Below are 141,449 nucleotides of genomic sequence, written 5' to 3' on the forward strand. Positions count from 1 at the left end.
TACCACCAGCTGACTCTGTCCTCTGGGGACAGGACACAGGCACCAGGAAGCCGTCACCGGTCAGAGCGGGCGGCCCACGGCCTCATGCCTGTGATCTCATCTCACTGAATGCCTCGGAGAAAACCAGCAGAGACAAGAAACAGAACCCCAGGATCAGGCTTGTGCCTTGCGTCTGACTTCCTTGTCTGACTTCCTTGTTGGCTAAGCGGCCCTGACAGAGACTCAGTACTGTCCCCCGCCCCCTGAGACAGTCTCATCCAACCTCTGTCTCACCTCCTGGATCCTTGCAAAGTGTCCGTGTCACCAGCGGGGGCGCTGGGCTGTGCCCACATGAGTTATCATCACCACTTCCATCCTGTGCTAAAGACACAGTGCCAACGCCAAGTCCAAAAATGTGGGAAAGTTTATTTCTCCCACCAAACATTCCTGATTCATAATGTGCTTTCTAAAAGCGTTCTCGCTGATCAAGCCCTTGCTATATTTAGCGGCAGCATTGAAAAAGCCACGCTCTTTATAAGGCGGGCCACGAGATGGAAGAGTTTAGCAAAAGCCTTCTGCAGGCCCCCTTCACCACAGGAGAGGGGTCTGGGATCTCCCTTACCCCATGGAAGGCCTCCATGCTGGGGTAGAACCAACAAGCTTTTGTAAATCTGTAAACTCACCAGGCTAGACTTCGGGTCCTGGGAAGTGTCCTCGAAGCCCTCTGGCTGCCTGGACACAGCAAAGATGTGTGCAGGGTTTCCATTCCACAGTCCCTGGGAATCTTTCCCTCTGTCCCTGTGATCTTCTGATGTCTGCTGCTGTCCTTTCCCGCTGAGCTCTTTTGCTTTGTACGTGTTCACATGCTCAGCCCATCCCAAGAGATAAACTAAATGCAGCAAAGAGATTCCACAGGGGCCAGCCCGGGCCTGCTTGGGTTGCGGGAGTGGATGGGCAGAGCTCCTCGGCAGAGGCTGCTCTTCCAGAAGCCATCCCGAGATGGAGATGAGAAGTCTCCAATCACACCACCCAACTTAACTCTAAGCTGAAGCTGCCAGCTCAGGGCAGGTTATGCACATCTGTTAGGTCACTGCGTGTGACAGCTCTGTGGGACAGAGACAGCACTGAATGTTCCCTCTGTAGGACGTGTTACAAAAGTCAAGACCTAGAGAGTTTGGTGACTTTGCCAAAGTTGGTAGCAAGTCCAGGTAGCTGGTGACTGACTTCACTAGACACCGTCGATGCCTCCCTCTCACCCAGCCTAAACACCGAGTCCACGTGGGTGACAGATTGCTGGGAAGCTAGTGGCGGGCAGGGGTGACCAGAGGTGGGAACACACCCAAAGAACAGGGCAGTAGATGGTAGCCAACCACACAGCAAAGGACAAGAGAGACGATGACTAGGGCGTCCCGAGGATTATAGCGTCTCTCACTGAACATCATGAGGTTGTGAGTCACCACTGAAAGTCAGCGCAGTCAATGTCCACCTGACCCATGAGCCATGGGTCCCCTGGGAGCCATGGCCAGCTCCAGACCTTGCCCATCTAAATGGCTCAGGATTAGTGTCTAGAGCTGCTCTGTCCTCTTGGAAGCTTGCCCAGGAGGGACAGGATCTCCAGGAAGTCAGGGCTCAGCCCAGCGTCATCCAAGGCATCCCAATCTCGCTTTTAATTGCCATCGAGGTGCCCAAGACAGCAGCCACGGACTGGCCCAAGAAGTGCCACCCAGCCTGTCATTTGTCTACCACACCCTGTCCTTGCTCAGACCCACTCTGACCCAAGTATGCAGCAAGTGCATAGCTCATCTTCTATAAGCCCTGTTACCCAGCCTTCCTTGCAGCTAGAATGATGGCAGATAACAGCCAATCAGAGCTATTGGTGGCATAAGGCAGGCAGGCCAATGGGGCTGGGGGGACGTATTGGAGCTGTTGGGGTGGAGGGGAGGGAAAGGTGGGGCATGTCCTCACCCTACCAATCCATCTGGTCTCCTCAATGACCCTCAGCCCCTACAATACAATCTTCATTGATCTGTTGAACCCCAATTTCCCTTCAATTTCCTGTGGGACCCTGATTCTCAGACCTGATAGGAAAAGGAGGCTCAAGGCTCCCATAATAGCCACCATCTGCGGCCCTGCCCTTCTTCCTCCACATCTGGTACCAGAAGAAACAAGGGGACCAAAAGTGACGTCCCTCAACTCCCATAGTACATGTGTCCAGCTCACTCCCCGATTGGGTCTACGAGCACCTATCCATCTTGCTCAGGGCCACCGGCACTGGGATGTCATTTGAAGGGACAGGAATCCCTGCCATCAGTTCTCAGCCCTCCCTGTGGCCCCTCCCAAGTCACTGCAAGCAGTCTGGCATCTGCCTAGGCCTGCAGAACCTGGCCCTGGGACCTTGAGGCCAGAGCAGCACCAAAGACCATGTGTCCCTGTGTGGTTTTAAACTACTCTGATGCATAGCAAATAAATTTGCCTTCCCCGAACCCCCCACACTTTCTGTTTACCCCCCACGCTTTCTGTTTAACAGCTGGTGATTCGGCCATTGAGCCTTTCTACTCTGTGAAGCAACTGTGTTTCCAGACACCATGAGGCACAGCCGCACCAACTGAGACTATCTATTTTGTCATGCAGTGGAAACCTTGGGCTGCTGACATGAGGGCAGATCAGCCCTGGCTCCCATAATAGCCACCATCTGCGGCCCTGTCTTGAGCAGTCACTGGCCACTCCTTGAAGTAGTGAGGAGGAGGACCCGTGGCTCTGGGGTCCTTCTGGGAATGGCTGGAGTTAGTGGCCACACCCCAAATGCCCCAGACAGGTCTTGTCTATGTCCTCAGAAATATGCGTCAGACCCCAGCATCCAAAACATCTGGTCTACAAACATCTGGTCTACAAAACTCTACTGATAAGAGTGACAAGGGCTCAGAGTCAGGTTGCAACACCATGCCTGGGTTAGTCTCAGCGCAGAAATGCGGAAACATGGATAACCTGTCCCTACTCGGAATGACATAGAAAATAAAACTGTAGAGAGCCATTTACAGGACCGGGGAGGTGACTCAGTGGGTAGATGCCTGCTGCGCAAACTTGAGGACCTGAGTTCAAATCTCAGAACCCATGGAAAGCCAGATGCCACAGAGCTAGCAACTGTGACCTCAGGACTTCTGCAGAGACGGGAGATGAGTAGAGGAGAGCCCAGAGCCTGGTGGCTCAGCTAGCCCAGTGTGTGAGCACAGAGAGGAACAGGAGACACCCTGCATCAAACAAGATGGAAGATGAAAACCGACTCAGAGCTTGTCCTCTGATCTCCACATACACACCATAGCACACACGTGACCACCCACAGTCGTGCACATGAACATGCACACATATGCATACAAACACAAGCATGCACGCATAAACACACACACACACACACAAACATACACACACAGTTTTACAAAAGAAGGTCAGCACTCAATCCAAGTCCCACCCTCATGCACAAGTCTCTGAGTGCCCATGTACAACTGCCCAGACATGTATAGATGCATGTACACTTACACATAGGCACATGTGTTCACATCCATGTACATGCTCATCAATAAGCTACCTGTTGTTACATGTCAGTGGGCTCATCTGCATGTGCGAAAGAGAGATAGGCAAGCAGGTAGAGACAGAGAGACAAAGAGTCAGACGCACACACGCACGTGCTCGCACGCGCACGCGCACACAAACACACACACACACAGGAGAGAGACAGAGAGAGACAAAAGACAGACACATGTACACAGAGAGAGACAGAGAGATAGAGAAACATAGTCAGACAGACATGAGAGAGAGAGCCCTCCCCACGCACAAGAGAGACAGAGAGAGTCTCTCTCACACACACACAGAGACAGAGAGACATAGTCAAACACACATGAGACAGAAACACACACACACACACACACACACACACGCATGCATGTGCACACACACATACACACGCACACAAACACACACACACACACAGGAGAGAGACAGAGAGAGACAAAAGACAGACACATGTACACAGAGAGAGACAGAGAGATAGAGAAACATAGTCAGACAGACATGAGAGAGAGAGCCCTCCCCACGCACAAGAGAGACAGAGAGAGTCTCTCTCACACACACACACAAAGACATAGACAGAGAGACAGAGTCAAACACACATGAGACAGAAACACACACACACACACACACACACACACACACACAGCGCTGTCAGAGGAGATCCAGTCCTTTGTTCTGTGTAGAGATGACCTTCTGATTGCGTGAGAATAGAATCGTCTCCCTTCTGCTTCCTGTTAAACACAACTGGAGTGTTGTCTTAATTACTAGCAGACCTCTCTCTCTCTCTCTCTCTAGGATCTAGGATCTCTCACTGTGTAACCCTAGGTACCCTGGAACTCCTATGTAGACCAGCAGATCAGGGTGCCCTTGAACTCAGAGATCAACCTGCCTGCCTCCTGATTACTGGCATGCTCCACCATGTCTAGCCTGAAACCATTTCTTGGTCTAGCTAATCAATAATGATAGCAATCATCATCATCATCTATACTACTTGATTAATAATAATAATAATACTCTATACTGCTAAGCCAGCTAAATGCACAGGCCACTAGAGCAGCTGCTTGGCTGTCAAGGACACAGCCGCCGCCCCTTTTCCTCGTAGGAATGGAACACACAGACAGACACACACTGAATAGAAACCATCTTCACAGTCCCAATTCTCCAGCGACTCTGTGCCTGATGCAAGCTGAAACAGGGTAGACTCTTCTTCTGTAAACACACAAAGCTGACGCATGCTCATGCATCTGTCTGCCCCTTAAAAACGCTGGTCCTACAAACACTTCACGGGTGATAACCCTAAAATACCCCCTTCTGAGAACAGCGGCGTTAAACCGGCTGCTTCTTCAAAAGTCGGTTGTCAGGAATCAACAAACACGCACAAGACAGCAATGTCAAACACAAGAATGGAAAGAAAAACTAAAAGCACCCAGTACCGCAGAACTGCTCACCCTGTCCTCCAGGGCGCGGGGGCTTCTGGTCCCTCCTCCTCCGCGGCTTGTCTTCATCTTCGGGAGCCAAGGCCACCAAAGATGCTGACCGGGTTCCCGGATGTAACCTCAAGCTCTCTCTCTTCTGCTATACTGTTTGTTTATGTCCTCATAATCCACTGAACCAGTCAGTGAGAGGTTAATGAAAAAAAAAACCTTTATTCAGAGGCTGAACACATGGGAAACATCCAATGGTTGCCTGCCGCGGCTGATCAACCACAGCCACCTGGATCCACCCTGGAGTCTGAGCCATTGCCTTCAGATAAAGCCTCTGTCCAGTCCCATCCTCCCCACAGACCTGGTGGGACCTGGGCTGGGCTGTGAGACCGGGATAGTATCACAACCTCCCAAAATGCTTTCCCAGCGCTGACCAGCAGGGGACTTCAGAGTTCTTAAGCATGTTCTGCACAAGTCCTGGGAAGGTGGTCGTTTGTTTGGATTTTTTTTTTCCTTGGTTTGAGACAGGTCTAACTCTGTGCCACAAGCTAGTCTTAAACTCACAGCAATCCTCCTGCCTCAGTCATGCTAGTACCGAGATTACAGGTGTGATATACGGCACATCTTAGTTGTTTTGAGACTTCACTGTGGCCTATGCTCTACAAGTCTTCATTTTGGGTCCTTTCTTGCTTTGAGGACCAGCACTTTCCTTCCTCAGGACGTGGAGTTGCAGAGCAGACCTGCAAGCTTAAACACGGGCACCATAAAGGCAAACCCGAGAGCTTTCCCCAAAGTCGGAAGCTGGACTGCGCTGGCACCAACTCAGCTGCCTTAGTCAGCTCTTTGTGGATGTCCCCACCCCCACCCCCGACCCGTGCTCTCTGGTCACCTCTTATGTGTTTATGTAATGTCAGGGTCCAGATCCCCCTGGAGGGCTGGGCGTGGACAGAACACAGGCTTGGATTTCCACAGGCTAGGAAGAGAGTCCCTGCTGAGGCTATGTCCCACACTCAGGAGTGGCCTTGCTCCCTGAGCCTCTCTGATTCCATGGAGTCCTTCACTGTGTGTTTCTGGAAAGTGTGTGATGGAGTGGGGAGGGGAGAGGGTGTGGGGGAGGGCAGTGGGAGGAGAGAAACTTAGATCTTAAAAAGCTACAGAAATAAAAATCCTGTCCTTGAGTCCCTCAGAGCATACACCCTCCTGTGTCCCCTGAAGTCTTTTGATGCCTTAAAAAGAAGAGACCAGAGGACTATGGTGTGGAATACGTTGGTATGCCATCATACCAGCCCGGGTACATATCACACACGGGGTGCCTTAAAAGAAGCTACTAGCTATAGCAAGGGGAGCCTAGTTTATAAGCCAAGGATAAATGAGCCTTTCGCGGTCTGCAAGAAGGTTTATCTATTTCATATTAAGCATTTCCGCTCAGCCTGCTTTTGTTCAACCTTAGCTGTAAACGTTAACCAGGCCTACATCTCTCCCAGACCCTGCGGACCACAGATCATCCCCCCCACCCCCACCCCCGCACCCTGGCTGCAAGCTCTCCCCACCCCCCCAATCCAAAAAGGTCAAAGCCAAGGCCTGTGCCACACGGAGCCCTCTGAGCCTTCCATGGTCCAGATGAACCTCCAGTCCTGCCCTCGGGGTCAGCTGGAGACTCGGGTCCGAGTGGAGACTTGCTGTGGGTCACTGTACAACGCCACCGAGGCCGACGAGAGGCTTCTGCCGGAGATGAATTGTGAGCGCTGTGTGACAACCACGTCCTCTACTGGACCGGTCTTTTAAATTTGCAAAACTTCCGGTGGCTGGTTAGGTCATCTTTGGAGAAAGCCGATGGACGTGGCTCCCTCAGTGCACCGAATTTGGCCCGCATCGGTACTCTGCCAGGGCAGAGACCGGGCGCCTCCTTCGCCCACAGGCATTGGCTCTCAGGAGGTGGGGGATTTCGGGGTAGGGAAGTAGCCGCTAATCCGCCTTAGTGGAAGCGAAGCACCGCGGCCTCGGGAACCTGCAGAGGAAAATAAGAAAGGAAGGGAATCCCCAGCTGGGAAAAGCCTCCCTGGACGTGCGCGTCGAACACCAGCGAAGCGTTGAAGGGAGGCGGTAGGCCGGAGGAGGCGGCCAGCAGAGAGGGGCCCAGCGCGCCAGGCACGGGCTTAGAGATCCCCGGTGCTTCGGCCCCTGAGGTTGGCTTTGGTCTCACGGCCAAGATGCTGTCGATGCTGAAACTCTTTGACTTGGAACCTTTGGGGGAGTCGCTGGGGGCGGGGCGCAGAGGGGACCCCAGGTGATGTACCGGACGCTCGAGCTGGCCGCTCGCCACTGCTCCTGCGCCCTGGACTGTGCGGTCCGCGTCGGGGTCCCGGGGCTCAGGGCCCGGCCAGGGAAGGAGCGCCGGCCGCGCGGTGCCTACCGCCGGAGATTGGGAGCGATTCGGTGCGTGTGTCGGGCGTGCAGTGGCACGATCCGGGGATCCTACATCGCAGCCCACCTCGGACTCCAGCGGCTCGACCCGGGTGCGTTTGGCCTCTGGGGAACCCGCGGCGGGCTTGGGCTTCCTCTTCCTGCGCCGGTAATTACCGTTCTCGAACATGTCCAAGCAGCGGGGGTCCAGGGTCCAATAGCTGCCCTTGCCCGGCCGCCCCTTCTCACGTGGCACCTTCACGAAGCACTCGTTGAGCGACAGGTTGTGGCGGATGCTGTTCTGCCAGCCTTGGCGGTTGTCGTGGTAGAACGGGAAGCGGTCCATGATGAACTGATAGATGCCGTTCAGTGTGACCCTCTGCTCAGGAGCGTCCTGGATCGCCATGGCTATTAGCGCGATGTAGCTGTACGGCGGCTTCTGCGGGGGCTCGACGCGGCCCGGGCCGGCCAATGCAGCCGCAGGGGCGAAGGCCAGGGGCAGCCCGGGCCTCTCGGGGCTGTACACGTACAGCAGCGGCGAGGCTGCCAGAGCGGCCAGCGGGGGACTGAAGAGGTGGCTCATGGCGACGGCAGCCTCTCTACTCCACCGGGGAGTCCTAGGGGCTTTGCCCTGAGCCAGGGCCCTCCTGGGGAGCCCTCCGTGCGTCTGCCCTGCGATCTGCCGCTCTCCCCAGCCGCTGCGCGCTCTGTCCCTTCTTCATGGCTTTAAAAATGTTAAATAATTGTTGTAAGTTTGCTATTATGTGTTGACTTAGCGCTGGAAAATAAATTGTCTATGATAAACAGTCCTTGTGTTCTCAGCCCACCCACATTAATTAAAATTTCATTGCTGAAAATCTCCCAGCTCTCCCCTCCACGTGTCTTTTTGATACCAGCCAATCGGTTTCGGGGCTAGTCTTCATTTGTTTATAGAATTAGTCTGTTGATAAGTCCGCCCACCCAAGTTGAATCAAGCTGTGTTTATTTGGAAAAATTTCCGGGCACCCAATATATAAACGCACTGATCTGATGTTTGAAATACCACGTCCACCCCTTGACGCTATAAGCACACAGTCAGCGAGGCAGGATGTGGAGGGATGTGGTGGCTCTCCCCAAGCTGGGTCTGCTAGGCCAGAAAGGAAGGATGGAGATTGGGGGGGGGGGGGGAGCGACGGGGTATACTGTAATCCAGTCTTGGGGATCCTCCCACAAAAGATCTTTTATTAGCCCAAGCTTAATTGGCAGTGGAGAGACAGCACCCTTCTCTGCATTTTGGGGGAGCTAGGAAGAGTCTAGACACACCCCCTCCACAGAGATGAGCACTCTCTTGGGGGACTACCGTCCCCGAGGCCCCACCTAACAGGGCTCCTGGAGACTCAAAGGAGTGGTTCTCAGGAGCCTGCCTTTTTGGAAGTGGGAAGCAGAAAGCAGAGACAGCTTTGGAAAGCCTCCGATGGGCAGAGTACCTGGTTCCTACCTCAGATGAAGAATACAAAATAACATCCCTTGGAAAGTGGGGAGAGGGGAGGAGCCGAGGGCCTTCCGTCTGGTTAAGGTTGCTAGCAAGGCACGCCATAAAGAGGGGGAGGGTGGCAGCTGGCGGGGAGCTGGTGTTCGTGAATGTGGGTCTTTAGCTCCGTTCTCTGTACTTTCCTGTTTATAACAAGGAGGGGGGTTACAACGGCTTTACAAGTGTGCACAGCTGCCGGGTGATTACATTAAGCATTTGTAAAGCCTGCATGTTGGTCCCCCACCCACCCACCCACCCAGGGGTGTAAGCATCCCCCACCGGACTCGTTTTACATTTAGCCACGTCAGGCTTTGAATCCAAACTCCTGAGTGATGCTCATTCCAAAAGGGGCATCTCTCCAAGTGGCTCCCCTCCAGCGGGGTAGGGATGCAGGTTAACCTTGCGCAACCAGTCTCTATTCATGATGTCTGCACGCGAGTATTCTTTGAAAGAAAGTGGAAACTGTGTCAAGATCTGAGTTAGTAGCTATCTTCCCCCGCCTTCTTTACCAAAGAAGAGGGGACTGTTTGGTGGTATAGTGGGTAAAGAAATAGTCTCTGCCACCCACCGGAAGGGGAAGGCGCACTGAGGCTTGGAGCAGTGGCTGGCACTCATATGGCCTCTGAATGTGGAGAAGTGGAGAACCGATCTTCCCACTCCAAAGGGAGGGATCCAGAATATAGCCTTTGCGTTTACAATGTCCTAGCATCCTCTCCCCCCTCCCCCCCACCGCAAAGAGGCCAGCAAGGAACCAGGAAAAAATGTCACTCCTGCTTGGAAAAACCAAACCAACCAAACAAAAAACCACACCGATTTTGGTGAAAGGCGTGCCCGTAGGAGTGTCCAGCGAGACCTTCCCGATTCCATTTCTCTCTATGACTTCAACACTCTAATTTGAGTCCAGCAGGCAGATCGGGCTACTGGCCTAGGTCCTGGAGGCGTCGGGGGCGGCGGGGAGATTGGTGCCCAAAGGGTCGGAGTGTGTTTCTCTCGGAACCCGGGCCTTTCCCCCAGAATATCCTTTTAATTCTGGGCTTTTCAGCAACCTCTGTCTAAGCAACCTCACCTTTGCAACTGGTTCCCTTGCTTCTGCACTCCCTTTCACAGACCCAGACCAAGAAACAAGCTGCTGTCACTGTAAAACTCCCTCCCTCACCTCCGCAGTCCCCGCCAATCCCAGAGCTCTCCAAGACCCCAAGTCTAGCCGGCACCCTCGACTCGTCCGAAAGGCGCGCCCTGCTGCGTTGTCGGGGCGCCTCTTCCAAACCCTAAGGCAAATCTGAGCTGGATTCTCAATAATAAACACCGCCCACTTTAGGCGTGGGCTGGTTGCCGACGGGGACACGCCCGGCAGGTGGGCGGGGCACAGACCGTGAAGGGGGAAAAGTTTAGAAACCTCCCGCCGGACTTGCACCAGCAGTTTGGAGGCGCACGGCTTGCAGCTAGCAGCCTTTGCAGGAGGCTGGAGCCGGTGCACCCGGTCCGGCTCCAGGCGCAGTCTGAAGCTTGGGCTCTCAGGTGACACTGAGCCTTACTTAGCCCTAGAAGGGCCTGGTCTGGGGCGACCCTCGCGCAGAGGACGGTCCAGCCTTTCCGGGGACTGCGACGCAGAAGACGGGAGTCCCTGCGTCTAGGAGCGGATGCGCCCTCGTGCGGAAGCTTAGTCTTCTGACCGCCGACCTGGTTGGGTGGGGGAGCCTGGGAGGAGTAGGTGTCCGGTGTCCCAGAGAAGAAAAGGGTTCCAAGCAGGTTCCTTAAGCTTCCAGACCTCCACCCCACCCCACCCCACCCCACCCCCACACAGCCCTCTCTGTGCTGAGCAGTCAGTTGGAGACAGCCACCTCCCTCCCAGGAGAAGAACCCCATGCTTCTCCAGACCAGACGCCAGAGAGCAGAAATGGGCAGTGATTTCTGCGTGGGATGAGGGCAGCTACAGTCCCACTGCCGGAACAAAGCGGATGTGCTCTCCTCCCAGAGATTATGGGGAGGAGACGGGCCCCTCAAAACCCAGCATGGGAGCCAGGATCGTCTCCCACTGCCCCCAGGCATATCCAGAACGAAGCAGGCGTCCAAATGAAGGGCCGGCTGTACTTTTCCCAGCGACCCCAAATCTTTTTCTATTCAGGAGCACTGGGCCTCTGATCTCACCTACTGGACTATGGTTGGGGAGGGGACTCAAGTAGTCACCTTTCCGACAACTTAAAACCCATTAGAGGACGCAGGGTGGCGGTGGTGGCAGCAGCAGCTGTAGAATCTGATTTCGGAGCCGAATGTGGGGGCGGGGCCGGCCAGCCTCTCCCGCCTTTAGGGAGTTCACAGGCTCACTGGGCCCTGGGTATTTGTTAGCACCTGCTAAGTGAAGCCACCTCCTTTTTCCCGTGGGTGTACTTGGGGACATTAATAATAAATGACACACATGGCGTTCTTTATGCCCTCCTGGCACTCTTCAAGGGAGCACAGACAAACGCAGGCAGTCCGTAGCCTACCTATGGCGTTAATAACTTTTTCAGACTTATTTTACAGCCGGGTGATGCACATCCAATCCAAGCACGGGGCAGGCAGAGGCAGGCTGATCTCAGTCAGTGTGAGGCTAGCCAGGTCTACACAGAGAAACCCTGTATGGGGGTGGGGGCGGGCACTGTGGACTGCGCACCATGACTTAAGCATACTGAGCACCACTGAGTGCTGTGTGAGTGTGTGAGGCGTTTCTATTAAGTCATTTCACCACCACAACAAGATGAGAAGAAACTGTGAGCATCTTGCCACGGCCTCTGAGGAAGCTGAGGTAGAATGATGCCAAGGTCAAGGTCTGTCTGGGCTGCACAGCGAGTTCATAGCAAGTGGCCCAACTCAGTGAGACCCTGTTTCAAAATTTAAAAAGAAAACAAAATTAGGGATGTGTGTGTGGGGGGGGGTGGGTATCACTCGGTTGCTAGGATGCTTACTTAGCATTCAGGAAGTCCACATCAATCAGACATAGTGAGCCTACCACAGCAGTCCCAGAGATCCTAGCATCTAAGGTAGAAGCAGGAGGCTCAGAAGTTCAAAGCCCATCCTCCGCTATGCTACATGGTGAGTTTGGGGTCAACCTAGGGTACATGAAGGAAGGGTCTCAAAAAGGAGGGGGCTGGGGCTGGAGAGATGACTCGGTGGCTAAGAAGGAGTCTGGCTCTCAGCATGCATGTGGGGGGAGGGGGGCTCACAGCACTGTAACTCCAGCTCCAAGGACAGAATTGAAAAATGATAATAATAAGTTTTCAAATAAAGGGGTTATAGGGAGATCAATGTGACACGTATCCAGCACAGGAGAAATTCTGGATTCAATTCCCAGTAATACACACGCACATGCACACTCACACACACACAAAAATTAAAGGAAAAACATTCGCTATTCCCATTTTTCAGGCCAAAAAACTGAGGCTCGGTGTGCTAACTTCTCTCAGTTCTCCCACAGAGACCTGTCCCCAAAACAGGGTCAGAATCATATCACAGCAGCCACACTGTATGAGGCACTCGGGAGTCCTGTGGGAAGATCCCTCCCTAGCCCTCCCAGCCTAAAGAATCCACCCATTCCACAGAGCATGAAACTGAGGCTAAGCCACAGAGAACTCCCCAGCTGTGGAAACTGTGAACCTTCGGGAGGGTGCGGAAGAGCAGAAAGGGAAGGAATGGGAGAAGTTCTCAGCCAACTCTGGTGCTGGGAGCCTCAGCGCACCCTTAAATCCTTGCTTACAAACCTGGAAGGCTTTCTGCTTTTCTCCCTCCCCCTTTGGAGAGAAAGGGGATCTGCCCGCTCCCCACGGTGTGTATTCGGGAGTGGAGCCTTTAGAAGAGAGGCTGGGTCTGGTCAGTAGATGGTACCTGGGGCCCAGAGAGCAGAGCAGGGTTTTCCAAATGTGTATTTATTTATAGAGTACCTTGTTCCCAGTAAGGACGGGAAGGTTCCCAAAGAGGCCCCGGGCACGCCCACTACCCCACCCAAAGCCATCCAGATCGATAGATGACATCCCTTCCGAGACAAAAGTTAGAGTTGGAACCGCCCCCACCCCCACCCCAATTACAACACTAATTCACAGTCCTAAGAAATACCACCTAAGAAAATGGCCCCAAACTGTAAGGGGATGGGATGAAGTTAGGCAGGCGGTGTATTGGGCCTGGAATGTTGCTGCAGACGGACTCCGAGTGCCTGGGGAATAGCCAGGCACTCTGGGCTGGAAGGCCGAGGCTGTCAGAGGGCCATCCAGCCTCCTCAGCAGCAGTGGCCAGAGGCTGAGGTGTCTGTGTGTGTGTGTGGGGGGGGGGGCGGAACACGCAAGGCCATACTTCTGTGACAGAACAGGGCAGGTCAAAACGTCCCGCTACAGGGCTCTACCTCTTTGCACCTCCATGTCTGCACCTCTGTTACTGCCCCTCCCGGCTCTGTACATGAATTTGAACACATAGAAAGACAAACAGCCCCGCCCCCCCCCCACACACACAAGGCTCTGCAGTAGAACAAATACCCACAGCGTCTTTGCACAGGGGTGTTGAAAGGAAGGCTGACGTAAGTCAAAGGTGTACTGCGTCTTCCCAGACACTGTCCCCTGTGAAGGCCGCCCGTCCCCTAATACTCTGGAAGCGCGCTGCCCGCTGCTTTGCGTGCCTGTCTCAAAAAAGCAAACATTTCAAAGGCCTTGGCAGTGGAGGGCAGGAGAGGAAGGCGGGCGGGCAGGGAATGCTTCTCAAAGTTTGGGAAAGCATTCCAAATATTCAGGGCTGGTTGCCTGGGGGTCGGGGGGGGGGGGGGGGCACTCTGTGGTTCTGACCCAGTCCGCCACCCCACCTGAATTGGAAATCAAACTCTAGATGTCTCCCTTTCAAATTGAGCCACCCACTGACCGCTGACCCATCTTCAGGCGACAGAAGTCGGTGGGAGTGTTCGGTGGCAGGTGGCACAGCAGTATGGGGCAGTTTTGGGGAGCCCTGCAGGCTGGGAGATCCAGGTGCCTTCTTAAGACCCTGGAACTTGTACGGGTTGTGAGGCATTTTCTAAGTATTTTTATTCATACTTGTCTGTTTTGGTTTGCAACAACGTTGGAGATTCCCACCCCCGCCCCAACCCCACTCCACCTTTGGATTTGGGAGCCAGAAAAAGGCTGAAGGAGGAGACAGCAGCCGACAGACCTCTTTTGGCGGGCTCAGTGTTGACCAGTCTTTCCCAGATCCAGGCAGGAGGGCCACAGGAGAGAGGACCCTGAAGGGTTGGGAGGCAAGCACTGGTATCTCCCAGAGAGACCCTTCTTTTTCAACTCCTTCTAAACTTTGACCTTCATTTACCTCAGTAAGGGAGAGGGAAGAATAATGAACGGGTGAATCTTAGGGTCGATGGTGACGCCCAGGTGACAGGGGTTCGTGCTTTAAGGTGTAGGAGTTGAATTCCCAATTAGATGAATCCTGGAACAAAGTCATCCTTAATTTCTTCATTTGCCACCTGAGCCAGTGGGTGAGGGCTGTGGCTGCTGACCCAAGCTGGTTTGGGGAGGGGTCCAGGCAGGGCTGGCAGGTACTTCCTGAAAACTTCAGCCTAAGAAGACAACGATGGAACAACACTCCTTCCAGCCTGAGTCGGGAGCGTTAGGTGCTCTCCAAAGACCTGGATCTGTCGTCGAGAAACTGGTTGGTATTCGTTCTGTGCACCTGGTTAAAGCCAGCCGCCGGTACTTGGGATAGACCCACAGGAAGGTTTCCGCCAGTGTCTCTGGATTTGCTTTCGTTTTTATCTTTGCCCAGCCGCACCGCACGGCTTCTTGAGGTCCTGATTATCAGACAAGGCTGTGTTTGTGTGAAGAGCATAATCACTCTGGCAGAGAGTTGGATCGGCCTGGGGTAGACACTTCAGGACTTCCATCTCGGGAACTCCTTATCCCTTTCCTAGAATGCCCTGGACTGGACTTACCAGTGACAGAGCAACCTAAGATAGACCCGCGTAGGAGCCAAGAACAACCTGTGTCCCCATAGAAGATAGTCCAAAAACTATCCAGCATTTAATAGCAGCTGTTACGTACGACACCGATATTGTGGCCCCACCATGCCTCCTTGCTGCTGGAAATATTGCCAGGGGCAGGGGTGGTGGATTCTGGGTTTATCTAGAATGGAGATGAAGCCCCCAGTCCTAAGGCTGGGCCAAGCAGCTGCTAGCTTGTGAGCTCAGCACAAACCTTAGGAATCTGACCTTGCTGGGAGCTATTCTTCCCCTCCTCGACTGCCCCCTGAGGAAGCAACACCCTAGACCAGCTCTTCCCGGGGCGGATTGTTCAAGAAGCTTCTCTGCTCCGGGAGGCCTTGGAAACGCCTACACCAGCAACCTGAGTTCCAAGGCGAGGCAAGATCATGGGTATGGTCTGCTCCAGGGGCTTCCCTCTGGCTACCTACTCCAGAATGGTCCTCTTTAAAAAGCTCCCACCCACACACAACCTCCTTTCCCTGGGTCACTCCCAAGAGCACCCGGAGTTCTGAACCTTAAGTTGAGGGCAAGCTTTCAGGGAGGCCCCTAAAACATCTGGAAAGGAGAGAGCCAGCTGGCTTGGATGCAACTCACTTCTCCTGGGGCAAGAGGCTTGAAGAGAGCCGTGCAAAATGAAACCAGGGTTGAGAGGGACCAGAGGTCTCCAGACCCCTTCCTAAGCGATCTGCTCTGCTCAGGAATCAAGGCATATCTGGCCTGCCCCCCTCCACGGCACCCCAGTCCAGTTCTCAGTCTCCCTACTTTATGGAAGATAATGAAGCGTGGGCCATGTTCTGGCATTTGTAGGTTGAAAGATTGCCTTACATACACAGGGAGCATTATCGGGATTTAAACCTCCCCTAATTCTGTTTCAAAACAGCACAGATAGAAAACTTGCAGTTTTAACAGTGACACGATATACGTGTTACAGTGGCCACCACTGAGCTAAGCAGATGACCCCTACCCCACAGTCCCCCTACCCCACCCCGCCTACTCCTGGTCTACATGTTCTGTTCAGAAAGAACTTCCATGAGCACAGTACAGGTTACCAACTGGTGTGGGAATCGGTGATATGCCCGAAGCCCAACATACAAGCCTGCCATGAAGTTGTGCCTTTCAGGCAGCAGATAGGTAAGAAACACATCCCCACCGCCCCCCATACAAGGTTTGTCCCAGATCTATTTTCCTTCCTTTTTTCCTTCCTTTTTTCTTTTCTTTTCTTCTTTTCGAAAGGAGATATCAGAATCAAAAAAGAAAAATAATCTCCGTTATTTAACATGCTGAAAACCAAAGCCATTTCAGCCCTAAAATACCATGCTTTTGAGGGGCACAAGGGCTTCTTTTTCCGCCACACTGGGGTAAATATTTAAAGCCCAAATTGAGAAATAAATCAGACTGAAATTCACTTCTAATCGGATCCCAACGCCAGTGGTTAAGTACCAGAGAACAACCCTCTTTGCTTGCTCGTCAGCCTAAAACCCCAACAGGGGCAAGAAGTCCGCGTCTAAGGAAATAGAGGGAACCTAGGACTCGCCCAGGCTCCCGCTACCAGTTAGCAAGCTGGCGAGCTGCAGACCCTTTGTCTTTTCTCTGTTTCTCCCCTACACAGAGGACAGCTGGACACTGAGAAAGAGTGACAACATTTTGTTTTGACAATTGGCACGTTTTCTGTGCCCCGCAAAGCATTTCCTTAACAGGCCTGCTCGTTGCCGAGGGCAACCCTGTCCATGTGTGGAGAGAGAACAGTTTCTCAGATTGCCTTGAGAGCAGAAAACAAATCTCAGGATGGGATATTTCAACAAATCAAGAGTCCTTTTTACTACTAACCATGAACTCCGTCGTCCTGTGACCTGTATATGCATCCAGGCCTGTATAAGTAAGTACCAGGCCACCTGCACCATAAAAATAATCACAACTGTGTTTACTACAGCTTCCCTTCTAAAATTCAAGAACACAAAGACACTGTCCGACCTTTGGGCAGAAAAACAACATGGGTTTATTTTAAGGTAAATACAACGCTGAGATCACATAAGACAAACACAGATGAAGGTTGAAATTTTAAAGTCTTTTTGTGTGTTTTAGGAATACTCCAGATGGCGTCTACTGTACAAAGCCATGCACTTCCTAAATTAAAAGTATCCGATACTTAATTTCGTTATCCAACAACAACAAAAAAAAAATAAATTATTTTCTTGTTTTGTAAAAGACCTACAGCTGGGAACAAAAACTACTATATCATGGTAATGTGGGGAGAAAAGACCCACACAGGTTTCTTGAATTCAATTTGGCTGTAACGGTTGGGCAAGATGAAACCTTATCCAGTGGACACAACTTTAAATATTATATTAAAGGCTCTGGGCAACAACAAAATAACCTGGTTACAAATCCGCACTTTACAGAAGGCACCTTATCCGGAGAGACCTCTTGCGCCCGTGGAGAGTCTCCACAGAAGTCATTAGCGGTCCCTGGAGGGTTTGGTCCATAAGCTAACCTGTAAAGCCCCAGGGGAGCAGGCGCAGCATCCGGGAAGGGTAAGGGGATTAAAAAATAAAAATCGGTATTTCGTTTTGCTGGGCTGCATCCCCCTTAGAGGGACTCGCTGGGATCTCAAACTGAGCTGCGGTTCAATTACCTGCGAGTTGCACGGAGCTCTCGGCTCCCGGGTCTGAGAGGGGCGAGTTCCGTCGCTTTCTGCGGCTCCGTCGAAGAAGGTCCCATGGGGGAGGCGAAGCCGGTGCGGGCCTGGGGCTGGAGCGGACTGGACGCCTCAATATTTGGTGCAGTCGTAGGAGTATGGGGCTGCATGGCGGTAGAGGGACGGCGTAGCTCTGTAGGGCAGCTGACAGCTCGCATTGCTCACCTGGGACTCTCCGAGGGTCGAGTTGTCCAGTCCTAGCCGGTGCGAGTTGAACATCTCCCGGACATTGGGGAAAGTTTGCTGTTGGGTCGCGAACGTGTGGCCGGGGAGGTGGCTCAGGTCCCCGCCGTGGTTCAGATACCAGGAGGTGGCCTGGGTGGCAGGCTGCGGCGCGGGAGGGGGCTGCGGGGCGGGCGGTGGCGCCTGCGGATGGAGGTGGCCGTGGTGCTGGTGGTGGTGACCGGAGGCCCCCAGTGCGCCCTCCTGACCCGCTGCGAGGTTGAGGGCGCCGAGCGGGGAGCCGGGGCCGCTCGGGTGGTCCGACAGAGCCTCGTCCAGCGCGGGTGGAACGCACACGTGCGCGGGCCGCTCGGCCCCGGTGTACAGGCTCATAGCCCGCATGCTGCACTGGTAGCCCGCGGAGCCCGCAGCCTCCAGGCCCTGCGCGCACGGCTGCGCGTAAGCGGCGGGTGGCGCTGCGGCGTATGGCAGCGCCAGCGGCGGCACCACCAGGCCGGCGCGCGCGGCCGCTGGGCTCAGATCGCCGCCCGGAGGCGACGTGCGCAGCGTCATGATGGTCTCCACGCTGAAGCCGGGCAGCCCGTTGGGTGCCGCGGCGTGGTGCTCCGGCAGCGAGCCGTCTGGGGAGCCTGCGGGCGTGGAGGCTGCGCTGCGGGGACTGGCCTGCAGCGCGCCCTCCGGGCTCAGCGTCTCCACCTTGGTGATGACGGGCAGCGCGGGTGACGCCGCCTCGCTCTTGACCACCACTTTCTTCTCGGTCTCCTTGGGCCCGTCAGCTACCGGGGTCCCTGTCGGGGCGCCCTTGGCAGCGGCCGGGGGCGGCTCCTTGAGGTGGGCCCGCTCCTCCTTGTCTTTGGGCACGTCCTTCTTCTTGAAGCGCCGCCGACGCCGCAAGAAGCTGCCGTTCTCGAACATGTTGTAAGAGTCTGGGTCGAGCGTCCAGTAGCTGCCCTTGCCCGGCTTCTTGTCGTCGCGCGGCACCTTCACGAAGCACTCGTTGAGCGACAGGTTGTGGCGGATGCTGTTCTGCCAGCCCTGCTTGTTCTCGCGGTAGAAGGGGAAACGGTCCATGATGAACTGGTAGATGCCATTCAGGGTGATCTTCTTCTCGGGCGCGTTCTGGATCGCCATGGTGATGAGCGCGATGTAGCTGTAGGGCGGCTTCACCAGGTCCTTGGGCGCCGCGGGCTGGTGGTGGTAGGGCGCGTAGGAGCGGCCCATGCCGGCGCCGTACTGCTCCGGGTGGCCGGAGTAGACGCCCATGGGGCTGGCCATGCCTCCGTAGCTGCCCGCCGCCCGGTAGTAGTTTTGCTCGCTCAAGTAGGGTACCACTCCCAGGGCGTTGGGGTCGGACACCGAGTAACGCGCCTGCATGCTGCGTCCCAGCCGCCCAGCCGCCGCCGCCTGCGCGCACCGACTGCGGCCCGCGGCGAGCGAGGCCCGGAGCAGGAGAGCAGGAAGGGACGGAGCGATGCGGACAGCCCGGTTCGGGGCAGCCTCGCGGGCCACGCGCGGAAGACGCCGGCGCTCGGGTTCAGCCGACCGGGCGGATCAGCATCCTGGAGGGTGCACCCCGGGCGGCCCCGCTGGCCGCACACTCTCGGCTCGGCGGGTGGCAGCCCTGAGCTGGAGGCACAGACGCCACGCGCAACCGCGGAGCGAGACCAGCCCTTCAGAGAGGTAGAAAGGGAGACAGCGGCTCTCGGGGGCCCCGCCAGGAGAACGGCAGCCCGCAGCGTCAGCGAGCCGAGGTCCGGAGAGGCTGCGCGGCCGAGCCCGGAAAAAGAAGCAAAGTCCCTTTTAGGGATTGGGAAAAGTTTCAAAAGTCTTCTGGCTCAAAGCGAGTTTTTACTTTCTTCAGGCCGCGCCCCCTCCAGGAAGTTTTCACCAATCAGCTGGCAACTGCGAGAAGGATGGCACCAATCAGAACGAGGAGCGCCTGAATCCTTCGGCTTTAAGACCCAGCTGCTCCTAGCCAGATTGCTCCCCCCCAACCCTGCTCAAGTTAACTTGAAGACTTTTAAAAATGAGTTACATCTTATTAAATTTTATTTTATTATCACATTTTGTTTAACGAGACCACGTGTCCAGAGCAAAACATTAAAAACCCGTTCCTTTGCAAAATAAAAAAGAGGTTTAGTTTGAAATATAAAATCGAATTGATGAAGTTGGACAGAGATCTGCCCCCACGACCTTGTAAGTAGGAAAGAGCCTGGAGATTTTTTTCTTATTAATGGGTGAAGAGGCGAATAATTAGATTTCTTAATTATTGGGGCCTAGCTGTAATGGGTTCAGAGCGAACGGACTGAGAGTGTAGGGCCTGTCGGACGCAGTGGTGAATAACCCACAGGACGCTTCCAGGTCGGAGTGTTGAGGAAGAGCCCACAAAGAAGGCCGGGTTGTAGAATTCGGTTCCTCTCGCCTTCACGATGGGGTCGGGCTGGGAAGGAAGGATTGATGGGAAAGCCATGCCGGGAAGGTAACAGCTAAGGAACAATTGATCCACTGTCTTCGCTGCGGCTTAGGTGATCGATCTGCCTCCTCCAGCCCATTTCGTGGGGTTCGGGGAAGCGCGTGAACCCAGAGGCTGCTTTCCAGGTCTCCTCTCCCGCATAGACAGGACTAGCCTCCCGTGCCACCCATCCTGGCCTCTCTCCCTTCTCCCCAACTATGAAAACGCTGCCTGAAGGTTAAGACAAGGCAGCCACCACCCCACCCCCGGGAGCTGGTGTCCCCGTTCGGCGTGGGGAGCCCCAGGCCTGCTCTCCCTCCCCGGCTTCGCCACTGGAGACGCAAAGGAGCGCGGCACTGTGTAGCCTCAGACCCGCTTCCCTAGCCCGCGCTGGGCCCAGCGCAGATCCCGCTGCGCGGCCAGCGTCTTTGGGATCCTGTAAATTGACTGTATTTCTGGTTGTTTGTTTTACTGAGTGTTGATAAGGTGAACTGAGAACCAAGTGCTCCTTAGAGGGCCTGGTAACTGAAGGATTTTTTTTTTTTCAGTTGCCAGCCTTGAGGCACAGCGACTCCGAGTTTCCCCGACCTTCAAGCATGCTCCTTCCCTCTAGGAATCCCGGGAACAGTTTGTTTATTTGTGAATCGGTTATTTATTCCTTCAACACCTCTAGTCGTCATCGGATCCCTGTTCGTCCGCTTCCTCGGAAGCGCTGGGACATGCGGAATGGCTCCATGCCTCGCAGAACCTTCTGGAAGTTGTTGGTCCAGTTGGGTAGGGAAGAAGGCGACAGATAGAACATTTGTTTCAGTCTTTCTTCTTCTCCAACTCCCCTCTACCGTTCCCCCCGCCCCCCCCCCCCCGTTAGATTTTCTTCGGCAAGGGCAGTGAGAGATTAGAACTCACTTTTTCTGCTCTGATGAGACGTTAGTGAGGAGACTTTAGTGGCATTGCTTGGCTTATCGAAACAGCAAAATAAGTCTGTGTGTTACCTTTGACTTGATAACCAGAATTTACAGGAGAGAGCCGCATGGGCCCCTGACCTGGATGGAGGATCTCGGGGAACACATTTTTGTGGCTGTTCTGGATTCTCTTTTGACTAACTCCTTCCCGGCTTTAAGCAGCAAAATAAGGCTTCCCGGGTGCAGGTCTGGTGCAGATCTGGGCGGGGGGGGGGGTGAAGCCTTCTCTACTCCCTGGGCCCCACTAAGAGTTATTGTTCCAATGCCCCTAGTGCATTTGAGTTCACCTTTTTTTTTAATGACTGTGACAGAAAACGTCCTGCCCCTTATGAAAGTAGTGTTGAATTTTTCTCACGATGTTGCTGAAAATTTCACTCACAGATCAAGAAACACCCCCCCCCCCATCCATGGGCTTCCTGCAGGGGCACAATTTATTCTGCTTTTATGAGGGGTGTGTGTGTGTCTGTGTCTGTGTCTGTGTCTGTGTCTGTGTCCCAGTGTTAAACAGCTTTATCAAAGCACGGGACAGAAACCGAACGCCTCAGACTATGAAATCCAAATTGCCAAAGGCCGCTTTTTGCCTGCGTATGATTTAAACCAGTGTCTTCTTAAAAGAACTTTGGTTTCATTCTGAGATAAATCGACTCACGCCCCCTCTCCAAAAGAAAGGGTGGGGTCTCCCGGGGAGGCTCGGTTGTGGGGATGTTCCTTCGCTCTGGACCTGGGCTTCTCGCTTCTGTGAAGCGCTGAGAGAGATGTTTGTTCCGGTTTCTAAAACAACACTTTGCACACACACCTGGACTTGACAGGAACCAGGAAGCAGGTCCCAGGTCCGGCTCCTGCAGCCTGCAGAAGCTTCGGCTCTCTAAGACTTGCTACATTCTTGCTTATTGCCTGTTCCTTCTCTTCCTTGTCTTGTTGTCAACGAGTCGAAGGCAAATCAGACCCCAGAGAGCCCTGTGTGTTTGTCAAATAATAAGCGATGAAAAGGGCAGGGAGGTGCCTCCCCCGCTTCCCGTGGCCCTTCTTCCTCGGCAGGCGCCGCGGCTTCATCACCTGGAGGCGCCTGGCGAATACTCCGCGGGTGATGGTGCCATCTTGGGGCCAGTTGTGGAACTACAACGGAAAAGGCTGCAGGGAGAAGCGAGGAAAAGCCAGACAGGTTTGGTTCTAATGAAGGTGCTGACACCTGGTGGACGCCACGACGCTTTGCACTACAAGAGAAACCCAGAAAGAAGGTAAGCCAACTAACTGTGCCTGGTGCTTGGTTTACAAAAAGCCATTTTCCGAATGAAGGGACTCTGAGCTCGAGCGTGGCAAACATGGCTCTGGAAAGCCTTACCTATCTCTATCATCCCTCCCCCCCCCCCCCCCCCCCCCGCTAAAAATCGTTAGATTACATTCCTAAAGCTAGCTCTTTTTTGGCCACTTCCTCCTCCTGAGGCTAACTACCAAGGTCCAAGTATTGAAGGCCTGCAATCAGAAGTCCAGGTTACTTCACCTAATTAACATGCCCAGTCAAAACATACCCCACCATCCTAGCCCGTTCTAACACAGACCTCTCCTTTATTTTTTTTTTTTTTATCTTTTTTAAAAATTACACCTGCAAGGCCATTGACTGTTGTTTCTCCCCCTGAGTCAGAAAGCGGCTCACGTTAACCTTTCCTCTCCGCCCATTAAAGGATTATTTTGTGAAAACAGGTGTATGGGTGTGGTTTGTACCTAATCTGGGGTCCAGGACGGCGACCCCACTGGCAGGGGTCTCCTTCACTGAAGCTTTGCCATATGTTGAGACTGAGAGACAGAAACATCTTTGAGACTTGTGGAAGTTTCCAGAGAAGCAAGGAGGCTCTTCCTGTGGCTGGCTAGAAGGCTGGGTTGTTGAACAAATTGGCCTCTGCTTGCAGGAGGTGTGTTGTGGGGGAAGCCGGGAAGTGGAGCAGAGAGTGTGATGAAAGACCAGGTCTGGAGACTTCTGCCTCCCAGGCTCAGCCTGGACCAACCAAGCCAGACAACCTAGAAGCAGATTTTGTTCTCAGTTCTCTTTTCAGTATCCTTTGGACTCAGGAGATGCCTGCAGTTTTAGTAAACAGATAGCAGAAGAGTCCCCGGTTCCCAAAGACTTCTTGGAAACTGACCCATGGGTTAGACATGGGCAGAGAAACCTCCTTCCTTTGGAGACAAGGTCTCACTCTATAGACCAGGCTGATCTCGAACTCATGGAGATACATCTGGTTTTGTTTGCTGAGTGCTGGGTATAAATGAGTACCCCACCCCGACCCCAGCATCAGAGCTGCTATTGGTTGATTGGTTGAGACGACTTTTTTCTCTGTCTGTGTGATCCTGGCTGTCCCAGAACTCTCTGTAGACCAGGCTGGTCTCAAACTTAGAGATCTGCCTGCCTCTGCCTCCTTAGTGCTGGGACTAAAGGCGTTGCAACACCACGGCCTCACCTCAGAGCTACATTTTTAAATTTTTTTATTTTATACCATTTATCTATCTATCCATCCATCCATCTATATATTTATTTATTTGATGTATATTCTGAGGGGACCGGAATCCTGAGTGTGCTCTGGACAGCCGACTTCCCCAGGTTATAAGATTCCTGAGTGAGACAGCACATGTCAAAATATTTAGGGCAGATGTCAAGGTCTCCACAACCTTTAAAATATTTGAAAGGGGTTGTTCCATGGAGTAGAGCAATTGCCAGGCACGTGGGCCCTGATTTCTATCCCAGCACTGAGGAAGAATCCGGGGATAGAGGAAGGGAGGGAGGGAGGAGAGAAGGAACTGGGGAGGAAAGGGAGGAAGCTGCAGAGAGGAGGGAGAGGAGGGAGGGGAGGGAGGGGAGGAGGGAGGGGAGGAGGGAGGAGAGCGGGAGGGGAGGAAGGGGGAGGGGAAAGCAAGTACTTGACTAATGATGGGTGGGATTATAGCCTGCTTTCCAGCCTGTGATAAATAATCTGACAAAGGAAATTTCAGCTCAGATTTTCTGAATTTTCAGCCACGGTGGCAGTGGCAGTGTGGAAGGAGGGGTACAGAGACAGGACAGGAGCTGCACACTGTAGCCACAGTGAAGGGAACCAGGGCTACAGATTGGGTGCTGGTGTTCAGCTCTGCTCTGTTTCACACAGTCCAGGACCCCAGTCAGGGAATGTGATGCCCCCAGTGTTGGATTCCCACCCCCACCCCCAGTTAATGCCTCCAGGATAATCCACACACAGAAGCTCACAGTCCCCTCTCCCAAGTGAGCCTAGAGTCTGACAGTCGACACTAAGTATCACAGCCGACAGGAGTAGGAAGGGGAGCCTCATAAATGTAACAAAATGTAACAAAATGGGGGCTTTCGAACTTAGGGCCTCTGTTGTAGCAGCCCTATGATTTTTCTGTAAGTTAGGAAAATTTCAAAATAAAAATATCATTATGACTCTAAAAATAGAACAGAAATAAGACAGAGAGTAAAGGTCTTTCCACCTCAGTCAATGAGTGAGAATGTTAAGAACCTCCTAGTGTCCCCTCTCCCACTGTTCTGGGATTTTTCTTAAGAGTTGGGCCATGCATACCTGTGATGTTGGGAACCCCTGCGACTCACCCTCAGGGTTAATGGGCTTCTGTGGAAGCCTGCATACCCTGACTGTAAAGTCAGAAAAGAGAAAAGGTGCCCAGGTAGACACTGGATCTGGGATTCAAAGCTCCCAGAAGCCGCTAGATTGAGGATTCCCCGCTCTGAGGATGTCATATTCAAACTCCCCAATTGGGACTGGTGACTCAAAGCGGCCACAAGATGGATCCTGGGGCAATCAGATACTCAGGGACTGGGTAGAGCAGGGGCAGAGCGGACCCTTAGGGACCAAGCCACCGCCTGGGTGGTGACTTCTGCTTTACCGTTAGGCGTGACAAAGCCAGGGTCACCCTCACCTTGCTTCAGTCAGGACTCCAGCCTGTCATGGCCCCTGCTGAATCTGCTGTCCAGCACACGCCAGTCCTGGCTCTCTAGCCAGCTTCTCTGAATCCTCCACTGAGGACCACCTGCCTCCCTCCCCCTCCGCACATACACACCCCTTACCCTGTTCCTTTTTATTTTATTTTTTTCAGCTACTCCAGTCAGTGTGGTGGGATCTGCTTGGATTTGCGGCCAGGCCACACACAGCAGAAGGAGAGGACATCAGGGCAGGCTAGACTCCATGCTGTTAGGATTACTTCGTTTTTTAATTAAAAAATGTTTTGCATTTATATGTCTGGAGGAGGGGGCATGTACCAGGTTGACTGTGCTGAGGTCATAGGACAGCTTCCAGGAGTCAGAAGTCAGCTCTGTCCTTCCAACATGGGCTATGAGGTCTGGCCTTATAATCCAAAATAAATAAATAGATGATTGTTAAAACTTGCTGGAGAGCTGTTCTCTTTGATTCCAGGGAAACATGTTTAATCTAAGTGAGGGCTTCGGGAGACTGGGGCAGAAGCCCGGTGTTCATGCAGAAAGGTGCTGGTCAGAAGCCCGGGTCTTAGTCCTTTCTCTGAGGACAGTCTGACAGTAACAACAATTCTAGAAACCAGAGGACATCAGACAGGACACTGCTGTTCCTTCCACTCCACGCACTCCAGTCAGAGGCATTTGGATTTAGAAAGGGCTTAGTTGATAAAATCCTTGCCTTGCAAGCAGTGCCCATGCTAAAGAATAAAAATAAGAATCTGGGTGTGTTAGTGTGCATCTGGAAATCCAGCGGAGACAGGAAGATTCCTGGGTGGGTCAGAAAATAATCTGGGTGGCTCTTGAGGGTGTCACCAGCTTCCTCACACCTTCTGCGTAGAAAGCACGACTCACACCCAAGAAAAAGGGAAGAACATGCAAGCCAAGGTGTGGTGACGACAGGCTGGAATCGTAGCACCTGAGAACCTGGGAGGCTGAGCCAGGACGTAAACAGTGAGTTTATGGTCAGGACGGTGCACAACCCTGTCTCAAAACACCTAAAGGAACACTAAAGGAACAGGAAGAGGCAGAAGAAAAGGGGAAACTAGGGAGGAAGAGAGAGATGGGGATGGGGTGGGGCAGAAAAGCAGACATTAGCCAGGCGTGGTGGTTGACAGCTTTACTCCCAGCCCTTGGGAGAAAGAGACAAGTGGGTCTGTGATTTCAAGACCAGCCTGGTCTACATGATGAGTTGTAGGCCAGCCAGTGCTGCATAGCCAGACCCTGTCTCCAAAAAAAAAAAAAAAAAAAAAAAAAAAAAAAAAAAAAAAGTGCACCAATCATTTTGATGATTAGAGGGCAGGAAGGACAGAGTGCTAAAAGACTCTGACCAATGGGAGAAGTCATGAAGGGAGCAGTTCAGGAAAGCCTTGTCTTTTCAAGGTGCAAAGAAAGGCAAGCTGCAAAATTGACAGTAGCTTCCTGCCTCCAATCAGAGGCCGGGGAGCGTGGGGCTGGGTGGCTTCCTCAGACTTATCCATCCTTAGCCCAGTCAGAGGCTCCAAATGCATGGTGTGTTGACTACAAGCAAACAGGGAGCAGCTTTAGTCTCCTCTAAGGCACCTCCACTTCTTGCACTGGGAACGCACGCACGCACGCAAGCACGCACGCACGCAAGCACCTTCTAAGACTGGAACCAGGTGCCAAAACCGGCAAGACCAACAAAGCCTGAGATGAGCAAGGCACTTCTGCGTTTCTGCTGTCCCGGGCTTACAACCCTCTTTATTTCAGGAGTGCCTTTCCTTTATAAACAGTCTTTATTTTTACGTCTAACCCTGTGTTCCTAGTGCAGTTCTTGGTACAGGGAGTTGGAAATCCTAGATCCACTCCTATATACGGGTTTCCTTGTTAACCTTGAATTCCCAGGGATGTTTTTTATAGGTACTATACATACTTGCATATATATACATACATATGTATATATACATATCTATACACACAACTTGTGAAGGTCAAAAGACAACTTTAGGGAGGCATTTTTCTTCTTCCACCGTGTGTTGATCTTGAGGATCGAATTCAAGTTGTCAGGCTTGGCAACAAGCGCCTTCACTCGCTGAGCCATCTCGTCGGCCCTACATTTTTATATGTTCCATACAGTATAAATACATGCATGTTTTGTGCATGTGTGTCCCAGGAAGTCCCGGGCATCCGCGTTCTAAGGCGGTTCCAGCGGTGGCCTTGGGTTCTCTAAGGCTTCAGTGTCACTGCAGGGAAACCCAAAACCAGAATGAGAGCCCCGCCCACTGCATCACGCACGCATGCGCGTGCCTGGCGGGCGCCTAGCTTCAGTGCGCAGGCGCAGCACGAAGCGCAGGCCTCTGAAATCACTAGAGCGCCGGGATATGCTCCGGGTCGTTACTTGGTGACGTATTAGCCATGGAGACTCAGGAGGGTGAGGAGAACAGAGGGCAGTGGGGAAACCGAGGCTGGGACGCTCGATTGTCCCCGTGGTCCGCATGCGTGGGGAGGACGCGGCTCGGCCTGTTAGGGCTGGGACGCCGAGGCTAACAGCGGGGAAGGAGGGTCAGGCCCGCCCTGCCGCCCTGCCGGGCTAGACTGCCAGACTAGGGATTTCGCGCGCAGCGTTGAGCACTCGCCAGGCAGGTTCCCTGCCCGCACTGCAAAGCGTTTCCAACAAGTAGGAAGCGAATGCACCAGCCGCGAAAAGTATGGAAAGAATTCATCGCTGGTCAGTGGGGTCTGCCGGTGTAAACGCTGCGACAGCACAAAAGTTGGGCTGGAGAGAGAGAGAGGGAGAGAGAAAGAGAGGATGGGGGAAAAGAGAGAGAAAGAGAGGAGGGAGGAAGGGGAGGAGAGGTGAAAGAGAGAAACAGGGAGAGAGAAGAGGGAGATGTTAAGAGCGTTTGTTGCCCAGCAAGCCTACGTGGTGGCTCCCAAGCCCAGTTCCACGGGAACGGACCCAGTGCCCCTCACCCCCACCCCGAGCACCTGCATGCACCACTCCGCAGGTTGCTGGTGCACATACACATCTTTGGTTTTGTGTTCTTCGGGGTTCCTCAAAATTAGAGATTCGAATGCCTCTACCTCCTAAGTACTGGGATTAAAGGCTTGTACCACCAAGGCACCAGCCATAAATAACAAGAAAGACAAGTGTACTTTCTATACACCAGCCTTGTGAGGTTTGTAAGGTGACTTTTAAAGCTTAACAGTTTAAAAGGCCAGGCTGGGGGTGTGGCTCAGGGATAGTGCTCTTGCTTAGCACACTGAAAACCTTAAGTTTGACCCACTTGATTACTAAATAATTCAGAAGACTATCTTCTAGACCGACCTGGTAGCACACAGGTAACCCTTGCTATTTGGGGACAGAAGGAAGGGCACTTCAGGTTTAGGGGTTTTTGTTTGTTTGTTTGTTTCGTCCCCCTCCCACCCCCAGACAGGGTTTCTCTGTGTAGCCCTGGCTGTCCTGGAACTCAGTAGACCAGGCTGGCCTCGAACTCAGAAATCTGCCTGCCTCCGCCTCCCAAGTGCTGGGATTAAAGGCGTGTGCCACCACTGCCCGGCACACTTCAGGTTTAAGTCCCATCCTGAACAGAGAGACACCCTGCCTCCAGTAGGTGTATAGCTCACTAGTAGAGAGATCACCTAGTATGCAGGAGCCCCTAGTACTGCAGAGAAAAGAATACAAATTAATTTACAGCTAAGTTTTGCAGTGTGCTGCAGCTTCCTGGCAGAAATGAAGGTGCTTCTCTCAACTGGTGAGGGGACTTGAGGGAAAACTAATATTTTTGGTTATCTTAAGCTGGTCTGATGTGATCACAAATCCCTGTGCAAAAGGTGTCACACTGGCAGGTATACATGTGCCCACATGCATTGTGGAATTGCTTTTTATCAGTACGTCACAGTCCTTCATTGTTGTAGGTGTCTCCAAACAAAGCATCCGTGAACGGATTTGGGACTACATGGAGTCCCATGATATAGCTGACTTCCCCCGACCTGTTCACCACAGGATCCCCAACTTCAAGGTACAGAAGTGTTCCTGGGGTTGGTAGAAGGGGATCAAGCTATTTGTGTCCATGACACAGCTCCACTGCTTTCTGGTGGGACAGATTTGGGGACAGCATGTGGAGGCAGAGTCCAGAGGGCCTGGAGGGCACATGATGTTCAGATGAGTCCTACTCTGTCACCCCTTGGGCCACAGTCTCCGCTGTGGCGGCTCCCAGTGTTTCTCACAGAGCTGGCCTCTCTCAGCCACTGAGGGAGGGGCTTGTGAAGCCCACAGAGGGAAGTCTAGTCTTTAGTACCAACCCTGGGCCTCAGTGTCCTAACTGTTCAAAATATAAGTCAGCCCAAGATGAATATTGCTGATAGTTTGCATAGAAAATAGTTTGCCTTAAAGAGGCAGTGTAAGGCAGGTACTGGTTTAGGAGTTTAAAGTCATCCACAGCTACATGTGAATTGAAGGCCTGACTGGGCTTCAGAAGACCCTGCCTGGGGGGGGGGGGAGGGAGGGGGAGAGAGAGAGATTTTTGCAAAAAATCTGAAGTGTTTTGTGAAGACTTACCTAGGCTGACAACCAAGGCCTCCGTCGGCTTAAAACCGGGCATCCACCAGAACCCTGTGTTGCCTGGACTCCCCCCTACACTGGCCTAGCTCTGGTTCTGACTGAGCGCGCTACAGAGTGCATCGCTTTTTGTAGTTTTGTTTCTGTGTTCTGTGGGAGACAGAGTGCAGGGAAGAGGGTGCAGGATGCACAGGACCAGCTCCTGGGCTCAAGACTGAATTAGACAAGTGGCCTCAGGGTGTCCTGCTCCTTGACTGGGTGGTGCTTACACAAGCTCCTTTTATATTTGTTTTTGGGTTTTTTGTTGTTGTTGTTGTTGTTTGTTTGTTTTGAAATTCTGCAGACTCTGCACTTGAAATTTGTGCTCTCTTCAGAGTTTTCTTCCCAAAAAACCTGAGTTCTGGGTTAGCGCCTTCCCACTCTGTGCTCTTTCCGTCCCCTTGGGGGAATCTGGGTGGATCCTGGGCTGTGGTGCCTGTGTCTTCGTGGTGACAACACAGTCACATCCACACAGGGTGCTTCTCGGGCTGCAGAGCATTTCCCACGCCTGCATGCTTTCAGTGCGGCCAGAACCATTAAAGTCAACCCTGATGCTCCTCAGAGAAACGCCCGCTTCCTGGTGCTGGAGGTAAGGGTGGCACTGTCTCTACCCAACTAGGGGTCCTACCTGGCTGGCCAGAGCATCAGAGACCTGGAAGTCTTTTCTGGGACACAGGAAGTGAAAGTGGACCCCGATAAGCCCCTGGAAGGTGTCCGCTTACTGGCGCTGCAGGTAACTCCGCTTTCTCAAGGTGCCCGAAGTCATGAAGGCTCAACTTCCAGCCGACTGCTGCATGAGTGTACTGAGCTAGACTGCTATGGCTACAATTCACAACAGTCTGTTTTCTTCACTACATTGTTACTGTTCTATTCCTTTAAACAAAAATCTCCTAAGTTAGGAATCTGATACTTGAGCTGTGGTGGTGGCGGTGGCGCACACAGAGTTTGAGGCCAGCCTGGTCTACAGAGTGAGTTCCAGGGCAGCCAGGGCTATACAGAGAAACCCTGTCTCTAAAAAAAACCCAAAAAATCCAAACAAAACAAAACAAAACCCTGATACTTTGTCTCCCAAACAGCAGAGTCTGGACATAAATGTGTGGGCCACTTCTCAAAGCCCAGCATTGACTTAAACTGCTTTCGTCAGTATGAGACGAGAACCTGGTGTGCATTTTAATGCTCCTAGCTCTTAAGCAACTATAATTCCCAAAGCAGGCAGAATGATTAAACACCAGATTCGCAAAGGTGTCATGGAAGGACGCAGTTACTGTAATGTTGACTGTAGCTCTGCTGAGCCAGGTCGGCTGCTGTTGGCGCTGCATGTTAGGCTTTGGAAATCCCCCTGGACCAGGCAGAGGCTGTGCGGGTGACTTGCTTGTCTCCCACTGTTGTCACAGTAGTACAGAACTCTCAGCTGTGCACCTGGTCCAGGAAGGAAGGGCAGCAGTGCAGGGCTTCTACCCTGTGCTTTAAGCTGAACGGGATCTGGCCCACGAGACTCCAGGGAGACCGCAGGGAGCAGCGGGGAGCTGTGGGTGATGGGGGTGGCACGGGATGGATGCTCTCCTGTCCCTGCAGTCCCCTCGGGGTCCTCAGGGGAACCAGGCAGGAGAAAGAAAGCAGCCTGGGTCTGCTCCGGTGTTCCTTAGCCCATGTCCCTTTCCTCCTGTAATGGGGAAAACATGTTTTCTCCCTGTAGTTGACTGACTGTCTTCTCCCCCAAAGAGCAAAAAAACACTGCTGGTCCCAACACCTCGACTGAGGACAGGGCTGTTCAACAAGATCACACCACCCCCTGGAGCCAGCAAAGATGTGCTGAGGAAATGTGCCACTTCCCAGGTGAGTGCTGGGAAACCACACACACACACACACACACACACACACACACACACACACACACACACACACACGCACGCACGCACAATGTCAACACCCTCAGCAGCTCCTTCCCTGCAGTAGGTCCTTGAATAGATAGATGGTTTGGCCAGGTAGAAATGCTTGTTAGAGAGCTGGGGAGACCCAGTATCTGGTACCCTGGCACCCTCTTGTGGTGGGTTTGGCACTGTGCACCTGTGCTTGCTGAAGCCAAGATGGCCCCACTGCAGAGCAGTCTGGGAAGCGCCTGTCATTTGGAACCGCTGACAGGAGCCTGATTGCCTGTCACCAGATACTTCACAGTTCTGCTAAACTGGTCTGGAGACACACTCGAGGGATGGAGAGGCAGGGTTCCCATCTTACATAAAATAACATTTGGTGGCTTTTTAAAGAACCACAAACCCCGTGTCATTTCCATAAAGGGATTGTCCCCTGAGTCTAACATGTAGCGGCTAATTGAGTCACTGTTTCCTCATAACTTTTCTTACTGAAAAAAATAGAATTCTCAGGGGGCAGCAGCTGGAATGTAAATAAATAAAATAACAATAAAAAAATAAAATAGGCTTAAAAAAACAGAATTGCCCATGGCTAACAAAAATGTGTATACTATGCTATAAAGATAGAATGTGTGTGCATAGAAGGCTGGATTTGGTGGTGCACATCTGAAACCAGCTGCTGGACAAGCCTGTGTGGGAGGACTGCTGGTTCAAACCTACCTTAGCCTCATGGCAAGACTGAATCTCAAAATAAAGATTAACAGGAAGCGTGTGTATGTATGTGTGCGTATGTATGTATGTGTTGTATGTGCATGTGTGTATGCATATGTGCATGTGTGTGCATGTGTCTGTATGTGTGTATTTATGTGTGCGTATGTCTGTATGTGTGTATGTGTGTGTGTATATGTGCATGTGTGTGCATGTGTCTGTATGTATATGTGTGTGTGTATGTATGTGTATGTGTGTGTATGTATGTGTGTGTATGTATATGTGCATGTGTGTGCATGTGTCTGTATATATATGTGTGTATGTGTGTATGTATGTGTGTATGTATGTATGTGTTGTATGTGCATGTGTGTGTATGCATATGTGCATGTGTGTGCACGTGTCTGTATGTATATGTGTGTATGTGTAATGCACCTCTCTAGAGCTCCTCCATGGCATGTATGAGGCTCTGTATTCCATCCCATCTCTGAAAGAAAATGGGGAAAGATTTTTAGAAAGAGAAGGAGAAGTAAGATGAACTTGGTTCCGGCCAGTCCCGGGCCCACAGCTCAGGGTTCTCAGAGACAGCGCTGCTTTGTCCCAGGTCTCTTCTCAGGCAGGGAGGAGCTTATTCCCATGGCCTCAGAGGGAAGGCACAACGGGTGGGTGCTTTGGGCACGCCCAGCGATATGCTTTAGGCAGAGCCACAGTGATCTTGCCAGGTCTCCGTCCGGCCTGCTACAGAGGCGCAGTCCCTTCCCACTTTATAGAGGCCTCTGATGGTCAGGACAGTGACTACCCTCGGGAAGGCACAGCCACACCCGGGTTCCTGTCGTGTCTAAAGTGCATCACCTGTGGCCTCATTTCAGACATGAGTCCTGGTGCCCCTGCACCGTGAGGGGCTGGAAGCTCCTTCCTGTGACTCACAGGGCTCCGTCCTGCTTGTGGGCCTCTGGCCCGAGGCTCTCTGCGATGCTCACTGCCATTAGTGCTGTGTGACTCGGTGGTCAGCGCCCTCTGGCCACCTTCCTGGGATAGGGACCAGAGGAGACTTGCCCTCTGATTACTCTCAGAGCTGGCTGTCCCAGGACACTGCCCCCTGGAGGGTGGTGTGGGACTCACACCCACTCTGCGCTCTGACCCTGAGTGACCTCTGCCTCACGGTTCCCTTCACAGGGTGTGCGGAACTTCAGTGTCCCAGTGGGCTTGGATTCCAGTGTCCTCGTGGATTTAGTCGTGGTGGGATCTGTTGCTGTGTCTGAGAAGGGTAAGCTAGAGACAGGTGGTCTGGATGTTCCTGAAGGCTGCCCTGTGCACGCTGAGTGTGACAGGGGTGGGAGGGTTGAGTATCACACCTCAGCTGAGGCCGTCTGGAACATCTCACAGCCCTGCATGGAGGCCTGCTCATGGTTGGGATTGTTCAACATGAACTTTTAGCAGACTCGTGAGCTGTAATCTCTCTCCTGCCTTTGGTTTAGATTTTTAAGGATAGAGTGTTGCTGTTTAGCCCAGGCTAGCTTACAGTCTCCATATAGTATCTCTTATACAGTCTTCTATACTGTATACTCATAGTCATCTTCCCTCAGGTTCCCTGTCCCCCTGTCCCCCCTGTCCACCTCCTTCCAGAGCCCCATGTGTATGTGCCACCATGGAGGACCATGGTTCTGAACCTCTGGGTCGTGACACACACCACATATCACATATTTACATTACGATTCAAAACAGTAGCCAGACTACAGCTATGATGTGCCACTGGAGTAACCGTATGGTTGGGGTCAGCACAACGTGGACTTTATTAAAGGGCTGCAGGGTTAAGACAGTTGGGAACCTCCTGCCTGCCTGTCTCCTGCCTCAGCTCACCCGGCCATGTAGCCTGCACGTACTGTGGGCTGTCCCTCTGTCCCTTCGTCTCTGTCTCATTCCGTGCATCTCTGACTGTCAGGAGCTCAGGCAGGTCTCCGTCTCGGGCATCTTGGTGGTGTGCTTGCTCCTGGGAGACACTGCAGTGACGCCCAGACTCCTGGCGAGGAGAGCCCAGGTCCACACTGGAAGCTGAAGGCCGTTACTGCTTGCTCACTGCTTTGGTCCTTGTTCTTCTGCCTGTGTGGGCCCACGGCTGTGAAGCCCACTGCGCCAGCCTCCTCTTTCCATCCGCTTTTTCTTCCTGGGCCAGAAAAACCAACCACCTGTCCCTCGAAGTAGCGCTTGCTGGAAGAACCATTGCCCTCCTCTGAGCCAGCCTCGAGTGCTGACGGCAGGTCTGTCTGCCACGGCACCGGGCCCTGCCCACTGCTTTCACAGTGTCCTGCTGTCACGACAGACCCCCAAGGGGCCAGCGTGGTCACTGCACATCTGAGGCTCCCTTAGTCACTGTGCACTTTCTTTCAGTGTTTGGTGGGTTAGTGTTCCCGGGCTACCGTGGGTAGTGGTGGACAAGAGGAACTCTGGGATCTTGTCCTCCCCACAGAAGCCTGACAAGAACCCACTTCTGCTGTGTCCCTGTCTTGTCCCTTAGGCTGGCGAATTGGGAAGGGAGAAGGCTACGCTGATCTTGAATATGCCATGATGGTGTCAATGGGAGCCGTCCACGAGGGGACACCAGTCATCACGATCGTCCACGACTGCCAGGTATGTCCTGCAGACCTGTTACCAGTGTCCCTGTCAGCTGCTCCAGGAGTTGGAGGTCAGGGGAGACACCTGCTCCTCAGGTATGCCGTTAGAGGTGTTGATTGACAACGCTCGGTTCCTGCTGGGAACCTGACCATCCGCTTCCACCCTGTCCAGGTCGTTGACATCCCTGAGGCTCTTCTGGAGGACCACGACCTCACTGTTGACTACATCCTCACTCCCACCAGGGTCATTACTACAGGCTGTGCACGCCCAAAGCCAACAGGCATCCTGTGGTCCAAGGTGGGTCATCACCGTGGCTGATGTGGCTTACTGTAGTGGCTCTCGTGGTGATGCTTGTGTGTCCCGGCCACTGTCCACTGGCCTGTGTGGACGGCATTACCTACAACTCTGAATGGTGTAGTCACCTCTTCAGGCCGAGTCCTAAAGTCTTTTCCAGAAAGCAGTGATGGGGTCACCACACCATGGGTCCCTTGCCAGTGGTTTTCATTCTCTCTGTCTCTCTCGGTCTCTGCTTCTCTGTGTGTGTGTGTTCATGTGTATGCATGTGCAAAGGCCAGAGGTCAGCCCTGGACGTCATTCCTCAGGGTATGCACCACCACGCCCTGTGGGGTTTCTGGTTTTGGTGGTTTTGCATCTCTGTGGGATTGGACTTACCGGCCTGTGGTGCTGGGCAAGTACTTTGCCCCTGAACTGGCTCATGGCCCTTTGTGTACATAGTAGCTTGTTTTGGAGTCAGGGTTCACTGCCTCGGCCTCTCAGGTAGCCAGGATAAGAAGCCTGCGGTGCTGGCTCCAGCAAGGGATTGCAGACTTCTAGATGATTGACAGGTGAAAGTCAAATCTGTGTTTAGTTTTTGGAGGATGGAATAATTATCTCCTGTGTTATTAACAAGTGGCATTTTCATTTCATGTGGTGTGCTGACAGAACATAATGACCATTCCTTATCGCCAGCCAGGAAAAGCAGGTCCCACGTCAGCCTGGGCAGCAGCAGCAGCCTCATTCTGTAAGCCCAGATGTGAGCGGCTGGAGAATGGCAGAGCCAATGGAGTTGGGACCTGTGGAGATGTGAGCTAAGCCCCCGCCAGGCATCTACTCCAAACAGGCTGCTCTAGAGGACTGACACCTGGCTCCGAGGTAGCCTGAGCAGAGAGACTTGCCTGCATCTTGGTTTAGCTGCTCCACTTGGTAGGAAAGCAACCTCAGAGTCTGAGAGCTGACCTCACGTGCACACTGTAGAGAGCTGACCTTGTGCACAGTGCACACTGTAGAGAGCTCATGTGCACTGTAGAGAGCTCATGTGCACACTGTAGAGAGCTCATGTGTACACTGTAGAGAGCTCATGTGCACACTGTAGAGAGCTCATGTGTACACTGTAGAGAGCTCACGTGCGCACTGTAGAGAGCTCATGTGCGCACTGTAGAGAGCTCATGTGCGCACTGTAGAGAGCTCATGTGCACTGTAGAGAGCTCATGTGCACACTGTAGAGAGCTCATGTGTACACTGTAGAGAGCTCATGTGTACACTGTAGAGAGCTCATGTGCACACTGTAGAGAGCTCATGTGTACACTGTAGAGAGCTCATGTGCACTGTAGAGAGCTCATGTGCATACTGTAGGGAGCTCACGTGCGCACTGTAGAGAGCTCATGTGCACACTGTAGAGAGCTCATGTGTACACTGTAGAGAGCTCACGTGCACACTGTAGAGAGCTCATGTGCACATTGTAGAGAGCTCATGTGTACACTGTAGAGAGCTCATGTGCACTGTAGAGAGCTCATGTGCACACTGTAGAGAGCTCACGTGCACACTGTAGAGAGCTCATGTGCACTGTAGAGAGCTCATGTGCACACTGTAGAGAGCTCATGTGCACACTGTAGAGAGCTCATGTGTACACTGTAGAGAGCTCACGTGCACACTGTAGAGAGCTCATGTGCACATTGTAGAGAGCTCATGTGTACACTGTAGAGAGCTCATGTGCACTGTAGAGAGCTCATGTGCACACTGTAGAGAGCTCACGTGCACACTGTAGAGAGCTCATGTGCACTGTAGAGAGCTCATGTGCACACTGTAGAGAGCTCATGTGCACACTGTAGAGAGCTCATGTGCACACTGTAGAGAGCTCATGTGTACACTGTAGAGAGCTCATGTGCGCACTGTAGAAAGCTCATGTGTACACTGTAGAGAGCTCATGTGCACACTGTAGAGAGCTCATGTGCGCACTGTAGAGAGCTCATGTGCACACTGTAGAGAGCTCATGTGCGCACTGTAGAGAGCTCATGTGCACACTGTAGAGAGCTCATGTGTGCACTGTAGAGAGCTCATGTGCGCACTGTAGAGAGCTCATGTGTACACTGTAGAGAGCTCATGTGCGCACTGTAGAGAGCTCATGTGCACACTGTAGAGAGCTCATGTGCGCACTGTAGAGAGCTCATGTGCACACTGTAGAGAGCTCATGTGTGCACTGTAGAGAGCTCATGTGCACACTGTAGAGAGCTCATGTGCGCACTGTAGAGAGCTCATGTGTGCACTGTAGAGAGCTCATGTGCACACTGTAGAGAGCTCATGTGCACACTGTAGAGAGCTCATGTGCTCACTGTAGAGAGCTCATGTGCGCACTGTAGAGAGCTCATGTGTACACTGTAGAGAGCTCATGTGCACACTGTAGAGAGCTCATGTGCACACTGTAGAGAGCTCATGTGTGCACTGTAGAGAGCTCATGTGCACACTGTAGAGAGCTCATGTGCACACTGTAGAGAGCTCATGTGTACACTGTAGAGAGCTCATGTGCACACTGTAGAGAGCTCATGTGCACTGTAGAGAGCTCATGTGCGCACTGTAGAGAGCTCATGTGCGCACTGTAGAGAGCTCATGTGCGCACTGTAGAGAGCTCATGTGTACACTGTAGAGAGCTCATGTGTACACTGTAGAGAGCTCATGTGCACACTGTAGAGAGCTCATGTGCACACTGTAGAGAGCTCATGTGCGCACTGTAGAGAGCTCACGTGCGCACTGTAGAGAGCTCACGTGCACACTGTAGAGAGCTCACGTGCACACTGTAGAGAGCTCATGTGCACACTGTAGAGAGCTCATGTGCACACTGTAGAGAGCTCATGTGCACTGTAGAGAGCTCATGTGCACTGTAGAGAGCTCATGTGCACACTGTAGAGAGCTCATGTGTATACTGTAGAGAGCTCATGTGCACACTGTAGAGAGCTCATGTGCACACTGTAGAGAGCTCATGTGCACACTGTAGAGAGCTCATGTGTACACTGTAGAGAGCTCATGTGCACACTGTAGAGAGCTCATGTGTACACTGTAGAGAGCTCATGTGCACACTGTAGAGAGCTCATGTGCGCACTGTAGAGAGCTCATGTGCACACTGTAGAGAGCTCATGTGCACACTGTAGAGAGCTCATGTGCACACTGTAGAGAGCTCATGTGTGCACTGTAGAGAGCTCATGTGCGCACTGTAGAGAGCTCATGTGCACACTGTAGAGAGCTCATGGGCACACTGTAGAGAGCTCATGTGCACACTGTAGAGAGCTCATGTGCACACTGTAGAGAGCTCATGTGCACACTGTAGAGAGCTCATGTGTACACTGTAGAGAGCTCATGTGCACACTGTAGAGAGCTCATGTGCACTGTAGAGAGCTCACGTGCGCACTGTAGAGAGCTCATGTGTACACTGTAGAGAGCTCATGTGCACACTGTAGAGAGCTCATGTGCACTGTAGAGAGCTCATGTGCACACTGTAGAGAGCTCATGTGCACTGTAGAGAGCTCATGTGCGCACTGTAGAGAGCTCATGTGTACACTGTAGAGAGCTCATGTGCGCACTGTAGAGAGCTCATGTGCACTGTAGAGAGCTCATGTGCACACTGTAGAGAGCTCACGTGTACACTGTAGAGAGCTCATGTGTACACTGTAGAGAGCTCATGTGCACACTGTAGAGAGCTCATGTGCGCACTGTAGAGAGCTCATGTGTACACTGTAGAGAGCTCATGTGCACGCTGTAGAGAGCTCATGTTTGCACTGTAGAGAGCTTGCCTTGGAGTGATGGCTGTTCTCTCAGTGTTTCCTCACCAGCTCTATGGCCCCCAAAGATAGGAGAAAATTGACTGTGGTGGCTGTGAAGTGTCAGAAACGACTGAACAGGTCTGACTCCTGGTCCGCTCAGGTACCGTTGTTCAGGCCGAACCTGTGGGCTCAGTTCGGGCAGTCACCAGAGAACAGGCTGCTGACGGAGCCGGGGTCCTCGGGGCCTCACGCTTGCAGCAGTGTTTGTGCGCATGGCTCAGGCATCTGGCTCCTCCTCTCAAACGCTGTACCCATGTGGTGGGTAGGTGGGATACTGTGCCCAGCTGCACCAACCAACTGGGGCCCCAGGTGGCCTGTGCAAAGCCCCATAGGCTGGCCCTGCTTGGCAAGCTGTCCATTTAGCAAGTCAGCAGCCTTGTGCTAGCGGGTATTGTAGGGGTCATGCTCCAGGTCAGACCCGCCCGGCTGTGCACGCAGGCCCAGGTCTCCCTTGGACCCGAGATGCTCCAGAGCAGGTAAAGGGCTCCATCCCAGCCGCAGGCAGGTGCAGTAGAAGCCCTCGCCCTCCTGGAGGTTGGCAGGGGATGGCCCTCTGTGGGCTGAGTACCAGTGACTGCAGGGGCCTCTCGTAGGTGGGCGGCCCACTCAGGAGCCCCAGTTCTTCCTACATCCTGGGCCTCCAGGAAGAGAGAGGCCTGTCCCACCCACACTGTGGCACCCGAAGGGCCAATCTGGACGACTTCAGAGTGCTGGGGTCTTGTTCAGGCTGACGTGGGGTCAGCTGTGGCAGGTTGGTGACATTTGTTAAGCAACAGAATCTCAGCCAGTTCTGGCCCTGCACACTTCTCGTGTTGGCACCCTGCATGCTGAGGCAGGAGAATGGCAGGTTTGATGTCCAGACAAACTTGAGCAATGCGATGAGGCCTTGTCTAGAAATAAAAGGAAGTGTCCGTGCTGTAGCCGGGTGGTAGAATGCTTGTCTCGACTGAGGGCCTGCGCTGCGCTCCAGGGCAGGGGAGTCTTCTCCCCCCACACACTGAGATGGGGCCCTCAGCTTCCTTCAGTGCATATGGGGTGTGGCATTGCCAGAATTCCTCCTGAGTGTGTGGACATGGCCTCAGTGTGACTGCCCCAGACCAGCTGTGGCTGCTTTCTCTTCCAGGTCAGCTGTGAGATGCTTGCGAAAATCCCAGTGCTCCGGAGCCTGCGCGAGCGAGAGAAACGGGCTGGGAAGGATGTCACTCTTCAGGCCGAGCCTGGCAGCCAGCAGCCAGCCCCAAGCTCTGTCAGGAGACCCCAGGATAGACCACAAGCCGGTTCCCAAGGAGGGTCCCATAGTCCCCTGCAGGAGATGGACACACAACTAGCTGCCACCGTGTGCGTGGGAAATCTGCCCTATAATACTCGTGTGCGTGAGCTGAAGAGAGCCCTGCAGGAGCTGGGGGCAGCGCCCCTGAGGCTGACCTGGCAGGGGCCACAGCACAGGGCAGTGCTACACTACACAGACTCAGCTGCTGCCCAACAGGCTGCCTCTCTCCTGCAGGGCCTACGACTGGGTGCCAACGCCTTGAGGGTGTCACTGGGGCAGCAGAGGGATAGGTGACCTGATGAGCAGGCCACCCCAGCAGAAGAATCGTGCCCTTTCTGCTACTGGGGTGTGTCTGCCATGTGACAGTTTGCCCTCTGAGATGACCTGCTGCTGTGTGAGGCTCCTGCTCTGTCTTCCTGGGACGCGGCCATGCTCCCCTAATGGGTAGGGATGATAGCAAGCAGTCCTGACACCCAGGATGCTGTGAGCTCTGGCCCATTCCAGTTCTGGGTCTCGTGAAATCCAGGTGATGTGCTCTGGGTGCAGAAGGTTTAGGGACAGAGCAGTCCGGACAAGAGGCACACAATGGAGACCTGTTTCAGGGTGTTTGAGTAAGAGGGCAGAGGCCTGCAGAGAAGAGGCCATGCAGGATTGAGCTGAGTGTCCTTGGAGACACCCCTCCCCCCCATGCCAGCCCAGCAGAACAGGCATGGAAAGGGTGGGGCTTCTGCATCCAGAGAACTCAAACCCCGAGTTCTGGTTTTGGAAACCATGTGTTGTGCGCATGCCAACGTCTACCCAGGCTGCTTAGGGCCACGCCATCCCTCAGGTGAGGATGCCCTCAGGTGAGGATGCGAGGAGAGGAGCATGGCGACTGCCTGTGTGCTCCCAGAAGCACTTGATCCTAAGGAAAAACATAAGCATAAAATGTGCATGCCTGGGAAGTGTCTTGTTTTTACCAGCGGGTCTTGCACAGTGTCTGTTAGCATTGTCCTTTGCCCTGGTAAGGGCAAGTCTCGCTCATATTAAAGGAAAAGAGCTTGTGACATATGTCTCCTTGCAGGATCTAGCCTTAGAAAATGGCTAGTTCAGTAACCACTGCTTCCAGGCTGAGGGAAGCAGGCTCAGGCTGTACTGGCCTCTGGCCTGGCCTGCTGCTGGCCTGACCCCCACCCCACCCTCACTCCTGCCCAGCACAGCCACTGGCCACCCCATCCTCACCTGCTCTGCTTTCCTCAGGGTTCTGCCTGCATTTGGGTCCTTGCCTGCCCCTGGTGTCCCTTCTTACCTTTGATGTCCCACTGGGACAGCGCCTGCAGTTTAGCAGGATGGCGCTGTCTGCTCCTTCCTGCTGTAGACCGGCAGGACACAACCAACTCAGGCCTCCAAGATAGCGTGAGCCCCCTGTCCCTTGTGGCCAGAATAATCCAGATGTGTTGACACACAGTCTAAGCCACTCGTGTATTTGCGTAAAGTGTGTAAGTGCTGAAGCCGGGGTTTCCTCAGTCTAAGCCCTGGTAGATGCTACAGGGCGTTCCCTGTCTCCGGATGCCTTTGAGGTCTGGTTCTCCAGGTGATGGGAGCCACAGGTGACAAAGTCACTGTGTTCTTTGTCACTACAGTTGTATATAGCACACATAATCAAAATGGACAAAAAGCTCCTGTCAGGTGCCGAGGTGGTGAAGACACTGTGTCACTGCAGGGTTCTGGGCCCGTCCACACTTCCACTCATTCTCTGCTTTGCCAATAGTGGAGATCGGAGCAGGAGGTTGGCTGTTTGGAAGAGTTTGTCCTCAGGGCTGCATCTCACCCTGGCTGGCTTACTTTGGGTAACTGTTGCTGTGGTGAACCACCATGACCAAAGCAACTTGGGAGGAAAGGGATTATCCAGTTCACAGTTCCATATAACAGTTCTTTGTCAAAATCAGGGCAGGAACTCAAGCAGGGCAGGAACCTGGAGCAGGAGCTGACGCAGAGGCCATGGAGGAGTGCTGCTTACTGGCTTGCTTCCTGTGGCTTGCTCAGCCTGCTTTCTTATAGAACCCAGGGATGACCATACCTACAATGTGGTCTGGGCCCTCCCCATCAATCACTAGGAAAATATTCTACAGGCTTCTCTATAGCCTGGTCTCATAGAGGCATTTTCCCGATTGGAGTTCCCTCCTCAGACAATTCTATCTTGTGTCAGTTTGGCATAACACTCTCCGATGCACCCGCCTCTTCTGTGTGTGCTTGCCCTGCATCCTGGCTGCCCTGAGGAGAGCAGAACTCAGCCTCCTGCCATGACGGACTAATGCCTGCAGCTGAGTAAACCCTGGTGGACATCTTGAAGAGCTAGTGCACGAAGACACACACCAACGGCCTTCCTTGCATCCATTATAATGTAGCTTCTAGAAACGGAACAGCAGGGGCTGGAGAGATGGTATAGCCCTTAAGAGCCCTTACTGCTCTTCCCAAAGACCTGAGTTCCCTTCACCCATATTACAGAGCTCATAAACACCTATGGCCTCAACTACGGGGATCTGATGCCCTTGCCTGACTTCATGAGCACTGCATGCTCACAGATGCACACACACTAGCAGTAAAACTGGCTGATGAAGTTTACAGGAAGTGGTTGCAGCTCCTGCTCCAGGTTCCTGCCCTGCTTGAGTTCCTGGCCTGACTGATTTTGACAAAGGACTGTTATACGGAACTGTGAATGAGATAAACCCTTTCTTCCCAAGTTGCTTTGGTCATGGTGGTCTGTCACAGTGACAGAAAGATGTCAGTTCCAACATGGCCAGCAAGATCTCAGTAGAAGCTCCTCAGGGAGCTAAGAAGGCAGATCATCGGGAATTGTTACCCACAGGACCAGAGGACAGCAGGAGTTGACACACACACACAACCACCACCACCACACACACACACACCATACACACACACAAACAAGTAAACACAATGAAGCCAGCTGCTGAGGAGGCTCAGGGCAGCGGCCTACCTGGTGCTGGCTTCTAGGCCCCCGCTTGGATATGAGATTTGGTTACAAGGTTCAAACTTCCAGGTGATGTTGCAGGCATTCCCTCCGGTCCTGCGGCCTGTCATGGTGAAGCCACACTGAACACAGAGGCCAGGGTACCTCAGAAGAAGAGGCCAAGGCAGAGCAACAGCTGCCATTGTTCTGAGGAGCAGGATGGAATACTGAAGAGGCTGCTGAGCTGAGGGCTCACCGTGGCCAAAAGCAGCGTGGGAAGAAAGGGCTCATTTCACCTCACCACCATCCATCCATCCGTTGTTGTAGGAAGTCAGGGCAGGGGTGCAGTCAGCTGATACAGAGCGTGGATGAGGGCTGCCCCTCACGGCTTGCTAAGCCTGCGTTCCCGTAGAGCCCAGGACTACCAACCTAGGGTGGTACAGCCCTCCCTGTCAGCCATCAATCAAGAGGGCACCAAAAGCTTGCCCACATGCCTTATCTAGTGGGGACATTTCCTCAGTTGAGGCACCCTCTTCCAAAAATGACTCCAGTTTGTGTCAAGTCGGGGTAAGGCTAGCCGTCACATTAGGGGAAGTTTGTCTGTCCATCAGGCACCTACAACAGACACCCACAGACCATCCCAGCACTGGATGGCCAGGCCCGAGAAAACACAGTTAAAGGCATAGGCCTGATGGTCGTCTGTGGCCTCACAGCTCCAGCAGAAGTGACGAAAGGCAGCCATGCTCCTCCTGCACCTTCATCTGAGCTCTGTGACTAGCACCTCAAATAGAAGATCCGCCCTAAATTAAAGAGAACATCAACTTCATTATTTACAGATTTCCTATTGTGTTTTTTGAAATAAGGTTTTCTTTGTGTAGCCCTGACTGTCCTGAAACCCACTCTACAGACCAGACTGGCCTCGAACTCACAGAGTTCCGACTGCCTCTGCCTCCCACCACATTCAGCTTCAAATTTCCAAAATATCAAAGGTTTTCTACAAAGTAGATTTGCAACTAGACACTTATATGGGCTACGGTGTAGGTGACACCCAACCTGTGGTCCTCGGCACTCTCCGTGTGCCATTTTGGAAGAGATCACAGGCCAGGTGGAGGAGCTCTGAGGAGCTGGTCCCACTGAGGCAGCCATATAACCTCACGAATGAGATGACTTAAGGTTTTAAGCCACTAAACTTGGGGACAAATGTTTGCTTCCTTGGTGAGAAATCCTATAGTCTCACCTGCCATCACAGACAGTGACAGGCACACGTAAGACCTGTATTTTCTCTGAAGAAGGGTAAGCCACAGGTATAGGTAGAGGGTTGACCATAGCCTCTGTTATCATTGCGGTTGGAGTTTCCCCTGGTAGCTGAGACCCAGAAGCCGAGCCAAGCTGCTCTTTACCCGCCATGGGCAGGATCAAGCCAGGGCCGTCTGGCAGGGGAGAAACCCAGCCCTCGCCTGTGAGGTGACCTCAGTCTTCCCACAGCAGAAGAAACATGGACCTGGGTCTGTGGCATGGGCATCAGAGCCCATCCTGCATACTTCAGTTCAAGCCTTTCAACTCTAGGCTTTGATCCCTGCCCTTTGGTGCTCCTGTGCCCACACTGCAGGTTCAAAGGACTCTGGAGGTCTTCCTGATCCTTCCCATGCTGAGGGATCAAGCCCCAGAGAGTCTGGGTCACCCAAGGACCGCCACAGAGACGTTGAGACAAGTGGATTTGAGTAAGTAGCTAGCCACACTTCTGCTCTCTTGCAGGAACAGGAATGTCCCCTGTGAACGGAGCCCTCTATTTTTCAGGGCCATAAATCCCGAAGGTTGAAACAGGAGCTGACATGTGTCTGCGTGGTGCGGAGGCTCCAGGCTTTGGTGGTTGGAAGCTGTAAGCACCGGCCTAGAGGTGCTGAGCTGTGGGTAAATCCAGCATGGATCCCACCTGCGGGTCAGACACACCCACCGGAAGGAGCAGCTTTCCAAAGAAGGGTCTCAGACCAGAACTGGCTGAAGTCCCGGAGCCTGACCCTGCTGAATGGAAACGGCTCTTCTGGGAGGAGCACTGACTTGCCACAAGCAGGGCCTCCAGGCCAACTGGAAGCCGCAGCAGCTTGTCAGAACACAGAGAACATTTAGTGGTTGAAGAATTCCGAGTCCGAGCCACACTCCGCCTGAAGGATGGGGTGGGTTTGCAGTGCGGTTCTAGCTGTGTGACCTCAGGCAAAGGCTCACCCTCTCTGTGCCTGAGTTCTTCAGTTAAAGCTTTTGAAACTCACAATATACTTCTCAGGTCACCCACCACGCAACACAGGAGGGAAGCAAACGCAGTTAGGAAGAGGCGGAGCGAAGAACTACACCCAGTGGCCCGGAGCCCTGAACCAGCATGTCCGTCTGTTACCTGCCTCTCCAGAGGCCACAGGGTCTCCGTGTGCAGGGCATGTGTCCATGGGGGGGGGGGGGAAGGGGCGCAAAGCCACCTGAGATTGGGCTGGAAGTGACGCAACCTTCCACTTTTCTGGAGCACTATTGTTTGTGCGACTAGGAAAAGACAATTAATTCAACTTCCAACAAAAATAATTCATCTCCCCTAAAGGTCCCTAAATAGAGGTCCTGGGGGCCTTGAATAGGGTCCGCTCATCTGGGCCCCTATGCGCCTCCCGGTGAAACCCATTTTCGGCCGTTCTAATGTGAACTGTGAGAAATGGACAGCAGGGGGCGCTGTCTCCTCGTGAGAGATAGCCAGGAACAAAATCCCAGGGCAGTCTTGGTGCTTCTCACCCATAATCAGAGGTTCGCTCTCCTTTTCAAGGGTTCCCTAACCTTGAGCTCTCTCCCAGTATTGACACCACCACAACGGAAGTGTGGCCTGTTGCTCCCTCCCCCGCCCCTCCCCCGCCCCTCCCCCGCCCCTCCCTCGCTCCTGCCTACCTGCTGCTCTGCCCTCCTGTGTAGCAGAAGGCCACTCACAGGATCTTCCTTCACACACAGGTCCATCTCTCGGACCCAGCCCCACTACTCAGCCGGTGCTGGGTGGAGGGGGGGGGGTCCAGTGAGAGCACAGGCCTTTCAGGCCGCCATCACATCATGTACCTGTCTAGAACTTGCTTTCAGGACACATTCCCAAAGACAGACGAGTTGTCCTTTTCCAGGGACATCTAAGAACCTGGCATTCTTCCACGCGGCCGTGGACCGGGACAGTCAGGGAACATGGGGCCCCTGCCTCCCTGGTGTGACGTCAGTAGTTTTAATAAGATGCTCAGAGAGGTTTAGCACATGGTCCCTTTCCTGGCCAGTGCCGTGTCACCACAAGGACACTGAACATCAGAACTATGCTAGAGCAATGTGGTTCCAGCCCTGCTGTCCGCCCTAGCCAGGAAAACGGCCCACTGAAAGGGTCCTGCCGGCACCATCTTCAGACTGCTCCTCCCCACTGTCTCTTGGGTGGCCCAAATCCAGTGACATCCCTCCAGGGGATCCATGTGAGCCTTCCTGGTACTAGAAACATCAGCAGGACCCCCTCCCCACCCCCCTCACTGCTCTCCGCACAGCACAGATACAGCCCCACCTTGGTAATCTCACCGTCCCATCAGGTTCTGCTTTTGTATATCTGACCAGCCAGGTGGCTACTGACATCAACCGGCAGCCAGCGGCAGGGCTGTGCCCACCTCTCCTCTGCGGAGGAGTCCGACGCTTGGAGGCATCCACGCGTGCTCAGTGTGGACCTTGTAGGCACTCAGTGTGAGCGGATCGAGCAGGCACGGCAACTCTTTTACCTGTCGGATTATATTCCTCTCTGGGCCGTCAAAACACACCAGAAAGTATCACAGGGTGGGGGGCAGAGATCTATGGTAGATGGTGTCCCAAGAGTGAGACCCTGGCTACAGCACCCATCACAGAAAGAGGGGGGGGGGGGAGAGAAGTAGGTGGGAGTGAGGAAATAAAATCAGGGGGAAAAGCTCATCCTTAAAGCTCCGCTCGCCTGATGGCTCCAATGCGTCCGAGCCAACGTCCTTCTCTAGGGTAGCTCAGAGTCCGGTGGCTGGTACTGACCCACCCCACCCCCCAGTCTTTCAGGAAAGAAGGTCCCCTTCTCTCCTTAAGTAGAGCCTCCATTTTAGAAACAGAAGCAGGCAGCCGCACCCTACTGCCATCCACAGCTTCTCGGGTCCTGTGTCAACCTTTGCTTGATACTTAGTTCCACTGTACGAAAGGGGCTGGGGGAAGAAATGAGCAAGTAGGGACGTGTGAGGGTCTAGGAATGGCAGTCTCTGTAGCTCTGGGAAGTCAGAGTCCTCGGGCTGGGAGCCTGTAGCCCTTCCCGGGCTCAGAGGGAAAGCTGGGCTGGATCCGGACCCCCTCAATATTCTCCTCTTCACCGACAATGGGTTATCGGAGAGATCGGAACAGGTCAAAGGCTTTGGGGTCAGAAAGCCCGGGTCCTGAGCCTCAGGCGCCCCCACCCTGCCCCGCCCTGCTTCCTTATTTTTCCCCTGTCCTCTCTGGGCTTGGCTTTCAAGCCTGGGATGGGGGGAGGGGAGAGTGAGAGCCACCTAAGGGATTGTGAGGGTGAGCTGTGGTGTCCCCTGTGGAGAGGGCTGCTGAGGGGAGAAGGATGTCTCCAGAAGGCTGCCTGTTACCTCTGGCCACCCAGTTTTCCCAAGCTGCCACTGAAGACAGTGCAGGCAGGAGAGGGCAGCAGAGGCCAGACCAAACTACCTCAGCGGGGTCTGCAGGAGTTGCTCCAAGGGAGAGATCACGCTTCAGCCCTTACCAGGACTCCTGTCAAGCTGTGGAGAGGACCTGTTAAGGGACTCCCCTCCCTGTGTCTGCCCCAGATAGTTACAGACCGGAACAGACCCCCCTGTGATGGGTCTCACAGAGCCACCAATGACATAAGTAAAGTGACCCTCCTTCTCCCATCCTGGGACCAAGTGTCAGAATATTCTGGTAGTTTGTGTGGGAGTCTCAGGCCCGAACCTGCTGTTCAGTTGTCCTCCAACTGGATGCTCTCAGGAAGTTCCCGAGAAGGCTCCTAGAAATCGTCAGCAGGTTCCGACTTGTGTGTTCCCCTCCCCCCGCCCCCATCCTTATAGTGAGAAACCTCAGGAGTCTGAAGGCCACCGCTCCCGCTTCTGGGTGCCAGGAAAATATGTCCCTTTCCTCCTGAGCAAGTTGACGCTCCCGGCTCCCGCTGGAACAACACTGTCAGAGAAGAGGAATTCAAAGATGAAGGGTGGTTTGGGGTACACAATGCCAGGTGGCCTCAGGGCGGGGACTCCGGGTCAGTATTTCCACTCTCTCTTAGGAACACGGTAACTGGTCGGGCCCTGGCAGACAGGAGTCAGGTTTGGGTGCCATCCCAGCCGTTCCCTGTCCCGGACCCTTCAGTCCCAAAGAGAAAGGACAGCAGTGTATAGCCTGCGCCCGTGGGTCAGGCGCCTGCGCGGTAAAGCTCACACACCCTGTTGCCCTCTAGGCCTTAGACACTGCTGTCAGACTCAGCCCGGGTTCAGGGTCCAGGCAGTTCCTCCTGCCTGGGTCTGTGGGACCCAGAGTCGGGGCCTCGTAGATTGCGCACCAGGCCCGCTGGAGGAGGTTGTGGAGGGGACTGTGTGATTTACCCACAGGGCCGAGCCTTGTGCCTCCCTGCGGCTTGTCCATCCCCAGGCCTCCTGCCTCACACACAGTCGTTGTCTCTGGACGGTTCTGCACGGGTCGTTTTGAGCACGCACGCTCAGTGTGCGCTGAGCAGACAGTAAGCCCTCACACAATTTCGTGACACACTTGCTGAGCTTAAGCCTGTGACCTGCAGGTGCCCGAATGCTTTCTTAGGTATCGCGGCGGGCGCTTCCCACCACGTGGCACGTGCGACCCCTAAGCCGAAATGAAAATGAACCCTGGAGAAACCCGGGCGCCACCTAAGCGGCGGCAGGAAACCTCGGGCCGCTGCTGGGCGATCTTCCCATCGAATCCGGCCCTTCTAGGCTTGCCTGGAGCCCAGCCTTCCTCCGGGGAAGGCCGGACTTTCCCTCTAACCCTCCGGGCGACAGATCAGGCGAGAGGCAGAGCCAGGCTCCCCCATCCCCTGGGTCCTGGCCAGTTCTGCGACTGGCGACTCTGGGTGCCTTCCACCCAGCTGACCCTGATGTAGGGGAGCTGGGAAATCCCACTGAACCACGCACGCACAGGAGTCTGGTGATTAGCCGGAGTCCGGGGTCTGCCGCTGCTACCACCACGACACGGATCGGATCCGGGGCGCAGGGATCTTAATTAGCACCCGTGACTGCTTCCCTGCTCTCGCCTTCATTGGGGCGCAGTCTGCCAGGGAAAGGAAGCACCCCGGCTCCAGGCAGTGGCTCTAAGGCCTGAGGGCTTTTCCCTGGACCCGCTTTCCTGCCCGAGTGAGGAGGCCTCTGCCTGCGGAGGAGAGGCGGCCCCTGGCTTCGAACCTGCTCCAGAACGCCATGACCGGGAGAGCAGCGAGACCGCAGCCCCCGCCCAATGCTCCAGACGCCCCAGCTCCGGCTTTTTCCTGTCCTCTTTATCTGGGTTTTATAGACAGCTGTTAGTTGGGGACATTAATTGCCCGGACTAGTTTATTGATAATTTTGATGTAACAGAGCACCGGAGAAATTACCCTCCCGTCCAGAATGTCAACTCTGAGAAGAAGCAGGTTCTGAGGCGCGACCCCACGGTGCGCAGACACTGCGGTGGGTCAGACCGTGGCACCAACAATACATATTATGTTTGTTTTCCTAGGTGGGCGGCTGGTGATGGAGATGGTGGTCAGGGGAGACCAGAGCTTAGATGTTCGTTGTCTCCAGAAGAGGAAGGGAAAAATACGGTTTAAAGGGGAAATGTGTTCGGGGCGGGAGCGTGGGCGTAGCCCTGAGAACCCAGGAACCCTCTGTCCCTTCCTGACTGGGTTTTACAGGTCTCCACAAGAGAAGGGCATCAGGCAATTAAAAAAAAAAAAAGCCAAGTAGACAAAATAAAGAAAACAAACAAACAAAGCTTTGAAGTTGCTTCATTATCTACAACAGAATGCAAGACAGGCCCTGGAATGAAGGGCTCACTGGGCTCACGGTAACAGAAAAATTATCCATAAATATATGTAAAGACCACGTGCGGTGTGTGCACACACTTGCTTTTCCCTGGGATGAAAGGCGACAGTTTTTCTTTAAATGTGTCATTATTTCTTCAAGCTAAGGAATGACATTTAGAGGCATAACGGAGGACGATTCATCTTCAAAAGACAGAAATGAAGAAAAGGCTATCTACCCCTCCTCAGCTCTTCCTCTAGTGGTTAAGGACGAAGAGGGCTAATTAGGAAAAATAAAGTTCAGAATCTAGGTTAGATTTAATCCCCTCCCTCCCAGAGAGCTGAAGTTCCGGGGGTGAGTGATAACTCTCCCCCAAGAAACCAGCCCTTCGGATTTATGTCTGGCAACAAGAGTTTTAGAGGCCTTGTACAAATGTTATACATTTTTATTTTTGTTCTTTTTTGTAGGAAAAAAAATACACAAAAAGCATACCCTCAGATTGTCCCTTTTATACAGTGCAGAAAAGGAGGTTTAAGATATGTGTCACAGATGCCGCACCTCTGCGGCCAAAATACTAAGGGAGGACAGTCCTTCATATTATATATATTTATATAAAACATATGGAAATTTGTTTTTTTTTACACGGATTGGTCTTTGTTTCAAATTTACAATGGTTATCTAAAAAAAAAAAAAAACACAACGACGACAACGACTCTACATGGCAAATATTGCCAACCATGTCACACCATTAATACTGAGAGGGCTGAGCTACGTGGTGTTTGGAGATGGGAAGTCAAACTGAATAAATACCAGGCTGTGCCTGTCTGCGGTGTCAGAGTGCCTGAACTACGTCGCCAGATTGAACCTCGGTTCCCCAATCTCAATGTGTTCCTTTCTTTTCAGAGAGTCACAGTAGAGACAGAAAAACACCCAGGGAAAAAAGTCAAAATGTAACTCCCAAGCAAGGTGAAAGACAGGGGAGGGAGGAAGAAGGAAACGCCGACGCTGGGGCAGCTTCTCAGACACTGTTTACCAGGTATCTGTGTCACTCCCATAAAGATTCACCTGTGATTGCTGGAGGAAACCCCGGGTTGGGAGAAGGGATGCCAAGCCTGGTGCCCCCTCCTCCTTCCTGGGAGGGGAAGTGGGAGAGATGGCTAAAGGGAGGTCTGTGCATTTCAAGACATTCTTTCAAAAAGTTAAAAACTAAAAGATAAATACTCAACCAAAAATAAAAAGTATTCGATAATGATTGGTCTCACGTGTCCCTGCTTCTAAAAACTGTCCCTCGGTGTGGGGGCGGAGAGACCGCTGCAGAATTCTTTCTGTGTATCTGGCTTCCCCGACACAGCATCTCCGTGGCCGCTTTCAATGGGGTTGAAAATAAGTATTTATTTACTGACAGCTGCAGTCCAACCCGGCCCCAAGGCCGCTGTTTTTTTAGAAATTAGTGAGGGAGTTGGGGGTGGAGTCGCCAGCCGCTGCTCCCAGTCTGTGTTGGGGTTTTCTTTACAAATAATCCGTTAGGGGTGGGGCTGTCCCTTTTCTCTTGCTGACGGGTTATACCTCCAGAGTAAAGCAGTTTGTGGCAGTGGGCTCCTGGTCCCTGGGCTCCTGGTCCCTGGGCCGGCCAGGCTGGGCTGGAGGGCCCGTGGCCTCACCTCACATCACACATGGCTTGATGTCTTGGTAGGTGACCTGCTGGTGATAGTAAGATCCTCCACCAGTAGTGTGCATAGAAGAAGAGGCCATGGCATTGAAAGAGAAGACAAACTCCTTTCTGTCACACATGCTGGGCGACTGCGAGTGATACCGAGGGATGCCTGTAGGGCAGGGCGACAGCAAGAGGAGAGAGCAAAATATTAGCTTATAGGGCGAGAATTCAGGACCCAACCCCGAAGCCCTAACATACTCAGGTGTAAGTTGGCAGTTCGGCCCTGTGTACACACTCCTCAGAGCCCCACTTCCTAGTAAAACTGGCCTTCCTGGGGTTCACAGCCCATGGAGGGGGGTGGCGAACCGGGAAAGGGGAATAGCCAGGCGCTATGCTTCTCTGAACCTAGGCGTAAGAATCACTGGCTATGAGTCCTCCTGGCGGTGCTTCCTGCCACTTGGGCCTCCCCAGCCTGGACTCCGTGTCTGGCAGAGAAGGCTTCTTTGATGCCGAAGGAGCCGGCCAGGCCGAGGAGGCCTTTCTGGCTTCTGGTGCCCCGGAGTCTGGAAGGCTGAGATTTCTACAGTTGCCACTTCCACCCTCGTGGAGCCAGAAGCCCAAAGCCGGGTCAGCGGGATTCAAAGCCCCGCATCAAGGTTCAGTCAGCTGAAGAGTCCCCTGAAGGGCAGGCACAAGCAGTGGTGACCCTGTGGAGAGGCAGACCACCAGCTAACCACCTCTGTCCTTCACTCTGCTTCCTGGGGCGGCTCTGACAGCTCATCTGAGGCTATCCCTCTACTCGCTTTTCCTTCTAGAACTAGGCTTAGAAGCTGAATGCTATCTTTTTTTTTCCAGCGGGGGAGTGTGGTGAGGCCTTGAAACCTGGATCCTTTAAGACAAAGAGCTTTTGGGCTTGTAACTCAGACCCCCCAACTCCAGGCCTGGTCACCACCTAGGGCCCAGCTTATGTCAGCACAAAATGCCCCTGGACTCACCAAACCAGGTTTCCTGAAGGGCCTAGGCTGGGCCTCTCAGTGTTTGGCCCAGGCCGCTTTGGGCCTAACTCTTGCTTCGGGCCTTACTCTTCCGTTTTTTGCCTGACAGATTCTTTGCATGGGAAATATCAGAAAGGTGGGCCTATCGGCCAGGGCTAGGCCACTGGCCAGATACACAGGCCTTTGCTAGAGTCGAAGGAACCCACACATCCAAGTCTTAAAAGTGCTGGGGTCTGAGTCTTTTTGGTGTGAATGGGGCCTACCTGGTCAGGCCGGCCGGGGGCAGCCAGAAAAGTGAGAACCGAAACTCAATCAGTCTAATCCTCGGGTATAAAAAATGCGCTCACTCAGAGAAACCAGTTGGTACCTAAAGGTACAGGGGGCTGTTGCCTCCCCTCAGAGTTGGGTTAATGCTCTAAAGCCAAGATTGAGTCACGCTGGCTGTCAAGGCAGGGGTCTGGGGTCGGAGATTCCCCTACCCCACCCCCGCACTCACCTTGCAGTTCCGCTGGCCCATTGTGACTGTTTTGGTGCAGGTACGGCTGGTCCAGGGAGTGCGTGGAGATGCTGCCAGACAGGGGGTTGGCCGCTGGGTTGCAAGGGGACAGAGGCTGTTGCTTGATGTAGGAGGCTCCGCTGTTGAGAGCCGCCGAGGCCGCAGGCGGCCAGGCTGCTGCGGAGCTGGAGTAAACGGCGTGCGGCTCCATGACCCCGCCTGCGCCAGCCGGCAGCAGCGGTGAAGCAGGCACCGAGCTGTCGTGGTGCGGGTACTCCCCGGCCGCAGAGCCACCGCAGCCGCCCATGTACGAGTGGCCGCCGTTGGAGGGCAGGTGTGGGACCGAGTGGCTGGGCAAAGCCATGCCGTCCACGTTGCCGGCCAAGTGGCCATTCATCATGCCCAAACCGCCCTCCAGCGCCAGGCTGTTGGGCGCGCACGAGAGGCCTCCGGAGCCCTGGAAGCCGTAGGTGTCGGGGAGGTGGTTGAAGCCCAGCCCGTTCACCATGCTGTACACAGGCTTGAGCGCCTGGCATTTCCTTCGGAAGCCGCGCGGCCGCCGGCGGAACGAACCCTCCTCGAACATAAACTCGCTAGCCGGGTCGATGGTCCAGTAGTGGCCCTTGCCGGGTCGCCCGAGGCCCTTGGGCAGTTTGATGAAGCACTCGTTGAGCGACAGGTTGTGGCGCACGGAGTTCTTCCAGCCCTGGTAGGCGCCGCGGAAGAAGGGGAAGCGCGCCTGAAGGAACTGGTAGATCTCGCTGAGCGTCAGGCGCTTGCTGGGCGAGCTCTGGATGGCCATGACGATGAGAGCGATGTACGAGTAGGGCGGCTTCTCCGGCCGCCGCACGCCGGCATTGGTCTTCTTGGCCTTGGTGGGGCCCGCCGCCGCGGGGTCCATGGCCTGGCCGCCCGCGCCACCGCCTCCTCCTGTGCCCCCGCCGTGCGGCGGCTGCTGCTTGTCGGGCGCGGACATCGGGTGGCTGCTGCCGCCGCCGCTGCCGCCGTTGCTCTGCGCCGCCGAGCCGGGAGGAGGAGGAGGAGCAGGAGGGGAGGGAGGGGAGGGGGCTGCGCGGGGCGGCTGCACCTCTGCCGTCACAGCGGCTCCCGAGCACGCCTCCCCCGCGCGCCCGCCCTCCCCAGGCGCGCTATTCTCCTCCTCTACCCTGCGGGAGGCCACGCGCATCAGGGGGCCCGGCACCGCCCCCCCCCCGCCTATTATCCCTCCTCTCCCCCCTCCCCCCGTGCACGCCTCTGCACCCCCCTCAGCCTGCAGTGTCCGATCTCCCGTAGCTACTCAGTGGGCTCAAGCCCCCCAGGTCCCTCCTCAGGCGTCCCCAGCACCCCCTCCACCCCCAGCTCCCCGGACTGCGCGGCCCGCCCCGCCTCTGCCGACCTGGACCCGGTGCGCCGGTCCCCACCTCCTAGGCCCGGATGACCGGGCTGGACACGCGCCCGGGACCCCGGTCTTCCCGGCGAACTGGGCTGCGTCGGTGGTGGAGGCCTTGGGTCGTGACCGGCGCGGGCAGAGCGAGCGATTGGGTTCCCGGCCCCCGGGGCAGGACGGCGTAAGTTCCCGAGAGGGACCGCCTCCCCTCACTCCCCGCCCTGGGAAGCGCTGCGCCGGCGCCCGGCGCTCCTCGGACTCGCCCAACCGCGCTGCAGCCACAGCCCCGGCCGAGCGCGGACGGGCGGAAAACGAAACCGCAGGCGGTTTAGCGGGCGCTTTGTCTCCAAGCGCCGCAAGCGGGACCCGGAGAGTGGCTTCAGGTCACGCAGTGCCACGAACAGCACAGGTTCCCTAGCAGGCAGCTCCGTGCATTCATTCATGAAGGCGCGCACACGCGTGCATTAACACGCGCCACGAGCACACTCGCAACGATGCCCCCAAGCGAGTCCTCAAATCACCAACTCAGACGCGCAGGCTTACACCCAGTGCGCGCCCCACTCACGCTCCCCAGGGTTGCCCGGGAAGCTGCCACTCTCAGAACTTAACTCACTGAGCAAAGTCTCCTCCGATCCCCCTCCCCCCACGCTTAACTCTGAAATCCGCTAAGTTGGCCCCGCGGCCCCGTGTCCCCTTTTACAAGCGCAGGTTCTGATTTCCTGAGAGATGGCAAAGTCCCGGGCAGGAAGTTTACAAGGCTCAACGTAAACACGTTCCGGGGGATCCTCTAATAATAAGAGTAGAGAAGCCCGCGGGCGCGGGGGGAGTTGGCCTGATGCCCCTATGGGCTCGGCCTGCCGCCGCCGCGGGGCCTCCGACGCAGCGCGCCAGGCCGGGTTCCGGAAAGCGGGTGGCGCAAGCGGGGAGCGCGGCAGGGAGCGGCCCTGGCTGCGGGGTCGCGGCCAGTGGGGAGGTGGTGCAGGGCGCAGGACCGCTCAGGATCCCAGGTGGACTCTGCGCTCCCGAAACCAGGTGAGTGTGGGCCTTCCAGACGCGCGCGCGCGCGAGCGCTCGCAGGGAGCCCTAATGGCGGGGAGGGTGATGAAGGGGACATTTACACAAGTTGGTGCAAGGGTCCATGGTGCTAGGCGGCTGCGCCCTGGCGCGAGCCACAAGAAGAGATGTGTGCGGGTCTCCTCAAAGCCCGCTGGCCTCAAGTTTCTTTGGATTCCTGGTTCCCCATCTTTTCTCCACCCCCACGCCTTCAGCTTTGGTGGTAGGCGCCTTGTCGCCTTAGAGGCGCCTGGCACGTCTGTGCGAGGGTCTTGGGGCTTACTGACTTAGGCTGCTACTCTGTAGCCGCTTCCTTTGGCAGGGCCGGGTTCTCAGGAGGCAAGAGTCGCTATTCCGGAACTTTCTCCAGGATAGACTTTAGAACTCTGGGGTCCAACTAAATAAAAAGGGCAGAAGGGGAGGTGAATGCTTATGTCTGGTTATGTGTTAGTGCACATAGATGCTCTGTCAAACCGGCTTCTGTGTCACGCAGTTGGCCTAGCCAGCATCCTTTAACACCATCCACAGACTGGCATGCACCTTCTCAGGGGATTTATGTACAGTTCAGGGACCCCGGCCTGGGAGGACACACCACATGTAGCCAGCGCGCTGCCGGGCTGTGCCTTCGCCCACACATAGCCACAAAATAACAAGAATGGGCCTTGTAGGCCAGGGCACACCCTCCCACTCCAGCCACACATTCCCACACGACCAATGTTTCTTTTTTTCTTTCGTTCTTTCCCTCTTTCTTTCACTCTCCATCATTTTCTTTTTATTTCCTTTTTTTTTTCCCTCTCCCCGCTGGCAACTCCAGACCTGGGGACTATGGGCTGAACCTCAGGGAGGGAAGTTCTTAGAAGGTCGCTACATATGGCCTTTAAGGAGAAGCTAGCTGAGAAGAAAGCTTCCAATTTCAGAGGCAGCACAGGCTGCATTTTGCATGCTCTGCTCCCCCAGTCCAAGAAAGTGGTAGTGGCCGTGCCTCTGACCTCAGACCAAGGGTGCCTCCAAATTGAGAGGCATGAAGCCCTTTTCCAGTTAGAGGATTTTTTGCCAATAGGCGACCTCCAGATCTGTCCTCCTTCCCCGAACTCCCACACACCACTGTCTTTCATAAAGCCCCTCCCTTGGAGACTCCTTTGGTTATTTTGTAGAGAAGCTTCCTTTCCAGGGGGAGGAAACTGAAGTCAGAGTTCCATTTGCCCTTCAGTCTTCAGGCCCAGATGCTAAGGCAGCCTGTGAGGGGTAGGGTCAGGATAGCTGTGGCAGGGAAGCCAGGGGGCCCAGCTGCCTGAGGCTCAGCCCGAATTCCCATTTTCCACTGAGGAGGGAGATGAAAGTACCCAAGAGGGTCAGAACCCCGAGAATGTCATCCTGTAGCTTGGACGACCCTCCACACAGTTAAACCACAGTTCTAGCAATGAGGGGACTTGCCTAAGTGTCTCGAAACAGCTCTCAGACACTCTGAGATCTCCCGTAATCCTGCATTTTTGAAGAGGAGAAACGGAGGTTCAGTCTTAAAGTGCTCCCTTAGCTGGACTAGTATGTCTCCTGGCCCCATAAATCATGTCCAACCGACGCTTTTATAAAGTGTCAACTGCAGCTGGGGGGGGGATGCCAAGTCGTTGGTCATTTTGTGTAACTAGGATGAAAATGACTTCGGGAGCAGGGCTACCATGCCTCCCTCCTAAGAGGCTGCGGGAGTTTGCTTTCCCCATATTCCAGTGAAGGACCACTCACAAATTTGGATGACCCCTGCCTAGGCCATTTTGTACTGAGCCAAGTTTCTCCCTTTAAACGCGGCTCCCACTAAAGCACCCACGTCTTACGGTTGTGGCAGCGGTGAGCCAAGACTACAGAAAAGAACGAATGTCACACAAAGTCCCCCGGGGAGCAGTCCCAGGGAGGCAGGACTCCTGGTCCGTGGAGTGATACCTGCTCTTAGCTGAAAATTCACAAGACTCCCTCCCCATCTCAGATCAAATCCCTGCGCTTAGCACTGGCCCCAGGAATGCCCGCATTTCGGGGAGGACGCCCCCCACTCCGGGGCCCCAGGTATCTGCGCTGGCTAATTGCTTAAGTGAAGCCGCCGGCCGAAAGCGCGCCCGGCGAAACCCGAGCGCGGAACCAGATCCTGCCTTGGCCGTCGGGCCGCGGGCGCCGCCGACCACCCACAGCGAGGCCGGCCGCCCTGCTGCACATTAGCAAGGGCCGACCCCACGCGAGACTGAGCATCCCCGGCATCCAGAAGGAGCGCGAGGGACGCAGGCCGAAGTGCAGGGATGGAGAGGGGTAGGGAAAATGATACGGACCATTCAGACTTTGGACACCAGAATCCGGAGTGCAGCTTGCCCGATGAGGTGACCCGTGGGCACGTGGGACAGGCACTAAGGGCTGCCGTGGAAACTCTAGAGGGATGTGGATGTAGAGGGTGAATGGAGAGCAGACTATGATGCACTCAGCCCTGCTTTGGACGGGAGGACCTGTGTCTGGTGCGGTGGCTTCGCGCGGCGCAGCCAATGTTTGAAGATTCTAACTGGGCAGGGCTCTCTTTCAGTCTTTCCACCGACTTAGTTGGTAGATTGCCTAACTAAAGTGTCGACAGAAAGCAGTGGTGGTCGTAATTCCTGCCTTCATGTTGTGGAGTCAGGAGGATTAGAAGTTCAAGGTCGTCCTTGAATTTAGCAAGTTCAGGGCAGCCTGAGACTTCTAAGATCTTTGTCTCCCAAATTAAAAAACAAACAAACAGGGAGGACACACCCTGTGTGCATGCACAATGCGGGATTGTGCGGTGTAATTACACCTGCAGGGTGGAACTGCTTTTTGCACGGTGGAGAAATGTGGACCGACCTTGTGTTATAGGCAGAATGTTCTGGAGTGTTCTAAATCTGTGCCCAGAAGGCAGGCTGTTGTAACCCTGCAGGCCTCAGGAAAATGTTGCGATGTATAGGCAGGCTGTGGGTGGTTTTTGTCGGGTGTAGGATGTGGTGCCCTTGAAGGAGTGAGGCAGCCACTTTTATTAGGGTGCACTCCAAAGTAAGGAGGGGCAGGATGTTCTGCCTAGCAGAAGACAGAGGACTTGCTCTCCAGTGGAAGAGGGTGAGGGGAGCCGAGGGCTCACAGCCTGTGAGGCCTGTCAACTGCCAGACACCATCAGTTCCTAAATCCTGTATCTCCACTAAGCACCCAACCCTGAGAACAGGTTAATAATTTAGTTTTAAAAAATAAATCTGTGGATGTGGTATAATTGGCAAAAACAAACAACAACAGAAACACAAAACGAAAAATCTAAAGCAAAACAAACACAAATTTCACTTGCCTAGGGAGCACAAAGCCCTGGGTTCCATACCCAGAACCAGATAAATCAGGCTGGTACAAGACTGTAGTCCTGTCACCTGGGGGGTAGAGACAGGAGAATCAGAAATTCAAGGCCATCCTGAGCTACACAGTGAGTTTAAGGGTAGCCTGGGCTACTGAACACTGTTTAAACAAGTGACTAAGAAGGTCAGCTCGGTGCCAAAGCCCGAGCTTGCTTCTTCCCACTGGCCCTTATTTCCAGAAGCGTCATTTTCCATGACGTCCTTCAGTGAAGTATTCGATGGCACTGCAGTCCCGGAATTTACAGCTCTTCTCTGAGAGCTGAGAGCTGGTCCCGAGCTGAGCTTTCCCGGATGGTCAGATCCTGTTTCTCTAAGAAGGCTAGGTTCTGACGCCGCGCCCGCCGGGTTTCTAGGCAGCGCTTTCTTCCCGCAGAGGCACCCCGACTATCTCCAAACATTTAAATTCTAGCTGCCTGAGAAGTTGTACTTAGGGAGAGAAGTGTGTGTGTGTGTGTGTGTGTGTGTGTGTGAGAGAGAGAGAGAGAGAGAGAGAGAGAGAGAGAGAGAGAGAGAGAGAGAGACTGAGCCACCAGAGAGGTTTTCTGGGGAGAGGTCAGGGCAGGGGGATACAGAGAGGTGAGGACCCGAGAGGTTGGGGGCGGATCCCAGAGAAAGTAGGACTGAGGTGGAGGACTAGGGGAGAGGAAACAGAATGAGCTTCCAAAACAACCCAACAGGAAAACACACACTAAGTGTCAGAGATATTTTTGTTTTATGTTGTTCAGGTTTAAGAGAGATTCAGTAAAGACACGCTCATTCCCACAGACAGCAGGAACACCCCGAGGGGAACCGATGAAGGGAGCGAGGCTGTGAGCAGCTGTGAGCTGACCGATCTGCCTGGGAAAACAGCTCAGATTTGTGCCTTTAAAACCAGCAATTTGCAGCCAGCAGCCTGCTGGTATGCAGGGCTCACTACCTAGGTGCCCGCAGACAACAGCCTCAGCACAGCGCACTCAGCAGCTAGCCCTGTCAATCGCAGCTAGCCCCGTCATCGTCATCGCTGTTAGAGGACATTGAAAGGGTGAAACTGCCTTAGCAGAGAGAAGCAGAGTTCAGGAGGCCAGCAAGAGAAGAGGGGACTCACCTGCCAGCTCCCAGCAAAGGCCAAGGCTGGCTGAAAAAGTAGGGGTGACACCCTCTTTGCACACCTCCTGCCAGCTATGGTGTGGAAGGTGTGGTGTATGAATATATATGTGTGTGTGTGTATATGTGTGTGTGTGTGTATGTGTATGTGTGTGTATATATGTGTGTGTGTGTGTGTGTGTGTGTGTGTGTGTATGCGTATGTATATGTATATCCTCTCTCCTTTGATGTCCCAGCCGGGCTATAAGGATTTATATTTGGGCTCAAGGTCAGACCTGCTTTGTGCTTCCAGGTTACAAGAGCCTGGGAGAGGATGGCAGTTTCCTGGGAATCAGAGAGGAAAATGAGGTTGGAGCATAGAATAGGGGAGTGAGCTGGCACTTGCAATCCAGAAGGCTGAGGCAGGAGGATCTCCGTGAATTTGAGGAAGAAAAGAAAATTGGGCCGGGAAGTCAGCAGTGCACACCTGGAGAGACTGGGGGCGTGTGCTCCAGACAGGGGTGACTAAGAAGGGGGTGGGGAGGCTTTCAGTGGAATGGGAGGATGGGGTGGAAGCAGAGAGTAAGGTTTCTTCAGAGAGAGGCTTGAAGCCCAGCTGAGACCCCCCCCCAGGGAGGTTGTGTGTGTCTCCTGCAGAATGGGGCCCTGAGGAAAAAGGTGTGTGTGTGTGTGTGTGGCACATACACCTGTGTGTGTGCACAATCCTATGCCTGTATGTATGTATATGCACCTGTGTGCATCTCTGTGTGCCTGCACGTGTGTTGTACACTCGTGTGCGTGAGCTCATGTGCCTGTGCATGTGTGCACACTCCTATGACTGTATGTGTGCACATGGTACTTGTGTGTGTGTGCACGCCCACCTATGTGCATCTCTGTGTGCCTGTGCATGTGTTATGTATGTTCCTATGTATACACATGGCACTTGTGTGTGTGCCTGTGAATGTGTGTGTGTGTGTGTCTATTTGTGTATTGGTGAAGAACTCTGCTCTGATTACCCTCTGTTGGCACATAGAGAAGATCCCAGAGGCAAAAATTACAGGACTGTCAAGGTACTTGCCTCAGTTTCTTCATTTTGCTAACAGGGTAATAATGTCTGTTCATCCCTGGGCTGACAGACATCAGAACTACAGTGTTCTAGGAGGCTGGCCAGTCTGGGAGGAAAGACACTGCAAACTCAAACCAGTTAAATCGTTAAACGAACAAACATGCATAACCACTCCGGCCCTGTAGTGAGGATTTATGGTTACGTTTGGGTTCTGTTGCTCTGTGGCTCAGAGCCAGTGGCCTTGCCTCTCTGTGCAAACAAGAATAAGGACACAGTCTCTCGTCTGTGTGGTTGAGAGGATCAGACGTGCCAGTAATTGTTGGCTGGGTTTGTTCTTCCCAAGGTGCAGAGATCCCAGGAACCTTGCTGTTTACGAAGACTGAGGGTTGAGAGCTAATATCCCCCTTTTGAGACAGCAGCCGCTCAAAGTGGTGGAGTCCTAGCCTGGGCACAGAAGCTAATGGGAAGGAGGGTCGGAGGTCGAGGGGCAGGCGAGGGGCAAGTGCGCCTGCCTGCTTTCTGAGAAGGGCGTGGGGCCTAGGATAACACGAGGCACTTCCCACACAGGGAAGCGGGTGCCAGCTCCGGGGCCGTTTCCACGGAGCTAGTCCTGGCGGCCTCAGCCCCGGATAAGCTTCCCACTCTGGTAGGGTGCTGTCCTGGAGCAGGCTCCCTCTCCATTCAGAGGCTGTGATTTCCGGCTTCCCTCACGGCTGCCCTGAAAACTGCCGGACAGCCTAGAGAAACTCTGAGCACCTGCCCCCCTCAGCCCGTTTCACGGTGGGATGGCAAAGCTCGTCCCGGGGCTAACAGGAAGGTCTCGGGACCTGGGAGCTGGTGGAAGGGGCTTCTCTTGGGGCTGGGTGTGCAGATCCCTTCAGTGCTGCTAGCGAGGAGGACCTGGGAGACTCCACCTGGGTGGCAGGCAAGATTGATGCTGGGTACTCTAGCTTCCCGACACACATCTTTCTTTCTTTCTCTTTCGTTTTATTTTCTTTTTCTTTCCTTTCCGTTCTCCTTCCTTTCTTTTTGTTGTGTTTTCATTTTTTGGATATTTTGTTTTTCGTTTTTTGTCCCCGCCCCCCTGGCTGTCATGGGACTCCCTCTGTACACCACGCTGACCTTCCTCGCAGAGATCTGCCTGCCTCTGCCTCTTCAATGCTGGAATGAAAGGAGTCCGACCGCGTCCCCCTCCCCCGCATTCCACCACCCGCCCTTTCCGCCGCCGCTGTTCACTGGTTCCCCTTGCCTCCTAGCTTGGCAGGAGGGCTGGACCAGCGGGCGGCGAGGGGTGGGGGTGGGGTAGGGGGGAGTACCACTTTCCCAGCAGCGCTTTCTCCTGCCCTTTTCTGAGAAGTGCCTGGAGCGGGTGGAGTGGGCTTGGCTGACCACCTCTGCAGCAGCAGCGCCCTCAGAGCAGACCCAGTCTTTCTCAGTAGGTGACTCATCCTCCGACCTCCCTCCCGGTCTGGGGAGTTAAGAGAGAGTCTTTATCGAGGCTTCTGTCAAGGTATGAATTTGTAAAACAAGGGGCTGCTATTTGAAGGCCAGAGCTCTCAGGTCCCATCACAAACAGATCCAAAAGTGGCTGTTTTTGAACCAGGGTCTCCATCTAGGGCCTTTGAAAAACCCACTAGTACCCACTAAGTACTTAGTCTCTTGCAGTTTAAGATTCTCTCCCTCTATCTTGCCCCCTCTCTCCTCCGTCTCTGCCCCACCCTCCTCTCTTTAGGGCTGTTATTTTTTTTCCACCCACTTAACTTTCAAGGTGTTACCAGCCAGTAGTATTTACTCCCACACCCCACACACCCCCAGCCTAGCCAAGCAAATTGATACACAAAGGAGTCAAAACCACCACGGAGCCTCTGTCTGAGCTTTTTCTCATCGCTTTTTATTTTACAATTTATTTCCTTAAAGCTCAGAAGCACCCCCAATTCTTCACAGTCTGATCACTTGCAGCCCCTAGTCTCTGTTCGTTTTGAAAGGAATTTCCCCGCCTCACTCGTACTACTTGGGGGTTCCCTACACCCAGCACCAGGGAGCTCCCACACCCCGTGTTCTTAGTAGTTCACAATTAATTGCCTGCAAAAATTCTGTCCCTGGCGTGGGAGGATGTGCATAATTAGCTGCTTTTTTTTTTTTGGAAAATATAAACGCAAACATATTTCAAATACTTCCTACTATCCTTAGGTCAGGTCTATTTGGAATCTTCCCTCGCACCTCCCTTCTCTCTGTGAAGACCCGAAGACTGCTTTCTCTACTTCGGCCCTCGGATGGGGGGTCATTATTTTTCCTGCAAATTGGGCTGAGACCTATTTAATTCGCCATGAAAACCAACCTAATTAGGAATCGAATTCGCTCTTTGCCGGGCTTGAACGAGCGTCCTCTCCTCCCTCCCTCCTCCCTAGCTCTGAGCCGGGTTTCTGACGGCTTTCTGAACTCCCTTCCTACGGAGGTGAGCGTCCTTGGCGGCCTCCTACCTGCTCCTAAGTTTTCCTCTCTCTCTCCTTTTTAAGCAGCCGAGACCCACTTGATTCTGTAAGTCTGTCGGGAACATTTTTTTTTTTCCATCGTAGTCTCCCAGGAGAAGAACCATTTTTGGCTGGCTTTCGGCCGAGGCGGTACATTGTTGGTCTGGATGACGGAAGAGACTGAGAAAACACCGTTAGTAGTCAGGTCGGTTCTGGCCGGGCGACCCCAGGAGCAGCAGGATCCAAAAGAGTCCCCTAGGGCAAGGCAGCGGGAGGGTGCCTGGCTGATTCCTGTTGCTCGTGCGGAGAGCAGTTCTTTGACTGCGGTTGGGCTAATGACGGGTCCTGATTTTGTGAACTCCGTGTTTATTTTCCCTCTACCAGCCGGGGGAGGAGTGCAACCTGGGGAAAGACCCTCGGGCCCAAATCCCTCTCTGTTACTTTTTCTGGGAAACCGGCTGAGGCTCTCTCCTAATGCGCCCCATTGCCTGCCACATACCATTGCAAAGGCTGTCGGGGTTGGGGTTAGGGCAGATTTCAGTCTTTCTTCCCTCCTGCTCTTGCAAGAGCGAGGCCAGGGGCCGAGAGACACAGGGATACACATGTCACCCACTTCAGCACCTTCTGCCCTGGACACCTCCTTTGGCCAAGTTCTGAGTACACAACCCTAGGTACAGGCAGCCTCCACCCTGGGGCCCGGAAGGGAACCCTGAGCAAATGTACGGACTTGTGCAGCCCAGGCTGCCTCTGAAGTGAGGTGACCGCGTCTGTGGACTGGGTGTGCTTCCAACTGATATTGGACATGAAAACTCAAGAGACGTTCTTAAACTGGAAGACGTGGATCCAGTCATGCAAACGCCTCAGCGGTCACGTCAAGGCTTAGCCTGAGCCGGTGGCGAGACTGGCTTATGACTCCACCTGCCCTGAAGCCGATGGGGTCTGGTTGATTTTTCCAATACTTTTCATTCGTCATTTCCAGCGATCACAGGGCCCAGGTGGAAACCGGAGAGCCCCAAACAGACCACAGCAATCAGTTACCCAGGACACCCTTCACAAATCCTGCATGCATTTGATGTGACTCCACCAGAAGGTCCAGTTGCCAATGCCTAGCTGAGGTTCCAGGTCCGGCCTTACCCCCAACTCCTTCTCCCTCCGCCTCCAGTTGAAGAAAGGCCTGGCCGGCTCCAACTCAATTAGTGCAAAAGCCGGCCGTTGGGCACCCGGGGCCTATGCGGGCAGGGCAGGGAGCGTCCTGGCAGGCAGGTAGAGAGGAGCTGGCTAGACCCAGGTGTTATCAGCAAGTAGTTTAATCAGGAATTTGTGCTGGCCACTCCACACAGCCACACGGACTCTGCCAGCCGGTTGACGGTGGGGGTGAGACCGGAGAGGCTGGAGCCCCAGGCTTCAAAGCCTCCTGAGGTACAGCGGCCTTGGGGAGGGCAATGTCCGTGACAATTGGTGACCCCGAGTGCCGCCTGAATAGAAGCCGGCGGGCCAGTGGGCGCTGGACCATCTTCCCGGCGAAGTAGGTGGCCCTGTATATTTTTGTTCAAGTGGTGTTTACCTTAATGGAAAAGGGATGGGGTTACAAACAGCCTGCGATCAGAGTCAGGGGCCGCTGGGGATTCCACATTGCAAGGGCTCTCGCTTTGCCTGGGGAGACCTAGCAGGAACCCCACCCTGCATGGGGTGCTGCTGTAGGAATCCCCACTCCCGTGAGCACCCATTCAGCTCTCCCGATTAGAAAGCCTTGCTGCCCCAGGCGGCCATGCAATTGGGTTTACAGAGGAGAAAGGCCCATTAAAAACCCCAAGGGCTTTTCCCAAAAGGGCCCCGGGGGGGAGAGGGTGATAACCCTTCCCCACCACACTTTTCCTTTCTTAGCAACAGATTTTGCCAGGAGTTTGACTCTGATTCCTCCCTCCTCCAGAGCAGAGGTCTTTCCACAGACACAGGTCCCCAGTCCTAAGACAAATTTTCCCCTCCTTTTCTCCAACAACTGGCCACTGCCCTCCTTTCTCCACCTATGGGATGAAACAAGATGTCGGAGGTAGGGGCAGACCAGGCTTCTGTCAGAGGAGAACTCCGAATACCAAAAATCAAACCAAAAATCAGGAGCCACATGGTTCCTCTGGGAGGTTTCCAGTTCCTTTCCAGGACAGCAGCTTGACCTAGAGAAGTCAGATCCACTCAGGGACCGTCCACCCTGCTGCTCAGCTCAGAGCCTTGTCCGATCTTTGCCTGGAAGACAGGGGACTGGTCAGTTAGGGTTATCTGACACACTTCCGATGATGTTGTGCAGACTAGATGGGACCTGGTCTCCAGGGTGCCTGCAAGAAGGAGGGGCCCTGTCAGCTTCCCACCTAGCGAGCTGAACAATAGGTCAGTTTGGGGGTACCATAATCTCCTCCTCATTTAGGGCCTTCTTCCCAACTGTAAAACTTCAGCAGCTTCGTGTGAGGGAGCTAAGGCCAACCTAGCTCAGGAGACAACCTCCCAAAGGAGGGGCGAGGGACCCCATAAGTTCTGGCATGAGCTTGTCCTTGGATGGGGTGTTCAAGGGGGAGAGTTTTGGGTTTGAAAATATATTTTTGTATTTACTTTTGAGACAGGGCCTCACTTTACAGCCTAACTGGACCCCGAGCACTGGCCTTAAACTCACTGGGATTCTCCTGCCTCTTTCTGGAAGGCTGGGATTGCAAGCCTGATAGACCACCATTCCAGGGTTAGGCATTCCGCTCCTCCACTCAGCCGCCTTAGGGCGGTGTGCTGAGCTTCTGAGCACAGGCTAGCTCCTCAGTGTTCCTGCATTTTGTAATGGAGCCAGAGGCCCAGCTGGGCTTTTCTTTTCCCTCTTTTTGCCTCCTTCCTTCCTCTCTCTCTCCCTCCTTCCCTTCTTTCCTTCCTTCCTGTCTGCTTTGTTTTTTGAGACAGAGTTTTTCTCAGTAGCCCCATTGTCCCAGAACTTGCTCTGTACATCAGGCTTGCCTCAAACGCAGAAGGGGTACACCCCCACGCTCTGCGCTTGCTGGGCTTTTCTTAGTCACGGAAAGGTCTTGGGTGGCGGGCGAGGGAGGTGTGTGGTTGTACTGGGGTGGGAGGCAGCACCTCGACTTCCCCAGACACTTACAGTCCTAACCCGGCAACACAGAACAAAGCGGCGTGAGTCACGGTTATTGGCATCCAGCTGTCTTTCAAAGACATTTCTTCAAACCTGCGGACTTGCTGACACCCCCCTGACAGGCTCTGGAGGCTTGACACTGAGCAGCCTAAAGAGAGGAATCCAAGCGTGCAGAGAGGGAAATGCAGAGTGAGGGGTCGGGAAGGGAAAGCCTCTCTGTGGCTGTGGTCACAGCTTCGTGCCCACTTTCCTGCCAGGCCTTGATCCAGAGTGGACAGGCCACGCCCCCATCGTCTGCCCCCGACTGGTGGGTACAGGTACAGTCTGCATTCTGTACACCTTCAAACCGTGTGGGTGTGTAGTCTGTCCAGCGAGGTGGCCAATCTTTCCCTTTGGCCCCCGGGGTGCAGGAGCAGGAGGGTCTAAGGGAGTGAGCTCCCCCTCAGGACTAGGGTGGCCCTCGTGCGGCCAGCCTGGGACACCAGGGTGGGACCTGGCTGAGCATCCCTGGGCCCAGGCAAAGCTTTCTCTGTCACTCCACTTTCTCCTGGGCTGGGGACACCAGATGCGGAGTCCTGAGTGCACTGGCAGGGTCCCGTGTGTGCGCCCCAGCCGTTTCTTCCATCCTGCAATTAAACCCGAGGTCAAATATCTCCTTAACGACGCTATCAGGCCAGAGCCTCATTACAGCATATATTTAGCCATAAAATAAGGGTTGTACGGAGCAGGGCATGGAAATGACTGCATTCTGGGAATGAATCCTTTTAGCAGAAACCAGGGCTGTTATTTACCGCGAGAGCTAAGTACAGGCTGGGCTCTCCAGGCGACCCAGGCAGGAGCAGATAACTTCCAGGCTCTTCTGGCATTGCCTGTGCCCACCGCAGGCCTGGTGTCTGCCTCCGGGTTGCTGCACCGCTGTGGACCAGGAGCTGGTGTTCTGACAAACGCCCAACAGGCTTGTAGCTGGGAGGCCTCTGGAGGACTGTACAAAGGGGTGCCAGTAACAGTGTGGGAATGGACAACGTCTGCAGGCTGCTGGGCTGCTTTGGGTGGGCTACCCAGCCTCTCTGTGCTGTATAGAGGAGAAGTCAAGCATCTTCCCAGAACCCTTGAGAGGAGTTAAGTTGGAGATCTCAGTGAAGGCTGCAGGCCAGGGAGAGACTGCCAGGAGCAGGCAGGTCAGACTGGGGGTGCAGCTAGGTAGGGGAGCCTTGCCTGGTGTCCTGTGTTGGACCCCATCACAAAAGAGGGGAGAGGGGAGAGGTAGGGGAGGAAGGGAAGAGGAGGAGAGGAGGAAGAGAGAAGAGAGGGAAGGAGGAGAGGAGAAGGGTAAGGGAGGAGTAGAGTGTAACTCTGGGCTCTTGGGAGGGGTGAATGAGCAGAGCCCCCCCACACACACACAATGGGCACAGTGGAACTGGGGACCAGGGGAGAGGGCTGGACTTTGGCTCCCAGGCCCCGCCCTAGGTTGGCATCCCACAGCTCCAACCTGGGCTGAGCAGAAGTGGTTCCAAGCCACCCTCTTGCAGCCTCCTCTCTCACCCCACCACCTTGTGCCACACCATCCTGGGGACAGGTGGCCCAAGTGGACCCAGAGCCCTTCGAACACACTGGAAAACACATTTCACTCTGAGGGACCAGGACTGTGTGGGCAGGAACATCCCAAATCGTGCCTCTCGGGAAGTGGCTTGGGTGACCCGCAAGCTACAAATATTTGGACATATCAGAGGAGAGAAGGGAGTCCCCAGTCTAAATGTTTGCCCGAGGTCTCTGGAGGGCAGATTAGTCACAAGGCTGAACGCCCCCTACACGCACACGCATGCACACGCACATGCATACACACATGCAGCCCAGCTCTGAGCTAGAGGAAGATGGGCTAGAGGTCCCCAGCCCAGCTGGCCAGGGTTCAACTTTCAGCTTCCAGGTCAGGCAAGATCAAGCAAGACCTTCTACCTGTGCTCCATGACCACACCTGTGCTCCATGATCACACCTGTGCTCCGTGATCACACCTGTGCTCCATGATCACACCTGTGCTCCATGATCACACCTGTACTCCATGATCACACCTGTACTCCATGATCACACTTGTACTCCATGATCCTGCCCAGAGGTCCGGAGTGTCTCACACAGTGGTGTGAGCTGCACTGGCCCTGCCTGCTGGAATACACCTGTACTCCACATACACGCATGTACACGGGCACACAGCCTCTCGGCCCCCAGAACACTCCTGTTCTCCCTTCCTTTGCACCCATTCAGAACACTGTGGTAAGGGGAGGAAGTTTTTACCTTTCTTTTCACATACACACATATGTACACACACATGCATACAATATACATGGGCACCTGTCCCCAGAATGGTGCAGTGCGGGCTGGTGGGGTGAGAGAGGAGGCCAGAAGGAGGTGACTTGGAACCTTTTCTGCTTAGCCCAGGCTGGAGCTGAGGGATGGCAACCTGGGGTCTAGCCTGGGAGCCAACGTCTAGCCCTCTCTCCTCTGGTCCCCAGCTCTCTTCTGCCTCTTGCCGCTGGCTCTGCTCACTGTGTTGGTTGGTGGTTAGGTTTGTTCTCAGAAGAGCAGGATGCAGATTCTCCCATAGTCCCAGATGTTCATCGCTGATCTGCAGCAGAGGCTGTGCTGTAGAGATCTGAATTATTGCAATGAAATCGGGAGTGGAAAGTGGTCCGGTTACAGTCCCAAACTGCTCAAGGCCTCCAAGAGTGAGCCAGGAACAGAAGACATGGGACATGGAGATGACAGCTCTGCTGAAGAATTCCATACCTTGTCACCAGGCTCTGTGTCCAGCCACTGGGCTCGGGCCACCTGCACCTTGAATCAGAAGCCAGGATCTCCATATCCTCAGGAGCACTTGGGCTGTTTCATTGTTGGGACTGTCTCTCATTCTCTCTCCATCTGAGATGACAGATTTGTTTCCCTCGACTCAGGCCCCATTTCCAGAGCCGTGTCACCTCGAGAGTGTCCCTCGTGGTACCAACACCCCAGGACGGAGCCCAAGCTTTATGTCCCAAAGAGGTTTATGGTTTTTTGTTTGTTGTTTGTTTTTGTGCTTTCTTCCCCTGAGAGTGGGATTTTGGGAGACACTCAGCAGACTTAGGTGACTCAGGCTCCGCTGAGCCTTTCTGGAATCGGATTTGGCCCATTCTCTTGCCTCTCCAGGATCATCACAGCTGACCCACGGGGAGACTGAAGGAGGAGGGCATCCGGCCAGTTTGGCTATTGCAGTTGTGTGTTGTCCCTGAGCAGCAGGGAGGCTCACAGAGGCTACATGAGGAGGTAGGCATCAAATGAGAACATGAGGAGGTGGAGGGGCCCCCAGGGTCTCACAGTGGGGCCTGGGGGGAGATAGAGGGGCCCCCAGGATCTCACCCTGAGATTGAGACCAGGGGCGGAGCTGGAGGCTGAGTCTTCAGAGATGCTGATGCCCTTTGTCATGTGACCTTCAGGGATTGAACTTGAGGCTCTGGGGTTCTGGGGTTCACTTCCCACTGGAAGGTGCAAAAGGAGTTGGGCTCAGGGTGTCTGGGTGCTGAGTCCTGAATGTGTGCATGTGGTGACCGAGGGCTCCCAAGCACCTGAAGTCACAGTGTGTGTGTGTGTGTGTGTGTGTGTGTGTGTGTGTGTGTGTGTGCGCGTGCGTGCGTGCGTGCATGCATGCATGCATGCATGCATGTGTGTAGGTGTATGGCTTGTGTCTTCATGCCCATGGATGAGTTTGCATGCCTTTCCTGCATGCACATGTGAATTCTTACCTGTGCTTTTTTTTTCTTCTTCCGAGAAATTAGAGTGTCTGTCCCCTCATCCAGACATTTTGCAAACAGGATATGGCAGGATCAGCCATTGCAGCATTTCCGTAGAAGCCAGCCCCACCCACAGATACAGGGTGAACCTCAGAGGGGTGGGGAAGCGGGTGAGAGGGGAGGGTGGGAGGGTAGAGGGGAGCAGGGCAAGCCTGAGCTGCTGGGGCCGATGCTGGTCTTGGTGCGTGGAGGTGGAATACCACACCTACCTAGTTACGTTTTGTTACTCTGTGATTAAAAAGGAATGAAACGATCTTTTGTTTGCTGTTTGTTTTTTTTTAAGACGGTGACTCAACATATAGCTCTGGCTCCTCTGGACTCCACAGCTAGCCTTGAATTTACAAAGATCTGTCTGCTTCTGCCTCCCAAGTGCTGGGATTATGGGTATGTGCTATGTGTGCAGCCAAAAATTGTCTTCTTGAGTTGGTTCCAGATAGGGTGAAGTGGGGAGGTGTCTTAGATCCTCCTTCCCTCCCACCTTCCCTCCCTCTCTTTCTTCTCCCTTTCTCCCTTCCTCCTTCCCTCCTCTTCTTCCACCTCCTTCTGTTTGGAGACAGGGTTTCTCTGTGTACCTCTGACTGTCCTAGAACTAGATCTGTTGACCAGGCTGGCTTCAAAATCAAGACATTTTCCTGCCTCTGCCTCATGAGGTCTGGGATTAGAAGCAGTTGCCAGCTGGACATACGCTCTCTTTCTACCATGTAGGTCCCAGGGATCAAATGCAAGCCATCAGGGTTGGTACCAAGCACATTTAGCTGCTGAGCTGTCTCTCCAGCCTCTACCACCGTTTAAGAGATGGGCTCACGGTGACAGAGGTAGACATTGGGGTCGTTTCAGTGATGAAGGTCTGAGATGGCTGGGGACACAGGATGCTGGGACACAGTGTCAGAGCCCCCCAAAGAACCAGCTGTGCCCTCAGCTTCGAGCCTCTGGTCTCCAGAGCACAGAGAAAATAGGCTGTGCTGTCAAAGCCCCTGAGTCAGAGACAAAGGGAGAAGCTGGTCCCAGGAAGCCACTGCAACAAAGAATCTAATTTCCATGTATTGTTAAATAAAAGATCTGGCATTGTAAGTTATAGGTGATAGATAAAGTTCACGTGCTTCTGTTATCATACGGCTATTATGTCAAATGTGATTGTAAAGATAAAAACCCAAAGCTGCATGGGGCCCCTTGGTTTAATTATTTTACTTCCTTAAGTAACAAATGTGTCCATAACAAACAAGCCAAGTTACTTTTCTTTAAACCCACTTCAGTGATGAACTTCCCAGCACCGTGGAGACACCACAAGGCAGAGCATCAAGGGGGTGGGTCTGTGGAGTTTGGGGTTTTGTTCTGTGGAGCCTTTCCCAGAAATGAGCCCTACCATAGTATGCCATCGCCCTGGCTGGGTTGGCTAGCTCAGTCAATGCTTCCTCTCTATAGAGTCTCCTTGTGAGTTTGGGGACAGATTATCCTCCTGTGATCTGCTTTAGTGCAGTTTCTGTTATGATAAAAACACCAGAAGCTTGACACTTTATAAAGAGAAAAAGTTGATGAGTGTGTGTGTGTGTGTGTGTGTGTGTGTGTGTATTTGAGTGTGTATGTATGCGTGTATGTGTAAATGTGTGTGTATGTGTGTACATGTATGTGTGTGTATGTATATGTGTGTATGTGAGTGTGTATGTATGTGTGTGTGTGCGCGCGCGCAGCAGGATGGGTCCTAGTTTGCTTCCTGTTTTGGTGATAACACTATGACCAAAAGCAGTTTTGGAAGAAAAAGTGATTATTCGGCTGATGCCATCCATGTCAGTTTATCATTGAGGGAAACCAGGGCAGGCGCTCAAGGCAGGAACCTGGAAGCAGGAACTGAAGAGGAGAGCATGGAGGACCAAGCTGCTTCTGGCATGCTCCGTCTGCTCTCTTAGGTAACTCAGATCCACTAGCCCAGGGATCGAGAGCTGGACCATCTCACATTAATCAAGAAAATTCCACACAGACTTGGCTACAGACCAGTGTGATGGAGGCAGTTCCTCAACCGAGGCCCCCTCACCCCAGATGATACCAGCCTGAATTAAGTTGACAAAGTCAGAGAGCAAAACCAAAAAAACTCAGCCCTAACCAGCATGGGCATAGTGCGGTTAAAACCCTGGCTGTGCCTTGGTGTGACTAATGGCGATATAGTGGCAGTGAGCGGGAGAGAGGAGGTGGCAAGGTTAGACCCTAGCTGAAGAACAGAGAGGGGCTGTCTCACTTGAGTGTGGCGTGCTTACCTAGGACTCTCCATTGGATGCCGTGCTCCTGGTGACCCAACCACCTTTCCCTAGGATGAGCCTATTAAATGTTCACCACATCCAGCTCTGCCACACTGAGGACAAAACCTCCCGATTGTGAACCTGGAGGAAGGGAAGTATAACTCCAGGACCTCATCCTGTCGACTTAAGGGCGGAGGTCAAGGGTAGAAACAGAATCAAGAAACATTCAGAACAAACACAGTCTGGACTTCTGGGAGTCTCAGGATCTGCACGCAGGCGCATCCCTAACACTCACCCCCATTCCCAATGGCTTCTCTATCCAGTGTGCTAGACGCCATACATAGAAGAAAACGACACAGCAGACCAACAGATGAACAGGACCCAGAGGGACCACAACCAGACCAGACATTCTGTGATGACATCGCAGGAGGTGACAACACTGGGGGAACGGTGCTTGAAGGTGATGGTGACACTTCTGGGAAGACCTTCCTGGGTCTAGATCTGGCATGGAACCAGTGGTTACATACATGGGATGCTGGTCCTTAAAGGAGGAGGCCGTGGACTCCATCTTTACACAGAAAGACCCACTTCTCACCTGTCCAGGCACCCGCAAGTCCAGGTGCAGAATGCAGGCTTGCTTGTGGCCTAGTGAAGGCTTAGTGCCTGCTTCTGTTCATGGTGCAGAGAGGGATTGCAGTGGGGGCAGGAGATACTGGAGGGAGACAGACATGTCAGCCAGTCCACCAGTGGTGATACTTACCAGATAGCCAAGACTCTATCTGATGCAGGAACCAACACTGTCTTGGGGTGCTTTCCCCCCAGACCTGGAAGTCCTAGTTTTGTTTTGTTTTTGTATCTGCTTGTCTCCTTTCCTTAAAGCCAGAGGGCTGGAGGGTCACCTTGTCCCTCAAATGCCTTAGGACCAATGAGGGCTTGATTGTAGCTGGGTCATAGAGATGCATGGACTTGCCAAGGTTACCGTCTATCTGTCCTGCAGGTCCATTCTTTGGGCGCTAGGTAGGCCAGTGTCAGCTGTCAAGCCTGGGATAGTCAACCAACACATTCAAATGTGTTGTCAATTAGAGTTTGTTGTTGACATTTTCCAGGTCCAAGTTTGGCATGATGAATCCCAACCTCAACCATTGGTCTTTGATGAGTCCCAACCTCCACCATTGGTCTTTGTGTCCTCCTGGTAGAGCTGACCCCTGCCTGTGGGGTGACAGTGGGGCCATCACATGTGTGTAGAGGATGAAGACAAGCCACAGTGACTTTCTGAGCATTTATTATGCATCAGTAGCCTTCAGCCACTGTAAATATTAACTCCCTTATGTATGCCCAGGAGCTGTAGTTACACGTATTATTTAGATATGAGAAACTGAGGTCCCCAGACATGAGGACTTGCTCAGAGTCACATGGCTATTACCTGGAGAAGAGGCAGCCAGACAGGTAATTCTCTATGCCATCTCAGGATGTCACTGCTCTGTGTCATGCTGTGCTAGCAGCGCAGGGAGTGTCTGTAAACCTTGGAGCAGGATCAGGACGGCACATATTACTTGGGGGTGAGTTTGGTCTCAGACTCCCCTCTCTGGAACGTTCTGAGAAGTCACTCCTGTTGCATACTCTGGAGAAGCATGGAAAGAATTTCCTAAATGCCAGCTTGTTTATTCCAGTCATATGTAGGTTGACTTCAGGCAACCCAAAGACAGCATAAAAGCCTGGACTTTCTTCCTGCTGGATTCAACACAAACCAGCCTTCAGCTGAGTCTTGGGGGCTCAAGCCATAGCTTTGGGTACCACAAGCCAGTGGCATCTTTGGGGTGGGGTGATGCTGGGCCAAGGAAGGAATTCCAGAGAAATTAACTGTGCAGTCCCATGGTGAGAGTGTGGTGTGTCTCCAGGTAGCACCTGTAAGCAGTGATGCGGATAAAGTTTCTGTGATTGACACTTCAGTGTGGGGGAGAGATCTGTTCCCACCCCAGAACATGCAGAATTCAACCAGCCTTCCCAAACACGCAGAGCTTTTCTTTCAAATCACAGGAAGAATGGTCCTGCCTGGCTTGCCTGCTGGGTTTTCCTTCTGGGTACCTTGTTTCCAGTGGTCTGCCAGACTGTAGCCACAGCCCAGTCAAGCTTTGCAGCGTCTGGGGAGTATGGCCCTGAATTCCTGTGTTCCACCCTGCTGGCCTTCTCCAGGCACAGGCTGTGTCTCCTTGGGGATAGAGTCTGTGCTGCAGATCAGTCTGGGAAACGTGAGTCTCCGGCAGAATTCAGCGCTGGGGAAACCGCTGCAAAATTACTCCCTTCCTTCTCTGGAAGCCAGTGGACAAGAGGGCATTGTGTGGGGTCAGAGCCCTCCTGTCACAAAGGGGCCTTTCAGAGGAGCTGATGGGGAGGGCGGGACCCCAGCAGCCTGGGCTCCTGGGCACATGCCCTGTCTTCCACGTGCACATGTGTATGCATGTGAACATGTGTGTGCATGTGTGCACACATGTGTGCATGTGTGTGTATGTTCACATAAGTGTGCATGTGTGTGTGAATGTGTATGCATAAGTGTGTATGTTCACGTGTATATGGATGTGTGTATGTGCATATATGTGTATGCATAAGTGTATGTTTATGTGTGTATGTGTATGTGTGCATACACATGTGTTTGCTGGGGACAGAGAGCTGTGTGTATTCCCTGTAAATGGGTAGAACAGAGCACTAACAAATACCTGTTAGGAAGTTATTTACTTGTAGGAGAAGGACCAGGCATGGGAAGACAGTATGACTGGATCCCTGAAAGGGGTACAATTAATACTGCCAGCCTCTGAGCTCCCAGCTTACATGTGGTGACAGATGATGTTGGGGCAAGAAATGTAGTCTGCTGTCCTTGTGGACTATGGATCAGTCAGCCATGTGAGAAGTTGCCCATTCAAATACTCCTGCACCCTGGAAAGAGCCAGACACACACTCCTGAGGGACAGGGAAGGGAGGGAGGGAAGGAGGGAAGGAGGGTAGGTGTTTGGGATGAGAGGAGGCTTGGGTCCCTTGAGTGTGAATGCTGTGTGCGTGTGTGTGTGTGTGTGTGTGTGTGTGTGTGTGTGTGTGTACCTGTGCATGTTTGGGGAATCCCTGCAGTGTAATTGCTCTCTGCAGAGCATGGTCACTGTGTAATTAAGCTGAGCACTGGCGTCTCCCAGCACAGGAATGATTTTTTGTGCCTGCTTGGCAATCTGTCCCTTTCCTTGATCAAAAGTGCTGCTTCCGGTTCCCACACAAAATGGTTCCCAGACCAGGAGGAAGGCAGCCTTCCCTGCAGCTTTGGCAAGATGGTGGCTTCTGGGAAGGAAAGACGGAGGAAGGGAGAGAAGAGGATGTCCTCAAAGCACAGTGACTGAACTTCTGGGTTTCACTAGTCCAGAAATTTTACATTTTACATTTACAGTATGCATCCCTGCCATCTGGCCTATCTGGCCCCACTAGTGATGAACAGAAATTACTCCAAATATCCAAACTACTCAAGCAGTGTGTGTGTGTGTGTGCGTGCGTGTATGTGTGTGTGTGTGTGTGTGCGTGCGTGCGTGCGTGTGTGTGTGTGTGTGTGTGTGTGTGTGCAAGTGCACATGTGTGTACAGAATATTCCCTCTGGAGCACGGGCTGCCCGGGGACGGGCCTAGAGTGGTGAAGTCCCTTCACGGTCTACCCATGAGGCTACACAGCCATCCAGAAGGGACTATGGCTGCATTCTGCTCCTTCACCAGACTGGAAAAGTGTGACACGAATTTCAGAGCTCCCTGAAGATATATATATATACATACACATATACATACATACATACACATACACACACACACACATATATATATTGTTCCGTTATGGTGTGTGCCCCAGGCAAGCTCATGCAGTTCTCTGAGCTGCCTTTTGGGAGCCACAGTAACAGAATGATACCCACTACCTTTGGGCGGGGCTCGTGTTGGTGGATTGAGTTTGTGGGGCCAGCATAGGAAGTGCTGTCTTTCTCATCTGCAACAATGTATTTATTCTGTCCTTCAAAGAATCACAACAGTTAAGGCTAGCACTACCCTTCCATCAACCCTGCGATCCTCAGGAAAGGACCAGGAAGAGGCAGACAGAGTGGCTAGCTCTGGGTCACTTGTCTATCTTGGGCAACTTGATAGATTGTTACAAGAAGGACACACTCCATGACCAGGATGCAGATGCTGTCTGTGTTGCCAGGAGTGAATGACTTAGACTGTCTGACCTGTGCCTTTTGCTGACTAGCAGGGTCCTGTAGGACTATATTACTCGGTAGGCCAGCCTGGCTAGCTAGGAAGGAGATTATAGACTTTGGTGATTAAAGCATCTACTGCCCAGGGACTCTCCAAGCTTGATAACCTGCCCTGATACAGCTCTGTGGCCTTGGGAGAGAGCTCCTTTCCAGCTCCTGCTGTCTCCTTTTCTTAATGAGATGAATATAGGAAGAGGGTGGATCATAGGGTTGTCTACCAAGGGCCCAGTGTGTATCAGCTGCAGTTGTCACCTAGTAGGTGCGGGTGTTGGGACCCAGGCTTGCCTAAGGCCTGAGATTCAAGGAAGGATGGAGGTTGTGTCCAACCTCAGTGAACTCAAGGCTGTTGAGATAATCTTGTTACTTAATCTTGGTGTGTGTGTGTGTGTGTGTTGTATACTGTGGTGTGTGTGTTTGTCCATGGATGTGTGTGTGTCTCTGTGTGTGTGCACTTGTGCCGTGATGTGTGTTATGTGTCTGTGTGTGTGCACGTGATGTGTGTGTGTGTGTGTGAGTAGCTGCTACAATTTAATTTCTTTCATTGAATTTATTAACATAAACCTGCACCTGTTTTACAGATCCAGTTTTTGCTTTTGTTTCTTTCTTTCTTTCTTTCTTTCTTTCTTTCTTTCTTTCTTTCTTTCTTTTTTGTATGGTTGGTTTTTTTGTTGTTGTTGTTGTTTTTGGGTTTTTTTTTTTTTTTTTTTTTTTTGGTTTTTTGGTTTTTTTCTGAGACAGAGTTTCTCTGTGTAGCCCTGGCTGTCCTGGAACTCACTCTGTAGACCAGGCTAGACTTGAACTCAGAAATCTGCCTGCCTCTGCCTCCCAAGTGCTGGGATTAAAGGCGTGCGCCACCACGCCCGGCTTGTTTGTTTTCAAGACAGGGTTTCTCTGTATAGCCATGGGTGTCCTGGAACTCACTCTGTTCACCAGGCTGGCCTTGAACTCCTAGAGATCCACCTGCCTCTGTCTCACACATGCTGGGCTCAAAGCCATGCACCACCAGCACCTGGCTGTGCAGATCGTTTTAAAGACACCCTTAGGGTCTCTAATGATGGCTTGTCCTTTGTCCTCAGCACCTGTGGTTTGTGTGTTATTTTGTTTTCTTCTGTTTCCTGTTTGGTCATTTGATACAGAGATACATCCCCTGTATCAACTCTTTCAAAGATACTGCTTTGGGCCCTCATTAATTTTCTATCTTTTCCCCATTTCTTTATTTTTAATGTTTTCTTTGTTTTATTGCTTTTGTTTGTTTGTATGCCTGCCAGCACATGCATGGGGAGATCAGAGAGCAGCTTTGTGGAGTTCCCTTACCATACACAGGTCCCTGGCATCGAACCCAGATCATGAGCCTTGGCGCCAAGCTCCTTACCTGCTGAGCCATCTTGCTGGCCCTTTACTGGTTCCCCCTCTTTGCCTCCTTCCTTGGATCTTGTGGGTAGCTTGCTTCCCTCTTCTCTTCCCTAACACAGGTGCCCACAGCACCTGCTTGAACAGCATTCATAGCCGACATGCATGTCGACCAGAGCTCTTTCTCCGAGGGTCCTGTGAGCCACATACGGCAAATTAGAATCTGCTCTTCTCAGCTGCCGCTGATCTGGGATGAGCTCTCTGTCTGGCTGCTCTGTTAGCCGTGAGTGCTTTCCTTCTTTGTAAAGAATGAATATAATATATGTATTATATGTATATATACACACACATATATGTATAAATATATACATATTTACATATATAAATAAAAATATAAATATATATAAATATATATAAACATGTATAAATATAAATATGTATATATACATTCTTTGACAGTCCATACATGTACATATGTAGTATTTGCTGATCACAGAGAGTCAGTACCTTCTGACTCTCCCCTGTCTTTGCAGTACCTCCTCTCCCTCCTTCCCTCTTTTCCTCTCCTCTCCCTCCTCTCCTCTCCTCTCCTCTCCCTCCTCTCTTCTCCTTTCCCTCCTCTCCCTCCTCTCCTCTCCTTTCCCTCCTCTCCCTCATCTCCTCTCTCCTCTCCTCTCCTCTCCTTTCCTCTCCTTTCTCTCCTCTCCCTCATCTCCTCTCTCCTCTCCTCTCCTTTCCTCTCCTCTCCTGTCCTCTCCCTCCTCTCCTCTCCTCTCCTCTCCTTTCCCTCCTCTCCCTCCTCTCCTCTCTCCTCTCCCTCCTTCTCTCCTCTCCTCTCCTCTTCTCTCCCTCCTCTCCTCTCCTCTTCCTCCTCTCCTCTCTCTCATCTCTTCTCCCTCCTTCCCTCCTCTCATCTTCCTCCTCTCCCTCTTCTCCCCTCCTCTCCTCTTTCTCTTCCTTCTCCTCCCCTTCTTTAAAACCACACCAAGTCCAGTGAGTGTTGCCTGACTACACATGGGTGCTGAGACATCCCAAGGTCATAGGCAGCCTACAGCAGCCTTCATACCTTTGGAGCCGCCCATCTCCAAAGACGCTTCCTTTCCCTGGAAGCATCTGCTGTCAGTAGGTCCTCACCCAGGGATGGGATTTTATGAGCCTCTCCCATCCATGCTGGATATTGGCTGGCTCGATCATGTGCACATCACCACAGCTGCCGTGAGTTCTTGAATATGACGTTCAGATGTCGTGTCCAGAGGACAGCATTTCATGCCCTTCCCCCAGCCTCTCGTTCTGATGTTCTTCCTGATTCCTGTTCCACAGTGTCCCCTGAGCTCTGCAGGAGACGGGTGGATATAGGTGTCCCACCAGGGTTGCACACTCACGGTCACTTATTGTTAGCACTTTGATCAAGTTGCGAGTCCTGGCACTAACTACTACACTGGAAGAAGAGGCTTCCTAACCAGGGTCGGGAGCAATGCTAATTTATGGGTATAAATAGAAATATATTCATGCAATTTGACAGCATGTCCATTTAGCCAGTAGTTTCTCCCCTAGGGCCCGTGACCTCCTGGCCCATAGCTTTTGACCAGGTGTACAATACTAGACTTGAATTCCCTCCTAGGAAGCTGATCTCAGGTCCCATCAGGAAGCAGTTGGTTCCTGCAACCGCCACGCCTCTAATGCACCGGTGACAGGGTTTGCTTTGGCCATGTTCTTCAGCTCCTCCAAGATCCTCCTGTCAGCTCCCCATGCAGCCAGACACCCAGCTGCACACTTAGCTGTGTGGGGCAGATGACAGTGTCCCAGCTCCTACACAAAGCTCTGTCCTGCTCAGAAAGAAGGAGACATCTACAGCTGCTGGGTGAGTACTCCGAGTTCCCTGAGGTCCAGCCGGTGCTGGGAATGTGTCAGCCGCACGAGCCCGCTGCTCTGTCTCACTCGTTCACTTCCGTCAGCTGAGGGCGGGATTTGAACAGCTCCAGTTATGCAGCACGTGTGTATCACTGGGATGTGGACCGAGAGTCAATTCGATGGGACTCAGTCGCCACGGGAACCTGGGTATGGCTGTCAGGAAGCTTCTAGAGTGTGTTCAGTGAGCTACCCTGCATGATGGCAGTGCCGTATCCTCATGGTCTGGGGTCCTGGACAGAGTAAACAGGAGCGAGCAGGTGGACTGTGTCCCCTCAGACTGTGAGCCAACTTGAACCCTTCCTTCTTCAAGGGCTGTGCACCCTCACGCTCCAAGGCAGCATGAGCCCTTTCTTCTCCAAGGTGCTTTCATCAGGTGTTTTGTCACAGCAGTGAGACATCGGCTAATATGCCACAGATGCACATGCACAGCGTGCAGGGCTCGCATGGACTACATGCTCCCCACTAGTCTAGCTCTCGGCCTCTCCTTCAGCCGCTTTTCTAGAAAACCACTTTCATTCTTCTGGATTCTCTTTGGCTCATAAAAATAAAATGCAAATCCTGTCACTGACCGTGTATGATTAATAGCCGTCCCAAGTCCTATACAACATCCTATACCGTGTCACGATTGGACTCCGCCCTGACCCCTGAACCATGGAGCTCTGTCCCTGCCCGTTGGAAAGCAGATTGCTCCGTCCTTTGCAGCACGGAAGTCCACCTGGGCTTATGTAGCTAGTTGAGCACAGCCGGGGAGGGGCGGGAGCTGGGAAACATCATGTGTGTGTCTGAACACCAGAGTCCAGGTCCACGCTGCAGACTCAGAAAGGTCTGTGTTGCAGAGGAGCCGTCTCTGGGAGCAGGGGTTGAGCACGGCGCAGGGTGGGCCAGCCTGTAAGAGCAGAGCCTGGTGCTTTGGGTCTCACTAGCTCAGGGCTCTGTCCTGTGCAGTCCTGGCTCTCCTTCACAGCGAGTGGAGAGGGTGAGGAGAGAGGCGAGTTTTTTTGGCAGAGGAAAAAACATGGAACGCCCAACCACTGAATTCCCAAAAACATTGCTAAGCATTAATTTCGCTAACATGTTAGATGGCACGCAGGTCTCCACAGGCTCATTCCTGGGCTAGACACAGTTCCCAAAAGCCATCTGATTCCACATTCCCCCTGGCCATGTGTGGGTAATGAGCAGACCCATCTGGGCTGGCCCTGGCCTTCCAGCTACTTGGGGCCAGACCTTCCCCAGCTCTGGCCTAGGCCTGCCCATGGTGAAGACCTTAGGCACCCTCCTCTGCTTTGTCCTCCTGCCCTTGGAGAAGATATGCTCAGAGGGCTTCTCCAGACCCAGACCCGCAGGCCCACAGCTGCCCCGCCTCCCAGCCATGCAGCGTCTCTTGGGGGACAGGCTCAACGAAGAGGCAGCTAGAGTAATGTCTCAGGTCTTGACTCACAAACATCATTTCCATGGTTTTCTTTGAAAGACACATACACACAACCAAACCGATTTTAATTAAAGATCTTGTCTTGTGGTCGTGTGGCCACAAATGAGTGCAGAGCAGCTTTCATGTGAGGAACATGCCCAGGACTGAGCCTGTTTCCCATAAAAGGACACTCCCCCCACCCCCACCCCCACCCCACCCCCACCCCCACTCCCACACCACACCACCTCCAAATAAGAAAATAGTTTGTTCTGCACAGTTTGGGAATGCTAGGCAAAGCTGTCTTTTGCAAAGTCTGCAGTTGAGGGTATCCCCGCAGCAGCCTCTGGATGGTGGAGTAACTGGGGCATTTGTCAACCCCCAGTGCTTGATGGAGTCATCCACACAGAGGTCAGACACTCAGTCCTGACTGTGACACAAAACCCACGTGAAAACCACGTGAACTGAAAGCCACGTGAGCACACCCCGGAACACACGATGCTCCCCGGCTTTCTGCAGTGCTGGGATGCATGTGCCTGCCTTTCCCCCTTTGGGCTTGGAGGTGGTTCAGAGGTTAAGAGCACTTGCTGCTCTTGGACAGGCCTGGATCGGATTCCCAGCACCCACGGGGCCCCTTACAACCATCTGTAACTCCAATTCAAGGAGCAGATAATGCCCTCTTCTGGACTCCATGGGCACCAGGCAGGCACGTGGTGCACATGCATGCACACAGGCAAAATACCGTGCACATAAATAAGCGAAGCTAAATTTTATTACTGTATGTCCATGATGCGTGCCAAGGTCAGAGGGTGCCTTGAGGGAATCGCTTTCACCCCATTAGCCTTGCCCCGCCGGCCCTGCTCCTATTTTTTATTGTGAGACAGTTTCAGTAATTTCCCTAGGTTATCCAGAGAACCAGTGGAGACCTAAGGAGAGAGAAGGCTGGACCAGTGGCTGAGGAGCGTATGAATCCAGGGTCCAGGATTCAGGGACTAGGTCATGGTCTGGGCTGAGCACTGTGCAATGAGTACTGTATGGTAAGTACTGTACAATGAGCACCACACTGTGAGTACTGTGCTGAGCACTGTGTGATGAGTACTGTGTGATAAGTACTGTACACTGAGTACCACACTGTGGGCACCATGGGATGAGCACCATGGGATGAGCACTGAGTGATGAGTTTTGTGCAATGAGCACCACATGTGAGCATTGTGTGATGAGCACTGTGAGATAAGTACTGTACACTGAGTGGACTGAATACCACACTGTGGGCACCATGAGTTAAGCACTGTGTGATGACTACTGTACAGTGAGCACCGCACATGAGTACCATGATGAGCACTGTGCAACGAGTAAGTACTATGTGATAAGTACTGAGCAATGAGCACCCACATATGAGCATTGTAGCAAGGAGCACTGTGGAATGAGTACACCACAGGCACTGTACCCGCCGGGTTGGAGCTGTGATCAGGATCTTCACACTCAGAAGGTAGCTCCTCTGTCCTGTGCAGGATGACACACGTTCTACCAGAGGCTCACACCCTTTGACAGGGGACGAGTGTCTCAGGTCTGTTTCATAGAGCAGAGCAGGGACCATGAGGCCCCTGGTAGCCCAGAGCTTCCCACAGAGCAGTACCCACAGAAGCCTTCTCCGTGTAGCCAGAGCCTCTTGCACCCAGTGCGGCTTCTGGTGGGTTACCGTGGTCTTCAGGTGAGATCAGCAAAAGAGCAAACAGGAGCTTTGAGAAGGAAGACTCCTCTCTGTTTCACCCAAGGAACCAGGGCTGTGGCCTTCTCCTACATGACACTCTGATCCCCTCTGCCCTCACACACCTTTGCTCAAGATGGCCACTTCGGCTCCTCGAATTGCCTCTGTGCTTCCAGCCAGCAGGAATGAGGACTGCCTTGAGGGGAGCACAGGAACTCCAGCCAGCTGTTTGCTGTGTTTAGGGGATTAGCTGACCAAATTCTCACCTTAATCTTATTAGCCATCTTGTGGTCTGATGACCTCGGCTACCAGCAAGGGGAGCTGGGAGGCACGGCTTGACTTCTGAGCGTCTGCATACCTGGGTCCAGGGGCTGCTTCTGTGTTCCTGTGTGCCCTAGAGATTACGGCAGAGCCAGGACTGTAGGAGGGTTTTTGCAACGGGACAAATGTGTGCCTGATGTAGCAGAGGGTCTGACACAGCCCTAACTGGGACTTCCTGCCCAGTGAGGTGATGTGTGATGGGTCGGGTATAGTCTGATGGCTCACGAGTCCATATTTTACTATGGCAAGGGTGAGGACATGAGGCCTACAGAGAGAGCTTGTTTTCCCCAGAAGCCAAGAGCCCTCTCCTTTTGCCTGGGTCATTTCACAATCCCATTCCTCCAACACCAGGCTAGCCCTAGCAGAAAATGTCCCAGTTACCCTGCCCCACAATCTTCAATCATTGACTCCAGTCACTGGGGCCCGGTTGGCTTTGCAGACAGCTGTGAGGAGGGGCCATCTTTTATAATTCGATTAGGAATGGATCCCCTACACATTGGCAGAGGGGAGACCCACTCACTGGTTTGGGGGATGAGAAGAAAAGTGGGGTACCATGACCTTGTGGGGGACAGACATACTCTTGAATGTCCAGCCAGACCAAGAACGGAGGAGGTCATCAGGAACCACTCACACAGTTCTCCTCGTCAGCAATGCAGTTGCGGCTCCTACAGCCCTGCTTGGGGCAAAGGACTCACATGCCTTCTATCCTGGCAAAACTATGACAGGGGTCCCATCTTCCCCCTCTGTCCTCAGCAAAGGTAATGGGGAGAAACCTGAGTTCTAGGAAGGACATACAAGCTCCTCTGTCCCACTTCTAGTTTGACGTGGGAAATCGACGCCCAGATGGTGAAGTTAGCTCCTCAGAGGCTCAGGAGAACTGGGACTACACTCCAACCTTCTTTTTTTTCCCCAACCTTCTGACTTCACGTCCGATTCCCAGGAAGGCTCATCCAGAGCGAGCACACGGGTCTCAGGAGTTCGCTGTCCTGTCATCAGGCCCTTTACTTCCCTGCTCTGTCACCATCTGTAGCAGAGAAGGACCCGATTCAGGGGCCCATCATTTATTTCCTCAAGGGATGGGGCCACTGAGGTGCCTGTGGCTTCTTAGAAAAGATGCCTCCTGATCCAGGATTCCCACCCTTGGCACGCTGTCTGCTCTGGTCCGGGGCCTCTCCAGCCCTGGATGTCTGAGGCTCTGTTCCCACCCATGACTGTGCCCTGGGGCTCTTCTTCAGCATACTGCAGCATAGAGTTACCAAGGAACCTCTGCCAGGAACAGAAACTTCAAGGCTCAAAGAACTGGGTGACCTCAAGAAATTTAAGAGACAGCTGGATAGAGGACATTCATGAGCCTGGGTTCCAACTGGGGTGGGTATCTGGAAACGGGCTGACTTCTTCCGGTGTGTGTATCCCGAGAACGGAGCTCTGAAACTCCAAGTCAGAGGCCAGGGCTGTGGCTCAGCTGTTAGAGTGCCTAGCTCACAAGAAGCCTGGGTTCCACCCAGGGCATAAACCAGCTGTAATGGTGCATGCCAGTAATCCCAGCACTGGGGAGGTAGAGGCAGGAGGAGTGTACATTTAAGGATATCCTGGGCTACATGGTGAACTTGGGGCTAGCCTGAGCTATACCAGACCCTTTTCTTAATAAAATATCGACTCCAGTGAAAAGCCTGTTCTGAGCCTCTGCACCTTACTCTCATTCCTCCTCAAGAATGGGGTGCTATGCTGGCCACCTTTGGCATTTCCTTTGGGGGTAGGTGGGCTACCCAGAGAGCAGAGGGAAGGGGGCTCACAAGCGTGGTCCTTGCTAACTGTCCCTCATGCCTGCCTGCCTGCCTGCCTGGCTGCCTGGCTGGGCTGATAACCTGGCTGCATTTGGAAATAAATGACACATTTTCCTTACATCTGCTCCAAATTTTCGTTTCAGAAATTAGAGCGCTCGGTTCCATGGTATTACGCCGGCACTCCACCGGCCTGGGAGTGTGGAGCTGATTGGACGTCCCACCCAAAGGAGAGGCGGTTCGAGCTCTTTCCAGGAAATTGAGTGGAACACCCAAACTGACATCCAATATTAAGTATTATATTTGTGGAGTTGTTCGGGAGAGTTCCCTGGCATCCAGCATCTGGGAGAGAAACTCGTAAGAGGGGAAACTGAATGCCTTGTTGGAGTGGCTTCATCAGAGCTGGGAAATTAAATCATCACCGTGCACAGGGCAGGGCGGGCTGCGTAGAAAGGTAGGGCTATTAAAATATGATTAGCCCAACCGTATTTTGTCTCAAAAATGTCATACATCATTAAAGTTGAAAAGACTTTGATGCCAGTACCCCTGGCAAGGGCTATGCCCCGTCAGCAGAATGGACCCCAGAACATTCTCTGCAAATATGCAGGTTTACCAAGCAGGGCAGGACCCAGAAAACCATAGCTGTATCCCCAAATCTAAGCCCCACCACTCAGAAGCCTCAAGTGTGCTGTGTATCAGGCATCACACCGATTCAGGAAGGAGGGCACAGGGCAGGGCCACCTGCAGAATGCACATGAGGGTGCAGCCTGGTGGCAGAGAACTTTCCCAGCATGGGTTCTGCCTCCAGCAATTTAAAACAGATGAAAGTGTTTCTGAAACCTGGGTGATCAAGACAGATGGTATTTTAGAGTAGGAGTAATGATGAAAATGCTAAACCATTATTTGCTGTGATTTGCTAGCCTGGTTATTTGTTTTGTTTTGTTTCATTTTATAAATAAAGTTTTATTAGGCCAGGGGCCAGGATGGGAAGGGGCCAGCTAGGAAAGGTTTTGTAAAGTCAGACTCTTATTTTTTCTTTTCAAAAATTTTTTGATAGTTTATACTTTTTATGGAGTTTTATGGTTTTGATTTTTCTTTCTTTTTTTTTCTTTTTTGAGGCAGGGTCTCATGTAGCACGGGCAGGTTGTGAGATTACTGTGTAGCCAAGGATGACCGTGACCTTGAACAGCTCCTTCTACTTCCCCCTTCCAAGTGCTGGAATTAGAGGCATGTACAACCAGACCAGTTTCATGGTGCTGGGAATGGAACCTGAGGGTGTCGTGCATTCTGGGAGAGCCTTACACCCACTAAGCCATAGACTTCGTTCTTTATGTTTAGACTTCAATAAAAGTCTTTGCTTTATGAAAAGGACATTCTCTGGAGAGATGAGGCTTGTGACCTTTTCATCTAAATTTCAGTGTGTGAATGGGATGCTCCCCACAGCTCACTCCAGTCCCTGCCCTGGCCGAGGGAGGGAAAGGTTTCAGGTCCTCTTCTCCTCCCAGCCAGGGCTCTCCCAGGTCTCCAGCTGTCATTGTTAATATGAGAACCCTGGCCTGGGACTTGGCGGTCACCCAGAGGTTACTGTGATCCCCAAACCCCAGTGCATCTGCAGCCTCCCCACCATGGGCACAGCTGGCCTCGGACCCCATCTTTGGTGGTAGAAGGTGTTGTTCAATGGGTGGGATGTTGGGTTGGCACCTTTTGGCCAGGATCTCTAGGCATCAGGCAAGAAGGGTGTAGGGAGTGCCATTATGCACCGAAAGAACCCGTGCTTCAGGAGGGAGGCCAGGTGCCACCCCAGAGACCACCTGCACCAGGCACCTGTGCTTAAACCTCTGGCCATGAGCATCCTGGGTGTGGACAGCTGGCAGCTGAGAGGATGTTAGAGCAAAAACTGCCAAAGGCAGCTCTTGTCTCCCTCCCCGGCATAGACAACGAAACCTGTGAGATGTGTCACTCAGCAGCTGGCTTTACATCTGGCAAACATCTCCACCCCAGAACTCTGACACAGGGGATCCTACGAAACTTGAAGTGGCCCTAGAAGTGATCTAGGCTGACCCTGAAAGGTGAGGAGGGTTTCCCTGACAGCAAGAGCAGTAACCGCTGCCCAATCCTGCCTGGAGTTTCCTGCTTGGTTTGAATTCCCTATGTTGCCCAGGCTGGCCTTGAAGGTTGAAACATTGTAATATTGTAACTTTGTAACCTCTGGCTACAGCCTCCGAAGATGCTGTGTTGACAGGCCCGCAGCCCCTGGCTTAGAGAAGCCTTCTCTAAGAGCTTTGAGAGTTGGGATGAGGGGCCCAAGAAGGCAAAGTTAGTGTGGACACGCCGCAGGGGCCGCTGCTCTCTTTACAATAGCGGGTATCGAACTCAGGGCTTCCTACGCACTTAACCTCTCTGGCTCTGACCTCCGTCCCCTGGATCCCATTGCTTTACATGCTAATTAAAAATAACTATAAACAATGCTATCAATTCCTGGCCACATCCAATATTTACTGAACAGGAAGTGCTGACAGTGGGGAGTTCAGTTTCGACCCCTCGCATGTGGCACTGACAACCATGAACAGAAACTTGGGCTTTTTGACTAGGATGCCTCACTAATACCTGGGAGGGACTGGTTTGTAAGTAGAAGCGTCTGGGTCCCTCCCCTGTGGTCTAAACTCCTGGGGCATGAGTGGGCAGTACTGACTCCCGGATGCTCCCAGTGTGAGGACAGAATGCAGAAAGACCCACCACCTCCCTCAGAAGCCATCCATATTCCTCTCATTAGGAGAAGAGGAAGGATAGGACTGGGGGCTGAAGTCCACCCGCTCTGGGGAGATGGACATTAGAGATGGAAGTGCAGAGGTTGGAGTGCCATCGAGGAAAGCTGTAGCTGGGGATACGGAAGGCTGGTTTTGCCTCCAACCACTGAGGGCTGGAAAAGGCCCAGTCATAACAGATTTGACCTGCTGCCTGCTGCTGATACAGACCCGAAAATGGCCCAAGAGACCCATAAACTGAACTCGCAGCCCCCGCCTGCCCCTGGTTTGGCTTGGTGGTGGCTGGCATCACTACTATGGTGGGGAGGAGTTGTGGTGACTCATGACCCTCCCTCCCTCCCTCCCGGAGCTTCCCCTTGACGCTTTTGAATGAAGCCTCTGATGTCTGAGTTGCTGCTGAGCCTCCTGGAGTGACCAGAACTCTCAGGCATGGTGTGGGCCACTCCCACGGTTGTCCACGCCTCCCCCGCCCTAAGAGTCTTGGCTCCAACTTTGTGGGAAATTTGAGCTCAGTGGGTTTTTAAGGGGGAATTAGGATTTGGTTCAGAGTGTGTGCTTGGCTCAGTGGTAGCTGAAGGAAGAGGGGAAACTGAGTCACTTCCTACACTGTCAAAATCCAGGCCATTGGATGTGGCATACAACTTCTCAGATTCAGCCTCCAGCCCCGGAATGACCTGGGAGAAATGTACTTTAACTTCCCAGTACTCTTGAGGAGCCTCTGTTTCCCCATCTGTGACATGAGTAGAATACCCTGGTATCCTACAAGGTTTTAAAATATGAACTGAATTCAGGTTGGCCAGAGTAAGCCATCCTGCTAAGGCACAGGAGTGTCAAGTAGCACAGCAGGTGGGGATTTGCTGTTCCCTCCCTCTGCCCATCTCCCAGGCCATATTTATTCTTTATGTTTATTTTACCCATTGACCTGGTGTAGTGTGGTTATGCTAGTGTGTGCCCTTTATGTAGTCGCTACAACTTTACTATATAACATTTACTTATTCTTTGAGAATGTTACCCATGTATACAATGTATTTTGATCATATACATCTCCTGCTGCCTCCTCCAGGTGTCCCTAGGCTCCCCTCATGCCTCTTTCCTGACTACAAGTGCTTCTCCCCTTTATTTATTTTAAACCTACAGGGTTCAGGTAGTGCTGCCCAGGTGTGCATGGGTGTGGGGTCACCAGAGCACGGGCACCCTACCAGTGCTCATGCCCTAAGGAAGAGTCACTCTCCCCACCTCGGATGTCAAAACTCCTTATCTAGGGGTGGAGCATCACGAGCCCCGCCCCTCCCTATCTGTGCTGGAATGCTGTCTGGCTTGATCATGTGCTTGGTACCCACAGCTTCTGGGAGTTCATGAGTGCAGAGGACAGCATTTCCCAGTCCTGCTCCATCTTCTGGATCCTTTCATGTCCTTTTCTCTGATGCTCCCTGGACCTCGGGCAGAGGGACGGCTAATACAGATGTCCTGTCAGTGGCTGAGCACATTAACGACTGCCTCTTGAAGAAAGACGTTCCCCCGACCAAGGTTGGAAGCAGCACTAATCTCTGGGTAGAAAGAGAAATATTTACAAGGCATTTTGGCGACATGTCAATTAAGCAAAACAACGGTAGTAGTTTCTACCCTATGCCTGTTGACCTCCCAGGTTGTGAGTATTTAACCAGATTTACAGCACCAGGCATGAATTCCCTCCCATTAAACAGACTTCAGCTCCAAGTATCAGGTGGTTGGCCACCCCTATAAGCATCAAGCCACCGTCACTAGTAGATACATCTTTGATTGACAAATAGCTACTGTTGTACGTGGCTCCACCACTGGGCTGGACCAAGGGTGTCTCTCTCTCCCAGCCTACTCCAAAACCAGTTTTTGTTGTCATTTACTTGGTGGCTACGGATCTTGAGCATAAAATATGTTCACTGGGCATTTGCACTTCTCTCCTTCTGAGGACTCGCTGTTCAGGCCCAGGCTCTGTTTCTGATTGGCTCACAGACCTGTTGGTTTAAAGAGGCTTCTGGCTTCACCTTGGAGGCTTCATCCATTGAATGCCTCTGCTTCAGGTTTCAGTAACATGTCGGCAGCACCACACCCCAGCTGTGTAATATGGTGGGGACCGCCTAGTGATTTTTGGCTGGATAAAGAAAGAGGGGCCTGCCTAGGAGCACGTGGTGAGGGAGACTGGTTCCTCCTCCCATCCATCCACGTCTTCTCCATCTTCTCATCTACTGTTTCTAACCTGTGCATCTCCCATCCGAGTATCTGCTGCCAACCGGTCATATACCCAGCCCATCCACCCTCCGCTTACCATCCACCCGTCAGCCCATCCATCCTCTCACCGTGTGTCTGTCTGTCTTCCTATTCTTTACCTCTCTACTATTTATCCACCTACCTTCTACTCACCCTCCACCAATGCTCCACCCACCAACTCTTTCTACCATTCACCCATCCACTCACACATTCATTCTTCACTAAGTATCCATCCATGTGTCTGTGCACACACCATCTGTCCATGCACACACCCATCTCTCCATGCACACATCTGTCTGTGCACACATCCATCTGTCCTTGCACACATCCATGTGCCATTATGAACAGACACCAGACACTTCACATCTCTATAGCAACTACCGCCATTACAACTTGTACTGGCTGGTTTTGTGTGTCATGTTAACACAGGCTGGAGTCATCACAGAGAAAGGAGCCTCCCTTGAGGAAATGCCCCCATGAGATCCAGCTGTGAGGCATTTTCTCAATTAGTGATCAAGAGGGGAGGGCCCACTGTGGTTGGTGCCATCCCTGGGCTGGTAGTCTTGGGTTCTAGAAGAAAGCAGGCTGAGCAAGCCAGGGAAAGCAAGCCAGTAAGAACCATCCTTCCATGGCCTCTACACCAACTCCTGCTTCTTGACTTGTATGAGTTCCTGTCCTGACTTCCTTTGGTGATGAAAAGCAATGTGGAAGTATAAATTGAATAAAACTTTTCCTCCCTAACTTGCTTCTTAGTCATGATGTTTTGTGAAGGAATAGAAACCCTGACTAAGACACTACTTCTTTGGACATATCAAGAAACTGAGGTGCAGTGAGTGACTTATTCCGAGTCACAAATCTCCTATCATAAGTTGGCCTCAGGCTTGCAGACCCCCTGGTGCCAGTGTCCAGGGATAGTCCCTTAAAGCAACAAATGCTTAGGGATGGGGTGAGTGATGTAAACATTTGTTTCAAGGTGTTTTACAGACCTTCCTAGCCACCCTGGAAATGTCCCAAAAAGCTGGAGTCTGGACTTGATGTAGCCTACAGAGTCTATCTGTATATGGAGTCTGGGAAGGTCAGCTTTGAGACTGATTCAGGGAGTTTATAAAAGGACTATGCACTATACATCAGCATTTTGTACAGTCATGTCTGAAAGCAAACCCACATTTTCTGTACTGCTCAAACGTTGTATAGGATGATGAGAAAGTCCCAGGTCATTCAGGCCCCAGGAGCCCCAGGGCAAGGGACCAGATGCTCAGGAAGTAAATCGGGGGTGGTGCTGAGTGCCCAGTGGGGTCGGTGTGGGAACCAGGTAGGAGACATCCTTGGATCCATTGTGTCTAAGATGAGAGAAGGTAGAGATGCACAATGACTGCTCTTCAGAAGGTCCTGAGTTCAATTCTCAGCAACTACATGGTGGCTCAGAGTCATCTGTAATGAGATTGGATGTACTCTTCTGGGATGACTGAAGACAGCGACAGTGTACTTATAAATAAATAAATCTTTAAAAAAGAAAAGAAAAGAAAAAGAAGTGTGGACCAAAGGGTGTACTGTAGGACACACTGTGATATACCAAAGCCTCCATGATGAGATATTTTAATGTTTTATTTATTTTTTTATTTTATTTTGTTTTTTGTTTTTGTTTTGGGGGGAGGTTGCAAGGTGGAGGGAGAGTATGAAAAAACTGTGAGATGAACGGGATTGGGGTACATGACCCAAAACTCACAAAGAATCAATAATTTTTTTTTTAAAGTTCAAAGTCTCTTCTGAGATTCACAGCAATCTTTTCACTGTAATCCCCTATACAACCAAAATAAAAAAGCAGATCACATAGTTTCTGACCTACAACGACATGGGATATACATACACAGGATATACGTGACCGTTCCAAACAGGAGGAGAGGGAGCACAGTGAGGAAATACTGGGCTCAAAGCATGACCAATACCTAGGTGGGCAAACTCCAACTCTGATGTCAACGTGCTCCTCAGACCTCCAACTCATTTCAGTTTTGTTGACTGCAGCACACGTCTTTCCCTGGCTGGCTCCACTCCCTGTCAGCAGCTCTCCTTGACAGGTAACCCACAGCTCTGGCATCTCCAACATTTTGGGGTTGCCAGGGCAACCCAGGCTTCCCTTTCACAGCTTCTCACAATGGCCTCTCTGGGCCTTCATGCAGGGACACTGCTGACATATGCTGGGCCTGAGCAGCTTTCCTTGGTCATGGAGGGAGAGTCCATAACCCCTTTCTTATTTTTTTAAATTTGTTTTGTTTTTAGATTTATTTATTTATTTATTATATGTAAGTACACTGTAGCTGTCTTCAGACACACCAGGAGAGGGCATCAGATTTCATTACGGATGATTGTGAGCCACCATGTGGTTGCTGGGATTTGAACTCAGGACCTTTGGAAGAGCAGTCATTGCTCTTAACCGCTGAGCCATCTCTCAAGGCCCCATAACCCCTTTCTTCTGTCCTTGACTCTAAAGCCAGAGCCATGTGGCCGAAGCCACCGGTTCTGCTTCTTGCCAGGGCTGGGACATGGCCCCCCTCGTTCAGTCCCACCTTCATTAGCTTTCTGTTTTCAATGGTTTCCTTCACTGTCCAAGCTTGGCTGCCTTCTCTGTAGACCAGGCTGGCCTCAAAAATTAGATATCCAACTTCCTCTGTCTCCAGAGAGGCTGGGACTAAAGGTGTGCACCACCACATCCGCACATAAGCTGTTCTTAGTTCCTTTTCACCGGTTGGAAGCTTGGCTGGGAGAGATATTCATTGCCCTGAGGTCATCACCCCCTTTTATTCCATCAGACTTCAGGTTTTTCTTTAGCCTGTCTCTCTCCTTTGAACACAGAGCTTCTCTCCATCCACTTACCGGTGCCTTTTTCTCCCCAGACTGTACATTTTGTATTTTTCTTGCTCAGCCTGCACCTTCCCATTATAGATCTGCATAAGACTGAACACTGAAAAACCACAGGACAGAGTTAACACTAGGCTGTTTCAAAATTTCCTTTGCCAAAGCGACACAAATCCAAAACAATTTAGCCTCAAGCAGACTTCTCAGACAAGACCAAAAAGCAACCACAGTCTTTGTGAAAATATCACAAGAATGATCTATAGGCCACATGCTGACATCCTTTTCATCTGAAACCTCTTGAGCAAGACCCCCCATAGTTCATAGTTCAAACCACCCTCAGCACCACTGTCTTACAGGCTCCTACTAGAATGACCCACGAAGCTTCACTTAAAGCATTCAACCGCATTTCTTTTCTTTGTTTCTTTGTTTATTTGTTTCTTTGTTTCTTTGTCTCTTTGTTTCTTTCTTTCTTTCTTTCTTTCTTTCTTTCTTTCTTTCTTTCTTTCTTTCTTTCTGGTTTTTTGGATTTGGTTTTTTTGAGACAGGGTTTCTCTGTGTAGCCCTGGCTGTCCTGGAACTCACTCTGTAGACCAGGCTGGCCTCGAACTCAGAAATCTGCCTGCCTCTGCCTCCCAAGTGCTGGGATTATAGGCATGCGCCACCACCGCCTGGCTCCACATTTCTAATCCAAAGTTCCAAAGTCCATGCACCTCCAAACAAAAGCATATCAGGTGTGGGCTCTCTGCCGGCAGGGCAGGTCCGGTCTGAGAGGAGAGAACTGGTCCAGCCCAGTCTCTCTGGGGCTTAGGCGATGGTGAGTGCCATGGTTCAGAAAATAATCACCCCGAGCCAAAAGTCTGTCAAAGCAGGAACTCCTTTTATTGTACCAGTCTTTGGTTTATAAAGGGCAGAGAGGAGGTGGGGTTTTTTGCTGAGGTGAGGTGACATAGGGGGAGAGGAAGGGTGATGGAGAGTATAGGGGTATGGGGTGACTGACAGAATCAACAAAGCTATTCCATGTCAGTGTTAGGTAGGCAAAGATGGGCTTAACCAGGTTGTGCTGAGTTACTCCAGTACAGAAGTGACAGGGACAGGTCTCTAAACTCAAGCAAAGGCTCAGGCTCCCTCACTAGGCCTCAGTATCTGGCTGAATAAGGCCCCAAAATCAGGCTTATCACAGCCATTCCTCACTTCTGCTACCAACTTCTGTCTTAGTCAGGATTTCTACTGCTGTGAACAGACACCATGTCTGTGGCAACTCTTATAAACAAAAAAACATTTCATTGGGGCTGGCTTACAGATTCAGAGGTTCAGTCCATTATTATCATGTCAGGAAGCATAGCATTGTACAGGCAGACATGGTGCTGGAGCAGAAGCAGGAGTTGAGAGTTCTAGCTACATCTTGATCTTCAGACAGAAATGTCGCCTTAGGCTTGAGCATCTGAGACTTCAAAGCCCACCTTCACAGTGACATAGTTCCTCCAACAAGGCCACACCTACTCCAAAAAGGCCACACTTCCTAATGGTGCCCCCCCCTGTGGGCCATGCATTCAAGCACATGAATCTATGCACGTCATCCCTATCCAAACTACCACACCATCAAAAATGAAGAACTAAGAACAGATATGACTATAGAAACCCTGACTGGGAATGTGGGATTCATCACTATTGATTGGGGACTCGTCAACTCAAGAAGCTTCACTCACCCCAAGCAGCCTCTTCCCTGGCTGTGCTCCCCAGATTCTCTTTGTGATCCTGATCCCCAATCTATTCTCCATGTTTGAGCCCTCTCTTGGCTCCTCATTCCCACCAACGCCTGCTGTCCAAGCACGAGCTTTCGGCGAGGACTATTCTCTGTGAGCACTCACAGGGCGCCTGAGCCCTGTCCACCTGTCCCCTGCTTCAGCCAGAGTCATAGGACACCTCAGAACATGCTTTCTGGTCAGAGAAAGCATGGTCAGAGAGAGTGGTCACTCTCTGGGCAGTGTCCACAATGTGCAGAGGGAGCAGGTAGGGAGCCCACTCTTTGTTTCTGGGATTGATGTAGCTACTGAGTGAAAAGCTGGTCCAGTCTCCTTTTATGTTTTCTTCCAATCTTAAACCTCTGGGTTGGGCTCAACAGACTCTGGTTAGAGCATCAGATTGCAGAGTTGGTTGCTCTTTAGCAGCACAAGATGGTGTTGTAGAATGCAGACGACTCGGTCACTATAGTGTTTGTCATGAAAGGGGGGAGGCCTGAGTTCCATCCCAATGATTTGAGTGTGACAGCTCATAACTGTAAGCCCAGCTCAGAGGGGGAGGGGATGGGAGGGGGAGGGGAAGAGAAGGAGGAGGAGGAAGAAGAAGAAGAAGAAGAAGAAGAAGAAGAAGAAGAAGAAGAAGAAGAAGACGACGACGACAACGACGACGACGGCAGGGCAATCCCTGGGGCTTGATAGCCAGTCAGCCTTGCTTGTTCACTGAGCTTCAGGCCAATGAGAGACCCTTATTCAAATAACAGAAATAAGGTGACTAATAAAAAATGACTGGCTGTCTCACACACAAACACATGTGTACATACATGTACTTGAACCTGTCTGTTGTACTTGTACGCATGCACACGTGCACACACACGCACGTGCAAGCAAACAAACAAGAACATAGACAAGCAGTGCCCTGACATTTCAGGAGATCTGGGTGACACCCAAGTTAATTACATCGATTTCCCAGATGAGGCTGCGACTGTCTATTTGGGATCCCATCAACAGGGCATTTCTGTGTGTTAGCAGAAGGTATGCCCAACTGTGGGCCTCTGGTCATTATGAGAGCTTACATTTCCAAATGGAACACTTCTTGAGACCCTTACTAAGTCTTGGCGTTTACCTGGGTGGCATCAACTGCCACCTTGTACCATCTTGGATGGGGATCCAGCTGCAGCCACACAGAGCCCACAGAGCAGAGGCTATCTCAAGTCTGTGTGAGTTACCTGTGGACACTCTGTGTGCCCTGTGCAGGTCTTATGGGGCTCCATTAGCTGGTGTGCAATCGAGTCCTTGTCTTCTCCACCCCCACCTGCGAGCAAAACTCTCTGGTCCCTCCTTCTAAGTTCCCAGCTCCATTTCTGTCCTGGTGAAAGATGGCCTTTCCCGAGCAAGCTTCTACTCTCCACAGCCTCCCCCGTGCACCCCCCTACCCGCCCCCGCCACCCTGCCCCGCCCCGCCCCGCCCCCAGCTTCTTTTGGCAACCCAGTGGGAATGGTTGCCAAGACAGGGTCCTCAGCGTGACTGAAGAGACCCGTGACCCCCATTGCCAGGTCCTGGATAGATCGCCAGGTGGAGAGGGTGAGTACCAGGATGTCTGCAGCTGCGGTGGGGTGGAGGGGCAAAGGGGCAGGAGAGGCTCATGAATAATCGGCCGACCTTTCCTCGGTGTGTTTGGGTGAGCCTAAGCCTGTTTACAGTGAGCCGCGGGGTGATTTTTCATCCTTCCAAATGGAACCAGGGTTATGTAAGCATTGAGACCTCGCCCGCCCGGGGAACACCTGCTCCAAGGGGCCCAACGGAGGGGGCCCAGGAGAGACGGTGCCCCTTGATTGACTCATGATCAAGTTCATGAAGAGGAGGCTGCTCTTCAGGCAGGAAGTGGTTGGGAAGGGCAATGACTCCTCCTGGGGGGGGGGGGCTTGGATGGGGCTGCTGTGAAGGGGCCAGGATCCCTGCATTCTCTCCTGAGCCAGACACAGGTCAAAATCAGAACTCAGCATTAGGTGCTAGAGGCAGATGCTTACCAGTAGTGCATGGGTACATGCGTGGTGTGTACGTGTGTACATGCGTACATGTGTGATGCGTACTGCGTGTGTGCGCGTATGCACCCATGCGTACGTGCGTGGGTGCATTTGCCTCTGCATGGAGGCCACACAGGTCTACATCCACTTTCTCTTCTGTCACCCTCCTTACTTTTTCGAGATAGGCTCTCTCACTAAACCTGGAGGTCGCCCATTTAGCAAGATTGGCTAGCGAGCCCTGGAGATCCTTCTGTCTCTGCTTCCTCAGCGTTGGGATGATAGATGCGTACAATCATGCTGGGCTTTGAATGTGGGCCCTGGGCACAAATTTTATACCCTCATGCTTGCACAGACTGAGCCATCTCCCAGCCTCCTACAGCTAACTTATATTTCAAATGTACCCCAGATGACGTTTTACAAACTTATGTTTGCCTTGCCCCTTGCTCAGAACAAAAGGGACATGGTTCTGAGCACAGTGACCAGGAAAGAAAGGGAATCAGTCAGAACACAACATGGAGATGGCCAGCCCTTGCAAGCTTCTGTCATGCATTACCCAAAGTGATGCTAGCTGTTTCCATGTCTACTGGGGAGGGGGGGCTGGTGTTTGCTTCCAAAATGGCATCTCAAATGGTGTGGTAGAGGGGATGGCAGAGTAGATTGGACTCCCCTTCAAGCCCTAATCCCAGCTATGAGGATATTTCTCTTGAGACCCGGTCTCCCCCTTGTGTGTGTGGGGGGTGTCTCACCTCTTCCATTGGCACATGGCCAAATGGTTCCCACACATGACTTTGGGGACACGTTAAACCACTGCACTGTGTGTCCAGATGGTCCGTTGGGTTGGTGAGCTAAGGTCACAGATGAATCGGTGTAGCTTAGCATTCCTTGGTAGAGAGTGGGCATGTACTCTCTCCGCTGTTCAGCAACAGGAACACAGCTTGAGGTCTGATAATGACCCTGAACTGAGGCTTAGACAACCGGAAGGCAGGGGCCTCCTTCCTGCCTCCTCCCCACCCTTATCTCCATCTAGATCCCTCTGGGTCATTGATCATACATTTTCCATATGCATTTAAATGGCTGGTGGTGCCCACCCTCCTGGGGTGGGCTTGTAGTACTCTTTATGTCTCCTTCAAAAGAAGGGAACTGTCACTCTGGGAGCCTGTCCCGCCCATTATGGTGATTGTAGCTTGGCCTTCACCACGTCCTCAACCCCTCATGCTACCCTGGGGCAGACTCCATTGTTGTTGTCTGTTTTACACAGGGTGGAAGTCAAGGCTCTGAAATCCTATGCCATTTTGCCTAAAGACATGTGACTAGGGAGTGGAGGAGCTGGATCTGCAACCAGCCACAGAACTGGTGACCTCAAGGTTATGGTGACTGTCGTCAACCTGGCTTGTCAACGTGACTGGATCTGGAATTGCCCAGGAGAAAGGCCTCCAGGCGCATCTGTGCTTCTGCTAGGAGTTCCTTAGATTAGGCTAGCCTCTGGTCAGGCCTGGGAGGGATTGTCTTCTTATTGTCTTAGTTGAGCTGACTCACTTTAAAGGGAACTGAGTACTCCCATCACTGCTTCCCTACCGTGGATGCCATGGACGCTGTGAATGCCGTGGACACCGCGGACCCGCTACCTCACACTCCTGATGCAGTGCCTTCCCACTCTGCTGATCTTGTAGCCTCAAACTGAGCCAAAACAAACCCCTCCTTAAGTTGCTCTGAGTTCAGTCAGGAATGGAGCTACCCTTATCAGGATGTGTCTTCTTGGAAACACCCTTGAAGACATGACGTGTCTCCCAGATGATTATAAACCCCAAGTCTTTAGTGACAATGAACCATCACCCTGAGATAACACAGGGACAGCCTAGTCTGCCACCAACCTCCAGTTCTACTGCATCCTCAGCTTCCTTGGGAACATCACAAACCCCACTGGCCGAACAAGGCCCGTTTTGCAGACCACAGGCCAACAGGTTTTCTATCCACCTCCTGGCGCTCAGGGTGGGCGTCTCCTCACAGAGCCACAGGATGGTAGAGGACTCCAGGTGTGTGAGAACGGCTCTGGTTTTAACTGCCCAAGGGCCACCAGGTACCACTCTGTCCCCTGCCCACCTGGCCTGTGCCTCTCTGGGAACTGAGAGCTCATTATTCCTTCTGTTGACAGCAGGACTGAGCTGTGTGTCTGTCTCCGTGTTGGCAATGCCAGCTCAAGCTGATGGCCAGACGGCTGGCAGTCCGCCTGTCTGTCCTCTTTGCCCCCCCTTTTTAAATAGTGGAGCCCCCTCACACTCCCTAGGTTCCACAATACGTATGAGAAGGAGGTTGACAGACTGTTCAGCTTCCCTGGCACTGAGGTAAGGCTCACGAGTGCCCTTCAGCAGGATAGGTGGGTGTGTTCTAGGGCAGCTGGTGGGTGAGGGACTGATTGTCCTGTGTACTTTGAGGAAAGTTCTCTAAGCTGGAGTCTAGGCAGTATCCATGAGACACGGACACCTTACTGCCATGATTCAGGATGACCTTGGGGACAATCTCACTCTACAGATGCCTGAGGAATAGAGGGACGGGCGGAGGGCCCAGCTGTGGTTGTACCTGGGTCTCCTCCCTCTGTCCAGATCAGCTCCTCAACCCCCATGACCTAGTGGCAGCTCTCTGAAACTTCCATGCTGTTCTCTGATGTAGTCTCCCCTCCCTTCTGTGTCACCTGTGTATGTCGGGCTGGTGACTCGGCTGCCATCATGGCAGGAAAAACCCATGGGAGAACACGGAATGCAAGGCAGGAAGGAGACAGATCCCCAGGTGCTTCGTGGAGCAGAGCAACTGGGCCCAAAGGCCCATCTACAGCTGACAGGGGAAGGTTCTAGACCACCCAAGCCACTGTTTCTTGAGAACTTTCTGTCACCCACAATGTCCCCTGTTCATAGTGTGCTAGGTTTCCATTATCACCTTGTGACTAATCCAATCTTCACTTTAAAAGAGAGCCAGCAGAGGCTTAGGATCTTAATTCTTTGCCCAAGGCTGCTCAGCTGGGAGCCAGGCCTGACCTGAGTCTCCCTGTCATGGTGGCTTTTGTATTAGTGCTATCTCTACCTAACTCTTGACCTTACCCTTCACCTGCTAGCCTGGCTTGCAATGCTTCTCTGTCACTTTGGGAAACTTCCTCATCCCCATGCCCTAGATACAGTGGTGGCAGTGGATAGATGGTGGTGGTGGTGGAGGAGAAGGAGGAGGAGGTGGAGGAGGAGAAGGTGGAGGAGGAGGAGGTGGAGGAAGACGAAGAGAAGGAGGAAGTGGAGGAGGAAGAGGAGGTGAAGGAGGAAGAAGAGGGCATGGAGGAGGAAGTGGAGGAAGATGAGGAAGAGGAGAAGGAAGAGGCAGAGGAGAAAGAGAAGGAGGAGGAAGAGGAGAAGGAGGAAAAAAGGAAGAGATGGTAGAGTATATGGTGGAGGAGGAGTTGAAGAAGAGGAAGAAAAAGTGGAGGAGGTAGTGAAAGAGGAGGACATGGAGGAGGAAGAGGAGGAGGAAAAGAAGGAGAAAGAGGAAGAAGAGGAGGTGGAGGAGAAAGAGATGGAGGAGGAAGAGGTGGAGGAGGATATGAAGGAAGAGGAGGAGGAGGAGGAGCAAGCGGTGGTGGTGCTGTGTCACAGCTGGGAGCTAGCGCTAGGGAACCTTGGCAGCCTGGGATGGGTAAGAGGCTGGATCACCTGTTGATCGGCTATCAACCTACTGAGTCAAGTGTTTGCCGTGTTTCTCTAGTTGCCTGACATCCAGTTTTCATGTCCCTCTGAGGTACCCCACTGCTCCCTGGCTCCATCAGGGATCAGCACAGGGTGTCTCTCTGGGACACCCTCCTGACTTTCCCACCCTGCTCCCGCTATGTAATACTTAGGGAGCCTGCTCCCAGCTGCCCACTGGGGCTCACCTGAATGAGGGAAAAATCTCTCACCGCTGCAGACGGGAAAACCAGCCCTGGCACCAGCTGTCTGCAGTGGAGGAGGGTGTGCAGGAAGCCAGGGCTGCAGAGTCAGCTCTCCCAGTCAACTGGAAAAAGAGAAACGTCTGTGGAACTTTCTAGAATCAAGTCCTGCTGTTCAGAGCCCCTCATCCGTGAGTGCACACTGACCCTGCAGGGGAAAGAAGGCCGATGGGTGGGTAGGAGGCTTGAACCGCTGTGTCTCTTACCCCTGGGTGCTTCTGTCACTGGCCCTTTCCCCTCTGTCAACCCTGCAAGTTCTAATGCCCCACACGGCCTTTTCTGCCCAGCGGAAGCCATAGGAGCATGCCTGGTCAGAAGGCCACGTGGAAGTACAACCCAGTCCTGTAATGTGAGCCTCAGTGGCCCACAGGAGTCCCTGCGTGTCCCTGGACGACAGTTCAAGGTGTATGCTGTGGCCTCCTCAGCTGCATCTGGAGTCACAACCTTCCTAGTCCCCCCTCCAGAAGGTCACGGTCTCCCTCCTCTGCAGAGGGCGGGGCTTCTGGACTCCTGACTTTCTCCACAGGACTACGTCATAAGCTGTGCTGAGAGGAGAGGCTGCAGCTTGTATCTCCGAGGTCTGGGTGAGGAAAACCTTGTCTGGATGAGGGAAAAGGCCCGATGGGGACGGTGGTGCTGAAAGTCTCATAGCTCAGAAAGCCTGGTGCTTTCTGACAGACAAGGGAAAAGATGGCTGGCAAGCCGATGTGACTGTAGAGAGGCGCCAATCCACGTGGAGTCGTCCGCAGAGCCTCTACGCAATCCCTCATGGAAGCTTTGTCTGCCTCTAAGAAAATACAACTATGATTAAAAAAAAAAAAACCCCACAAGACTGCACCCACTCACCCCTGTCTTGTCCTTGCCCCAGACGCTGTTATCCTCCTCCCCTTGGTGACCACCGTTAGGACTCTGCCTAGAAACACTGTAAGCATTTATAAGGAAATATATGTCTGACGGTTCATCTTTGCTGTCAGCCTGACAGGATTTCATTCACCTGAGAAACAGACTGCGAAGTCTGTGTGAGCACAAGCAAGTGAGCAGCAGAGACTGTCTAGGAAGGGAGAGCGAGCGAGCAAGCCTCGGGCAAGTCTCAGGCAAGTCCGTGTGGAGAAAGCATTGTTAAAGATGCCAATGCCAAGAGAGGCCTCCAGCTCTTCAGTGGGACAACAGACAACACGTTCTGGGGATGTTGGCGATACCAGGAGGCCAGGACTGTGGACATCCATCAAGGAAAGCCAGAGTTACCAACAGGAGCTGGCCTATGCAACAGGTAGCAGCTACTACAGGTAGGTGGAGCTACTCTGAGCTGTTGGATTGTAGATGAGCCACTCCGGAGCCCCAGGTGCACGGCACAGAACAGCAGGACTCGGGTGTTTGCCTGTCTCTGTTTTGTTTTAGCTCTGGTCTGGTTTTTCCCTATGATACCCCCATTCCTCACGGGATGGGAGTGATTGCTCTGTGCCGCTATTGATTGGAAGAGTCTAACTTGTGTTTCATCTGGTAGGGCCTCACTGCTAAGAGATTACTGTGAATATGAGAAGAGACTTTGGAATATTAAATTGTTGAAAAGGTTAGGGCTATGGGGACTTGGCAGCTGGACTGACTGTATCTTGCGTTCTGAGGCAAGGTGGGCCTGTGAGGTGAGGTACGGAGTTCTGTGGTTTAAAATTGTTGGATCTAGGCCTCAAGTTGACGATGGGTGGGCTCAAGGTGTCTACTCCACTGTCAGCTGGATTTAGAATCACATAGAAGACACAAAACCTCTGGGTGTGTATGTAAGACTGTTTCCTGAGAGGGTTGATCCAAGTAGGAACGCCACCCCTAATGTGACCAACACAGTCCCCTGAGCCGAAGTCCCAGGCCAACTAAAAACAGAGGAAAGCTGAGACAAGCACTCAGATCTGTCTGCTTTGTGTGTGTGCATGTGTGCATGTGTGTGCACGTGCATGTGCGTGTGTATGTCCATGTGTGAGTGTGTGTATATGTGTGAGTGTATGCATAGGTGTGCATGTGTGAGTGTGTGCACAAGTGTGTATGTGTGCACATGCATGTGTATGTATGTCTGTGAGTGTGTGCCCTTGTGCGTGCATGAATATGTGTGCATGCATATGTGTGTGCATACCAAGGACAACCTTGGCTGTGTCATACACATGTAGTGTGTGTGTGTGTGTGTGTGTACTGTAACACATGTATGGAGGTTAGAGGGCAATTGTATGGAGTCGGTTCTCCCCAAGGGAGTTCACTGCCCACGCTGCTGCGAATTGGCCTCAGTCACCTTTACCTGCTTAGCCACTTCATTCACCTGATGTGTTTTTTCAAAAGAAAGTGTCTCTTACCAGCCTGGAAGTAGGCCAGCAAACCCCAAAGACTCACCCACCCCGCCTCCCCAGAGCTAGGACACAGCATGGGATGCCACCTCAGCTTTCTTAGTACTAGGGATAAGACTCCTGTGCTCGCAAGGCCCCGATAATTCATATCCCTAGCCCCTCCCTCCTTCCCTCTGTCTCTCTCCTCCCTCCCTCTCCCTCCTTTTTTCTTCCCTTCCTTCCTCCCCCTTGTTTTCTTCTTCCCTTCCTTCCTCCCTCCCTCATTTTCTTCTTCCCTTCCTTCCTCCCTCTCTTTCTGCCTCCTCTTCTCTTCCTTCAGCTCTTCCTCCCTCCCTCCTTCCCTCTCTCCCTCCTTCCTTTTCTCCCTCCTTCCCTCCATCCCTCTCTCCCTCCTTCCTTTTCTCCCTCCTTTCCTCTTTTTCTTCTCCCTACCTTCCTCCATCTCTTCTTCCCTTCTTTCCTCCCTCCCTCCCTCCCTCCCTCTCACCCTCCCTCTCACCCTTCTTCCTTTCTCCCCCTTCGTCCTGTTCTTTTTCCCTTCTTCCATCTCTTCCACCCTCCCTCCTTCTCTCCCTCCTCCCTCTCACCCTCCCTCCCTCCCTCCCTTTCTCCCCCATCTCACCCTCCCCCCATTATTGTGGCCCTAGAATTGAACTGAACCAAGGCCTCCCTGCTGAGCTCCACCGGAGCCCTCATCCTTTCCCAGATGCTCACACACAGATACAGGCAGGCAGCTGTGATGGCTCTCTCTGTGGCTGCATATCCGGCTCACTTTCGGTCTCTGAATGGAATCTCCCACAGTTTAGGGCTGCTGGCATCGCTTACCGGCCGACATCTAGATAAACATCACCGCAGTGAACATCTCATCGGCAAGTGCACACACATCCTTAATTATTTCCTCTCTGTAATCCCCAACCTTGGACAAGCCAAGTTGCTGTTTATTCAGAGTTGGTAGATATTACTACATAGACTTCCAGAAAGGCCCTTTGAACAAATCTATACTTTGAAGAGCAGGGTTGAGGGTAGGCAGGGTCTTGAAGAGACTTTCTGAGTTAAGACTCCAGTATTGCCGAGGCTGTTTGGCCACTAAGACTCAGATGAGATTCCAAGTTGGAATATTCTGCTTACTTTAGGATGCTGAGCCAGCGCTCCAGTGCACCTTCAAAAGAAGGAAGAGGAGGCTGGAGGAAAAGATGGAGACACTGATTTCTGTGCAGACCTCTCAGGGAAGCCTCTTCCCCAGCATCAGTTTGCTACGAGTTTGGGCTTCCAAAGTATTTGTGCATGGGATGAAAGAAGAGCTGTCTCAGCTCGAGAAAATAACTTTATACAGATGGTCAAGTGACAGGCTATGAACTCACGACTCTAATTAGTCAGAACAAGGCAGGCAAAGCAATCACCCAGTCAGGAACCTCAGCCATCCGAGTCCCTGGCCCACCATTGGTCACACCCTCTCTGATACTCACTTGTGGCCTCAGACTCTGTGGGCCAATCTTGGGGATGACTGAGGAGAAACTGTGTGGTATGTGGAAGGAACATGGCTGTGCTACAGTACTGAGATCCAGAGTTCCTGTGAGGCCAATCTTCCTGTGTAGATCCTGATAATACCAGTACCATAGAGTCCTGAACATGGGAGGAAGCAGGCACGGGTGTTTGTAAATCGTACTAGGTGATGATTTTTATCAAGCAAGGAATGGATGGGATTTAGAAAGAAAAGATTTGTGGGTCAGAGAGATGCTTGAGAGCCAGGGTTTGGTTCCCAGCACCTGTGTCAGGTGGCCCATAACCATCCGTAACTCCACCTCCAGGGAATCCATCTGACTCCTGCTAGCCTCAGTTACCTAGAGTTTTCTCTCCAGATGAAGTGTCTTAGTTGGGGTTTCCATTGCTGTGAACAGACACCATGACCAAGGCAACTTTTATAAGGACAACATTTAATTGGGACTGGCTTACAGGTTCAGAAGTTCAGTCCATTATCATCAAGGCAGGAGCATGGCAGCATCCAGGCAGGTGTGGTGCAGGAGGAGCTGAGAGTTCTACACCTTCATCTAAAGGCAACTAGGAGAAGATTGACTTCCAGGCAGCTAGGATGAGGGTCTTAAAGTCCACACCCACCGCGACACACACACACACACACACACACACACACACTTTCCAACAAAGCCACACCCACTCCAACAAGGCCACACCCACTCCGACAAGGCCACACCTCCAGATAGTGCCACTCTCTGGGGCAAGCATTTTCAAAGCACCACATGGGGCAATCCTAACTCTTAGACTAGCTGAGACCATACAAGCTCAGATGCTGTCTGCGGAGTCCCCCTAGTAGTTCCAGCAGGAATGAAGGTCATTGGCTGGCTGGTTGGGGCCACAGGGCTGGCAGCTGGGATGCCAAGGCAGATGGCTTTCGCTCTTCTGAAGACCCTCCCCAGTTGGGGTGGCCTCAGCCCCATGGGACAGGAAGACAGCCTTTCCCTGCTACGTCGTCCACCCTTGAGCTGAGGAGCGTTCTCTCACAGCTGTGTCACGCTGGGCAGAACTATGAAAGGGTTATTAACGTTCGGTATTTCATAGATTTCTTTTGAGGCCATAAAACAGACCGGGAAGAGCAGCACGGCCTGTTCCCTGTAATTGGCCAGCATTCCCCAAGCAGCCGTTTGGCCACCTTGACATTCAATGTTTTCTTGACCCTCGACCCTTTTCTCGCCCGAGGAGTGTCTCCTACAGGTCTCTCCCCAGGATGAAAAAACAATAAAACTAAATATGTAACAGCCGAGGCCTGAGGTTAATGTCTTTAACAAGATAATGTTACTTAGGGGAGCCGTAAAGCAAGTCTGTGAAATCCCGTCCTCGCTGCAGAGGCCACGTCAAGAAACCATGTGCGGCCCCTGGCCAGCTCCGTGCTGCTCCCTCTGTGCCTGACTTGTTTTGATCACGTGTCAGACTGACCCTTTAATACTGTCATTCAAAGTGGCCACTCATGGGGGCGGCAGTGTGTGTGTGTGTGTGTGTGTGTGTGATGATGTGGCGCGGGCACCTCTTCACAGCAAGCCTGTTGCCACATTCAGTCTTTTCTAGACTAATCTGTGTCCCAGGATGAATACCGTTCTGCTCCCGTGGGCCTTTCCCACTGTGAATATGAGGTGTGATGGGTCTCTAAGACGGAAGAGACTGACAACTGGAATATTGGAATACTCGGCTCAGCAAGCAGAAGTGGCCACCCTGCGCCAAACATCTGGTGCCCGTGGAGTGGTAGGGTTGGTGGGGGCAGTCAGGGTTCAGTTTGGATTTTGGCATCAGATAAATACAGGCTCACACCCATCGGTCATTCTCATTTACCTCTGATGAGACATTCCTTGAGGTTGTGTGTTCCGTATCCATATGGGCGCCAAGGCTCCGATGCTGACCACAAAACCCAGGAGAAAGACAGCTGTGATATATCCCAACGGTGTGCATGACCTGGCTATGGTGGGTTCCCCCTGCCAAAGGCATCCTATCCTGTGTCAAAGATGGGGAAGTAAACCTTACCTTGTGCTGGGGAATGCACACAGAGACTGTAGCAAGGGCCAGGAAGTTGGCTCAGCAGGTACATGGGTAAAAGCTTGCCACACTGATCTGAGGAACGGAGTTTGGATCCAAAGGTCCCGCATAACAACTGGCTAGGTGTGGTAGATTGTGGTAGCCTGCAATCCCAGCACTTAAGAGGTAAGGACGGGGTATCCTCAGGGTGGGCTGAATATCTGAATCAGTGAACCACAGGTCAAGTAGAGGATCCTGCCTCATGACATCAGCCTTTGGCCTCTACAGGCAAGTGCACACATGCACCCTCACCCTGCAGAGAAACATCTATGAAGAAATCAAAGGAAAGGGACCACAATGAGAAAAAGTCACACACATCCTGGGACTCCTGAAATGATGAATACTGGTGACAGTGCCCAGGTGAGCAAGGACATAGAGGAAACTCAGCCTTGGTACCCATGCTACCATGGAAACAGCAGAGAGGATGCTGGGCCAGCCTCAGCACCGGGCTGTTCTCAGTGCAGCTGAGACCAGAAGGATCACAGTCAACTGCGAAGGGAGGGAGAGGATGGTGTGGGCCCGGCTGGGAACTGTCCTGCCTCTGTTAAGGTCCTGGGTCTTATGGAGACAGGTCCTAGACATGCCACCGTCTGCTCGTAAAATGATCACCAACATGGCGGACCCCTGGGTCATCACTCACTCACTTCCAAGCCCCGCCTTACGTGTCCACTTAGAACATCACACCCCATTGTTCTATGTGTTATATGTGTGAGCATACATGTGCCGCAAGCCATAAGCGACTGTCAGGGCAAGCTGCACAAGTTGGTTCTCTTTCCGCCCTTGTAGGTTCTGGGGATAGAACTCGGGGCTCAGGCCTGGCTGGAAACAGTCATCAAGTCTCCTGCCCTTCTCTGCTTACTTCTGTTGCCAAATTTTAAAAAGTAGTTTTAAAAAAAAGTAGCTAATTGCCAGCCAGTAGTGGAGCACGCCTGTAATCCCAGCACTTGGGAGGCAGAGGCAGGCGGATTTCTGAGTTTGAGGCCAGCCTGGTCTACAGAGTGAGTTCCAGGATAGCAAACAAGCAAAAAGGTAGCTAATAGATTCTAGAATAACAAAAATATTAATGCCAGGATGGCTCAAACATTTTCAAAACTCTGGCAAATACAAGGTAGTCCTCCCAAAATCTTCAAGGTCGGCTCCCCTATCCATCCTCCAGAGTCTTTCGGGAGCATTTTGAGGTTTTTTTCTGGCTCTTCCAGTCACCCAGTACTTGAGACGTTGAAGGGAATTTCAGAGGAAGTCTCTGATTATGGCAGAGCCTTTCTGGTTTTGAAGTCGTCAACTCTATAAAACACCGAAGCTTGACGGACCACTGCGAATGCCATCCAGGGGCTGGCTCTGCATCTTCCTCTGTGTACAAAGGAAGCTCACAGAGGAAGCTGGTGCCGTCCTGGAGTGAAGGCAGTCTGGTGGCTGGGTCTGTCCTTGCTTTCCCGCTATAGTCTTGCTCCCAGGTCTGACCCTGCCAGCAGCCATGGCCACTTCAGTGTGATGTCGTCACAGACTTGGAGTCTACAGGACCCCACTTTCTTTGGTCAATGTGACAGGTGATTTTATGACACAAGGGGAAAGGAAGATTATGGCATTGGACACGTGTATTGACAGGAGGAGGCTCTGGGTTCTCAGAAACATTCAGATGTAACTGTGCAAGCCTTGGGGATCCCTGGAGAATCTGCCGGGAGAGGATAAGTTCAGGCCCCTCCTTCCAGGGAGTCACTGCTCCCTGTTTCTCCACGCTCAGCCAGCTGCCGCTATAGGGCATCTGCTTTGTCCCTGGTCTTCAGGTTGCTAACTCTGCTCTAGGAAGCCCACCTCTCACTGACACACCCTGCAGTGCTGTGCTGTGGCAGATCCGGAGGTGCACCCAGACCCCAGCGGAGGGTGTATAGGAATGGCCTCTAAGTCCCTGGGATGTACTGCCACAAATAGGTATCCATTCTGGGTGACAAAGAAGGTCAACTGTGGCACAGAGTAGCCATGACACAATGCGATTCGTAGCTAGCTTTGATAGGCTCAGGAGAGTAGAAACTTAACCCACTGTGGCAACCATGGGACCCAGAGAGGATGCTAGTGTGTACCCACAAACCTTTTCCCATAGCATCACAACCCATGCTGGGTAATTTTATTCAGCAATGGGGTCTTTACAGAGGCTCAGATTAAAGGAGGTTGCAGTGGCTTGAATGAGAATGTCCCCTGCCATCTTAGGTGTTTGGACACTTTGGTCCCCAGTTGGCAGTGCTGTTTGGGGAAGTTAGGGTGGCACATTTTGCAGGAAGAAGTATGCCTCTGGGGCGGGCTTCAAGGTGGGGCTTCACCCCACTTCCGGTTTCCTTTCTTGGCCTCATTCTTATGTCTGAAAGTGTGTGCTCTTAGTGTCCCCCTCCAGTGGCCATGCCTGTCTCCCCATTGTGATGGACTTCTAGCTCCGTGGAACCATGAGTTCAAATAAATCCTTCTCTACATTCTTCCAGCCATGGTGTTTTATCACAGCAACAGCAAAGTAACCAATCAGAGGCCACAAGGGCGGGCTGGACTCCAGAGTGACAGAAGCAGAAATGGCGTGGGGAACAGACTAGGCAGAGATGATGACAGGGGCTGGGTGGATGGATCTGCAAGGCACAGAGCCCTGAGCCAACAGCAGGACAGGATGTGAGGAGGGGCCCAGAACTGGTTTTCCCTCCTACTCCAAGAGTGAACCAGCTTAGTGGACAATTCTCTATCACATGTTTAGCCTCCAGATCCTTGAGAGAATAAAATTCTATTGCATAAGTCTCCTGAGAGTGGGGGCTGTGGTCGGAGTAGTATTCTGGTCCAGTGTTCCCAGTAAATGAACACAGGCAATAGCAGATGATTCCTGAACTATGGCTCTAAGTTTCGGGGTGCCTTGTTACACAGCATTAGCTACCTGGGACACTCAGAGTCTTACCTCTTTGAAGATCCCTTAAATGATTGCTGTTTGAGCCCAGAGGCAGAAGAATGATACCTAGCTACATAAATTCTCCCCCAAATTTCTGGACACCAGCCCCCTGTACCCTGGATTAAGGCTATCCCTAGAGATTCAAGCTCTGGGAAGCTGTAGATCTTGGAGCTACACGCTCTGAGGCGCCTGGGAACCCGAGCAAACCCCCCGAGGTGAGGCATATCCTGAGGGAGCCAGGGCTGGAAAAACAGGAAGGTGAGGGCCTCATGTTTTATGGACATCCACAGAGGATTGGTTCTGGGGATGGAGGGCGGAGAGCCAAACAATGCTGAGAAGTGAAGGAAGAAGGGCTGGGTCACACAATGGACCCGTGCTGACCGCTTCTGCAGGCAGAACAGCCAACCAGCCTGCTCTGTTCCAGGGTGCCTCAGGCACTGCATTGCGTAGAACAGCACAGGGGCGGGGCAGAGTAGACATTTAGAGACTCCAGGGAAACTCTGAGCCTTGCACCTCCACACGCACTGTACTTTAGCACAGGTAAGCCTCATGCCTTGTGCTTTCCAAGACAGGGTTCAAGTCCCCGCTAGTGTATGGGACTCACAGCAAGCTTTTGGGGATCCAGGGGGCTATAGGGCTCTTTTCTACCTAGCCCTCCAAAACCCATTTGGAAGTGTTTTCACTATTTTAAACCCTTACATGACCTTGAAATCCAGTCATATTTATTTTTTTATTTGTATTTCTTCCATTTATTTGAGAGTAATAATTGACCCATGATCTCAGTGCCTCCATTTTTATACACTTTTGTGTGTATATACGAGCATGTGTGTGAATGTGTGCATGTGTGTGTGCGTGTGTGTATGTGTGTGCGCGCGTGTGTGTGCGCGTGTGTGCGTGTGTGTATGTGCGTGTGTGTATGTGCGTGTGTGTATGTGTGTGTATATGTGTGTATGTGTGTATGTGTGTATATGTGTGTATGTGTGTGTGCATGTGTGTGCATGTATGTGTGTATGTGTGTGTATGTGTGTGCATGTGTGTGCATGTGTGTGTATGTGTGTGTGCACGTGCACACGTGCGTATGTGTGTGTGTGCATGTGTGCATGTATGTATGTGTGCATGTGTGCGTGTGTGTATGTATGCGTGTGCGTGCGTGCATGAGTGCATGTGTGCATGTGTGTGTGTGTGTGTGTGTGTGTGTGTGTGCATGATGCAGGTCAGAGGACAACTTGCTGGAGCTGGTTCTCCTTTCCTACTGGGTATGTTCCAAACTCAGGCTGTCAGGCTTGGCAGCAGGCTCCTTATCCGCTGAGTCATTTTCTTGGACTCACTAACCAACTTTTCCTGTGTAGCTTTTCTCCATTTCTTAGCATCGTCTGTACAGGGACTTGGGTTGTAAATTTATTTATTATCCCTTTATTTATTTGCAGACCTAGAGATGGAACCCAGGGCATCGTCAGAACCTCACAGATACTTGCAAGTTCTCTACCTCTGAGCTACATCCTTGACATCTTTTTAAATTTTGAGCCAGACACTTCTTACAAAGTTGTCCAGGTTGGCCTTGAACTTAGGATCCTTCTGCCTTAGATTCTGAATGCCAGGATTATAGACCTGCACCACCATACCTGTGAATCTATGTCTGTCTATATCTATACCTGTACCTATCTATATCATAGTGCATTGTATCGTATCATATCTATCTATCTGTCTATCTATCTATCTATCTATCTATCTATCTATCTATCTATCTATCTATCTGAGATAAAATTTCACTTAGCCCAGGCTGGCCTCAAACTCACTATGAAGTCGAGGATGACCTTGAACTTCTGATCTTCCTGTCTCTACCTCCAGAGTGCTGGACTAAAGGATGTATACTTTATCTGGTTTATTCGGTGCCAGGGGTTGAATCCAGGGTTTCAAGTGTGCTAGGCAGACTCTCTACCCACTGAGCCACACCCCTTGCTCTGATATATATATATGTGTATGTATGTATATGTATATATTATAGGTCATATGTATTAATAAATAAAATACATATTAAATACAATTCCAAGATAATTTGTACCTGTTTGGTGACCAGGTGGACCACAGACTAACTCCAGTATTGTCAGCTCTTGGTCACCTCACATAACAGGGCAGGGCCCATGTGTGTGCCAGGGTCCATTTGATGCCAGGTTAGGGAAAATACTTATGTCTTCTGCTCGGAGCCAGGACTGTGCATGCCAGGCAAGCGCTGTCCCCGTCCCACCCACTCCTTCCATGTGATTTATTTTGCAGCTGTAAGCTGGGACAGGCAGGCTCTCCTGCTCCGAGCCAGGCCACACCGACTGACTCCGCCCCGTTCTCCAGGGAGAAAGGCACCAGGAGTGCATTTCTTCAGCTTCACAGGCTATGGAAGTCTGAAAAAAGCACTTGCCCTCTTCGAAGGATGTGAGCTGGCCTGTGGCCAGGGCGGACTTCACCTCTTGTAAATACCTCCTCTTCCCGTTAGGAATCCTGAGATAAGCTCACAGGACTCTGCTGGGGAAGGCGGTGATCCTGAGGTCTGTGGGAGGAGACGCCCCCCAGGGTCACCGCTTGCTGTCTCCACCGCCTCTAGCCACCCCCCCCCCCAGGGTGTTGAGTCCTGGGAAGGGCTCTCTTCTTATTCTGTTGTTTCAATGCTACAGCTGGGTCAGGTTCTGGTAAAAAACAAACAAACAAAAAAAGAAACAAAACAAAAACCATCCTAGAGGTCAGGGGTCAATGTTCTTGCTTATCCACCCTCTCAGCCAGGTCCTGCTACCTTTGAGAGGACATCGCAGGTGAGGCCTACAGGGAGCTTCTCCCAGGCTGCCATGACAGGACAGCAAAGAAACGAATGCTTCCTGGACCCACTGAGTCCATGAGTCTTGATGCCACCTTGGGGTCTCTTGGGGGCAATCGTGCCAGGCTGGTGTCCTATGAGCCTACGGCCTTTACCATCTTTGATCCTCACAGCCTGCCTTCCAGTGGGGCCTACCAGTGTCGAGCGGGGGACAAGAGTGGAGCTGGCTTTCAGAAGGTTACAGGGCAGAAACGTCTTGTGGCGTGGAATGCCAGGAGGAGGTAAAATAGAATAGGGGGTTCTTGGGTCTTGAACTATTTCAGGCCTGAGAATCTTGCTGTATGTAGCCAACTGGCAACCCCTCTGAAATCTTGCCTCGGCCTTGGCAGCCTCTGAGGAGGGGTGAAGGAAAATGGCACTTTGAAAAGCCACATGCAAAGTTCCATCCAGAGCAGCCCCAGCAAGGTGACAGCAGTGCAATGGCTGAACTGCCCTTCCAGAGACATAACAGGCCTCTCTCGGAGCAAATTCTGCCCTCCACCCTGCATCCTGTCCCCTGCCAGAGTGCTGCTGTGTGGTTATCCATGGACAGCCAGTCATTCTTGGATGACAGAATACACAGACCATCTCCACTGGGGGCTTGTCTTCAGTGCTAGGAACAATACTCCCTGAATACCTGCACCCAGTCTTCCATAGGACTGGGTGGGTTTTCTAGAGACAGCTGACAGGTCCCAGCCATCTTGTCATTCAGTACCCAGATTATCCATGAGCTTCATTAGGGTTTCCAAGCTAGTCTTGATGTCTACCAGTCACCATTATTTACCCATAATTCTTTGCACCTTCTTTAGTTGTACATGGCTATCCCAAGTTGGAGGTGAGCTCTGCCCGGTGTGGGCACCTGCTGAAGATCTCTGGAGCCAGAATCAGGAACCGTAGATGCACCCTTGGCCAGGGTGTTGGGGATACATGGACCCGAGCCACACCCGAGGAGGGCGTGTGACATCCCTATCACTTTTACTCAATCCCCAGACACCAGAAGTGCAACAGCTTCCCTCCGGCAAGCTCCAAGTCAGCCTTGCACTGTGTCTGACCCTGGAGAGATTGAAAGCCGGAGTCTGCGTGATCCTCTGAGGCCGGGGTCTGTCGTCCATCACCCAAATGATCCCTTCAACAAATGTAAACACCTGCCGCTCTCCCCTCCTGCTCCTGGGATGACTAGCATTGGGGTTCTGCGAAGTCCTCTGTAAGGTCATCTGCAGGGACTTGCCCACCATGTATTCCCGGGACCTCGGACTGGACTCCACCAAGGAGGCTGCAATTCTGCCCTGCAAACTCCAATCCAGATTTCTAGAAGCTTGCCAAGTGAGGGTGACAGGGCAGGCTCCGCCCTGGACCATGTTATCCCTTCCTCTGATACCCCAGCCTTGCCGTGCACCAGCCAAGGAATGCCCCTCTGTCCTCGGAGACCGCTGTCCTCGGAGACCGCTGAGATGCTCTGTGAGCTGGCTCAGCTCATCAATGTCCTTTCTCTATGTGCGTGTGTGTGTGTGTGTGTGTGTGTGTGTGTGTTTGTGTGTGCGCGTGCGAGTGAGAGAGAGGAGGGGGAGGGGGAGAGAGGGGGGAAAGGGGAGGGGAAGGGAGGGGAAGAGAGGGGAAGAAAGGGAGGGGAAGAGAGAGGGGGAGGGGAGAGAGGGAGGGGAAAAGGGAGGGGAAGGGAGGGGAGGAGAGAGGAAGAAAGGGAGGGGAAGAGGGAGGGGGAGAGAGGGAAGGGAAGAGGGAGGGGAAGAAAGGGAGGGGAAGAGGGGGGAAAGGGAGAGGGAGAGGGAGGGGGGTGGGGAGAGAGAGAGAGAGAGAGAGAGAGAGAGAGATAGAGAGAGAGAGAGAGAGAGAGAGAGAGCATATGTTCATTTTTATATGGGTGCTCATGTGGGTTCATGCAGGCCAGAGGTCTACTTCAGAGTGCTCAGAAGTGATCGGCCTTGTTTTCCAGGACAGGGTTTCCTCACTGATCCTGGAGCTCTCTGATTCGACTGGCTGGCCTGTCAGCTTCAGGGATCTTCCTGCCTCCCTCTCTTCCCAAGGCTGGGATTACAGATGTGTCACCAAGCCTAGCCCTGGAGAGTGAACTCAGTCCTCTACCTCCTGTCCCAGCTGTATCTTCACCCAGCTGGCCCATCCCCCCCTCCACCCACGGTCACTTCCTGACTCATGTGGTCACATGACCCTGTCTGGGCTCTAGACAGTGGCCTTGAAGAGGTATCTGGCTCTGAACCTGTCCTACTGTTTTTCTTGTTATCTGACACTGGGCAGGTGATGTGGTCTAGGAGAAGATCCTAGAAAATAGATTCTGGATCCCAGATCTCCACACTGAGCCCTCCCCACGATCCTGTCTGGGACAGAGAGAGGACCATATGTACAGTCAGGCCCCAGAAAGCAGGGCAGCTAGCTTATACAGTTCCTGCAGCTAGCTTCTAGGACTGCGTGCTCACACAATGCGTGCTCAAGTTTATACTCTCTGAGCCTTCCTCTGAATCATGTGAGTACACACACATACATTTGTTCCTGTGCATTCAGGGACATGTATGGAGTCCCGACAACAATCCTGGTCATCATTCCTCAGAGGCTTTTCTGATTTGGGGTGGGGTGGGGTGGGGGGCAGGATCTCTCACTGGCCTGGAACTGACCAGGTAGGCTAGGCCATGTGTGCAGTGAGCCTCAGGAATATGCCTGTTTTCCCCAGTCTGGGGAATATAAGTATGTGCCACCATGCCTGGATGTATATGTATATGTGTGTGTATGTGTGTGTATGTATATGTTTGTGTGGATATGCTGATGTATATACTGATGTATTTGCTGATGTATATGCTGATGTATATGTTGATGTATATGCTGATGTATATGTTGATGTATATACTGATGTATATGTATATGATGTATATGACATATATGTATATGTATTTTTATTTAATTTAATTTTTTTAATGAAGGCACTGTAGCTCAAGCTCAGGGAGTGCAGGCAAGCACTTTAGCCACGAGGCCATGGCCCAGCTCCTATCTCTGCAGCTTGAAGTGGCTTGGTTCGGCCTCAGGCTCCCAGTAGGCAGCTCAGGGCAGAGTCAGACAGCGTAGCTCCAGAATGGAGACATAGGTGGGGAGAGTGGGATCCCCAGGAGGGGACCAGAGCAGGCAGGACAATGAGGCCAGCCCAAGTCAAGCAAGAGTCTCCAGTCAGAGATGACCCTAAGGGTAACTCAGACCCCACACCAGAGAAAGAAGCTAGCGAGGGCAGGGTCCACGGGGCTCTCTGAATGACTCCCACTGTCGTTCATTATGCCGAAACCATTCTGCAGAAGGAAAGACATTTTGCTTTGTCTCTCTTTTTTATTTTAAGGGAAGTGCGTGTCCTTTCTTCTCTCCTTCCTTGGGCATCTTGCCGTCAGGATGTTATAGCTGGTGCTTCAGCCGCTGTCTTACAGCATACGGGAACTAAAGGACAATTCCATGTAAGCACCGTCACCGTTCAGCGCTGACAGGGCCTCTCTTTTATGTTAAAAGAAGGAACACGTCGCGGGGATAAGCCACCAGTTCGGTTTGGTTTTGTTCCTGCACAGCAGAACACTGTGCTCACAGAGATGTGTACTCTTCAGGGATTTGAGACTTCAGTAAAAGTGAGCCCGGGAGTCTTTCCTGTGCAACACCAGCTCAGGAGACCAGTGGTATGTCTCTCCCTGGGTACTCTAGGTATCTCAGCATTGGCGATTGGTGACAGGTCCTCCAGACCTGATTCATGGCTGCCTGGACACGTGGTGAGAGTCACACACTCCCTCCATCCATCAGATCCGCCCCGATAGCATTTCAGGGTTTTCCTACTATGCAGGAGTTACGATTTATGTCTGGTTGATCAAGATAAGGCTGAGAGCTGCGCTCAAGGCCTGTGGCTGCTGGCCGGCCCGGGGAAGCTGGCGTGGTCTCTGCAGCACACGGTTGGAACCAAATCCGTGCAATCAGCAGAGGGTGATTTACTCGGTTCCAGCGGCCCCAGATTTAAACAGATGTCAGCGGATAGCAAACACAGTGGGAGGAAGACATTAGAGAAAGTTACTGCGATGGAAAAGAGGGAGCATTGTAAACGTGCTAAAAGTGAAGGCCAGTATTTATGACTGCAGTTGCTGGAGATCTTCTTTCCTGCCTGATCATGTGAGGCCACAAGAGCCCCTTCCAGTTGCTGCTCTGGCAGGCTGGGGTGAGGCAGGACCCCCGGGGATGCTCATTTGCAAGGACCGACCCCTCTGCTCCCTCTGGGAAGGCACTGACAGTCATTCACAGGAAGGTGGCAGCTCAGGTCCCAAGTCTGGTACGCATCACGTAGGGACTGATGCACCCATTGGACAGATGGAGAGACTGAGAGATGGAAGCAAACTGAGGTGAGCTCCTGGCCAGGAAGCATCGAGGCCTTCTCAATGCGATCCTTCCTGCAGTCCCTGATAGCAGATTTGGTATCTGTCTAGGCTGTTCTGCTTACTGCCTTAAGCACCCCGCACTTGTGTCTGACAGGTTGGCTGCAACCTTCATTCTTTCTGACCCAGCGGGTCCAAATCCCTGTGGTGGACAGAGAGTGAGGAATCCCATTCTGTGGTGTCATCCTGGCCCCATGGGGGGAGGAGGGTGGGAGAGGATGTGCCCCCTATTGTGACCTCAGCTATCTGTGGGGTATGTGTGTGTGTGTGTGTGTGTGTGTGTGTGAGAGAGAGAGAGAGAGAGAGAGAGAGAGAGAGAGAGAGAGAGAAAGAGAGAGAGACAGAGAGAGAGACAGAGAGAGAGACAGAGACACAGAGAAACACAGAGATATAGAGATACAGAGACAGAGAAATAGAGAGAGACAGAGAGACAGAAACAGAGACAGAGACAAAAAATAGGGAGGAAGAGAGAGACAGAGAGAAACAGGGAGGGAAGGAATAGAGGGAGACATATCTATATATCTATATCCATATCTATCTATATCTATCTATCTAGACAGACAGAGAGAGAGAGAGAGAGAGAGAGAGACCCCAGGCCAAATGCATTGTCTGGAACCCACCACACCTCACCGCTGTTGGCAAAAAGCCCACTTCCCACTTCCTGTCTCACAGACTCCAGCGTGGGATGGTCTCTTCTGACTTACTCCACTGGCACCCAGTCTCACCTTGGGTCTCTGTTTTACAACATGTACCCTCAGACACAGGCTCCATGCTTTTGCTAGCCCTGGAGAGATGCCTCGTGGGCTGACAGGGTCTTAGCTCCAGGCCTGTCCTACCTCCAAGCCCATGTATGGCAGGTAACCAGGAAATATTTGCATAGAAGAACAAACAAATCAGAGAGCTCATACCCTGGGGAGCCGTGGGGACCCAGGCCTTCTGAGGCGCTGGGATAAGGGTTGAAGGCTGACTCTTCCTGAAGCTGCAGGACCGCACCTCAGCTCTTTGCAAGATCGGGAATGGACGATAACTGCTCGCATTCTGTCACCTGTGCTTGCTCGGCTCACAGGCCTCTGGTGACGGCCCCAGTGTGGCAGGCATTCACTCCGTTGAGTAAAGGGGCCGGGGCCGGCGAACAGTGCCTCAGAGCCGGTCACTCTGTGAGTGGAGCTGGAGAGCTTGGGCCAGGTTTACTAAAATGCTAAGATGGCTGAAAAGCCAAAACCTTGAAAATGACATTCTATAGCGGGTGCTCATCATTGACTATTCCATGGTTATCATGTTGGACGACAGTGTGGACCAGCTGCTCCTGGGCTGAGCCTTGAACCTGTGCTCTGCCCTATTACAGAACTCTGTGGGCTCTGTTGTGTGCTCATCAGGAGGCCCCGGAAGCCACCAAACTGGGCTTCATCCACCCACTCCTCCTTGTCAGATGGGCCGAGGCCGTGACCACTGCATCCTGGGAAGGTGTGGCTTCCCAGGGGGTCCGCAGGTCACCCTTTCTGAGCGTGGCCTCTGAGCACACATGCTGTCTGAATGTCCCCCAGCTTTGCAGCGGGGCTCCCGGCTGCTGCCAAGGGCCCCTCTGCCTTTAAAGGTGTGTTGAAAGCCGGGTTCTGCTTGCAGGCCTCAGTTCTGCGGCCTGAAATAATATAGCAGGATGCTGGTGGGAGACCGTGCACTTCCTGTGACTGTCCGGCTCACATTCTCCCAAAAATAACAGCGAGACTGTTCACACCTGCACTGGCCACGTTTCCTCGCACACCCGGGAGATTAATGGGCTCCGTTGAGAACGGACCTTTCTGACCTCGTTTGTGAAGTCGGGGAGACTCAGGAAATTGCACACTAATCCAAATCTTGATAATCCCAAGATCCTGGCATTCTTCCCCCCACTCCCCCTCCACGGACCCCGAATGCTTCCCTCTGAACCGAGCGTCAGCTTTCAACGTTTTGATAAGATGCAAAGTCGATTATTCCTGGCAGACGCTTTCCAGCTCAGCCTGTGCAGGCCGAGCGGAGAGATCAGAGGTGGTGCACGGAGAAGGGATTCCGTTAGCTTCAGGGAGCTACCGTCCTGCGTGGATTACAGGTGTGTGCCACCACACCCGGCTAAGCAGGTCTTTCTTATCTAACAGGTAGAGTCCTTCCACCCCAGCACACAGTAGGTACAATGTTGAGAGATGAACGGACAGAACGTTTCCTCTGTCTGTCAGCCTGCTGTGGCCTCACTCTTCCCCTCACAGTGCCAATGTTTTCTGTAAGCTACACCAAGCCCAGGCTCGCCTTTGTGAACTGCTTAGTTCTATAATGGAGTTTTAAAAAATTCTTAGCTCCGGTTTGGGCAGTGAATAATGGTGACCGGATGTTTAAAGCAGATTGCGGGGCCTGGATAGATGACTCGGTGGTTAAGAGCACCTGCTCCTCTTACTAAGGACCTGAGTCTGGTTTCTGGCTCTCAGGATCATCTATAACTTCAGCACTGCGGGATCTCACACCCTCTTATTAAGTCTGTGGGTATTATACTCATGTGCACACACATTATTAAAAATAAGAAAAAAATTTAAGGGTTCAGAGAGGGGTCATTCTGTCTTTGACCTCTGCCACATAGGTCAGCTCCTCCCTCCCAGACCCCAGGGGATCTGTGTCTCCTGTGTCTGCATGCAGCTCCCCTGAGCATGCCTCTCTTAACATGCATCCACAGTTGCACCTACTGTGCTCTGGGGTGAAAGGACTCTACAGTTAAATAAGAAAGACCCGGTTCCCCATAGCCAAAGGGTTCGTGCGTCTAGTATCTGCCAACAAGCAGGAGAGACAAGTGCTGTCTCCAGGCAGGAGACCAGACTTGGAGACACACAGGGAAAGTGGCTGGCATCCCTCAATAACCTTCTGTGGGTGGCGTTTGCTAAGTCACTCAGGCAGGAGCTGCGGGCTGATTGTTACTGCGACCTACCGGCCGAGAAGCTGCTTTCTAGACACAGTCAAGCACACAGGGAATCATACTGCGATATTTCCGTGACCTTTGGCGCGAACTGTGCTGTGCCTTCTTTTGTTCCGCTTGATAGCTGTGCACATGTGTGTATGCACATGGAGGTCAGAGGTCAACATCAGATGTCTCCCTTTATGGCTCTCCATCTTAGTTTTGAAGCAGAGTCTCTCACTGAACCTGGAACTCACGGATTTGGCTAGACCGGCTGGCCAGCGTGTCCCGGGGACCTACCCATTTCTACCTCCCTCCAACCCTTGGGATTACAGGTGTGTACACCACGCTGATGCCCCAGCTCCTTCCCTCCCTCCCCTCCCTCTTTTCCTCTTTTCTTCCCTCCCTTTCTCCCTCCCTCCACCTCCTCTTGTCTCTCAGATTGTGAGTTCTCAGGATTGAACGCAGGCCCTCATACTTACAAGGAAAGCACTTTACCGTCAGAGCCATCTCTCCAGCTCTCTTCCGACTCCACATCTGCTCAAACTTCCTATTCCTGGACAGACCCATTCCTCTAGACCATTTAAACAGCCTTGTCCCATTCACTCAAAACACAGCCCAGCCTCCCAGACATCGAATTTCCATGTCTTGTGTTACAGACAGGGCCTTGGTGACCAGGCTGCTCTGTGGATTCAGGTCTTTGTGGGGATTCCTGCTCCAGCGTGCAGGAAATGCTTTATGGACAATGTGTGCAAACATGAAGGTTGTTGTGTACCGATGTGAGTGGTTATCTAAGAACACGCAAAGCGGAGTCGCCAGGTAGAGTGGTGCCCAAGGAGGCTGGAGACTGTTCTGTTACGCGCTCTGGTTAAGCAGACACCACTCACGGCAGCCTCCTCCCTCCATCTGCCCACCAGCTTCTTTTCCCCTCTGACTCTCTCTCTCTCTCTCTCTCTCTCTCTCTCTCTCTCTCTCTCTCTCTCTCTTCTTCCTTTTGTTCTGTTTTGTAGACAGAGTCGCATCACACAGCCTAAAGGGCCTCAGATATCTTGATCCTTCCACCTCAGCCTCTGAAATGCTGGGACTCCACACATGTGACACCAGGACCTACCTAGGGTACTGACGGTCGTCTACCTGTGACTCCCATCAGTAATAGGAGGCCTCATGCAGTCAGGCAAGGAAGTGTGGATTCTTATTCTGACTCTGCCCAAATCAAAGCAAGGCTCTTCTGCATGTCACCAACCGTTCACTCTTATTCAAAAACAAATTAGAGCTTTACGATAATACTTAACCTTTCTGGGGAAGCCACCTACCCAAGCCCTGGGAACTCCTTGTCATCTTCTAAAGGTAAAGTGTTGATTTCCTCAGGCTGATGTGACTATGGGAATCAGGCTTCCAGGGGGGACGTGAGCAACCCCCAGAAACCCAGGAGTCTCTGCTGTGTCGTCCTGCGGTCACAGAGCCTGATGCTTCCTAGAGAAAAAGTCAGTTATATTCAGTCACTCAAAAGGTTTGAGTAAGGCAGGCTGTTGGGCGATTTGAAGGAGCCATCACCATTGGTGATGATGATGATGATGGTGGTGATGGTGGTGGTGATGGTGGTGCTGGTGGTGGTGGTGCTAGTGGTGGTGGTGGTGGTGGTGCTGGTGATGGTGGTGGTGGTGATGATGGTGGTGATGGTGGTGGTGATAGTGGTGGTAGTGGTGGTGGTGGTGGTGATGGTGGTGGTGGTAACGACAGTGGTCATGGTGATGGTGATGGAGGTGATGGTGATGGAGGTGATGGTGATGGGGGTGATGATGACAGCAGTGATCATGGTGAAGATGATGATGACAGTGGTGGTGGTGATGGTGGTGGTGGTGGTGGTGATGATGGTGGTGATGGTGGTGGTGATAGTGGTGGTGGTGGTGGTGATGGTGATGATGGTGGTGGTGATGGTGGTGGTGATAGTGGTGGTGGTGGTGGTGATGGTGGTGGTGGTGGTGGTAACGACAGTGGTCATGGTGATGGTGATGGAGGTGATGGTGATGGAGGTGATGGTGATGGGGGTGATGGTGATGGAGGTGATGGTGATGGAGGTGATGGTGATGGGGGTGATGGTGATGGAGGTGATGGTGATGTGGGTGACAATGACAGCAGTGATCATGGTGGAGATGATGATGATGGTGGTGGTGGTGACAACAGTGATGATAATTGAGGTGATGGCGATGAGGTGATGGTGGAGGTGATGTTGATTATAATGGTGGTAGAGATGACACTGAAGATGGTCATGGTGATTTTGGTTATGGTGGCAGTGACGCTTTGATGATGATGATAACTGTGACAGTCTTAGGGAACTCCCCCTGGAACTGAGAGTTTGCTCAAGCAGGCTTCCCAGTACGGTTGAGGATGGTGGCTGGGGCCTGGGAGTTTCAAACAGTGTAACCTGGGCTCGTACGAGCACAAGGAGAGCCCTCTGCAGCACCCTTGGTGACACTGTGGTCACCTGACTTCTGAGAGTGATTTCTCTTTCCTGCCCTGAGTCTCCCATGCAGTGATATGTAATCGAAGGAGAATATAGCTGGGAAAGGCTCCCCCTGAGAAGGCAGTCCTTCCATGTCCGAGCTTCTGTGCAGAGGTCAGCAAGCCACCTGCAGACAAAGCCATGGGGCCAGAGGGAGCATTCAGGTCTCACCTCAGTGCGAAGACGCGATGGGTCAAGCAGGTCCCAAGAGGCCTGGGAGGCCACACAGCAAGGAGAAGACTCAGCTCTTCTGACCTCGGCCTCGTCTCTGTTCCCAGAGCCCGGGAAGGTTGCTGAAGGCAGGTCACCGCCCGCTCCAGCAGACCAGCCAGAGGCTCTGAGTGACTCAGGGAAGGGGGGACACCTGAGGCTGCTCCCCCGAGTTGGCTCTGCTCCATGTTCTGAGTTTAACTGCATTCTGAGCTGGTTTGTAACCTCAGGGGAAGAGGTTGTGCCACCGAGGCTCAGGAGCTGTGGCTATTGTTCAGGCCCCAGCTCACCAGGAAATCCACGGGGAGGTGAAGGCCATGGCTGGCCGGGTCCTTCAAAGCAGTTCCTCTGCTGCAGACCTCTGCTCAGCCCAGCCCACGGCTTCCCAGGAACTTTCTACAGGACCAAAGAGAGGCAAGACGGGGGCCAAATGTGGCCTGCGGAGGACTTGGCAAAACAGAGGTGAAAGCCACGGCTTTCGACACAATCCCAGGAACCGTGGGATGGCTTGAAGGCCAAGAGGTGGGCTCAACAAACGGGGCGTGTTGCTCAGGGCGGCCTGCCGGACTGGGAACGTGTTATTTTAGAGGAAGGACCCACAACGGCCTGAGACTGGTATCTCAGTCAGAAATGGAAACAAGCAGGGTCTTGGTGATTATGACACAGGGGGGAGAGCCCAGGGACACCTGGCAGTGCTCAGCGTCACCCCAGTTTGCAGCTTGGGGTGATACTGGGGTGGAGGTGAAAGATGGAGACAACAGATGTGCTACAGTGAGGCATACAACCCCCACACCATACACAAACGCATACACAACACACATACAACACACATATAAACACACAGACACAACACACACAGACACAATACATACACACAGATACAGACACAACACACACAGACACAATACATACACACAGGTACAGACACAACACACACAGACACAATACATACACACAGGTACAGACACAACACACACAGACACAATACATACACACAGGTACAGACACAACACACACAGACACAACACACACAGACACAATACATACACACAGATACAGACACAACACACATACACACACAGAGACACAACACACACATATAACACAGACACAACACATACAGACACAACACACACAGACACAATACATACACACAGATACAGACACACACAGACACAACACACACAGACACAACACACATAGACACAATACATACACACAGATACAGACACACACAGACACAACACACACAGACACAACACACATAGACACAATACATACACACAGATACAGACACACACAGACACAACACACACAGACACAACACACATAGACACAATATATACACACAGATACAGACACAACACACATACACACAGAGAGAGACATAACACACACATACACACAGAGACAACCCCCCCCCACACACACAGATGCACATACGCACACTCATACATACACACACACACACATACATATACATGCACACAGCAAATGCTTACCTAGCCCAGACATCAACCTCCACAGCACAAATCCCAAGATTCCCTCTGGCTTCAACAAAGAAGCCACAACAGAGAAAATGGAAGCACGCGTCTGCCAAGGTGGACGGCTGTCGTCTTCCTGGTGGAGAAGGGCACAGAGCAGCGGAGACCGGCAGCCAGTATAAAAGTTGGGCTCCTTTGCATGTGATTTCTGTCTAGGAAAGGAAAAGCCCTCTGTAGACAACATTAGAACGAGCTATGAAGAGAAGCTACAGAGCCCTACCCCTGACGCTCAGGTTAGAGTCCCACAGCTGAGTTCTAGTTACCCAGGGTCCTGCCACCTCCTCTACCCTGATGTCCAGTCTACACAGCCGCTGTCTACACAGCTCAGGCTCCTCTTTCCCTCTCCCAGTTGTGCCCAGCAGACATCAATCGTGCTGAAATCTGGGGCTCTCTGATGATGAAGACTCAGGCCCGGATCCCCCACCGTGCTGTGGGAGCTGTGACTGGGAGCACAGGGAGCTGTGGTCGGGAGCACGGGGAGTGGGGTTCTCTGTAAGGATTATGGAGGGAGGTGTGTGTGTGTGGAGGGCTAGCTTGGTCACTTCCTTTCAGGGTGTTGGACTGTCGTCCTCAGGAGGTTTTAACGTGTTATTTTATCCATTGTTAGTTCAACAGATGAATGGCACTGTGTGCCAGACTCTGTGAATCAAGTCCTGCTGTTCAGAGCCCCTCATCCGTGAATGCACACCGACCCTGCAGGGGAAGGAAGGCCGATGGGTGGGTAGGAGGCTTGAACCGCTGTGTCTCTTGCCCCTGGGTGCTTCTGTCACTGGCCCTTTCCCCTCTGCCAACCCTGCAAGTTCTAACTCCCCACACAGCCTTTTCTGCCCAGCGGAAGCCATAGGAGCATGCCTGGTCAGAAGGCCACGTGGAAGTACAACCCGGTCCTGTAATGTGGGCCTCAGTGGCCCACAGGAGTCCCTGTGTGTCCCTGGACGACAGTCCAAGTGTAGTCTGTCCGTCTGACCATCTGTCTGTCTGTCTGTCCATCTGTATTTGTTAGGTATCACCATGTCGAAGCACCCCGAACCACAGACAGCCACGCTACAGACAGGTGCTCGTGCGGTCTCCTCAGCCCTCACTGCTGTGTGAGGAGCTGACGTGGGGAGGCCAGAAGGGGTCCCACAGCCCATGCCCCAGGCGCCGCACCATCCACACAGGAGGCTGTGACTGATGACTGCGTATTGTACAAGGAAAGGTCGGTGACTTGTGCCTACTTTCTAACACAAGCAGAGAATCAATCACCCATTGCTGTAAATCATCCTATCTAGCAAATTCCTTGTGACTTGCCACACAGGAGATCACTATGCCTGAGCATATTTGTGGATGGGAAGGAGGTTCCCCAAGGGGAAACCAGGCAGGCTGTCTGGGGTCTAAAGCAGGAATAAATAATAACAGGGGTGCTGACGGTGGTGGTGGTGGTGGTGGTGGTGGTGATGGTAGTGGTGATGGTGGTGGTGGTGGTGGTGATGGTGGTGGTGGTGGTGGTGGTGGTGGTGGTGGTGATGGTGGTGGTGGTAGTGGTGGTGGTGGTGGTGGTGATGGTGGTGATGGTGGTGATGGTGGTGTGGTGGTAGTGGTGGTGGTGGTGGTGGTGGTGGTGGTGGTGGTAATGGTGGTGGTGGTGGTGGTGGTGGTGATGGTGGTGATGGTGATGGTGGTGGTGGTGGTGGTGGTGGTGGTGGTGACAATAGCTCAGCTTTGCCTAGCTCTTGCTTTTGCTCCTCATGGATTTTAGAAAGGTTTTATGGATTAAATACTATTAGCAAATATCTACCTCTGAGGTGACACCCTAGTGTATATATGAAAAAGGAACCCACAGGGTCACACATGCTGGACAAGTGCTCTGTCGCTGACCTGCCATCCAGCTTTCTGTTTTTACTTTCTTTTTTTTTTTTTTTTAAAGATTTTATTTATGTATATGAGTACACTGTAGCTATCTTCAGACACACCAGAAGAGGGCATCGTATCCCATTACAGATGGTTGTAAGCCACCATGTGGTTGCCGGGATTTGAACTCAGGACCTCTGGAAGAGCAGCCGGTGCTCTTAACCCCTGAGCCATCTTTCCAGCCCTTGTTTTTACTTTCAATGGTGAGACCGAGCAGCCCAGTTTGCCCTGGACTCACCCTGCAACTCAAGCAGAAGGCAGTCTCGAGTCCTCCTCCCTCCGCTTCTAAGTCAGGGGATGACAGGGTTGTGCCAGGAGACCCACAGCCACTCGCTGTCGTTATATTTTACAGGGGAGGAAAACCGAGAGAGATTTAAAGAGAATGGGAAGCCAGGCTGCGGATGGACAAAGCATTGCTGGGACCCTGGGATACCTAGGCACAAACCCCAGCCTCCTGCAGGGACACACACGACTCTCTGCAGGCCTTTTTGGGTTTCTGGGTCCATAGCTGGATCTGATACATTCTTAATGGGCTCTGTGCACCATGAAGCAGGCTTCGGGAATTCTTGGAAACGTGTGCGGCTTGCTGTCTTCCATCCTGGCTATAAAAGTCCGGTTAATGAAAAAGGTGGATTTGAAAAAGAGAAAAAAAAATGCTGGGGACTCAAGGAAGCTGAGGAGTGAGCGCCGCTCTCTCGCCTTCCTGGTGGAGGCCCTGGAGTTTGTAACATGTCACCTGGGTGTCAAACAGAGCACATCAAATCCCAGGGACCTGGACCACATCGAGGAGTCTGGGAACAGAGCCTGGCAAGGCGAGGAAAGGGAGGTGCGTGGGACGGTGGGTGCTGAGTGCGAATCAATCCAGACCACCTGCCAAGGACTGCGGCAGACTCAGTCCTCAGAACACCCGGGCCTGCTGAGCTCTGACAGGCGTCACTCCCCATGCTGTCTTCCATAAGCCAAAGGAGATGTGAAATGTCCTTCCTCCATCCTGTGGGGAAACTGAGGCCTGGAGGAGCCAAATACCCACTGAAGGTCAGATAGCCACTGTATTAGTCAGGAGAGAACATTCTGCAGTGGTGACAAACCACCCCAAGTCCCAGTGGCTTAAAGTAACAAAGGCCTCATCATGCTTGTCCTGTAGACCTACTGTGGGCTTCCAGGGACCCTGAGATCACTCAGGGACCAGGGAGGACAGAGTAAGATTCATCGTGAACAGGGAGTCTGTTGGGGGTGGTCTCACATGAGAAACTAGCGCCACCTTAGAAGTCACACACACAGCTTGCTCACCAGCACGGGTTTTGTGAGCTGGGAGTGCAGGCCTCAGAGCCTCAAAGAGATCATGTGTGTAGTAGGGACACCAGGGAAAACTGCCAGCCACCACCACCATAGTGGAGATGTGGGGTTGGAATTCACATCTTCCTCTGCTGGAACCAGGTCACCATGAGCCTTCTGGAAAAATCATCAGAAAACAGGGTCCCAGAAGTTGACCTCAAGTGTCCCACAGCCTTTCCCATGGGAAGTAAGTGTGTCCCCTGGGACACCTTGTGCTCACCCCAACAGCCATTCCAGACTGAGGTAAGTATAGAGCACACTTCCTCCCCAGATAGAGTCCCTTCACATCTGCCAGTCAGCTCAGCCAAGGTGGTGCTAGAGACCCACAGTGGGTCTTCTCCTCATGGTGGGTAAATGCACACACGCAAGCACACAAGCATGCTCCCACTCATGCTTGCACACACTCACACAAGCATGTTTGCACACTCACACTCATGCTTGCACGCTGCTCGCACACCTGCTCTCACACTCACATGCACACCATGGCCATCAGGCTGGGCCTCCTGCTCCTCATGGTAACTCAAGGCTTGGCTTCCTCCCTCTGGCCTTTTGTATTAAGAGGGATGCTTTACCATGTGATCAAAGCTGATTTTCCAGCAGTGCCATGTGCACGTCCCAGCCAGCTGGGGCAAAGAAGAAGAAGGCTAGGAGGCCATTGTGGGGTGGCTGCACACATACATGCACAGGCACACATGCACACACACACACACATGCACACACAAACACATGCACACACACATACACACATGCACACACATACACACATATACATGTACGTGTACACACATATGCAAACACACGCACACATATACATGTACATGTGCACATACATGCACACACGTGTACATGCATACACACATGCACACACACATACACATGATATGATACAGGCCTTGGAAGGGACGGCATGGAAGAGCTATCTCTGCTTTGTTGGAGGCCTACGCATGTCCAGCTAGGGGTGTGAGAGGCATCTATAGAAATGGTCTGCCCGCTCTCTGGTTGCCCACCCTCTTGGGGGATCTATTCATAGTTTACTGTGCAGCAAGACACTTCCACATCCTCTGCTTCCCTCTGAGAGACCTAGGAGTCTCTTGACCAACAAGTGTAAGGCCCCACCACCCCAGGGTCACAGAGCCCCACTGGTGCCAACTCCCCCACCCCTCCACCACGTGACTCCATCTCTCTTCACAGATAATGTGGCTATTTGCATGATTGATTACATGGTCAGCGCAGCCAGGAACCCCAGGGACCAAATTCCATGGTGGCTGATGAATAAGCCTCCTTTCTAAGCCAGCCCCCGGAGGGGCTGAGGGAGCCGAATGAAAATTAATTCTAAGCCAGGGACCTATCTCCTCACAGCGCCCAGCCACTTCCAGAGTTCCGCTGCCAACTTCAACACACGCACATCCATTTGGTGAATGCACACCCAGACGGTTGAGGGTGCAAAAACAGGCGCGTCCAACCAGGCCCTGAGCTTCCAGAAGAGCCAGTCTCTCCAGGCAGCCAAGGCTCTGAGGGAGCAAGGAAGCCCCGGGCAGTGTGAAATATTATTCACGGTTTCTGCCTCTGACAAGCCTTGGGAACCTATTCAGGCGCCGGGGGATTAATGACTGCTCAGAATGGTTCCCACCCTCTGCATAAATGTAATTTCACAGTGCCCAAAGTGCCCCGAGGAACTTGAAGTGGGACACGGGCGTTCAGACGAGTGTCCCCTGGTGACTAGCTGCTTGGTGTAGTTAGAAACTCACCTGTGTCCCATGTCTCCAGGTCTGAACCGAGCTTGTGGGTCTCCAGTGAAGGGTCTCCTTGTTGGCCACACCCTGTCCTTGCAGCTGCCTTGTGCTTACCTGTATGTGACACTTCATTGTCTCTGTGACACCAAGGTCTGTGTGTCCTCTCTGTCTTCTGCAGTTCTAATGATGTTATCCCAGCCAAACCTGGTGACTAATAAATGCTCTCTGAAGGCTTTGTGGAGAGGCCATCTATCACCAGGTACCAGGCTCAGAGAACAGAGGGAAAATGGAAGCAGCCCCACTTCCCCCACTGCCCTGTTCTCAAGTTCACCCCCACATCTCCTCACAGCTGCATGCAGAACAGAGGTCCCACGGTGTTCAGGAGGAGAGGCACTAGAGGCTGGCTACAGGCCAGCAGGCAGTGCCAAGCTCCTTCCAGAGTACCCCTTAGCCCAGCAAAGCCCACACCATCTCTAGAACGTGCAAGACAGCCTTGTGCCTGAGCACTCAAGGTGATTCTGAACAAGGGGTGTCCCTGAGTGTGTGGTGGCGGCGGCTGTCATTTTAGAGCTACGACTATCTGAAAGACCAGGGTCAGTGAGATCACAGGGAGAAAAGAGGGCAGTGGGTAGGTATCCGTCTGCAGGCTGCTGGGCAGCTTTGGGCTATCTTCTTGAGCTCTCTGTGCTCCTCTGACATAGCTTGGTTCTCCTGGGAACAGACATTGAGGGGAGGCTTTGAGCTTGGTGCAGAGGCAGTGGTGGGAACCAGGGTAGAGAGAGCAGTGTGTTCTTAGAAGGTAAGAAGCCAATATAGATAGATATGGGGTAAGTCGTCAATTTTGTTGCCCACATTCTTTCAGATTTAACACCCTGGATCCCCTCAGATGTCGTGGAAATTAAAACAGAACACAAGAACAGAACAGACATGAGAGGCAACTAAGTAGGGAAGGTACTAGGTTGACTTCAGGAGTCAAAGGGCTGAGTTTTGTCCTCGCCTGTAGGGGGCGCTTGTAGGCATGGCGCAACCCCTTCAAGGGCTAGTTTGGCTGCTGTAACAAGTGAGCCCTCACACTCAGAACCATAACTTCCAGAGCTAGGGACAGCTGGTGACTCTAGAGGGTTGTTATAGGACCAGCTTCTTCCTCCTGTGGAATAAAGATGTTCTCTGCATTGGGAGACTAGATTGGAATAGAGGAGTCAAAAACATTCATTGCTCATAATAAGGTCCTTATGTCCTTGACTTCTCTATTCAATGCTACGGGAAAAGACGTCTGAACAACCCAGTCCTCCCTGGACAGAGGAGCTCCTGACTGGGCAGTGGTCTGCCAGCCACACCTCAGCATACCCGAAACACCGTCTTATGTGGTGGACAGCAAGGTCCTCATTAGGCTGACCGTTGTGGATCGCGACGCTCTCACCATCACACAGCATCCCAGGGACGGGACTCTCTGTTGAGCTTGGACCCAAGCGATGTCTGTTGAGTAAACACGAAGGCACAGAGGATGAAGAAAGCCATCAGGCCGACATCTGGGGAACAGAGCCAGGCTGTTCTTGCTTTTCGGAAATCACACCAGGTACCGTTCTCCGTGTGAAAGGAAAGAAGAATTGGCTGGACGAATATGACATTTTTCTCTAAGATGGGGAAGGAAGCATTCTGACTGCTATCCAGGATGTCCGGAGCCTGGCGGATGGATTCCTTCCCCGCTGGCTGCCTCCCCCAGGCGGGGTGTTTACTTGGATGGGGTCTATTCCTGCTGGAGGGCAGGTGTCCTGGGGCCATGGAAGCCTGGAAATGGATGGGGTTTCTTGTTTATTTGGTGGAAATAGGAAATTTCCCAGCAAGGGTGAACCAGGCTGGGGAGTGCGTGTTTCTTGGGAAGTCCTGGGTTCCCAACACAAGTCACCTAAAATGGGCACTGTTTGAAATCTCAGTGTGAGACTCGAATGCTTGAGCAGCAGAGGCAGAGCAGGGAGAAGGGAGGGAGGAGGCTGGGGACTTGAGGTGGGCAGCAGTGTTTGGTCCCCTGAGGCAGCACACCGCATGCATGTAGCCCGAGGGTGCAGCGTCCATTTAGAAAGGTGGTTGAATCCATCCTTGAGGACTGGAACTGAGGGCAGTGGCCATGCTGGGGCTTAAAAGTGTCAGGCTTGTTCACAGAACGGCACCTCTTCTGTCCAGGCCTTGTGTTAGGAAGCAGGTGATAGGAACCGAGCTGTGAGAGGCAGGAGCTCACAAAGTCAGATGAAGGGAGAATGATCCGTCCCGGGGTAACAGAGCGCCACTAATAGGGGAAGGTGTCCTGCGTTAGTACCAGCAAGAACCCAGACTCTGACTGGAGACGCAGGGTCCTCATACCAGCACCGCCCTCAGTAGGCCCTTTGTCTGCACCCACCCCACTCCCATATGGTCATCCACCTCCTCTATGCATTGGCCATCTTGGTGGGAGCCCCTGTGGTGGCTTCTAGGCCCTTTCTGCGGGTTGGGAAAAGGCAGTAATTTTTGAGCCTTCCTTATTTGTAGAAAAAAATGGTGTGAAGATGCAAGAGATCGTGGGAGGCCATGGAGGGCCCAGGGCTGTTAGAGGGGACCCATTGGTGCTGGCTGAGACCCGGATATAAGTGCACTGGGGACAGCCCAGCCAGGGTCTCCTTCCTGTCTTCCATGGCCCCTGCACACTGTGTGACCCTGATTAAAATAACCCACAGAGTAAGAACACTGGGAGTGAGTGAGGTTTCTGAGCTGTGTGAGGCAGTATCTGGAGGGGCTGAGGGTTGACTGCAGGTTGGGAGGCTTGTGACCTGCATCGCCAGCCTCAGCACCATGAGGAAGGTGGCCATGAGCAACCTTAAGGGGTGACTGGTGTGGCCAGCTCCCAGATTGCACTCACAAAATCCCACACTAGAGTTACCAGCCATGGTGCACTGGCCCAGACACCAGCAAGGGACGGATGCCCGGCACCTCAACAGCCTCCAAGGAATGACTACTGACTTTAGAGCTTCCCTCATCGGGGCAGCTGCCTCCCCCTCAGGGCTCGGGGAAGCTTCTCTCTCTACATTCTCCTTCCTTCCATGTTCTCATGAAATTGGTTTCCTGGATGGTCTCCCTGTCTCTAAGTTTTTAGCCCTGTCTTTTCCTCCATTTGGCTGTCTTGCCAAGCAAGTCTCGAGAAGCCAGGCAGTCTGCTTTTTTGAGAGCATTTTTTTTTATATTGTCTTCTCTCTCTCAACCTTCCTGCATGCACACACACACACACACACACACACACACACCATACACACACACACCATACATACACACACATGCACACACACAACATACATACACATATACACACACATGCTCACACACAACACATACACATGTGCACACACATGCTCACAGTGCACATACATGCCCTCAAAACATACACACATGCATACATATATATGCACACATAAATGCACACAAAACACACACAAATGTATACACAACACTCTCACAACATACACACATGCACACATGCAATACACACATGCACAACATACACATGTGCACACACATGCATGTACATGCATGCACAATAAATGCACACAAAACATACACATACATACATACAGACACACATGCACATACAAACACACACACACAAATACATACATGCACACACAACACATACACATGTACACACATTCATGCACGCACATGCACACATAAATGCACACAAAACATATACACACATGCACACACATACATAACACACACAACACACACCCACACCTACTTGGTTGAACTAAGCCTGTGAGTGTCCAGGGTGTTCTTGCCGTAAGACCCAAAGCCCCTGCTCTGCCAGACCTCCACCCATTGCAGCCCTGGCTCCCTCCCTTCTGCCTCCCCAAGCCTTCAATGTCTTCTTCCCCTCCATCTGGACCAGGCTCATATTAGACTCTAGAGCTGAAACACTGAAGTCCCTGACATGGCCAAGGGGACAGGATGGTTACTCGAGCCATCAGAGAAAGTGTTCCTGGGAGATTTGCCAGTTAAGGTGATTCACTACATGCAAGATGGCGTCTTGGTCTAGAATGGGCCTAGTGCTGGCCTCATGGCCCAAGGGGACTGCCAGGGAAGAGCAGCAGGTGTCTGCTGTAATGCTACGCCAAGGCTTGTCTAAGCCCTGAACTGTATCACTGTTGATGGCAAGACTGAAAATGGGCTGAAGAAGGAGAGAGAGGGAGGGAGGGAGAGAAGGAGAGGGAGAGCTGGAGAAGATGGAGGGCTTAGATCAGGATGGAAGGAAAGCTAAGACAGAGAGACAGGGGGAGAGGAGAAGGGGAGAGGAGGCAGGATGAGAGAGGAAGGAGAAGTAGGCAGAGAAAGGAGGGGGAGGAGAGGCAGAAGAGCCATGCACAGAGGGATGCAGGAGAGAAGGGAGGAAGACAGCAAGCAGAGACAGAGAGGCTGTGCAGAGGTGGATGCTGGCTCCAGCAGAGCCCTGTCCACACAGAAGTCCCACCATCCTTGCAGAGATCCCGCCCGCCCTCCAGCCTGGGGACAGAGGGCAAAGTCTAAAGCCCCAACTCTGCTCTGGAGCTGCGGCCTCTGCATTCCTGTGGGGTGCACTCCCCCGCCTGATAGCAGGACGTGGTTAACGCTCTCAAGTCCAAGGCCCTCAGTCCTCGCTTTTAATTAGGCATGTCACTGAAAAGGGGCGAGGTTTCTCGTTTTCGGCAGATCCAGCTGCCAGCCTTATCGTGATCCCTAGCAGGACTCTCTCTACACAGTGGATGTTAGTGGAAGCTGAGGAGGAGGAGACACGTCAGAATTACCTACCCCTTCCCACCCTCTAGCCCCAGTTTTTGTAGGATTGAAAAAGCCTGCCAGACAGTGGTGGCTCAAGCTTTTAATCCCAGCACGTGGGAGGCAGAGGCAGGTGGGTTTCTGAGTTTGAGACCAGCCTGGTCTACAGAGTGAGTTACAGTAGCCGGGGCTACACAGAGAAACCCTGCCTCGAAACAACAACAACAAAGGCCTTCAGCCTAAGGGGCTTTTATGGGAGATAGCTTTACATGGAGCAAGTTGGTAAGTTTGCTTGGCTTTAGTTGGGGCAGACACAGAAGATGGAGCCAAACTGTTAACCTAAAAAGTGGAATGAAATGACTTAGAAGCTCTGAAGACCACACAGGGAGGTGCCAGCGATGAAGTCAGGATTGCCATGGTGAACTTGGTCCAGTCAGGATCCACCCATTGATACAATGTCAATCATCCAACCATTGCCTCTTCATCACCTCTTGATTGACAGCTCTCCATCACTTGTCCATCAATCTATTCAAGTCACTCATCCATCCATCCATCATCCATCACCTATCCATCATCCATCTATCATCCACCCATCCATCAATCCATCCATTCATCCATCATCCACCCATCATCCATCATCCATCATTTATCCATCCATTCATCATCTGTCCATCCATGCATCCATGCATCCATCCATTTATCCATCATCCATCCATCAGTCATCCATCATCCATCTTCCATCCATCTATCCATCATCCATCCATCCATCTAACCATCATCTATCCATCCATCCACCCATCATCCATCCATACACACACACACACATATGCATACACACACATACGCATGCACACACATACGCATGCACACACATACGCATGCACACACACACACACACACACACACACACACACACACACACACACCTATCACATTGTCTCCCCAAGGTGTTGCACAATATTGAGGTTCTTTTAGGAGAAAAGAATGTGCATCAGGTGTGGGTGTGTTAATACACAATGGACACTGGAACCTACCAGTCACTCTTACGTTGCCATGGTCACCACAGTGTGTGAGGCAGAGGAACATTGCATTACCACACATGAGGACATTGTTTTCTATTTGTGCTTCTAAACTCAAAACAAACTGTCCAGCCCTGTCCTAGGCAGTGAGAAAAACTGGACACTGATTAGACCAGATTCTGTTCTTTGTAGAGTGTGAACTTGTGGTTCAAGGTTCTTTGTGATATGTGAATTATGTCCAGGGTGGGTTCCAGTATTTCCAGACTCCCCACTTTGCCGTATGTACACACCTTCATTTTGGGCCTCAAAACTCCCTTCATTGAGTGTTGCATATGTTCCCTTGTTCTGTGACCCTGGGACATGGACTTGAACTTGATCCAGCTACTAGGATGTTACAGTGAAGACATAAGCAAAGTTTTTAAATGGGTTGGTGGTGGGTTTGCCTTGTGGCCCTGCTGCCAATGCCACAGGGTAATTCCCTGTGTCGTGATGACCTGGAAGCAGATCTAACTGGATCATGGGAACCACACTGGTGCCCACAGCCCACACAACCTGAAGACATTTTATTGGGCATATATATGCATATGCGGGGTGAAGTTGCTGGATATCTTTACCAATAACTCTCCATTGTATTCAGTGAGACAGTCTCTTGACAAACCCAGAGCTCAATGACTCTTAGCTTAGCTAGCAGTTTGACCCAGGGGATCCCCTAATTCTGGCTCCTAAATCCTAGGTGGTAACCACACCTACCTAGCCTTTATGGGATTTCTGGGGATATGTACCATGTCATGTTCCCAGGGCAAGAACTTCACCCACCCAGCTCTTTACACAGACCTTGCCCTTTGCTATTCTCTCTACTGTCTCCATTTTCTCCTCCTTTCTATCCCTCTTTTAATTAACCAGATATGATTTTAATGTTTCATTCTGTCTTCTTTTGTAGGCTTCTTAGCAATATCTTAGGTTCTATTTTCAGTTGTTCCTCATAACATGGGATGCGCACATTTGGCACACCTCAGGCTGTCCGCCTGCGGTACAATCTCACACAAGACATAGCCACTGCCTATTCTACTTCTCTTTTGGCATTTGTGCTTATTTTCAGGCACATAATAAATGCATTTTCAATACACAGATGCATCTTTGCCATTTTAATCTTTTCTTTTAAGGTAATTTAAGTAAGAAAGATGTCTTGTGTCCTTGCTGTCAGGATTTACCTTTTTTAAAAAAATTTGTCTGACAATCTCAGACTTTCAAATTTTTTTGTACCATTCACATTTAGTGTGATTTTGAGATGATGGTTTAAAACTATGGTCTTGCCTTTGTTCGGTGTCTATCCTATTTGTTTGTTTGTTGGTTGGTTGTTTTTGTTTGTTTGTTTGTTTGTTTGTTTTTTGTATTTCAGGTGATGAATTCTTCCTGCTTTGGAGTGAGAAGATCCTTCACTTTGCCTTTGTAGCTGTTGTCATATGTGTAAGATTCCAGGTTGAAGCTGTTTTTTTCCCCCTTTTTGGTGCCATGGTTTTCTGGTTTTCATTGTTTCTGAAAGAAATTTGCTACCTGCCATAGCCACTGCGATGTTTTGTGCTTTTAAATTTTATTTTATTATTTTGAGATAGGGTCCTACTCTGTATACAGCCCAACCCTGGCTTTGAACTCATAAGAATCCTCCTGCCAAGTGCTGGAATGACAGGCACGCATAGCCACACCTGGGGAATTTCCTCTTTTTTATTGGGGAATTTTAATTGTTTAAACAATTTGATCATCCCGTGCCCTGGTGTAGTTTCACTCATGTTTCTTGTGATGCTGTTGGGCTGTGACTTTAATCATAATGGGAAACAATTGGAAAAAGAAAGGGTTATTTCTTTTTTCTTTTCTTTCCTTTTTTCTTTTTTTCTTTTCTTTTTCTTTTTTTGTTTTGTTTTGTTTTTGAGACAGGGTTTCTCTGTATAGCCCTGGCTGTCCTGGAACTCATTCTGTAGACCAGGCTGGCCTTGAACTCAGAAATCCACCTGCCTCTGTCTCCCAAGTGCTGGGATTAAAGGCGTGCGCCACCATCGCCCTGCAATGGCTATTTTTCTTTCTTTCTTTTTTCTTTGGGGGGGGTGATTTTTGGTTTTTTTGAGACAGGGTTTCTCTGTATAGCCCTGGCTGTCCTGGAACTCACTCTGTAGACCAGGCTGGTCTTGAACTCAGAAATCTGTCTGCTTTTGCTTCCCAGAGTGCTGGGGTTACAGGTGTGCGTCACCACCACCCTGCCTAGTTATTTCTTCAAATATTTTTTGTTTCCTCCCTCCTCTTCCTCCTTTTCTTCCTCATCATCCCCCTCCATTTCTCCCCCTCCATCTCCTCCTCTCCCTCCTCCTCCCTCCCCTTACCTTCACTCCCCTTCCTGTCCATCCTCATCCTCCTCTCCTCCCTCCCCCACTTCCTTGCCCATCCCCTCTCCCCTTCCTCCTCCCTCTCCCCCTCCCTCCTCCTCTTCCCTCCCCTTCCCTCCCCCTCTCCCCTCCTCTTCCTTTACCCCTCCCCCTCCCCTCCCTCTCCTCCTCCAGGGCTTCTAGATACTGAAATTGTTCTACTGCCGGCCCTGGTCCCTCCTTGTTCCTTCAGGTTTTCTATCTGTGCTTCCTTTGGGTGGTTCCTGTTTTTCCAGCCTCAAGGCTCACAGGTCCCTCTCCTTCAACGTCTTAGGTTCCTCTGTCATGACCTTGGTTGGAATCTATTATAAGACTCACCTCTGCTCATCCTCTGCAACTTCCTCTGACCCACACTGATGCACTGATTTTTCTGTCAGCTGAGTCTGTCACTGGGTCCTTTTCTGCCCAGCCTTTGTGAGCCAGCTTCTTATTTTGCCACATGACCCTTCTGCACCTTGCTTCCCCACGTATGCCATTTGGGTTGACATCAGGGGTTGTGGTTTTGCTCGCTGGGTGCTGGGTGCTGGGTGCTGGGTTCTGGGTGCTGGGTGCTGGGTGCTGGGTGCTTTTTAATGTCTCCATCTTCTCAGAGTTTGCAGAGGCCAGTTAAACAGACCGGAAGCTGCTTGACTTGTTCATTCATGTCTGGCCTTTCGGATCACTGGCCTTCACTGCTGGATAGCCCGAAGCCTTAAACATGATAGTTTAATGATTAAAATATACATTAGGGGAAGTTACTCATCAGGAGCAGACCAGGAGCAGACATTTAAAAATATATTTTAAAAAAAACTTTATCTTTTCTTTTTCTTTTTTTCTTTTCTTTGTTTCTTTCTTTGTTTCTTTCTTTCTTTGTTTCTTTTCTTTCTTTCTTTCTTTTGTTTTTGGAGACAGTGTTTTTCTGTATAGTCCTGGCTGTCCTGGAACTCACTCTGTAGACCAGGCTGGCCTCAAACTCAGAAATCTGCCTGCCTCTGCCTCCCAAGTGCTGGGATTAAAGATGTGTACCACCACTGCCCGGCAAAAACTTTATCTTTTTAATACTCAAAGTTTGTATTATCAAAAGACCATTTTCAGTGACTATTTGAGCAGCTAGTTGGTTTCTATGAACAAAGCTAGCAGCTGGATCATACTCTGGAGTCTATAGTGACTTAAGTTATTTTCCGGTCAAGAAGTCAACCTATTACCTGAAGCACCTGAATGCTCCCTTCTTTGGAATATATTCTCTTACAGCCAATCAAATGCTCAAGCTTCCGCCAGCTATCCGCCCTCCACAGGCTTGGCCACAGGCTGGAAGGATGCCTAGGTAAGTGTCTGCTGGCCACAGCTACTCTGGGCATCCACTGCTCACAGAGCATGCACAGAAGGACCTGCCCCCCCCCACCCCCCCACCCCCAGATGCTTGACAGGAAGGCGAGACTGACTTTGGGCAGGATCCTCTAAGGCAGAGGGAGATGACTTCTGACAGTCACTTTTGGACAGCTGTTTAGAGTCGAGAGAGTTCACGTCTGCACTGAGCAAGGTGGCCGTCCTGGGTGGTCTCAGCAGGAGTGCATACAAACAGGTCCTAATCATGTCCCTTACCAGAGTCCCATATGGCCCTCACAGGATCATTTCCTTAGTTCTAAGCTAGCAGTTGCCCTTCCCCGGAGTTCATTTTCAAGATGTCCTGAGCCAGGTGACTACTTAAGGTTTTGGCTTTGCAAAGAGACAAGCTCAGGGCTGTGCCCACCATTTGAAGTCAGGCGGCTGTTTCCCTACCTGGCCTCTCTCCACCTGCCAGCCTCGTTTCTGCAGGTGATCACAGGGACACAGAGACACAGAGAGCTCAGCCCCAGCTGCGTGCTATGACACGGTCATAAAGGTTCCCTTGGCAGAAAGCATCAAATTCAGTTACTCTAAGCGTACAGCACACTCCGCCATCAAAGGCATTGTCTCGGAGAAGCGGTGGCTCCTTATCCAAGCTCAGCTACTCAATTAGGAGCCACGAGGGGACTCCATTTCATGGAAACTGGACCCAGAGATGCAAGAAACCATCTTAGGGCTGTCTCCTGGCCCCCACCTGCTCCTCCTGAAGTCCTGCCAGAGGCCCCCCACCGTGGTTGAAAGAGGTCACTCAAGAGAAGGTCTGTCGGTGTCACCCTCTCCCCAGGGAGGCCCAGCTTCAATGACACTCGGGCCTCAAACCACAAGTTTATGAATTTCAGAAGTTTCGCTTGCTCGGGTCTGGCAGGGAGCTTGGCTGACATCATGGAGACATTTTTCTCTGTCAGGCAAGAGAACGAGGCACAAAGCAGCCAGCTGCGAGGCCTCAGAGCCCAAGTCTCTAATTAAAACAGTGGGAAATGAGATAACTTCTCAAATTCATCACTGCCGCCGGGGGGCTGTCAGAGTGAAGCCTTCGAGGGCTGCCCCCCACCTTTTGTTTATACGTTAACAGGGTCCCTCAGCTGGCCTTTGTGAGTGAGCATGTGTGTGGTGTGTGTGTGTGTGTGTAGGGGGTGGGTTTCTGTTTGTGTATATACATGTGTGTACATATGTGTATGTATGCATGAGTGTGTCTGTGTGCATGTATATACATGTATGTATGCATGTGTATATATGTGTGTATGCAAGTATGTGCATGTGCGTATGCCTGTGTGTACCTGTATGTGTATGCATGTGTGTATGTATGCATGTGTATGCATATGTGTATGCATTTGTATCTGCAAGTGTGTGCATGTGTGTGCCTGTGTGTATGCATGTATGTGCCTGTGTGTGTGCCTGTGTGTGTGCCTATGTGCATGCATGCATGTGTGTGCATGTATGTGTGCACATGTGTGCATGTGTGCTCATGTGTGTGTGTGCATGTGTCTATACTGTATCCCTCTTGTTTTTCCTCTTTTGCTTTCTTTATTACTTTCTTTTCCATTTCTGTCAATCAGATCATCATGGACTCAAGGTAAAGCAAAGAGAGAAGAGAATTTAATAAAGCCACCTCGTGATTGCCTCTCTCCTTGAAGAGAGAGAGAGAGAGAGAGAGAGAGAGAGAGAGAGAGAGAGAGAGGAGGAGGAGATCATGTGTTCTAGGCGACTTTCCTGGCACCGTGTCATCAGCTCTCCCTGTCCTCCTGTGAGTGGCTTTATCAATTCCATTTTGCAAGAGGAAGCTGAGGCTGAGAGAGGCCGGCTAATGAGTTTTCCCAGTCGGGGACGAGCTGGGTTTGACCGGCCCAAACGGACACAGAGGCCTCCCTTCACTTCCGTTCAGCGTCCCTGACCTCTGCAGAGGCACAGGGACCTCCCGGACTCGGGGCCTGGGGATACTGGCAACCCAGGGAGGAGCCCCGAGAACACTGGCCATCACGTGGGACTCCAGTCTCCTTCCACCATGTAAATTCCGGGGACAGAACTGAGGTCATCAGGATTGATGGCAAGCCCCTTTATCTACTGAGCCATCTTGCTGGCCCTCAACACTTCATCTTTAACATAAAAGGAGTGCATTTGGACTAGGAAAGCTACCAAGAACCAAGACAAAAACAACAATGCTGATAGCAAGAGTTGGCACTGGCCACCCAGTGACCAGCCGGGTTTTAGTTTTTGTTTTTTGTTTTTTCATGGTGGTGATGATGGTGATGATGGTGGTGATGATGGTGATGGAGATTGTGAGGATGGTGATTATGGGGGTGGTATTGATAGTAATTGTAGTGATGGTGAAGATGATGTTGGTGATGCTGCTGATTATGATGCTCACGGTACTGTTGGTGGTAATG

The 141,449-nt window shown here is 52.3% G+C and overlaps 4 protein-coding genes and 1 long non-coding RNA gene across 8 annotated transcripts; 2 read left to right on the forward strand and 3 right to left on the reverse strand.

Moving 5' to 3' along the window:
• Positions 1–6,942: 6,942 nt before the first annotated feature.
• Positions 6,943–7,953, reverse strand: Foxl1 (forkhead box L1). Its single transcript, XM_052166166.1, has one exon. The coding sequence runs from the start codon at positions 7,951–7,953 to the stop codon at positions 6,943–6,945; it is 1,011 nt and encodes a 336-aa protein (XP_052022126.1).
• An 8,910-nt stretch (positions 7,954–16,863) lies between these two features.
• Foxc2 (forkhead box C2) lies at positions 16,864–19,580 on the reverse strand. The gene has a single exon (XM_052166503.1). It carries the CDS (start codon positions 19,113–19,115, stop codon positions 17,631–17,633), a length of 1,485 nt encoding a protein of 494 aa, XP_052022463.1. The 5' UTR covers positions 19,116–19,580; the 3' UTR covers positions 16,864–17,630.
• A 7,839-nt stretch (positions 19,581–27,419) lies between these two features.
• Mthfsd (methenyltetrahydrofolate synthetase domain containing) lies at positions 27,420–41,280 on the forward strand. 4 transcript variants are annotated; one of them, XM_052166902.1, is made up of 8 exons: positions 27,420–27,514; positions 29,002–29,105; positions 30,159–30,272; positions 31,406–31,519; positions 33,433–33,523; positions 34,772–34,884; positions 35,041–35,166; positions 40,084–41,280. In XM_052166902.1, the coding sequence occupies exons 1-8, from the start codon at positions 27,499–27,501 to the stop codon at positions 40,522–40,524; spliced, it is 1,119 nt and encodes a 372-aa protein (XP_052022862.1). In that variant the 5' UTR covers positions 27,420–27,498; the 3' UTR covers positions 40,525–41,280. The 4 variants fall into 4 exon arrangements, with proteins under 4 accessions (XP_052022862.1, XP_052022861.1, XP_052022860.1 ...); XM_052166901.1 differs by lacking the exon at positions 30,159–30,272 and adding an exon at positions 30,303–30,416; XM_052166900.1 differs by lacking the exon at positions 27,420–27,514 and adding an exon at positions 27,521–27,811.
• Positions 41,281–51,827: 10,547 nt separating this feature from the next.
• On the reverse strand, positions 51,828–54,550 carry Foxf1 (forkhead box F1). The gene is made up of 2 exons (XM_052167104.1): positions 53,360–54,550; positions 51,828–52,037 (listed from the first exon to the last, which is right to left on the reverse strand). Exons 1-2 carry the CDS (start codon positions 54,543–54,545, stop codon positions 51,877–51,879), a joined length of 1,347 nt encoding a protein of 448 aa, XP_052023064.1. The 5' UTR covers positions 54,546–54,550; the 3' UTR covers positions 51,828–51,876.
• A 1,111-nt stretch (positions 54,551–55,661) lies between these two features.
• On the forward strand, positions 55,662–70,827 carry LOC127671946 (uncharacterized). The gene is made up of 3 exons (XR_007974807.1): positions 55,662–55,778; positions 70,075–70,191; positions 70,694–70,827. It is a non-coding gene; the product is annotated as an uncharacterized LOC127671946 (long non-coding RNA).
• The last annotated feature ends 70,622 nt before the right edge of the window (positions 70,828–141,449 follow it).

Source organism: Apodemus sylvaticus, chromosome 21, assembly GCF_947179515.1.
Source record: "Apodemus sylvaticus chromosome 21, mApoSyl1.1, whole genome shotgun sequence".
Lineage (NCBI taxonomy): Eukaryota > Metazoa > Chordata > Mammalia > Rodentia > Muridae > Apodemus > Apodemus sylvaticus.

Coding starts and splice junctions, on each gene's coding strand:
- Mthfsd (XM_052166900.1), top strand. CDS start 27,772: ATGCACCAGCCGCGAAAAGTATGGAAAGAATTCATCGCTG. Junction 29,106..30,158: donor ACAGGATCCCCAACTTCAAG/GTACAGAAGTGT, acceptor ACATCCACACAG/GGTGCTTCTCGGGCTGCAGA. Junction 33,524..34,771: donor TGTTGCTGTGTCTGAGAAGG/GTAAGCTAGAGA, acceptor CTTGTCCCTTAG/GCTGGCGAATTGGGAAGGGA.
- Foxf1 (XM_052167104.1), bottom strand. CDS start 54,545: ATGCGCGTGGCCTCCCGCAGGGTAGAGGAGGAGAATAGCGCGCCTGGG. Junction 52,038..53,359: donor TGGGCCAGCGGAACTGCAAG/GTGAGTGCGGGG, acceptor CCTGCCCTACAG/GCATCCCTCGGTATCACTCG.
- Foxc2 (XM_052166503.1), bottom strand. CDS start 19,115: ATGCAGGCGCGTTACTCGGTGTCCGACCCCAACGCCCTGGGAGTGGTA.
- Foxl1 (XM_052166166.1), bottom strand. CDS start 7,953: ATGAGCCACCTCTTCAGTCCCCCGCTGGCCGCTCTGGCAGCCTCGCCG.